This window comes from Pseudorca crassidens, chromosome 8, assembly GCF_039906515.1.
Source record: "Pseudorca crassidens isolate mPseCra1 chromosome 8, mPseCra1.hap1, whole genome shotgun sequence".
In the NCBI taxonomy this organism is placed as follows: domain Eukaryota; kingdom Metazoa; phylum Chordata; class Mammalia; order Artiodactyla; family Delphinidae; genus Pseudorca; species Pseudorca crassidens.
Genome location: NC_090303.1, coordinates 2,263,585 through 2,407,452, shown reverse-complemented (window position 1 = coordinate 2,407,452; position 143,868 = coordinate 2,263,585). Strand labels below are relative to the sequence as shown.

The window sequence follows — 143,868 nt, the reverse complement described above, 5'->3', positions numbered from 1 at the left end:
CCTCATTCAACTTCGAGTTTGTATTCGCAGCAAACGATCTGTAATCTGCAAGCCAATTACTTGTGTGCAAATAAACGTATTAAGGTTTCTGAAAGCGAGGTACTCTCTGAGTTCAGTTAAACAGGCCCCTGGAATCTCCTCTGTGAGGGTAGTCCATCCAGTGACATCTGACATCACAGAGAACGCCTGAACTGCCACCTCCACGTGGGTGCTTGTGCGTCCCGCTTCCTCTGGTTCTGCAGGGGACCCCAGGCCTTGCTCCTCATCAGGCTGCTGCCTCCAGAACCACTAAGAGGTATCCTCGTCCCTGTGCTTTGTCACCACATGCGCACTTTAGACAGTGGAAGAGAAAGGAAGGCAGAGGAGCAAACACACAGACACAGCAAATCCGCACCTTCCCCGGGGCCAAGGCCAAGCGCCCACCTGTGGGAAGTCGGGCGTGTCCAGCAAGGCAGCGATCTCAAGTTCGTGGAGGAATTCGGGAAGGTGTTCGAGGACGCGGCCGGCTCCGGGGAGCAGGTGGCCGAGGCTGGACCCGACGTCCAGCAGGGAGCTGAGCGGGACACTGGCTTCCGCAGGGAGCAGAGTCTCCAAGGGAAACACAACACGACCTAACCAGTGCTGGACGTGGTGCCTCACAAGCATCGCTGGAGCGGGGCAAAGAATGAAGAGCGTTACTTGATTTTATTCTCTTGAGCCTGGGAGACACCTCTGCTGTGCCGTATAAAGCCCTCTCTACTGGCTCCGTTCTGGGAGCACGCTCAACCGTACTGGTATCGCCAGAACATGCCAGGAGCAGATATGACTGGCTGTTAAAAGTCAAATCACTTTCAAACAATTTTTTCTGTCTTTGAGGTGCCCGGAGTGGCTACTGAAGAGGGTCACAATAAAATGATTCTTATGTGTGAAACAGTTTCCATCTACCTACGGCTTCCCCGTGTCACAGCGCACACATCCTCCCGTCCTCCGAACCCCTGCGGGCTGTGTGCCGGTGCTGATTTTGTGGATGAAGGAACTGAGCTCAGAGAGCTTCAAAGGCTTCCCACACCATCACCAGCTGGAAGATTAGGGCCAGGAATGCACCCTGGGTGCTTTAGAAGTATCAGTGGCTCCGGATGCCGGGACCCACCTGTGCTGTCACCACTGACACACTCTGTGTTTTACTTATTCACTGCATCCTCTCTGTTTGGGGACAGGCAGGGATTTTTGCCTGTCATGGTCATTGACGTGGCCACAGCTGCGAGAACGGCCTCTGGCAATACTGGTTGCTTAGCACAGGGAGCTCTACTCAATATTTTGTTATAACCTGTAAGGTGAAAGAATCTGAAAAAATAGATATGTATGGATGTGTAAGTGAATAACTTTGCTGTACACCTGAAACTAACACAATATTATAAATCAACTATACTTCAATTTAAAAAATTAAAGAAAAGATTCTGTTATGAGAAAATGTCAATCAATTAATAAACATTTCCAAAGGGAGCCCACTTACACCATTGGTGGGAGTGTAAGTTGATATAACCACTACGGAGAACAGTATGGAGGTTCCTTAAAAAACTAAAAACAGAACTACCATATGACCCAGAAATCCCACTCCTGGGCATATACCCAGAGAAAACCACAATTCAAAAAGACACATGCACCACAATGTTCATTGCAGCACTATTTACAATAGCCAGGACATGGAACCAACCCAAATGTCCATCGACAGATGAATGGATAAGGAAGATGTGGCACATATATACAATGGAATATGACTCAGCCATAAAAAGAAACGAAATTGAGTTATTTGTAGTGAGGTGGATGGACCTAGAGTCTGTTATACAGAATGAAGTAAGTCAGAAAGAGAGAGACAAATACCGTATGCTACCACATATATATGGAGTCTAAAAAATATATATATGGTTCTGATGAACCTAGTTGCAGGGCAGGAATAAAGACGCAGATGTAGAGAATGGACTTGAGGCCCCGGGATGGGGGAAGGGAAAGCTGGGACGAAGTGAGAGTGGCATGGACATATATACACTACCAAATGTAAAATAGCTAGCTCGTGGGAAGCAGCCGCATAGCACAGGGAGATCAGCTCGGTGCTTTGTGACCACCTAGAGGGGTGGGATAGGGAGGGTGGGTGGGAGGGAGACGCAAGAGGGAGGAGACATGGGGATATATGCATATGTATAGCTGATTCACTTTGTTATACAGCAGAAACTAACAACTTTGTAAAGCAATTATACTCCAATAAAGACCTATTAAAAAAATAGTAATAATATAACGAAAAAATCAATAAACATTTCCAAAAAATACCATTATAGTTGCTTAGGAAATACGTGTTGGATGAATGGGTAAATTAGCACACACTGCCCCTTCCCACAGAGGGGGCAGGACTCACAGCCACCCTCCCCCCCGCTTTCATCTGCATTCTGAATGTCCTGGTTTTCAAACTTGGGCCCTTAGGGTTCTGCACCTGCCCCTCAGCTGCTGGCTCTGCCCTTGACCTGCAGGACCGAGACCCCTGCTCCATCTCTCACTCTCTCTGCACACAATGATGTGCCCGTGTCGTCAGTTAAGGCAACAGCCTCCTCGGCAGGAGCCAGGGGTGCAGGCTCCTATCGTTTTCCCACTCGCCTTTCTAACTGCAGCTGCACATCAGAAGTGGCCCTCGGGGCACCGACCGATGGGACTGACCTGCATGGAGTCCCAGCACTGACGGCCAGAGGAACGCACTGGACGTTAACCTGGAATTGTGCTTTGTGAAAGGCGTCACAGATTCACTATCAGCCGAGGGAAGCTGGGAGTGAGCCCAGCCTGCTGGACCCCAGCGCTGGTGTGGCTCCCCGAGTGTGTCTTCATGGCTGACACCTCTGTGTAACACCGCGTACCCATCAGCTTCCCTGGAGCCGCACGGATAGGAGGAGCTGGTGTTATTAACGGAGGTGTCGATTCCATTGTGTGTGGGAGACCAACTCCAACCCAGTGTCTCATCCTTACGGCCCTTTGTCAAAGTCATTATCGGGGCCTGAGAAGCACCAGTCTCAAGCCGGTGGCTTCTGTGGACCTAACAGACCTGGCCGCCAGGGGTGCCCGCGGTGAAGCGGAAGAGTGGCCATGGGAGTGGATGTAGGACTCACTGGCCTGTGTGTGAGCTGCAGGCACGGATCCCACCACGAGGCACGTGGCCTTGCAGAGCATGGGGACGTTTAGGAAACGTTCATCCTCCTGCTTATGGGTTGGAAATGAAAATTCTGAATTTTCAGAATTAATTCTCATTCTGAAAATTAATCTCTGTTCTCAGCGTGTATATCACCCACTGGATTCCTGAAGTTATTGAGGAGAGGGAGACCATGAAGGACACTGGGCTGGAAGGGCAGCTCTACCCTTTTCCTGAGCCCCCAAACTGTCCTCCTGGATGTGGGGCACTGAAGCCCTCGCTGATGAGCCCAGGTGTTGGCAAATCCATCCCTGGGGAGAAACCTGGAGCAAGACAGCCCCTAAGCTCGAAGGCGAAGGGTCTGGAGGCACAGGTAATGATTCCAACAGTGGAGGCTGGAAGATGAGGGACTTCGAGAAGAGGCAGAGCCGGCGTGCAGCCCAGGGTGCAGCTCCTGTCTGCAGAGGGCAACTGGGCCTGCCCTCGGGGCAGCTGTCCCCGCGGCCACTTCAGCCCCTTCCCGCACACCCACGTGCGTGTGGGCATGTGGAGGGCAGGGAACAGTTGGTTCACCCGGGGGGGGCTGCCCCATGTCCCCCCCCATCTGCACCCCTCTCCCGGACAGGCCCCGGCAAAGGTGAGCACGTCCCCTCTTGGGACAGAGCTCGCGGGCCCCAGGACATGACAGGGGGCAGAGGCGGCCACGGCCGAGGCGGGGGAGCAGCTCTGACTCAGAGGGGCCACCGGGGAGTTGGGGCGGGGGCCACAGCGGAAGCCAGCCTCCCAGGTAAACTCCAGTCAAGTGCTGGTCAAAGAGGAGGGAACCTGGTGCTGGGCTCAGGTGGGGACTTTGATCGCTGGTCCTTCCCCATTGAGCACATTGACTCCAAGGACCCTGGAAAGTCTCCCGGACACCCCTTGATTCCGAGCCCCACGCCGAGGCTGCGGGGTCTGCGCCTGCCCTGCTGCCCCCAACTCATCCCCACGGGCCCCGCTGGCCAACCCCGGCCCGCAGCCATCTTCCCCTTACTTTGTATACGAAATTCCGCAGGTCCAGGTTCCGACCCATCAGCACAATCAGGGAAAACACTCGGGCCCCGGGCAGGCGGCACAGCTCCCTCGCTGCAGACCCAGACTTTCCATCCTCAGGGAACTTGAGCAGCAGACAAAGAACGTCCCCATCACGCCTTCGAGACAAAGCCACCGTCGGGGCACTGGAGAGAACCTGTGTCAAAGCACGAGGGTCAGACGTGACTAGAGCTGAGATGTGCGGCCCCCAGACTCAGAGCTCCCCTGATGACAAGCCCCTTGAAGGCCCATTTTCCCAAAACACTGAGGATTCACCTGCAGTTTCATGGATTCCAAACCTCTGTTCCATTTCAAACACTTTGAATGGAAAGGTTTCTAAAATGTGCGCGTCATTCCCTGACTCTGTAAGCAGCCTGCCCTCTGTGATGGCTTGGGAGCCGCTCAGGACTAGCGTCCGCCCTCCACCCACAATTCTCTCAGGAGAAGACCCTCTCCCTCCTGACATTAAGTCTTAGCCTTTGCTCTCAGATTATCAGTTTTCATTTTTCATTGGCATCAGCGTGAACTATTTTTTTCTCCTCCATCTCCAAAATTGAAAACCAGATTTCCAAGCCTGTTATCATTTTTGAAAAGAAAAAGCAAACCAAGTGAAAAGGAGGGGCTGAGGACAGCTGTGCTAGTGTCTGGTGCCTCACTGTTCCCTCCGTGAAAGGGCCAGGGCTGCGTTTCTGCCTAGCAATGACTTTTGATTAACCATCTTTGTAATAAGAAAAATTATAAAGCAGAATATAAAAAAGGAAAAAAAAAGACTTCCTGTTGTGTTTATACTCTGATGGGTGTGATTACTGCAAAATTGTTCAGACCAAGCAAGACCCTCTGTGAACAGAAGTTACTGTTCCCTTATTAGGAGCCTTGTCAACAGGGAGAACTCGTCAGATGCCTTCATATAATGCCATAAAATGCCCCCAAATCATTAAGAAATAGCAGAAGGGATTAATGGGGGTTCCCCAGAGAAAGAGAACCAACAGGATGTGCATATTCTGGGAGATTTTTTTTAAGGAACTGGCTCTCTCAATCGTGGGGCTTGGCGAGACCAAACTCTGCAGGGTCAGCCGGCATCAGGAGGCCCGGAGCTGACATGGCAGCTTAGCCCCAGCAGCTGTCTGAAGGAGGAATTCCCTCGCCCTGGGGTCACCTCAGTCCTTCAACTGATTGGACAAGGCCCACCCACATCACAGAGAGTAATCTGCTCAAAATCTGCTGATTTCAATGTGAATCTCATCTAAGAAATAACTTCACAGGGACATTCGGATTGGCATTAGACCAAATGTCTGGGTACCACGGCCCACACATATAGACATACAAATTAACCATCACAAATGGTTAGGTAATCAATATGCTGACGTACATTTTGAATCTCTGAGAGAGATGTTGTTTTCACACATAATTAACCAAAACCCCTTTTTCCACAAGGGACTTATGTGGTACAGATGTACCTTGGGAAAGATTTCCTTATTCCACTGTTTCCATCGTGGTCTCTAAGGGAAGGTGGATGCCTTTGGTTGAGAGAGGGTTTCAAAGAGGAAGCAGGAGTGGGGGGGTATGCACATCCACCCTTTGCTTTGATTTGGGAGGCCCCTCTTTGATCAGTTCTGTAAAACGGGCTTCTGTGGAAGTTTTCCTTAAATTGGGATCATTGCTCCTGGTCTCGTGTGGGCACCAGAACTGGCTGGTGAGGGTCCCTCTGCACCTGCGATGGAACCCTGGCCTTAGCCACCATCTCAGCATCACCCGTGGTCCCCAAGCAGGATCACGTTCCATGCATCTCTTAGAATTTAGCCCCAAGGCAAACATTTTCTTAAAAGTTGTGTACACCTCTTTTCACCCAACGGGGAGGTCCCGAGTGCCATCGCGCAGAAACCACACAGTCACGCCACACGCAAGAGCAGCTCCTTGCAGCGTGTTTGCTTCCACACCTTCTCTGTGCTTCTCTACTTTACTCTTTATCTTTTTTTAATCTTACTATGACCATTTTCCCTGTTTGAAAGGCACCTGAAGCAGGCGGGGAATAAGAAAAACAGAGGTAATACTCAGTTTTGTTGGGCTGGAAATATCACGGGGGAATCTGTTTTAAAGTCAGACAGGAATCTTTCAGCTCAGGCTTCGCTTAGGCTGGTCCAGTCAGTTATCAGACACACGGATGCCGTGCTGCTGGTGCCTTTCCTACACGTCCATGCCCGGCTTGGAAAACTTCAAGGCGCCAGGGATCTAGGGCAGGCAGCGCCCCACCACTGTGACCCCAGCGCACATGCGCGCACACACACACTCAGACAATTCAATAATTGAGATCACAGACTCCCTGTAAGAGTGAAAGTGATCCCTAGGCAAAGCATCTGCGTTTTTAGCAGGAGTTTGTTTACTGAGCATCTGCCGAAACCCTCGCTGTGCTCAGAGCAGCACCCCAGAGATGGTCCCCATTTCGCCCAGCTGACAATTTTAGACTCAGAGGTGCAGAGAAGCTTTGGAAGCGATCACTGTTCTCAACCTAATTATGACCAGAAAAGAAACACCAACAGTGACGGGGGAGAACTGGAAATAGCGGGGGAGGGGACCGTGGCACGTCAGGGCTTGTCGAAGCAAAGAAGTGGGATCGAGACTAAGAGCCACCTTCCACGTGACAGGCAGGAGCCGGGCCTTGCTGCCCGTGTCCCGGCAGGCTCGCGCAATGAAGAGGCCTGGATGGGAATGAGCCCAGAGGGCAGGAGACGGCTCTGAGGGCCGTGTGGAAGGGCTGCAGCCCCACACGGTGGGAGGAAGGCAGGGAGGACTCAGGCAGGGCCCAGGAGGAGGGCGACTCCAGCTCCTGCCGTGGGACCGCCCAGCGGCTGGTGGCACCTGCAAGCCTCAGCTTGCCCGTCTGTGCGGAAGAGGCGGCGATAAGACCCACAGGTGCTCCAGGGGGACCAGAGGAGATCACTGTGAAAGACACACAGCCCAGGAACATCCACCAGGACTGACTGGAGGCTACCGGCACAAACACAGGAAATCTGAAGAAAGATGAATAAAAATTAGATGTGTTTGTTGATTGAAAAGTATTAAATTTAAGAGAGACAGAGAGAGAGTTAAGCTAGTAAATTCCTTCCTTTTTTCCATACTCCACCGAGAAGTCTGTGGGTCAGCACCGTGCAACCCTGCCCTACCCTCGCCCCCCGCCCTGCACCCAGCCCACAAGCTGGCCCAGGGTGGGCAGCATAATGGGGTGCCCACCCACTGAGGTGCCCGCTGGCCCTTCCGTCCCAACCCCAGTGCCCTCCCCTCCCTCTCCTCCTTCCTAAACCAGACCCTAACCCCCTCCTCCCAGGGCTTCAGACAAGATAACAGTCCTACTACCCACAGATAATGTCACTCCTCATGTGAATTCTGATCCTGGGTTCTCCATGAGCCCTTCAGGAAAACGGCAGTTGCTGAAACCATGTTGAGAGAGTCGCCATAAGTGGGCCAGGTCAACACAAAGTCATTTTCTTTCGAAGGCAAAGTTATCAGACTAATGAGATAGCAGGACCCCAGACGTGCTATGGCTCATTTAAGAGCCCAAACTATTAAACAGGTGTGGGCATCCCCAGGCTGTGGGCATCTTTCTGCACTAATGACTTGAATAGAAGCATAGAAGACGTGCTCATCTCCTTTGTGACTGGCCAAGTTGAGAGACAAGTGACACTTTGCAAAGTAGATCAGGATCAAAGATACCTCGAAGGTTAGAATAATTGGCCAGAAACAGTAAGAAGTACTCTTTGCAGAGGTCAGTGCACTCAATCCTGAAACTCAGGCTCAAAAATATTTACCTAAGTGTAAGTAGGGAAACAGAGGCCCCATTAGAAATAGCCACTTACTTTTTTCTGCTGGTGGTGGAGGGTCTGAAGTTCCCCAAGTTAAAAGGACCACGACGCCCATCCGGATGGTGTGGGAGCAGGGTGGTCTGCAGGACTCAGAGCCCAGGACGAGCTCCCTCAGGATCTGACGCTCCCAGTGACCGGCGGTACCTCCCAGGGCACGTGGGACCAAGTTCTTCGGCATGGGCCAGAAACCCTTAGCTCCGCTCACATACTGATTATTTCTTTCCCTCTCACGGAGGGAAAAAGCCAGAATGAGCCCGTTTTTACCAGTGTCTACGCTGACATGAGTCCCGCCAGCAACCATCCGCTGCAGCTTTTACCCGACGGAATTGGAGGTGCTGGCGAATCCCTGCCAGGCATCTCTCTCACCGAACCGTGTGCCAGCCAGGCGTCCCTGATGCTTTACGGAACCACTTCGAGCGACCGAGAGAGGCTGGGCCAGATCCACCAAAGGCACTTGTTCCTGCCCAAGGGAAGTAAGGCAAGGTGTCAGGATGCTTTCTCCCTCTGGGGGGCCCCCGCACAGAAGAGATCATCACTCTCGGGCATCCCTCCCACACCTCCGTCTGTAAGAACCTGGAGGGTGGGTGGGCAAGTCTGCTGAGGATGGTGGGAGCCTGTCTCCCAGGCCCTCCGAACACGCTCAGTTGTGGAGGATAGGGGGAGACAGACCCTCTGGTCGCCCTCTCGGTCTATTTGGTCCTGACTCTTCGACCTCACTGCTGCCTTTAAAAGAATAAAAATGTGGCCTGGAACACAGAGGGAGGAAGTCGCTGTTGATCCGGCACTGCAGCCTACGAGGCTTGGGTGCGTCCAGGGTGGGTGGAGGGGATTCAGTCCAGGATGGCAGTGGGGGAGGTGAGCTCCAGGGTCCGGGAGTCTGAGATTTGGTTTTGATGGGAGCTGCCAGGGCTCAGGACAGAGCGCGGGCAGAGGGGAGCTTCCCAGGGGCACGACGTCCCGGAACAGCGGGCCCCGCCCCTTCCCTTCCCGCTGCCTCGGGCCCTTGGACCCGAGGCCTCCACCCTGCGACTCTCCCGTCGCTCTTCACAGCCAGAGGCTTCTCATCACGTCCGTCTGAGCCCCGAGCCCCGTCTGCAGGGCGGCTCCTGGGCCCAGTGGCCCCACTGCTGTACACTGTACACTGAAATTCCGCGGCACACGCGCTTCTGGACTTCGCTGCCCATACGTGTCTGTTGATCTGGCGAGCCAGCCCGCAGGCACCGGCTCCCTTCGGGGGCTGGGGGCTCCAGCTTCTGGAAGCTCACACAACGGGAAGGGAGATTTGCAGTGAGTGAATGAGTGCGAACTCCTGCCATTTTCCCAGGACCTCGTGCCAAGGAAATGTGCCCCCGGGAACGCTGAGGCTCTGACGTGATCAATTCAGCACTGACTGAAAGTAAGGCAGAGGCGCCCAGAGAGAGAAACAGTGAAAGGTCACTACAGATCATATGTAGTGACACATACATGTGCTGCCAACCTCACCACGCAGAAAAACCTAGGCCCCAAACTGTCACCTACAAAACATGAATTTGTAACCTAAGACACACGTGGGTTCATGGATACACTTTACCCCAGAGAGTAACTTCGTTACTTATATGAATGCCAAGAATGCAAGCTTTTTTAACGCCCCCGCCAATGACCAAAACGTCCAGCCACTCAGGGGACGGCCTGCAGCGACTCACATCGTGAGAGACACGTGCACGCAGGAAGCACCGCACAGCCGCTCCTGCAGCAAAGGCACCTCAGAACGCGAGCCTTCTCGAGGCCCAGCGCTCCCACCACGGAGCGTCAGCGACCCCTGGTGGCCACTTGCTAATCGGGCAGCAACCACCGGGCCGAGAAGATGGTAACATTCTGAATCTACAAAGGCTGGAAGTCAGCTAACCTGACGCTCCTCGTACAGCCCTGTGGGTCAGCTACTGAAATCAACTCACTGCTCCATTCCCGTCACAAGTTCCCTGAATAAAGATTTCAAACCACATCTGACCACTGTTTACAGTTAAGGCAGCCGGCGAGGCGGTGTCCTCACCCCACCCTGACCCCCGCACACCAGTAACGCGTGCCGTCCGATAAGCCGCCTCTGACATTTTCCTTGAAGACCCATGTGACATACCGCAGACAACTTGAGACCGTAACTCGAATTTGGGGTTCCTAGCTTCTAATCCGTTTCTTTCTCAAAGCAGGTTAATTCTTGAGTAACTCATCTACTTGTCAGGGCTTGCGTTTAGCCCCAGGTAACAGGAATCAACGTGAAAGTAACCTTCCGTTGAGGCCCAGGTGATTGTCAATACAAATGGTCACTTGAGGGCCATCTTCGTGGCTAGTGCTTCTGGCAGGCTGTCTGTACAGGAAAGTAAATCCCCACACGATGTGCTGAAAGGTCATCTCAGCGAAGTCCCTGCCGAGGATCCAGGTGAAATTCCCCGGCTCCTCCCTCCGCGGGCAAACCCAGCCCACCGCCACGGCCCGCGTCCCCACCTCCTTATTTCTGGGGCCCTAATCAGTGTTCCTCAGCCACCGTGGGGATGACACGGCCTGACTGCTCGCTGCTGTCACACTAAGCGGTGCAGTCGGATTGGACCCGGCTCTCCCTACTGAAAGGAAATCAATTACCCAGGCTGTCGTGCGTCAGTTTGGGAATCAGTGGAATAAGTATCATCACCAATGTTATCCTTTCAAACCCCAATGAAGACAACATTATGAAACTGAAGACCCCACGGTGGTGGCAGAAGATGATAACGTGCTTGGGTGGCCAGCTTGTTCTCTGATCTCCTGTCTGCCTCTTTACATCATTCCCACTCAACCCCCAGCCACGGGGGGAGAGGGGAGAAGGGACCACACGAGGCCGACAGCTCCAGGACGCCGAGGGCTTGTGAGGCGGGAGAAGCAGCAAACTGTAGCTCTGAGTGGGAAACGTTTGCTTCTAAAATGCTGCTGATAGTTTCATCTGAGATGTGGAGAGAAGATCGAAGCTCTTCAGTTAACTTGGTGTTGTTCTGCACCAACTCTTTTACTTTTACGTCTGAAAAATAATCAGAAGGAAGGAAATCTTGTAATAATAAGCGTTTGGGCTATTCCTGACTGTGAAGACAAGATTTGACATGAAAACCTGGCAAGGGGCTTCCCTGGTGGCGCAGTGGTTGAGAGTCCGCCTGCCGATGCAGGGGTCACGGGTTCGTGCCCCGGTCCGGCAGGATTCCACATGCCGCAGAGCGGCTGGGCCCGTGAGCCATGGCCGCTAAGCCTGTGCATCTGGAGCCTGTGCTCCACAACGGGAGAGGCCGCAACACTGAGAGGCCCGTGTACTGCAAAACAAAAAACAAACAAAAAAAAACTGGCAAGGATGTTTCCTCCACTACATCCAGCCCATAATAAGCACTAAATAAAGTCATCTCTTACACTTCTGGGAGGAACTGAGATCATCTGACCGGAAGTGAAACAAAACCCCAGGTTATGGGGTATTTCTACTCCCTTGCTTCCTCTAAGACGTGTGCATTTGACACTCGACTCTCGAAGGAGGTGTTTTTTCTGAGGGAACAGTGACCAAGGAAACGCACTTCTCTCCACGTATCCATTCATCTCACTTTTCCTAACAAGAGGAGATTTGACCGGATTCTTCATACTTGACTTGTTGATGCTGCAAGGGCTTCAGGAATAGCAAGACTGGACAGACGGGGAAGCAGAGACTCCCAGATGTGCAGGGAGGGAGGGCCCGGGAGACACCCAGGCCACAGAAGCTTTTCTCTCTCCCCGTCTTGGTTTTGGTACCCAGGACTTTAGGGTTTCCTTCTCAACCCCCAATACATCAGACCTGCCAGGCTCTAAATTGTTATTTATCATATATAGATAGCATAACTCTACCTTAATACGTTTTATTTTAATAATATATTTGTGTGAGAAACTAAATTTAATTTTTAATCAAGCAAACTTGGAGGAACTACGTACTTACCCCCAGTTACTGTGAAATTGCTAAGAAAAGTCATAATGGGATTCCCAGACAACAAAGTCTTCTCGAGGCTTTGGGCCAACCTAAAATGGCAGAAAATTAAAGCTAATTTAGGCAAGATAAAACACCAGGAACAGTGCTGGAGTGAATATGCTGCCTCAGTTCCCAGGAAATGAACTAGAGAACAATACTGCCTTTCCATAGGATTCCTCAGAGATTACGACACACAATGCCTCTGTGTGCGAATACCCATCAATACCAGGTGCCTGCCAGGCAAGATGAGTCAGGGGAATGAGGATGGGTAACAAACGGCTTCTCCCAAATGAGAAAGGAACCCATAGGATAGACCGTGGCATGTATGAGAAATTGGGGTATCGAGAAGTCAGAGGAACATCATTCCTTCTGTGAATAAGTCACTTGCAGAACACGAAGGCCCCAATTTCCTCTTCTGGGGGCTCACACTTTTGAGAATACAGTACAAAATGAATCCAGTGTGGAGGTCATTTGAAAAATCGCTGACTGCTCTTATAGAACTTTTTCAATACCGTATTGTAATCTCAGATCTTGACATGTTGATCCAACTTCTTGATCCCCAGTAAAGCTAGCCTTAGCACTAATGCAGCTCCTACAGTTTACAATTTAAAAAGTTAAAGTCACGGGAAATTTTGGTGTTGGTGAGAAAACACATGTGTTAATGGTATATTGTACACATTATTGTCTGAAACTCATAATTTAAAATGCGTCGTCTTCATGAAGGGAGACTGAGGAGGTGGGGGCCCCGCCAGAGGGCACATATGTGTGCGTGTGCAGCATGGAGGCCGGTCCGGGCTGGCATTCACAGTCCTGCTCGCTGGCATCTTCCAAGCTGCTCCTGAAGCTTTCCAGGGCACTGGACAGATTCCTGATAAGACCTTCACAACTCAGCTGATGGGGAGAGGTCCCTATCTTTTCCAGCTCCTAGAAAACACAGCAATGATACAGTTAGAAACATATTTACTCGTTGGTATGAGCTGAAGTCTGGAGACCAGACACGCGTGCATCCTTGCCGGGCATCACGTGGATTGTAAACTGTCAGCCTACTGTCCTCGGTCTCAGGAAGCACCGCAGAGAAGATGGAGGATGTCTGATCCTGTCCAGTTGCCCTTGGGCGCTGCTGGGCTTTGGAAGGAAGCCCTTGGCCGGGAACCAGGAGAGCCCAGACCTCAGCCGGCTCTGCCATTTACCCAGAGGACAAGAGGACACGGCAGGGACAAGCACTGCCCAGCTGAGGACCTGGCACATGGCCTCCTGGCCCGAAAACTGAAGCCTTTCAAAATCCACAGCCATAAAACCGAAGACTGAAAAGAAAACATGTCTATTTCTCCATAGGTCTGCCCACCTTGAAGGTCTGCAGGGCAGCGTGGAAGTCTCCAGGCCTCCCCTCAGCTGGGGTGCAGCCCTGAGGACTTGGAGAAGCACCGTGGAGGAACCTCCGGTCTCGGCCCTGACTCTAAGACTGCATGGATACATTATCCGCATCTTTTACAAGCATAAGCAGTTTTATAAAAGACCAATCATTTTGCAAAATATATGTATACCTATAAATTGATAAATATATAAAATATCTATCATTTGTTAAATTAACTGACAAGTATAGGTAATTTAAAATGTAAAACATGCCAAAAAGCAGCAGACACTCATATAAATCTATGTACATTTCCCTGGACACGGCAGTCCTGCTGTATTCCATGTATTTCACATCATCAGAATGTATTCATTTCATCACCCAGTTCTTCCTGATGTTGGAAGCACAGTCCCAGGTTATGGTGATTATGTGAAGGCATCAAACATAAATCAATACATAATATTTTAATAAATAAAACTTCTAAATATTTTTCTCAAAAGTGCCATTGGTCACTCTTGCAAAGGAAAATCATGATCACTCAGATGATCAGAGAACTAACAAGTGTATGTTCCAAGTGAGTTAAATGTGAAGAATCCTGAGGTGTCACAGTCGAGGGTCCTGAGCTCTGAGTCCCTCCTTCGGGGGTCCCCGGGCACCGGGGAGCTTCCCAGGATGTGATCCGAGCACCCAAACTCGCGCTGCCTCGTGGGGCCACCAGCAGCACGGAACCTCCGGATCGCGGACCAGGGCGGGCGGGAAGCCAGGGTCCAGCGTGTACAGAGCATGAGGCCTTGGCTGGAGTCCTGTCCATCTGACACCCCGGGGAGGACAGAGTGGAGAGGGGCCGGGCCATCGGGCCAGGCTCTCTGTCTCCTACTTGGTGGCAGGACTCCTGGACACGTGGCTTCATTCCTCCCTCGTCCCCTCTGCCTGCTGGACCCTCAGACGTCTGCCACCCCGGGGGACAGGCTGCTCCCTCCCACACGGTCACTGCCCCTAAGACAGGCGCACAGACCCCTCCTCCACTGACCACGACACGACCACAGGAGAGCAGAAGGGGAAGGATGGGTGAGGGGGCACAAGACCCAGGGATGCCCAGGCCCCCTCCCAGGTGCAGGTCTGTGCGTCTGATTCTGACAACACTCGTGGAAGCCCCTCGGGCCTTCACTCTCTGCTCCCCTCCTGGGCAGGGAGCTCTCCAAGCCACCCCCAATCCTCCACCCGACACTTCACAGCCCTGCCTTCTCCCTCCTCCACGGAGGCCCTCATCCTGGCCCCCAGGTGCCCAGATATATCCGGATCAGAGCCGCAGGTACAAACAAGGAGCCTCATTTCCGAGAACGCAGGCTGAACAGAGTGTATTGCACTGGGGAGGGTTCCCTCGTAGAAAAGCACCTCTGGCTCATAATCTGTACCTATATGCAAATTAAATCTAATTCTACTCAGTTATAGCACTCCCGCTATAGCAGGATTTTATTCTTAAATTTAACACCGTGATAATATTGACATGCAGGAGGCTGTAGAGAGGAAAGAGCACCCCCCTCCCAGCAGCAGAGACACTGGGAGGAAAGCTCCGACCCCTCCTCACGGGCACAGGGGCTCCAGGCGGGCGGTGCCATGTCGGTCGGAAGCCTGAGCCCCGCGCCCTCGAGGCGGAGACCACACAGTGGACTCTCCTTCTCGGGCTGGGGCAGGTCTGTAACCGTCCAGGCACTGGACCATCCAGACGCAACGCTGCCCACAGCAGGGATGGAAGGTCCAGATCTGGGAGGTGGTAGGAGACCCCCGGCTCAGCCTGAGGTCCGGCCACTTTCTCTGACTCTGCTCACCCCGGAAGAGCACGTGCTGCCACTTTTTAATGTGATTTCTGATCCCCATCGAGCTCCTTACGGCTGTTTTCAACCATTTAGAGCAAGGAGTGAAAGGGGGTAAGGAGCTGGCACCCCTAACCTTCATCGTATCGACTCAACCTCTGGAGACTCTCACTGCGCATGGGATTCCACGTTGGCACTGAGACAACCGTACGTTAGAGCATTTATGTATAGATATTAGAAACGGACAGCGGCGCTGAGCCCTTTGCCTGCCTGTCGGGGCAAAACGTTTTCTAATTGAAACAAATATTAGTTCTGTTACTCATAAAAGTCCACTTCGCTTTCTGTAACATGAAGACACTTACAAGCACGTGCAAAGCTGCGTGCTGGGCGCCCGCAGGCCCGTGTCAGCCCTGGTCCACCCGGTTCCAACACGCTGGGTCTGCGCACGCGTCTTGGGGTTCGCGGTCCCAGCGGGCCCCGCGCTGCTGGAAGCTGGGCGCCGGGCGCGGCCGAGCGCCGGGGCGGGGCCGAGCGCCGGGGCAGTGGGGGGGCGGGGCGGGGCTGGCGTGGGGCAGCCTGGTTGCGGGAGGCACCTGTGGTCCTGGGAAGACCGGTGAGGAGAGCAGAGTGCCGGCGGGATGGAGGCTGCTGGCCAGAGTCCCTCACTGACCCCATGGCCAGCCGCCTCCTTTAGGGAGAGCTCGTGGTTCCGGGCGGCAGCGAACTGGCGGCGGGGTGGGGCGGGGGCAGAGGGACAGGCCTGTGATGAGCAGGCCCACATCCTGGGCGTTACCTGGTCAAGGCACAGTGGCGTTAGGAGTGTTCAGTGACAGCGGAGGCGTAGGCTGGCTGTGATGAGCAGGTGGCGCCCCTAGTGGAGGATGGGGGGCCTGCGACCCACCTTCAAACTGCGGCCCTTCTGCTCATCTCTACTCCGGGGCCGTAGGTGAAAACCAAGACTGCCCTGAACAAACCTCATTTGTTTACGTTTGTTTGCAAAGGTATTTGACATGCTGGTTCCTACCCAAGGCCGGCCTCTCCTCCCGACGCCCCAGCTGGGGGCTGATCCGACTCCTGGCTCCCAGTCTCTGCCACCTGCATCCCCCAGTTAACCACCCTGGGTCACCGGACCGCTCTCCCTGCGGTGGACCTGCCCTGCGTCCCGAGCAAGCTCTCCGCGGTGTCCTCCAGCCCCGCACACCCGTTCAGTGACACACCTGGGCCCATCCACTGCTGGCCGTAGCCGGACATTCCCTCCAGGACGTCAACGTAAAACCCAACGGATCCTGCACAGGCAGGAGTCCCAGGGGACAGAGGTACAAGCAGTGAGGGCTCCTGGCATGTGCTCATTCCTTCATTCAGCAAACATCTGCCAGCATGTGCTCCAGTCCCCACACGCTGGGTTTCTGCTGATCAACAGGCAGGCCCGGTCGTGAGGAGACCACGGGCCAGCCACCCCGCAGGGCACAGCCAAGGGGCCTAATGCAGGGCCCCTGAGCCCAGGAGTGGAGGCCAAGAAGAGCTTCCCAAAGGAGGTAACACCTATCTAGATAATAACAACGCCTGAGAGTAAGTCAGGAGGACGAAGCAGAATAGACGGTGTGTCGGATGCACCTGGGACGGGTGCAGGGCCAACCTGGCGGGCTCCACGCAGGGCCCAGGGCTCACGGCCCGCTCCGCTGACCCCAGCTCCTCTCTTTTCCTGATCAGCCCACCCTTGGCTTACCCATGTCCTCCTCTGCGCTCACACCCGTCTCAGCAGCACTCCTGCTGCCCCTGCTGTCAAGGACCTCAGGCCCGACAGCAAGGAGAGGGTTCTCTGCAGCCTCATTCAGGAGACCAGGCGTGAAAAGGCAGCAACACATGTGCATGGGCAGATTCACTCCAGCACTGCTGGCCCAGTCTACGGACTCAGAAGTGCTCAGAGACCAGAGTTTACACCTTAGAGAAAGTCCTGAAAATCACCCAGCAGCCCTGTAAGGACGCTCATGGCACTGTCCTTCAGCAATGGCGTGAAGAGGAAATTCCACTGGAATCTGTAGTAGTGGATTTGACAAGCAGGATCTCAAACGAGTGAACTCATTTACTATATAAGTATTAATGACTCACTAGCATAGACTCTACTCTGAGCGTCATGGAGACAGAACTGAATGACTGACAGATCCTGCTCTCAGTGAAGCCGCAGACGACTGCAGGAAGGGCCACAGAAAGCTAAAACAAGCACTGAGTGCCCGGACTTTAGAGAACATGTTCTGGGACTCGGGTCACTGCATGGGTCGCCCAGCCCCGGTCAGTGGAACGATCTTCTACCCCAGGCACTGGGCACACGCAGGAGAGGAAGACAAGGATGCTGCCTTCAAGGAAGACTGATGCCGGGGGAGGGGGGAGACTTAGAAATAGGAGCATCAGGGAAGTGTGTTGGAGAAGCCTGAGAAGGAACAACTAGAGAGAAGCAGCATTCAGAGCTCAGGAGGTCTCACCAAGTGAATGGGAACCAGTCAGCGCTGGGAAGAGGGTAAAAGGCAAAGGACTCATCAAAGGTCAGCCGCAGCAGGCAGGGGACTGGCAGTCAGTGAGAGCGAGCTAGTCCTGGCACGGGAGTTAGCTGCACTTGCCCTGATTTACCATGTCTGTGCCAGAATTCCATTGAGCTTTGCTCTGTAAGATTTTGCTGACACGTGGAGCTGAAGTTTGAAGTCAAGAGAGAAGTGGTCACCATCCAATCAGCCCATGTTGCTTGTAGCTGTTGCCATGTTGTAGGTGTGTGTTCATGGCCCCATCTGCTGCTAACAGTGAGTCATTCTTGCAAATAAAATAAAGATCAATACATTTACATGCATCATATACCTTATACAAATCCTGCGAGTGGTGTTACAAAAAATAACACATTTGGGAAGCAAAACAAATGCTTAAGTTGGCAGCTTCTTCACGTGATTCTGGTAGTGCTGTTAACCTTGCTGGGAGATATGACTGTTACCTTATTCAAATACTTCCTACTAATGTTCACCCACGTTTATTCAGAGTTTGGATATCCTCCATAGACTGTAGTTCTCTGTAATACCACTAAACATAATATTTATTAATTATTAAATAAATTTGTTTCCTATATATTTGTTTCCTATATATTCCTATATATATTTATTTCCTATATAAAAGAAATAGGAGCATTAACACTGCATTCGATAGAGGTCAACTCAAGGTCACTGCCAGCGAAGGGGATGCAGGCATCCCTCCGGGAAGAGCCGCTGGCTTTAGCCGCAGGGCACAGCTGAAGGTCAGGCCACAAACACAGGGAAGCACATTCCAGGAGCAGAGACACAGCCCAGAAGCCGAGCTCGGGCAGGGAAGGGCTGTTCAGCTGACTGGAGAAGGTCGCAGCCCGGGGGTGGGGAGGCTGGGAGACTCAGGGCCTTGGAAACCGGCAAGAAGGCTGCGCTTGAACCCAGGAGAAACTCAGGGGCACCTGACCACCTCGCTGCCCACCCGGCAGGGCCACTGGGCAGCCCTTCTCCCCAAGCAGCCCACCTGCAAGAAGGACGAGCACACGCTGGACCAGCATCTCCACTCTCCACAGAATCACCTCGAGGTCCTGGGGGCTCCGAGGCTGCGGGAAAGCCCGACTCGCTTCCGCGGCACTTGGGGGAAACAGACAGCGGCGTGAAAGGTGAGGATCTGCTTCTCCGTGCGAGAACACGTCGTAACACTCGTGAATGAACCGTTCCCCTGCTGGGCCAGCTCGCTCCACAGACATCCGAGGACACAGCCTAGGAAACGGCAGTTCTCGTGTTTTCGTTCAGAGCGTCGTTTTGTTGCCAACAAACGTGACATTTGCTCTCTCTTCTTGTCTGAGGCCGTCCTCTCGAAATGCAAAGGTACATGATCAGAGTGTGAGAGAGAAAGGAGGAAGCCAGGGGGGGATTCTTACGTTTTCCACCTGGGTACAGGAACCCACCTTTACGTAAGGAAGACTCTTATCTTTAAACAGACTCCTGGAGTGCCATAGTGTGTGTGTGCATGTGTGTGTGTGTGTGTGTGTGTATGCGTGCGTGCAAGTCTCTGTGTTTGCATGCGTGCATAGGTGTACTTGTGTGTATACACCTGTGTGTGTTGGTCTTTATGGAGCCAGCTCCAGTAACGTGGCAGAAAAGCCTCCCGACCAACTTTGTAATAAGCTGTCCTGGCTCAGAAGCGCTGAATTCTTCTTCAGACTTAGGTCCTAACGCCACTGAGGTAAGGGGCGCAGCAGCTCTCAGCTTTAACCCTGATCTTTCTAACCCCCCAGACCCTGGTCTCTCAGCCTCTGAGATGAGGAACGTGGTCCAGAAGAGCAGCTCACAAACTGTCGCATCTTAAGCCCCCCGTGGCTTTTGTTCCTCCCTCAGATGAGTTCTATATTCTTTACAAAACTCCAAACCATCCCAAACATCAGACACACTGAACATATAAATAGCATTATCTGGGAAGCACTTCGAAAAGAAAATATATATATATATGTATTTTTTTAACTGTGGGCCACATCGACTAATTAAGGCTACAGCTGCCCAAGGATATTCCCTGAAAATAAATATCCTTGACAAGCCCTGGAGATTGATTTTAAAACAAAACAAAGGCCCGTTGGCTTCTCAACGGGCCAGCCCCTTCGACATCATGCTGAGTGACCCCATCCTGGGCTCTCTTGCTGGGGCGGACACAGCAGCATCACTGGTCTGAGAAAACATCACCGCGCTGGAGAAGGCACCAGGATGCTGGGACAGCCTGCAGCATGGCTTCCGGGGACCACAGCGAAGTTTCATTCTTTTATATGCAATTCAATATTTCTACAGCATGTTGTTCTAAATTTACTCTCCTCAGAGGAAGAATGAAACTTTCTAAAAAAATGTTTGACTTTTCGTTCTGCTGTGGTGTTGACGTGACCACAGAACAACCTTGCTTAGTTCAACACACCTGAGGGCTTAGCAGGGCCACCTCCCTCGGCAAACGTGGATTTTCCTTCATTGGATTATTGTGTCTTGGTTGTCAGAGTCCAGCCAGTCCTTAAAGAATGCAATTCTCATGTGCTAATTCGGAAACTTCAGCGTGGTGGAGCTGTGTGTACCTATCAGGACACAAGCAAGCTCAGTGACTAAATGCACGTATGGACAGGGCGCTGGGATGCTTGAGGTGATGAAAACTGGTTTCTTTACAGTTACGGCAGTTAACTGTGGATGAAGAGAGTAGGGAGCCATTGGGCACTTTTGAAGGTCAGGTGGAATCATACAAAATCCTCTAGGGAAGCCAGATACAAGAGCAAAGGATTACTCCAAACAACATAAAGTTAATTTTTCAACTATAAAAAAGTATAGCTGAATGGCAAAATAACTGGGGGTGGGAAATAGTTATTAGCAACTTGTTTTAGCCCCAGAGAAAGACGAGCTTACGTGTAATTTTTGTTTCTGGCCAGAAGAAAACCATAATGATGTGTAGGGCCATTTATTAATCCCCATCAGGTAATGTTATATATAAACTTTGAGTAAATTGTGGGATTTTAATGACGGCATTTTAGTTGTGCCCCAAGCGTTGTGGGCCTGGAAGGAAGGGTCAGATCTGACGGTCCCTGTGCGGCCGCCACTGGCCACTGCCGGCCTTGCTCAGCAGAGCTGCCGCAGGCCCTGGTCTCTCAACCTCTGAGATGAGGAACGTGGTCCAGAAGGAGGCTCACAAACCCTCGCATCTTAAGGACCGCCTGGCGGCCCATCGCAGGCTGTGACGGGGCAGGTATGAGGCAGCTTGGGATCCTACGTTTCCAACCAGCTCCCAGGTGAGGCTGCAGGGCCACCACCTCACACGGGGGCAGAGGGCCTCTGGGGGTGGGGTGCACGTCCCCCACCCCTCTCCGGGGACTTGCTACAAAGGCTTCAGACACAAGGAGGGAACAGAGCCAGGTACTGCCTTCTGTTTCTGACCACCGTTGCCTCTGCAGCTCACTGGCCTTAGTGCTATGATAGATTTAGGGACTGAGGAAGAGCCTAAAAGCAGCGCTCACTTCCACAGGGGGGTGGACTCTAATGGGACGTAACACAGGTGGTGACACTTGCTGCTGAATGAGGCCCAACCAGAAGCGGGGAGATGACATAGGGCCAGAGGGTTCCTTGGGACAAAAACAGTGGATTCAGGTCTGGGACGACCAAGCTTCTCTTCTCTGTATAACTGCAGGCACTGAAGCAGAGGCAGGAGAAATGAATTCTGCCCAAATTTGCTCTAGATCCCTGACCTCTGCCATCTGGGAACTTGTAGTAAATCTTTAGGATATTAATGGACCTTTCTACTTTTTTAGGAGTTTTGTTGTTGTTGTTCTTATTTTAATTTTAAGCTAATGTTTTTGCCTAGATGTCTGTGGTGCTCAAGTGCTCAAGGAGTGTGTCTTCTGAGAGCTGTTGAGGAGAAGCTCTTGACTCACGAGAGCTAGTCTACTTAGCACGCTCTGGACTGCTTCTCTGAGTTGTTGGTGAGTCACGTCCTGAATCAAAGTGCTGAAAAGCAAAGCTTTACTCAAATCACCTCTGTTGTCACTTTTCAACCCACTGGAGGCCTTTCCAACTGCTGTTACGGTTTTCAAAAGGTCATTTGGATGTGGAGCCAATGTCAGCAACAGACTAAGAACATCCTTGTTGTCCTTCCCTAACTTATGCCAAAGCGCTTCTGAGGTGAGGTCGGTCACCTTTCTCAAGTAATTCCCTAGTTCCATGCTGTTTCATGATGGTATTTCATGCAAAAACAGGGTCACTTCACGAGTTCTTTCCCCTTTTGTATCTTGAGGCAAATTATGAGTGGAAATTGGATTAGAATATAAAAAGTCTTTGTGATTGATGATGTTGTTTATAGGAACTAAGTAATCCAGGATTTCTTCCCATAAGTTGACAGAATCCACAGAAAATATTTGGGTCCCATTATTAAATGCTGCCACGAGACATTCCACGTCTCCCAAATTGATTTTCACAGAAGTTAAAAATTCAGCTATTTCTTCCCTAATATCATAAATATCTTTGGACTGGTTCACATATGTGAATATGCTAGATGACATATTGAAAATATCAGAGTCTTGGGAAACAGCAGGTTTGACTCCAATCATCCCAAAGGCCAAGTCAAGAAATGGCGTTAACAAGTCATCTATATTTGCAAATATTAAATGATCTGCTTTTTACAAAGTAATCATTTCATTGGCAACATCTCGAACACTTTGTTGCAAAATGGAATAAAGGGTGTCCAAGAATTTCATGGTGTCGTTGGTGTCCAAGAATATCATGGTGTCGTTGGCTGTGAAGACAAAAGGCATTTCAAACATGGCAGCCACCTCTCTTGAAGTTTTCTCGGCCAGCTTAAGGAGGTCCACGGTGGAGGTGACGGAGGTGGTGAGACCTCTCATTTCGGCTCCATCGTCCACCAGCATGGTCAAGAGGGGGTCCAGGGCACGACTCTCTCCACCCACTCTTGCCCTTGATATAACACCAAGTAAGCACTTGGTAATTTCTAACGTTGCTCTGTTTCTTGGGGGGGGGGGGGGGAATGAACTATTTATAAAGGAAAGAAAATCGGTTAGATTAGTGAGTATAACTTCTTGGATGGCAGGGTACAGGGCACATAAGTCCTTAATAAGAGAGTTTAAAAGAGTGTCCATGAGACGTGCTATCTCTACTGACGTTTCTCTCACGAGGTGAACAGCAGACCTGAGATCTTGATTGAGTTTGAAAAGGTCCTCAAAACTGTTCATATGGGAAAGCAAGTGATTCACCACTGTAAGAAACTCCAGATTATTTTCAGTCTCATTTTTTATTGAGGTTTCCCTTAGAAGAGTGTGGAATAAATCTCCCATTAACTGCAGTACTCGAGGATTATCAAAATAAAATTCTCCACCGTCTAACATAAATGAGCTTTTGATTAGGTGATACACAGCTTCCTTTAAAGATGAAAAAATGTTCAACAATCTGTCCTCTTTCATGGAGATAAGAAAATGATCCCGTTTCAAATTTTCTAGAATTTTATCCTTTGGGACAAAACTGTAAATACATATTTTTTTAAATTTCACGGTTAGTAATGAAAAGATTGAAAACATACACAATTGACCCTTGAACAACCCGAAGGCTATGGGAACTGACTTTCCTTTGCAGCCAGCCTCCGTGTCTGTGGTTCCACATCCACAGATTCACCCAACTGTGGATCGGGTAGTATTGTAGTACCTATTTAATGAAAAAGCCACTTATAACTGGGCCCATGCGGTTGTTCAAGGGTGAACTGTAGTGATTTTTTTTGCTTTACAGTAGCATCATGGGAGGATAATACTGACTGAAATACTGAAATGCTAAAATACATCCCAGATGAAAATTAATGTTTTGTTGCCAAATAATGAAAAGATTGGATGGATTTCATGTATAAATCCATTGCAATGCCTCAAACCTAACAACTTAAAAAGCCATGCACTTTGCTTTTAGAAAGGAAAGGAACGTGAAATGACCGTACAATGATTCTCAGTGTAACAGGTAACGTCCTTCTGAATGTTCCAAGACCTAGCGAGCCACTCGGCATGGCAGGGGCTCTGTGACTTGTCAACTCGGTTGGGCCAAGCCCCAGATTCAAGCCCCAGAGCCCCTTTCTTGTGTGTTTCTGGTCTGGTGGGCTTCACGGGTGATTTGCTCATGAGAGTGCACGACAGCCACTTTGTAGCATCATAAACACTAACCTAGGTGCTGCTGGAGGGAATTCATCAGATGTGACTGAAGACCCCAGACAGCCAGCTTTAAGTCAGGGAGAAGGGATGCTGCCCCGGGGAAGCCTGACCTCACCAGTCGCAAGGTCTTCAAGAGGGTTAGGACCTCCTGGACCCAGCGAGCCCACCCTCATGCGCAGCTGGATACCTCCTTCCCCATCACCCCAACCCTGCCCCCCAATGGCCCCCTGTGGATGGGAACCTGCAGCTCCTGCCTGTGGGATTCCAGCTTGTTTCCTAACAGCTTGCCCTGCTGACTCTGGACTCCCTCAGCCAGCCCCAAAACTGCGGAAGCCAATTCAATCCCTGTATGAAGTCTTTGCTCTGTTTCTGCTTCTGAGGTTGAGACCTGACTGATACGGACATCACAGAATAAGGTAGAATCTCCCTCCAGCCTTTTCACTGGCAAGCTTCAAAAGGAATGAAAAAATAATATATGAAAAAACATAATGTGACTCTGAGTTCTAAAATTTTGGAGTTTTAGCAATTCCAAATATAAACATCAGTAGATTTATTGGAATGAAAATACTTAAGCCCTTCATTTGTGATTAGACAGTTAATGCATTAATATGACCATCACATATATCCATATACATATATAATAACAATTTTTCAGTTCCATATAAAATAGAATTTCATAATTATTTTCATAATCCAAAACTGTAATAAAGCATAATAAGTGATTAATTCCCAGGGGCTAGGCTTATATACATATATTTACTAGTTAGATGACAATCATCAAAGTTATTTTACCTTGATTTTTATAAAAGGTTCATTAAGACAAAATTCACTTCAAAGATCATTCAAAGGTATTGGTACAAGTGCTGTCATCGACACTATAAACTCCAGGAAATAAACTGGATTGTAACGTGCAACTACAAGCACTATACAAAGCAAAAGTAAACTCACCTCATCTCTGCAATGACAACTTTGTGGAAGTCTTTCAGCAGAAGAGATATTTTGTCCCCAGAATTTTCCTTTAGTAAAAAGGGGAAGAATGTTTTCAAAAGCTGTTCCAAGAAATCCACTATGCTTCTTGGAGGGAGAATGATTCTCTCACCATTTTCTGACTGTGTATGGTTCAAGGCAAGGTTAATGAAATTCATTATTTGAAGGTTGGTATCACTTAAATTCAAGGCTGCTTCTTGAGCACTCTCAGCTAAGTTGTTGACTGAATTAATTAGGAAGCTTTCAAAAAGCAGCTGAACAACTGAGAAATTAATTAGCTGTTCTTGGTTTAGCAGACGAAGAAGTAGGGCAACATCAAAATTATCTTCTCTAGAAACATTTTAGAGATTACCCAAAATGGTAGCAATATCTTTAGCCAACAAAGCTATATCATCAGTTGAACTCTCGTTAGCTGTAAGAAGAAATAATGTTTGTATCATTTTGGAGTAATCTTCATTTGCATATTTATGAAACCAGTTTTTTATGATCAATAAAAAATCTTCAATGATTTCTACTGTCTTCAAGGATGATGAATCCAGGCTTTCGGAAAAATGGGCAAGTGGCAAAGTTAGGTTTTGAAGAGCCACTGAATTAGTAATTTGTATTTCCTTGTTAATTTCAGAAAACAGGGATCTGATACTAAAGTTACGGGTTAGATATTTCATGATTTGTTCAAACTCAAGCCATAGTTCTTCAAAGTTGTAAGTTGTTTCACTTTTTTTAATAAAACGTGATAGTGCTTCTAAACTACCACCATTTCATTCAGAAATGTCATGAATAGAGAGACTACAGAATTAGCACTATTTTCTAGGCTCTCATCCCTAGAAAGCAAGTTTATTATCCTTTCCAAATCTGTTAGAAATATTTCTAACAGATGATTCTGTTCCGTCATCAACATTAAGGATCTTGTTTAAACTAGCTAGTTTATCAAGGAGGTTTTCATCTGATGTGGCTTTTGTAAAGTTGCCTTTTTTTTTAATTTTTCTATGATTTGCAAAGCAATCTGCTTTTATGGAACAGCTGGGACAAAGTTCAGAGATGCTGCTATTGTCTAATTTCCAGAAAATGGGACAAATGGTAACACCTTATGACAAAATTCTTGCACAGTTTTCAAAAGCAAAGTCTTAACATGGAAGACTTTGGACAGCTCTAGAAGAATGGAATTCCAATCCATTAATTCATGAATTACACAGGCTACTTTCCTAGTTATTTCCACCTGTGAGCTTTCATGCCAACATTGTGAGTCTTCACCTGGGGAAGACAGGTGGAGGTGGTCAAGGATACTGGCCACTTTGCTGTAAAAGGAAGGAGACGTGAGCTTGTGGGCATCACAGGCTCCTGACCTTGGATTCTGCTGAAATCCAGAAGTTGTGTGATTCCAGCACCAAAACACAGGAAGACAAGTCAAAGCCTCTGAAAGCATGCCTGGTTGATCTGATATTAATTCAATTGTGTCCAAAAGATTTTTAATCACAATAGTGAAATCTTCCTTGGTGACGTCTGAAAGGCTTATGCCATGCAGGAGCGTGAAGTTACAGATGTCCCTGAGGGCCTCCATGATGTTTTTGTCACCCACGCCCTGCAGGAGCCTCATGGCACGAAGGAGCACATAGTACACGTCGATGGAAGCAGGCGTGAGAACCTCAGTAGGTGGTTAACACTCCAAGAACGTGAGCTGTCAACAAGTTTTTCCATCAAGTCAACAAAGAAGCTGACCTCCAAACTACTGACATTCTTAAAGAAATCTCACACCGGTCACAATGGCCACCATCAAAAAGTCTACAAACAATACATGCTGGAAAGGGTGTGGAGAAAAGGGAACCCTCTTGCACTGTTAGTGGGAATGTAAATTGATACAGCCACTATGGAGAACAGTATGGAGGTTCCTTAAAAATCTAAAAACAGAACCACCATAAGACCCAGCAATCCCACTACTGGGCATATACCCTGAGAAAACCATAGTTCAAATAGAGTCATGTACCAAAATATTCATTGCAGCTCTATTTACAATAGCCAGGACATGGAAGCAACCTAAGTGTCCATCAACAGATGAATGGATAAAGAGGATGTGACACATATATACAATGGAATATTACTCAGCCATAAAAAGAAACGAAACTGAGTTATTTTTAGTGAGGTGGATGGACCTAGAGTCTGTCATACAGAGTGAAGTAGGTCAGAAAGAGAAAAACAAATACTGTATGCTAACACATATATATGGAATCTAAAAAAAAAAATAAATGGTCATGAAGAACCTAGGGGCAAGATGGGAATAAAGACACAGACCTACTAGAGAATGGACTGGAGGATACAGGGAAGGGGAAGTGTAAGCTGGGACAAAGTGAGAGAGTGACATGGACATATATACACTACCAAATGTAAAATAAATAGCTAGTGGGAAGGAGCCACATAGCACAGGGAGACCAGCTCGGTACTTTGTGACCACCTAGAGGGGTGGGATAGGGAGGGTGGGAGGGAGGGAGACGCAAGAGGGAAGAGATATGGGTACATATGTAAATGTATAACTGATTGACTTTTTTATAAAGCAGAAACGAACACACCATTGTAAAGCAATTATACTCCAATAAAGACGTTTTGTTAAAAAAAAAGAAAAAAGAAAAGATCCATCAGGCTTTCACTTATCTGTTCCAGCTTGTCTACTAGCAGGTGTATGTCTGTTTTCTTGACCGTGCACAGGAAAGAAGTTACCTTCTTTAAAACTTGAATAGTACCTGGCTCTTGTGGAATATCGTGATAAACTGAGGACATCAGGGCGTTGAACACCTCCCTCATGAATTCAATATTGAGACCACAGCTTTCATTAATCCATGAGAAATTATCTGGGGTGAATTTTGGAGATCATGAGATAAATTAAAGGCAAGGTAACTAGCTAACTGATAAAATGAACAGCCTAAGCTGTGTATACTATTTTCCTTTGGACTGGTAGCAAATATGTTTAATTTTTTTTTCAGTTTTAGAAGAGGTGTTCTTTTCCAGGATGTTAGGGGAAATATCTTTCACAAGTTTTTGAATTTCCTTCCCCAGAGCTACTAAATGCAGCCAAATACTTTGAAACTGACGAGGCATTTCATCTGACATTTCTATGGGTTTTAGAATTAATTCAGTAAAATGTTTCCAGTTGGATTGAGGTGCAGAATCAACGTCCCTTGTTAAGTTGTTGATAATCATCCTTACTTGGTTTGTGGAATCATTTAAAAGAGTTAATAAAATCTCAGGTTTTGGTACCTTTTCTTTTTCAAAGACTGCATTAAGTATAACGTTTAGAAAGTCAGCCACATTTTTTAAGTAAACGTTCACACAATTTATTTTTGACATATTCCATGAACAATAAGGTCCCATCATTCTATTCAACATCCAAGTAACAAGCTTCAAAGTAGAGCTCATTTTGTTTTCCACATCTGGAAATATTCCCTGGCAGCTTTGGGGAATTTTCACATCACTTTCCAGTGCAGCCAAAATCTGAGTGAGACCAACACGAAGAGGAGTGAAAACATTCGTGTCCAGCTGAAATATTTGAGCCAGGCGTCCACAGATTTGGGCCCACATTTGCAGCCATGAAATGGTACAGTGAACGGCCGTAAATTCATGGAACTCACTGCCGTTTGCTGAGAGGTTTGAAAGGATGTGTGCCCACGGGAGAATAGATGAAGACCCCTCATCTATTGAATAATTCATGGAAGAAACGCTTTTATTATCCAGAACAAAGCATTCACTACCTAGCAGGGCTTCTGCTGAGCCATTGATGAGTTGGCTCACATACTGAAATAAAGAAAAAGTAGCGTGGATCACTTCCATTGCGGGACCCTCTGTAGACAACAGGGATTGGACTTGAAGCTCCAAAAAGTTAAAAATTGAAAGCAACTGTTGACAGTAAGATACTTCAGAAATTCCCCTAAGAAACCCTGTTGTCTCATATAAAAATACAAATGCTGGGGCTTTCCTGGTGGCGCAGTGGTTGAGAGTCTGCCTGCCAATGGAGGGGACACAGGTTCGAGCCCTGGTCTGGGAGGATCCCACATGCTGCGGAGCAACTGGGCCCGTGAGCCACAACTACTGAGCCTGCGCATCTGGAGCCTGTGCTCCGCAACGAGAGACCGCAACAGTGAGAGGCCCGCGCACTGCGATGAAGAGTGGCCCCCACTCGCCACAACTGGAGAAAGCCCTCACACAGAAACGAAGACCCAAACACAGCCAAAAATTAATTAATTAAAAAAAAACTCAAACACCCACATACATATATTCAACACCTGAAATCCGTTCCAACATCAGGCAAGATTGAGATTAGCTGCTTAATAACAAGTTCCCTATCTCCTTCTCCCGTTTCCTTCATAAAAAAGAAAAAGAAAAAGAAAAAAATGCAAGTTCTTCACTGATGTTTTGGAAATTAAATTGCTTTATGATATCCAAAATGTGTTTTGAGATTTGTGTAAGGAAAGACAGCAAAGACCCTCTCCTCTGAATGCTCAAGAATTTATAAATATATTGGTAAAATGAAGAGTAAATCTAGAGAAGTAAAGCTGAATCTTTGACCTGGAAGACATTTAGGTAGACATGAGTCAAAATTTTATGAATATCTTGTTTTTGAGGTTCAGAAAGGGCTGAGAAAATATTGAATGTATTCCTCATAGCATAGACTGTGCCTACAGCTTCTGTGATTTGTTTCTGCTTCAGAAATCCTAATTTATAGAGATTATTTATTATCACTTCACTTAAATGAACAAAATCCATTTTCCTGGCTGGTGACTGAGGCCAATCTGAATGGAAAAACTGGGAAAAGTTAAAGCTTTTACTATGAATCCTCTCATTTTATGGATCAGAAAAATTTACAAGTGTAGACAAGATTCCCAGTTTAGCTCTTTCTCCTTTTGAAGCACCATGTGTCCACAATGCCAGGATCTTGGGATTCATTCCAAAAAGTATTAATTCCATAAATCTCAAGATATTTCTTGATTCCTTCCTTATCCAGAGACTTTAAAGAGCTTGTACCTTTTCAATCATTTCTTTGCCGAATTCCAGAAGTTTCTGAGTATCAATACCAGGTGTGTCTCTCTCTAAACTCGCTAAATGATTTATCCACAAATGACTTGTATTTAGAATCGTCTCAGGGAGAGGTGAGAGGTTATGGAATTTGGGAATACTGGATGAGCCAAAAGGATTGGGCAATAATAATTTCTCCCAAAATCCCGTAAGAGATAAAAGGAAGTTCATTTGCTCATCCTCAAGGGTCTGCAACTTCTTTTCCATCATTAGAAGTGCCTTTGTGAAATGTAAGACCCTACAATATTAACAGAACTGATGCAGTATCAGAAAAAATAAATAAATTCAAGACAAATTCAACTTATCAAATTTTTAGATAATACTCCGATTTTTTATAGTAAAACATAAATGAAATATTTACTAGGCAATATATTTTCCCAACAGGGATTCATGTGAACATTTGAAAATGTTTTAGAAATCTACAATGCAGTTGCATACATTTAGCTAAAAATCTGCTTCTTGCACCAAAAACAATGTATTTTAAGTTACTTTACTCAGTGAGTTTATATGCATGATCATTAAAGATAAGTTTGCTGTTTATGCCGGAGGCATCTTAGGATTCAATTCCTTATTACATCTCAGAATGTCTTGGTGACAGAGGCTGTCCAAATTGCAAGACGGTTTGAAACTGCCCCTGTATGATCTAAGGACAAGTGTTAGGATTTCTCATTCTAGAAAGCAACTGCAGTGATCTTTAAACAATGCTGTACTTCCCACTATCAGAAACTCATCATTTCAGATGGCGTACTTCCCCTCCGGGGGTTTATTTTTTAAATACAAAGCGTTCTCAAAGGAGCAGCTCGACAATTAAGACAAACCCACACTTCTAATAGGAGCCCTCACTTGAAGAACTGACTGACTCAGGAGCTACAAGTCCACTTCTGAAATCCTTGGGGCCCTGTGTGTTTCAGACTTTAGAAAGGGAGCTTGTGCAAGTATCACACATGCATTCATGGCCCCTCCACCAGGGGCACCGGGGCAGCCCTGTATCAACTCACTGACACTTCTGCAGGGACACCTCCGAACAGGTTCAGTGGGAGGGGCAACAGACCCCTTAACACTTACGTCTGCAGAATGAGTTGCGATGCCGATCTTGAGAAAAGCTTCGATTTTCAGACTTCTGCAGATTTCAGAATTGTGGATACAGGATTTTGACCTGTATTGTCTCTTAATGCCCTAAAGGGTGAATTACTTTCTAAACTTCCTTAACTCTGTAATTCTGTTGTGTAACACAGTCTGGCATAGAATACACAGAGGATGGGTCAAGTGCAAGGAATTGTTTTCCTCTCTCACAACTGAGATCTGAAAGCAGGAAAAATACAGACTTAATTTACTTTATTGTCATTTGTAGAACAGACAGCGGCTAATCTGAACCATGGAACATCGAAAACATTTCCTGGGAAAAAACTTGATCAGGAAAGAGAAAGCTACACTCTGAAAACTTCAATATGAACCTTACTCAAATCCAGCCCTGCTTAGAAATACATGCACCACAACTATGTGAGTAATCGTGTATTGGTAGAGCAGAATGCAAATGATCTTGTTTTTCATTAGGATCTGAGAGGTCATGGGGTAGTAATAGTAGGATGAGTAAGGGCCGAAGCAGAACTAGTACCACTAGTAGTGATATTACCACACACGTTTATATCACTTTACAATTTTTAAAGCACGTTCACCACTATACTCTTAGTTCATGCCTACAACAGCCCTTAGAGGTACACAGCATCATTTCTATTCCATGTGAAAAGAAACATTTCAGGATTTTTTTTTAATTAGCAAATTCAAACTGCTATTGTATGGCAGGAACTGGAATATGGGCTGGGTTTTCTCATTTCCAGCTCAGCTTTCTTAATATTAACTCTGTACTTATTGTCCATTCTTATTCATTCATTCATTAAGTCAACATCTAGTTACCTAGCCCCTATCATGAAAGATGCTGTGCCAGCTGCTATGAGTCTACAAAGATAAAATTAAACATGTCCTTGGAGCATATACAGACTAGTTTCATTGCCATCTTTCTGTGCTATTAAATAGCTGTGACTTTCGGGAAAGTGAGGTATTATAAATCCAACACGATCAAGGGACTGATTCTCCAGAGAGTCCATCACCTTCTCTTCCTCCTGTACCCATTAATAGCTGAGCTTAAAGTCTCCCCAGGAGTGACGAATCCCGGGTCTAGACAGATGCTGTGGGGTGCTGCTTAAACTTTGGCTTGCACCAAAACCACCCGTAGAATTTTTCGTATCTACAGAAACCTGGGTACTACACACAAGCAAGATTTAGCATGTCTGGGGCGAAGTTCAAGCATTTGTATTTTTAGCAAATTTCACAGATAAATTTGATCCATTCCCAAGTTTGAGAACTACTGCTCTAAGGCAAAGCTTCTGTCCCATCACATCCCAACACACCCCACAGACAATAAAGTATGCTCTTAAACTATACACAATATCCATAATTATACATAAAAATGTCCATTCCAACACATGTGCTGAAATAGCCAAGCGGTATATAATCTGGCAGATTTAGCTCCAAAGATCAATTCTCTCTCAAAAGTCTCCAGAACTACCAGGCTCTGAAATCATCGATCCCGAGTCTAAACTCTAAGCAACTAGATAAGACTATTTTTCAAAGAAGGATTTTATTTTGGGAGTATTTTATAATAAATTATGCTCTCAAGGGGACATCTTATTACCGTAATCTGTTTCCTTTCAAAATCCATGGAAACATGAGTCATACATTGTATGACACAAATATTTATGGAGAACCAAACTCATATGGAGTGCTTTATTGAGAGCTACATCAGGATCTCACATTTTAAAGCAAGTGCCTCCAATAACTAGGTTTTGTTTATCTTCAGATAATAGTTAAGTCAAGACCTAGAAGTTGAATTCTGAAAACTCACCTAGATATGGAAGCTATTGGAGTCTTGATCAAGTTATTCAAAAATGTGAAATAATTATCACCAATGATTTTCCAATCCATGTTTTCTTCATAACAAGGAGATTCCTCAGAGAAAGCTAAATAGGAAGGCATTTCATATATTGATTTCGAGTTGGGTATAAAAGTCAAGTCTAGTAAAGTGAGACATGCTACAGTGTTTCAGTTAACATGGTTGAAAATATAACGAGAGAGGATTAGAAGTCCTTCTGATTTGACTTCCGCTTTTGGCCAAGATGAAGTGCCACTGGCCGTCAAGGAGTGTAAGACAGAGACCCATGAACAAACGGCAGAAAATGAACAAGGTGAGGCCTTCCCCCCCCGTGACTCAGAAGGCAGAGCTGGAGTCTGGTAGGCGTCCTGAGTTGAGGGAAAGGGGGTTTAGAGTCCGAAAGACAGGAGGGGTTCACGGGACAGAGTAGCTGCCCAGGGAGGCATCTGCTGTCTGCTGAGGACGAATGCTCCATGCATGAGAAGGAGCTCCCTGAGGCCAGGGAAAGAACCACCCAAAATTAAAGATAAGGGGCCAGTGATCACGCAGGGCCAGGAACAAACTTTGTTCCTGTTACCCAGACCAGAGCAATCCACGATTTGTTAGACATTGAGGAGAAGATGCCAAAAAGGTCTTGACTCAGTAACGGGGAATATTTACAACCTCTCTGAGCACTGCTCCAGCCCCGCCTAACAAATCTTAAAAGCAAGACCCTAAAGGATCAAACTATTTCAAGCAATGTTTTCGATAACGTAGGAAAACAACATAACAATCACAAAACAAGGCTAAATTCGTAACATTTGGCATTCAATCGAAAATTGCCAGGCGTGCACAAAAGCAGGAAAATGTGACCCATAACTAGGAAACAAATTAATCATCAGAGCTTACCCAGAACTGACAGAATTCAGGTAGAATTACTAGAGAAGAGCATTAATCACATAAAACAGTTTATACTATTTAGTTTATACTGCATAGTTTTGTTTGTTTGTTTTTGTTATAAATTAATTTATTGATTTATTTCTATTTTTGGCTGCATTGGGTCTTCGTTGCTGCATGTGGGCTTCTCTCTAGTTGTGGTGAGCGGGGGTTACTCTTCGTTGTGGTGCGCAGGCTTCTCATTGCAGTGGCTTCTGTTGTTGCAGAGCGCGGGCTCTAGGCATGCAGGCCTCAGTAGTTGTGCCTCGATGGCTCTAGAGTGCTGGCTCAGTAGTTGTGGCTCACGGGCTTAGCTGCTCTGCAGCATGTGGGATCTTTCTGGACCAGGGCTCAAACCCGTGTCCCCTGCCTTGGTAGGCAGATTCTCAACCACTGTGCCACCAGGGAAGCCCTATACTGCATAGTTTAAATACCCCAATGAAAAGGCAATACTTGTCAGGTCAGATAAAACAAGAACCAATTGTATGTTGCATGTACAAAATGTACTTGAAATAAAAGACATAAATAACTTAAAAGTAAAAAGATGTAAAAGACATACCACACTACATTAATCAAAAGGAAGCTTTCAGATGAAGTAGATTCCAGATGATAATATCATTATTATTTCATAATCATAAAAGCATCAGTTAATTGAGAAGACATAACAATTCTAAATCTTTACGCACATTATAACAGAGCTTCAAAACACATGACACAGGGACTTCCCTGGTGATCCCATGGTTAAGAATCCGCCTTCCAGTGAAGGGGACGCAGGTTTGACCCCTGGTTGAAGAGCTAAGATCCCACATGCCGCGGGGCGAGTAAGCCCGTGCGCCACAACTCTGAAGCCCAGGCGCCGCAACGAAGGATCCTGCATGCTGCGACGAAGATCCCAACACAGTCAAATAAATAAATAAATAAATATTTTTTAAAAAAACCACGACACAAAAACTGATGAAATACAGGATAAATAGACAAATCCACAATTATAGCTGGAGATTTCAATACCCCTCTCCAAATAATTGATAGAACAGGAAGATAAATATCAGTAAGGATACAGATTTCTTGATCTAACTGATGTTTGAAGAATGTCCCACCCAACAACAATATCATACACATTCTTCTCAAAAGCAATGGCACATTTTCCAAGGCGACCATATTCTAGGCTATAAAAAAGTCTCAATAAATTTAATAAGATTAAAGTCATACAAAGAATGTTCATTGACTAATTCAATTAGAAATCAATAACTAAATATAACTGGAAAATCACAAATATTTGGGAACTAAACAGCTCATAGATCAAAAAAGAAATCAAAAGGTAAATTAAAAAGTACTTTAAAATTGGGTGAAAATGAAAGTAACAATATTCCAATATTTGTGAGATGCCACTAAAAAAAAAACAGTACTTAGGGAGAAATTAAGTACCTATATGGGAAATGAATAAGGGTCTCAGAGACTTCAACTTCCAAGTCAACTTCCAAGTTAAGAAACTAGAAATGCAGAGTCAGTTAAACCCACAGTAAGTAGAAGAAAGAAAATAATAAAAGTGGAAACTAAGGAAATAAGAAAAAGAAAAACATTAGGGGAAAATGAACAAAACCAAAGGCTACTTCTTTGAGATCAATAGCACTGACAAACCTCTCTGCAGAGTGATCACGAAGAAAGAAAGGCACACATCACTGATATCATGTATGAGAGAGGTAAAGATTATACAGATTCTGTAATGTTAAGAGAATAACATGGGGGTCAGGGATGCCAACCCTCCACGCAGTAAAAAATCCTCTTGTAACGTACGGTCAGCCCTCCAAATCACATCCCCCATACCTGCGGCTCTGCATCTGTAGATTCAACCAACAAGAGATGGCACGAGTACTGTAGTATTTACTACTGAAAAACATCCACACACAAGCGGACCAGCGCAGGGCAAACCCATGTTGTTCAAGGGTCAGCTGTATTATGAGATACAGATGACACTAAATTAGACAATTCAGATGAAAGAGAAAAATTCCTTGAAAGACACAATCTACCGAAGCTCATTTAAGAAGAAATAGATAATCTGCATAGCCCTATATCCTTTAAATAAATTGAATTTGTAGTTAAAAATCTTACCAAAAAGAAAACTAAAGGCGCAGATGGCTTCACTAGTGAATTCTACCAAATGTGTGAGGGAGAAACAATACCAATTCAACACAAACTCTTCTAAAAAAACTGAAAAGGAGAAAGTACTCTTCAACTCATGAGGCCAGGATTACCCTGATAACAAAATAAGACAAAGATGTTAAAAGAAAGGAAAACTACTGTCTAATATCCCTCATAGCACAAATGTAAAATGTTAAACAAAATTTTAGCAAGTTGAATCCAGTAACATAAAAAAAGAGATATATCTTACCAATTGGGATTTATCCCAGTTATGCAAGGCTGTTTTAACATTATATATATATATATATATATATATATATGCATACATTATATATATATATATATATATATATACACTTCACTAGCATTTCAATAGCATAGAAATATTAAAATTTCTACAGTGAAAACTACAAGTTGTTAAGAGGAAATAAAGAACACATAAATAACTGGAGAGATATACTATGTTCATGAGTCAGAAGACTCATTATTACCAGAAAAAAAGTCACTCTCCCTAAATTTATCTATAGATTCAACTCAGTCCTGGTTAAAATTCCAGCAGAATTTTGAGACATTGACAAGCAGATTCTAAAATTCATATGAAAATGCAAATGACCTAGAATAGCTAAAAAAAATTTTTTAGAAGAAAGTTGGAAGGCTTACACTACTTGACTTTAGGACTTACCATAAAACTCTAATAATCAAGATCGGATGATACTGGTGTAAAGATCAACAAAGAGATCACTGGGCCAGAGTAAACAGTGCAGAAAATGACCCACATATCTGCACAACTTATTTAGCAGAAGTACAAAGGTAATCAGTGGAGAAAGGATTATCTTCACAACAAATTTTTCTGGAGCAATTAGATCTCCATATGCAAAAGATAAAATAATAAAATCTGATATGCACCTACATCATAGACAAAAATTAACTCAGAATGCATCACAGATCTACTTTAAAACCTAAAGCTATTAACCTTCTAGAAGAAAACACAGGTGAAAATCTTTGTGACCTCAAGAGTTAGCAAAGATTTCTCAGCTATATTACCAAAACCATGATCCACTGAAAAAAAAGAAAGATATATAGACCTTGATCAAAATTAAATCTCTTGCTCCTGAATGACACTGTTGAGAAAGATGGAAAGACAAGCTTGAGACCAGGAGAAAATATTCGCAAAGCACGTATCTGATAAAGGGCTTCTATCTTGCTTTACAAGGAACTTTTAAACTCAATGATAAAGAAACACACAGCCCAATTTTTAAAGTGGGGGAAAGATGTGAATACACAGTTCATGACTAAAGATACACAGACGATACATAAGCACATGAAAAGATACATGTTCAAATCACTACTCATAAATGCAAATGAAATCCATTACGAGATACCACACCTATTAGAATGGCTAAAATTTTCTAAACCGACCATACCAAGTGGAGGAATCAGAACCCTCTGGCAGAAGGGGCTCTGGTCAAAACTGTAAAATGGTACAACTTTGAAAAACAGTTTGTCAGTTTCTTAAAAAGTTACACATGCATGTACCATATAATCTAGCCATTTTACTTCTAGAGAAAAGAAAGCATATTTCCATTAAAAATTGTATATGAATGTTCCTCGCAGGTTTATTTGCAATAGCCCAAAACAGGAAACATCCCAAAATGTGAGTCGTGTGAATTAGTAAACAATCTGTGATACATCCACGCAACAGAATAGTACTCAGCAGTCAAGAGGAGTGAGCACACTGCCGCATGAATGAAGCTGAAACTAATTAATCACACTAAGTAAAAGATGTCATAGAACATACTATGGAATTCCATCTATATAAATTTCTAGAAAAGGAAAAAACTAACTGATGATGACCGAGGGCAAATCAGTGGTTACCTGGGGACCGGAGCAGGGGCTGGATTGACCGGAGAGGGGATTACAGGGGAGCAAGAGGACACTTTGGGGACAGGTGGACATGTTCCCTGTCTCAATTGTAATGACAGCTTCACAGATACACACATCAGAACCTAACAAATCGTACACTTTAAACACAGGTGATTTGTTGCATGAATCAATTATATTTCAATAAAGGTGATTTTTTTAAAGAAAGAAATCCTTCTAATTTAAGACAAGTAATTTAACCTCTCCAGCACCTATTTCAGAGGCAAAATTACATAAAACTTGCAATTTTTATACTTCGCTGAGTTCCTGCTGCAATAGACTGACTTATGTATATATAATTTTATAAGTGTTTAAGGGGGGAAAATGTGGTAACAATATTGAAAATTAGCACAGATGTGTGCGATTAATATCACATATTTTTAAAGCTAATGCTACCAGAAAACCAAGCCACTTGGAATAACTTTTTTAAACAAAAAAAGAAACATAATCCACCACAGTGAATTCCATGGCCATTCCTTGTGGTGCATTATTATTCTGGAATCATTTCTGTGGGGAGAAAAAGGAACTAGTGTCTATGGAAACTGCCTAAAAGTACTGCACTAGGAATTTCACGTACATTAGCTTACTTAATAAGAACCCAGTACAGTAGGCCGTATAATTTCTATGTCACCAAGGAGAAAACTGATTGCAATGGGAGGCCAGTAACCCACTCAGTAAAATCTGCGTCAGAAGCAGGGTCTGCTCCCAGCTCCATCTGCCGCAAAACTCACTGCAGTCCATGATTTAAATACTTAGAGCAGAATCCAGTTATTAGAAAACGTGATTCGTGTTTCTGTTATATATAAATAACAAATTCTTATCACGTGCAGTTGGTTTTGTTTTCTACAGGAGGAAGGGGAAATACAGAATGTATAACCGAGAGTTGAATGCTGATCAACAGGCTAGTCATGCATGTAACCCAGAGCTCCTCACACTTCCACGTGCTCATAGACCATCTGGGTGTCGTCCTAAACTTCACGCTCTGACTCCATAGGTCTGAGGTGGGGCCAAGGTTCTGTATTTCTAGCAGGCTCCCAGATGGTGCTGATGCCACTGGTTCAGGGACCACACTTTGAGTAGCAAGGATGTAAGTGAATCAGGTCTGTGTACTCATCCAACACAGGCAGTAAAGGGCCCAGAGCCCACGAATTTCCCTCGGTTATTATTCATCCCCCCTAGTGGTAACTACCCATGTCTCCGCGTGATAATCAAAATTGCTTTACACTATACTCCCTACCCAAAATCTTAAAATATAAGTAAGTTCAATATAGAAAGATCTGTGAGTCTAACATAAAACACAACGTATCAAAATGTGTGGAATATGTATGGAGCTTTGCATACAGAAAAATGTATAGCCCTGAAAGTGTATGTTAGAAAAGAAGAAAATCTGAAAATCAAGAATCTAGAAAAAGAACATCAAACTAAGTTTACTAGAAGGAAGGAAATAAAGACTAAAAGGGAAATTAGTGAAATAGAAAATAAATGTACAGTAGAAAACAACAAAACTCAGTTCTTTGTCAAGAGGAGTCAGTCACATTTCTGCAATGGAGCGTGTTTGGGCAGAGTTAAGCCCCTAGCAAGGATCCGTCCAAAGGGAAGAGGGTGGTCAAGCTCACAGGCTCCACAGTGAGCCTTCCCGGATTTGACACTTAGCAGTTTTGTGACCTACTCCAAGAATACTATCTCCTTGAGCTTCAGTATTCTCATCTGAAAATGAAGTTGTACCCAACTTACAGGTTGCCACAAGGATTGAATAAAGCAGTTCACTCAAAACACAACAAATGTGTGTGATTATCAATACCATTGGGACTTCTGAACCTGGGCCTCTTGCTGATGATGAATGTAACTGTTTGTAGCCTGTATTTCTGGAAATGGTAAAACTGGGCAGAAATAAGTGATTAAAAAAAGGAGAGCAAGGTGGTAAAGCAGAAAGTTAACATGTAGGATGAGCACCCAACTCAAGAGAACACAGCCAACGCACTGGAGAAGCCAACACAGACCCAGCGCTGCTGTACAGGGCGCAGAGCCTGGCAGTGTAACCACAGCAAATGCAGGGACCCCTCTCGTGGGTGGTGAGTCTGATACCGAGAACCAGAGAGAGAGGGTCTCTGGCAGCCCCTAAGACAAGTTTGAGGAGGAGTGAAGGAAGGAGTGTTAGGTGGACATGACCACAGAAAAGGAACAGGAAATCCCATCCCCAGGCCCAAACCCCCTAGAGGTCCAAGACACAGGTGTTCCAAGGAGATGCTATGACCCCATGGGACAGAGCCCATGGAACACATGGGAAACCAGGGCGTGTAATTCCCAAGGCAGATGGAAACACACAACCAGCTCTAGACCCGGAAGAGGCCAACTCAGAGATGCAGGGATCGCCCTGCCAGCATCTTCTAAAAAAAAAGTCTTTTGGGGGACAGGATGATTCCCTACGAGTCATGCAGTTGCAAGTTATGAGATTCATATTTTAGGGGATTTTTGGTTTTGAGGCTGGTAAGGAGAGAGTGGAGCACACTCCACATGGGTCTCCCCCGTGGCAGGGCGGACGCGCTAAGGGAGAGGGTCCCACGCACAGCATATCTGGACTTTCGGAGGTTGGGTCATGATGAGTCTGTACAGGTAAGTGTTTATTGACCAAACCAGGACAGTTTAGAGAGAGAAAGCAGTGACTGTGCCGGGACCCGCGGCCATCTAGTTATGGCTGACGGGAGTAAATGCGGAAACCTCACGGCACCGTCCCGGTGAGCCACGCTTAGCTCCCCTCACTCACTAGGATCGATCAGCTCTTAGGAAGCCGTGTTGCCACAGTGAACGGGGAAAACACCCTCATTCCTGACTTACCAAGAAGACTGTTCTGGAAACTTTCCTGCTTATTCACATATCGAGCCACCTGGCAAGTCTTCCGTATGAACCCCATGAAGTCTTTCCAGGGGTATGTCTGTTTGAGGAACCGTTGGGCTTTCTCAAGTGTATGAAATACCCTGCAATCAAAAACAAAACTGAATAATGGTTTTCCAGAAGACAATATTACAAACTCATCTAAATACAAATATATACAAACGCCCGGCAGTCCAGTTATATAAGGAACTTAGAATCTTTGAAATAGTTTTCCTAATACATATTTGTTTATTTATGAACTTCCCCCACCCTGATTTGCAAAATGAAGGAAAATCATTTATGGGAGCGCATAAAATATAAAAATGTAAGAACACATAAAATATCTCCATCAAGAGCAGAGAAACTGGAAAATTAATGTCTACAATACGAAATGAGTTTTGAGCTAAGAAAAATACATTCCTATTTGACATATTTGACTGTGAACGTCCTAGCATCCAAGGAGAATGGAAATTCATCACACATACAATTCACATTTGATAAAATAAAAACAAGGCAAATTTCCTGGAGAAGCAGAGCTCCCTCGAGAACCACTCTTTGGCATCCTGGGTGACGTGATAAACAAGCACCTTGAACTAAACGAGGGCCCTCGATTCCCTAGAGTTCCTGTGAGATTTAAGCCAACAGTTAAACTTCGGAGGGACTGTTCACTATTTCACATTTTGTATATGCTTTCCAACAGTACCAAAGAGGTTAATCTTTTTAAAACAGAAAAAATAGTAAACAACTCTATTTTTTCATAAGAAATAGAATATACTATGTTGATCTCTCTCTCGAGTAGAGAAGGAAGCGGTTGGAGTCCTCTCGGTTTCCAATTGTTCGGAAGTGTTCCATCCAACAGGTACTTATGCCGCAGAGAAAAGCCAGTCCGTACAGTCGTGGGGGGAGACCCTGGCTCCCGGCAGCCACAGAAGCTGAGTGCAGGGCAGGCTCACTTCCAACAGCCGTGTCCCCAGGTCCTGCCAGCCTGGGGCGTCTTCCCGTGTTGAAACTGGCATATTTGTGGGCCCAGTAATGACCTCTTGCAAATGATGACCCTTAAAAGGCAGAGAGAACATTGCTTGTGGTACATAAAGCAATGAAGCTGTGGGCATCTGTGATGCAGCCTCTACCCGTTCTTACTCAGCTGGGGGTCCCTTTGAACTGTGCCCCTTACGGCTGGGACCACCTGGTCCTGGTCCTGGACTTGAGTCTTTGTTCAGGTGAACAGACCCCACATACAGCTTCAGACAGCCACAAAGCAGAGAGCACCCAGGCATCAAGCCCGTCTGTGTTGGCCTGTCCCCCACCTGACCCCAGTGGGGTAGACGTCCCAGCACCACGACCCTGTAACCGTACCCCATGGCTCATCGAGGCTGGGCTGGGGCCCCTATTAACCAACACGGTGCAGAAGGAGGGACACAGCCCCTTTCTGAGGAGCGGCTCCCAACCGCTCTCTCGCCTGGGATCCCCGGGCTGCTGGGGGACCACACAGACAGGCCACAAGGATGGAGAGACCCTGGGGCTTGGAGGAGACAGGACCAGCCCCGCACACCCCCTGCCCCTGGTGCCCTAGCTGCGTACCCAGAGTCCCGCAGCTACGAGGGAGGGGTCTGCTAGAACCAGCAGAACTACCCGCCAAGCTGCGGGGTCGTCCCATGGTGATAAACAACCTAAGCCCCAGCAGGAAGGCTACCTACCCTGCACATAATACAGAAATATAACTGCGCCGTGACAGAGGCTTCATCGATACAGAGAAACTCGGGTGGCTTTCTGCCAGGAGAGAGCTTACAAACCAAGAGCACAAAAGCAACCACGCCAGGGCTTCCCTGGTGGCGCAGTGGTTGAGAGTCCGCCTGCCGATGCAGGGGACACGGGTTCGTGCCCCGGTCCGGGAAGATCCCACATGCCGTGGAGCGGCTGGGCCTGTGAGCCATGGCCACTGAGCCTGCGCGTCCGGAGCCTGTGCTCCGCAACGGGAGAGGCCACAACAGTGAGAGGCCTGCATACCCAAAAAAAAAAAAAAAGCAACCGTGCCAGCAGACGATGGTTTTCCCGCCTGCACACACTTTCCCTCTGCCCGGCACCCTCCCGAGTTCTCCTTGCTTCAAGTTACCCTCCTCCTTAAGGGCTCATGCTCTCATCTGGGAGGATTCCCAGATGCCGCCCTCTGAGGACCCAAGCTTTTCCACCCTCCTCGGCCAGGGCAGCACGCACCCTTCTGCACACGAATACGCACAGAGCAAACGTGCTGGGAAAACGCTGACTGGCTTGACACACCACTGCCCTAACTGGCACAGTTTATAGTTCACTAGTTTCATCGTTTCACTGATCTTATTTCATGGTTTATAAGGAAGAACATAAACATGAAACAGGTAATACTGAAAATGAAATGAACTACGAAAAGGTGAACGTCAATATGTTTAGTGCTCAGTAAGAGGAGTGCAGGCCGGACTGGACATGATCCTTTTCACTAACTAATTCTCGACACCCTGCAGCCCTACACTGGGGGGCTGGGTGGCATGTGGGGAGACCACGCCCCCCCCCCCAGGCCTCTGGCCCCTGGAAGCTACAGCTCAGCCCCAAGCCGACTGCCCACCGGACATGCCTCCGCCTGCTGTAGCCTCTGCAGCTAGAAATGGAGCAGGACGGGGAACCTGGACACAGGGAAGTGGATGCGGCCTGGGGAAACATTCTGGGTGCCCTTGGGGAGGCTCATTTAACACCAAGCAGATTCTGGCCATGTGGGTGGCACACAGCCTCTTAAGGTGGCCTCCAGGAGGGGGCGCCCAGGGGCAGCTGTCTTGTAAGACTGAGGCTCCCGTGTGAGCATCTTTGGTGAATCCACCTCAGAAATGAGCCCCCAGTGCCCGGAAGAGACCAGACGGTGGATACTCACCACATCCTCCAGTGACTCAAGCAGCTTATGTAAAGCACTGGCCTCACTGGAGGAGTGGTGACCACAGCCCAGCCCCTTGGGGACGCCAGCAGTCCCGGGAGGCAGGGGAGCTTCCGTCTGGGACAAGCGTCCGTTCAGGCACAGACCAGTGGCGTTCTTCTTCATCCGCAGCTAAAAGACAAACGAGAGCCTGAGGGGCCACCCGGAGAGGGGCTGACACAGCTCTCTGAGAGCCAGAGCCCCGCAAACAGAAACCAGAGCTGTAAAAGAAAGCAACGTGCTTCAAAAACTGCCTGTGCTCTTTATTGCACTGGCACCATTCATAACAAGAGCAAAAGGAAATACTTCCTGAGCGTCTGGAATGTGCTGTCCCAGGTGCTTACTTGTGATCCTTTGCTGTGCTTTACCTGCTTTAGCTCCCCAAAAAGCACGTCCTTTTCCAGTTTTGACTGGCCAGGCCCAGCAGGTCGAGAGTCCTTAGAAGATGTCTCCAGGCAAATGAGGATTTCTGTAGGATGGACAGACATTCACCCCCTGCCAGCTGCTCCATGCCCGACCCCTCCCTCATGTGGCCGTGAATCGAGAGACTGAATCCTGGCAGCCGGCCGGTCAGCCTCTGGACCTGCTATCAGACACTTCATGTCCCCCCGAGGGTGGGGCCTGACGAAGTCACCCAACTCCGGCCCCTCTTTCTGCAGACACACGAGCCTCGGGCAGCTGCTCCATCAGCTGTCTCACTTCCTCCGTCCACCGTGAGAAGCAGCAGAGTGCAGACGGCCACCTCCCGGGACTGCAGTCAAGGAAGGGCGTCGGGGCAGACGAGGGGGACCTGCTATCCCCACGGATGCCGAGGGGCAGGGAGTGGGCTGAGGACAGGGTGTGGATGGGACGGCAGAAAAGAGCCTGTCCAGACCCCAGGCCGGCTGACTCCAGGCCCCAGGCCGGCTGATGGGAACAGCAGGATGTGGTCCCCACTATGACACGCTACTCGTTCAGCCAGGATGTGCTGGGTTTGAAACATCCCTGGGCACCATCGACAAGCACGAATATGTATGCATGCCCATACCTCACCTCCAAACCTGACAGGCGGCTTCGAGCCTGCCTTCCAGCCGCTCCCATGTTCGCCGTGATTTGAGTTGGGGACAAATAACCCTGGAGCTAGTTTGCCTCGGACAAGGTGTAGATTCTGGGCCACCACACTCCTGAGAGCCCCGTCGAGCTGGAGCAGTCTCGTCAGGGCCGGCCACAGGGGCAGCTCCCAAAGGACGTGCTGCAGTTTCTGCAGGTGCAGTAATCTGAGGGCAGAAATAAATAAATGAAATGTAACGGGAAGCAGTTCAGTATGCCTCCTTGGGAAACAAAACTTCCACTCACAGGAAAATATCCCACAGCTTTGGGACTTCACAGACCAAAGTCCCACGTTCCCCACGTACACAGATAACCAGGTTCTTGACAGGTCGTATCGCTCGAATCCTCTGATTTGGGGATTCCTTCAGGTACTGAATATGGATTAAACACTCTCTTTACCCCAAAACAGAAAGGTATATCCCAAGTAGTGGGTAGAAGAGGTGAGGGTTAGGATAAAGTTCCAGGTGAGATTTAAAAATATTTGCCATGATTATGGTTCATGGTATGACCCTGAGGTAGAGAGAGGAGGGGACAGAACAGAGAAATCCAGAAATGGATCCAAATGTAAATAGAAATTCAGAACACAAAGATGAAAGTAACTTGAGTCAGTGGTGGTGCGGGTGAGTAACAGAGGGTTTAACCAATCTTTTGGAAACATCTGATGATTTGTGACTATTTGGAAGAAATCAAGTTGGAGCTCTTGGACTTCCCTGGTGGTGCAGGGGTTAAGAATCCACCTGCCAGTGCAGGGGACACGGGTTTGAGCCCTGGTCCGGGAAGATCCCACATGTTGCGGAGCAACTCAGCCCGCGAGCCGCAACTACTGAGCCCGCGTGCCACAACTACTGAGCCCACGAGCCACAACTACTGAAGCCCACGTGCCTAGAGCCCATGCTCCACAGCAAGAGAAGGCACCGCAATGAGAAGCCCGTGCACCGCAATGAAGAGTAGCCCCCGCTCGCCGCAACCAGAGAAAGCCCGCATGCAACGAAGACCCAATGCAGCCAAAAATAAACGAATAAATAAATAAATGTGTGTATATATATATATATATATATATATATATATATATATATTTGCCATGAAACCTGCGGTTACCAGAAAATATTTTATATGGAAGCGTATTTCGAGAGCGCTTCAGTGTCCAGACGGCGTGTGGCTGAGTGCAGGCTGCCCGCCTCCGACCAGACTCCGGCCCCGTGAATGGGGCCGGACGGGATGACCGGAGGCGGGTCACGTCCCTGCAACTCTGGGTCAGGATCGGGAGAAGGATACCTGCAAGTGGCTTCGGTACTTAGAGCAGGATGTGGCCACTGAGGCCCCTGATCCCCAAGGAGCCAAGAGACGGGGAGGGTCCCCGGGGCTTCTGGTCTATGGGGGCCCCAGCGGGACCCAGGGCGGAAGGGCCAGGACGTGCTGGAGGCGTGTAGGATCGTCCAGGGGGACCTGACATGGCGTCTCTACTACTGTGTGTTAAGTAACAGAGATGTTACTTTCAAACAGCTTCAAAACAGGTAACCAAGCAGGGAAGCCTTCAACGCCCACGCCTGGCCTCCTGCACTGTGCTGCATGTGCAGCTCTCACGTGACAGAACAGTGTACCCCGTCCTTTCTCCAGCTAATCCTGCAGACGTCCGTGGCCGGCTGCCCGCAACCCTTCCTCGGCGTCCTCGGCCCGCAGGGAGCCGCACTGCCTCCCCCGCCACGGTCCCCATGTGCCCCGGGCAATCTCTTCAGAAGCAACGCCCTGCTTCCTAACTGGGTTTCAGAAAAAGAAAAGTGTCGGCAGTGTTTTCAGTTACCACTTGTTAGGTGTGTCGTTAAAAACCCCATACTGGGCTTCCCTGGTGGCGCAGTGGTTGAGAGTCTATCTGCCGATGCAGGGGACACGGGTTCGGGCCCCGGTCCAAGAAGATCCCACATACCGCGGAGCGGCTGGGCCCGTGAGCCATGGCCGCTGAGCCTGAAAAAGACATACGTACAGCACCGTACAATTCGCACATCATAACTCCCTCTCCACACCGTACAGGGAGCAATACTTTCTATGACCCACAGTTTGAAATGAACCTTTTGTGACAGTATGAAGAAATCTTATTGTCCTCTTCCAAGGAAAGCCTTAACTTCAGGAGTTTACTAAGATTCATCAAGTTACTACAAACAGCCACACCTACTGAAGAAACAGACCCCGTGTTGCACTAGACTCCACCGTGTGTGTGAGTCAGTTTCTCTACCTTAAAAATAATAACACACATCCCACCTTTCCTACTTCTCAAATATTTCTGGACCTTATGTAAACATTTCAACTACACAAAAAGTTTAAATAAATAGGAAAACAAGTAGTTCATTACAGGAAAGAACCTTTAAACTGTCTTTGTTCATTTTTAAATGAATGTCAAAGATGTTAAGACCTAAGGTCCACAATCTGAAAACCCTCTCAAACATCGTGCCCTCATTCGATTGCTTTCAACAGCTGGACAGGCATCCAGTTTGCTGCAAACAGTCCTACCAGGGTCCACAATGCAAGCCTTGCATTTTCCAGTTGCTAATAACTAGCAGTTTGTTGTCTAACCGGGGCTACATGGAATGCCTTCATAACAGTCTTGTCATGCACACTTTAAAATCAGGGTTGTCTAGCCTAATCCACCAGGAAATGTGCCTTACATCCTGGTAGGTGTGTGGCTGCCTTGGGGGCCGTCGACTGCCACACTGTCGTTCAGGAGGAGAAGGGCAGCCTGCAAAGCTCCCGCCACCATCCAGGCCTGGCTCCCTTCCCCAGACTGAGTCCCCAGAGCCTCCAGCCTGTGTCCAGTCCCTGCCAGGATCCTCTGGAAGAGGCTGCCCTTCTGCCACTGGTCAAACACCTGCACACTGAGAAACAAGAACGTTGTTATCAACGATAATAAACTGGAAATAATAGTGTTTAGTTAAGAAATAGTAACAAACCATTCTAAGTGACAGACGGCCCATTTTTATGTGGTTAGCAGATTGAGACACCTGTTGACAATTGTATTATGCTTTAATTTCTACTCAGAAATTAAAGATTACAAATTGCAACAGTGGGTGCATGCAACTTTTTTGTTGGTCCGATTTCTCTCTTTCCTTCGCCCCTTCCCATTTTCGAAAGAAAAGGTGATAACATACGTTTCTAAACAAGTGAAATATACCTTAAAAACTAAACTGACATGGGCTAGCATAAGTATATTCATATGCCTTAGAATTCTATCATAATTAATACATAGTTACTAAGTACATTTCATGTCATGAACTTGGGGATACTAAAGGCAATTCATATTGTGGATTGTCAACATTGCACCAAAACAGGTCCTTCCTGCCCAGACTGAGAGTGCGGGGGATGCAGGGTGGACAGGGATGTGCCCTGAACAGCTTTCACGTCACCATGATCTCACCACCCAGACAAAACGCACGGCCAGGGCTTCCACTGACGGTGCTGCTGCTGGTCAGCTCGATGCTGTCCCTTGATCATTTAGCACCAGATAAATTGAGTGCCTCCAAGTGGACAGTCAGACCTGTATTTTTTTTTTTAAGGACGTTTATCCGTTATTTGAGAGTTTGACCTTTACCAGTGAGACATATTAGGAAAAAAGGTACAGAGGTGTGCTCTTTGAGAAAATATGTGATGGGAAATGCAGTGCCCAGTAAAGTGAACGGGGGGGTGGGTGGGTGGTCACAGGCCTCTAACTCACACCCCTCCCCGGCCTCCCCCAAAGCAGAAAGCTGTGAACCAGCCAGGGTCCCGCAGTTTCTGAGGCCACTGGCTGTGTGAGCACTCTGGCACTCCGCACACACCAGTGTCCCCGGGAAGGCAGTTTCCCTTCATATTACAGTCGCTGTTCAAGCAAAGGGCTTATCGAAACCAGAGTGAAGAGGCAGGCCCTTCAGCACCCAGTGCCCAGGGGTACCGAATCCCTGCACCAAACACCCAAGGAGGGCGTCAAAGGAGCCCAATGGAAATCGCACATGCCAAAAATAGATTATGGTTCTTGCAATTGCCAGGTGATGTTTAAGCCCAAGTGGGACTTTGTGACGACTGCATATAGGATAGATAAACAACAGGGTCCTGCTGTAGAGCACAGGGAACTATATTCAATATCCTGTGATAAACCATAATGGAAAAGAAGATGAAAATGAATATATATATATATATATATGTAAAACTGAATCACCTTGCTGTCCAGCAGAAATTAACACAACATTGTAAATCAACTACACTTCAATAAAAATTAAAAATAAATCTATAAAGAGGGCCTCTCTGGTGCCGGCTGTGTTGAGTGCCCAGCGAGCCAAGGTCGGCAGATGCACGTGGAGAAGGTGCACACGGTGTCCAGCCTGCGGGGTCCTCACGCTTCTCCCCGGGAAGGACGTGAAGTCAGAGAGTGACTGTCGTGGCGGGGGCGCAGAATGAATGGGCTGGCCCCTGTAACGCTTCAGTGAGCAAGATGCGCTGGCTCTGGGGCTGTGCTGTACAGCCTGTGCTAGTGTCAGCAGTGCTAGTTGGACACTTGAAAATCAGTGAGAAGGTAGATCTCATGTTAAGTGTATAAAATTAAATTAAAATAAATAAAATCACCAACAAGGACCTACTGTATAGCACAGGGAACTATACTCAATATTTTGTAAGAACCTATAATGGAAGAGAATCTGAAAAGGAATAGATATATATGTGTGTGTGTGTGTGTGTATAACTGAATCACTGCACTGCACACCTGAAATGAAAACGATATTGTATATCAACTATGCTTCAATTAAATTTTTTTTAAAAAACGTCAAACTCGGGCTTCCCTGGTGGCGCAGTGGTTAAGAATCCGCCTGCCAATGCAGGGGACGTGGGTTCGAGCCCTGGTCTGGGAGGATCCCACATGCCGCGGAGCAACTAAGCCCGTGAGCCACAACTACTGAGCCTGTGCGTCTGGAGCCTGTGCTCCACAGCGGGAGAGGCTGTGACAGTGAGAGGCCCGTGCGCCGTGATGAAGAGTGGCCCCCACTCGCCACAACTGGAGAAAGCCCTCGCACAGAAACGAAGACCCAACACAGCCAAAAATAAATAAGTTTATTTAAAAAAAAAAGTCAAACTCAGGAAAAAAATCCAAAAGATAAATAAATACATAAACAAACAAACAAATAAAATCAAGCAGGGAAAGATGCAGGAGGAAAGTGCACGGTCTGGACATGCCACGACACAGGTGTCTGCTGTGGGGCGGCACCTGTTTGCAGAGGTGCAGCTGGCTGGTGGCGCAGAGCAGGTAGTTTCTGGCCGCTGACCACTGGGGTCGCAGTCTGCAGGGTGACCCCCCCCACCCCGTTCCTCTTCATCCTCGTGGCAGCCGGACAAGGCTGAACACAGCATCCGCCCCAGTGTACTGTCTGTGGGAATCTGGCAATGATACGGAAAATATTAAGAAATCAAGGGTCTTTTATCCTGGGATGTTTCTCTCCGAATAACACCCCAATCTTGCCAAAGAAAAACCTCCGACATTTGCTTGACTGAAGTTGTAACAGGGTGATAGAGTGATAACGTCCATGTGAATCTGCCTGGAAGGGAGGCCTTTGGAGTTAAGGAATAAGTTGATGACATTTTTCAGGAGAACTGCTGTTTCTCCAGGACTCGGGGATGGTTTCAGATACAGTTTGTCTCCACTCTCGGGCCAAAGGCAACCATGGGCCGGCCCAGTTTAACTGATACCTTGGACTAACAAATTTGCTTTGCCAAAAACATCTTCTTTTCTAATTATCTATCAAAGATGGATGAAGTTGGAAGGGTTCAAATTGGAGCTGTGAGTCAGAAATTGCTTAATATTTTGAAACCAAACCTCCTTTATTTCTGTAAATGAACTTCTCTAATACAGCTCCATAAAAATACTTCCGTTCATGTTGGAAGAAACCATGTTCCTCTATTACAGAGTTTTACGATTGTGGCGTCATCTTTCAGAAATCCCATTGGCAGCAGTGGTCACAAAGCATCGAAGCCCCATTCATTCCCTCTGTAGTTCCCTTCAGGATCCAGATTAAAACTACTCCCTGTGACTATCGAGGCACAAAGCCACAGACTCCCTCGTGGTCTCTGTATTGTTTCTTTTTTTTTTTTAATTTTAAAAAAACACAAAACACTCAGCAATACCACGTGGCCTGTCAGAGGAATATAGCCCTGTCCCTGCCCTCAGGACCCGAGCGGACTGTCTGATGACACGCAGTGGGAAGACACCCTCTCCCAGGGCAGCAGACGCAGAGACCCCAGGAAGGCCAGGAGCAGCAGGGCCTGGAGTCGGCAGGACTGGGGGAACCGACGCTGATGCTGTTGGAAGGCAGGTGGTGGACCCCAGAGATGCTCCCGTGTGAATCCCCAGAACCTGTTAATGTATCATGTCGCCTGGCAGGAAGGCCGTGAGGTTGCAGATGGAATGATGGGTGCCCGTCTGCCGACTTGAGATGAGATTATCCTGGATCATCCAATGACCTGAGGAAACTATGAGGGTCCTGAGAGTCAGGGTGATGCATTGTGAGAAAAACTCGACCAGACATTACGGGTTCTGGGGATGGGAAGGGGCCACCAGCCACTGAAAGCTGCTGCCTCTAGAAACTGGAAGAGGCAAGAGAACGATGCCTGCCTGGGAGGCTCCAGAAGGGACACAGCCATGCAGACCCCTTGATTCCTTCCTGGGCTGTCGTTTGTTACAGCAGCCGTAGAAGACACACCTGCGATACATGATGTCCACGGAGCTCTGTGGACACTCCGTGGTATGTCCTGATCGTTTTCCTTTAATTCTAATCTCAAAATAGTTACCCTTCTAAGATAAAAGTTTTACATAGTTTGACTCAAACTATACCCTAAAAATAACGAAAAGACAGGTCACAAAGTGCGGAGAAAGCTGGAGTATAAAAGTCAGCCAGCTGGGGTTTCACATCCCACCTACAAAAGCACCCGTGAGAAACGCCAGGGTCACAGTTCCAAGCCCAACAGGAAGTAGATGGTTAATAAAATTGCACCAGGTGTGAGACAGAGACATCAAACTCCTTATACAGCAGCCAAGGCCACGACCTGCCCGGCAGGAGGGTCTTTCCAAACCCCAGGCCAGCCCAGGAGTCAGCAGTGCACTGGGGGAGGGGAGCCAACTTCTAACCCCAGACCAAGAGCCCTGGCCTGGAGCTCAGAGGTGGAAAGCCTCAGTCTGCACTCAGAAGTGCTGTCGGGGAAGCACCAGGTCGTGGGAATCCTGAGACGTGACCAAAATCCACGCCCTGAGCGCAGACCCCGAGCCCAGAGGGAGGGCCTGGGTCTCCCCAGACATTAAGGACCTCGACCCTGACCCAGGGCGTCCCCCTGAGGTGGGAAGGGGGTCTCGCGGGGCGATCTGTGCACGGAAGGGAGACAGGTGTGCCGTGCTTACGTCCTGCCCCACACGAAGCAGAAATGTCCACAGATGCGCCAGGTGACTAAAGGGACGTCAGCTGAAGGCCTCCGAACCTCAGGAGCTGCAGCGAGCAGGGTCTACAGGGTCAGCTGGTCTGACCCCGATGCCCTGATTTCACAGTTTGGAGAGTAAGGCTCAAATCTGGTGACCCCAGCTGCCCCGAGGACCTCCACCTCTGCTCCCCAAGCGTCTCTTTGCCTGGAAAGCAGTCCTCTCGTGCCCCCGCCCCATCTGGCCCCCGACTGGCCTCCAGAACCTCCCAGCCTCAGGGCCTGGCTTCTCCCCCGCTGCTGCTGAGACCAGTAAGGTGCCCTGTTACTTCCAAACTGCCTTTGAGGCAGGGATAACATGGAAAACAGTGGAATAATTCAGGATTCGTTCTGCGTGAAGGTCATCAAAACCGAATAGGGATTTCAGGTCAGCCTGAACCTTCTGTGGGTCCCACACCAGCTCCTTCAAGGACAGACTGTATCCTGACTCTGCAAGACAACTAATGATTTATACTGTCAGCTGCTATAACACTGTCACACGGGCTTCCCTGGTGGCTCAGTGGTTAAGAATCTGCCTGCCAATGCAGGGGACACGGGTTCGATCCCTGGCCCGGGAAGATTCCCACACACTGCGGAGCAATGAAGCCCGTGCGCCACAACTACTGAGCCTGCACTCTAGAGCCCGTGCTCTGCAACAAGAGAAACCACGACAATGAGAAGCCCGCGCACCACTCACTGCAACTCGAGAAAGCCCGCGCACAGAACAAAGACCCAACACAGCCAAAACTAAAAACAAATAAATAATAATAAAAAAAAAAAACACTGTCACAGGTCGAAAGTCATTCGGAAAATGATGTCTTCTCCACTTCGAATGGAAAGGCAAATGCAGACCAAAGGCCATTTGGACGGTCGAACAGGAAAAGCAAACACACAGAAGCTGGTATGGGATGCTATAGTGCGGTGACATGACACATGCTTCCAGACATAAATGACTGCAAATTTCTAGAGGGTAATTCGATAACGTAGCTCAAGAAACATATGAAATTCACATTATTGGACCCAGTAATTTTATTTTAAAAATATCTATCTCAAGAAACCTAATAAGGTACCTGAGGGAAAAGTCATGTACCACAATGTTATTGCATTGGTTTTGTACTGATTAAATATTGAAAACCAGTTCAGTGTCTAGCACTGGGAAGAAAGGATAAATTACGGTATATTTATAGCATAACATATTCTGTGGAGTCTTTAAAAACATATTTATAAAAACTATTTTAAACCAAAGGAAAAGTTTCCCCTAACAGAGTAAATCAAGGTATAAAACTCATAAAGCTTCCCAAGCAGCCCAGCAATGCCATGCAGAAGTGACACCCCCAGAATACACATCCGAGACATCCAAGGTCAGATGACCTCAGGTGAGTGTGGCCTGGCACCTGCGAACCTAAACGCACATCAATTCCAAGGTGGCCCTTCATCTGAACACCCAGCTCAAGGTGTTCAGATCACGACTCGACAGCCATCAGCTGAGCGCTACGTGCCAGCACCGCAAACCCACCTGCTGCTGCGTGACCCCACGTGCCCTGAAATTAAGGCTGAGGGGGCAACAGAAAAGGCCCAGTCACAGGGAACTCCGGGGAGGTGGTGAAGTGGGGGACCGGGAATCCCGGCTGGGGAACAGACCTTCAGTTTCAGAGGATTGAGTTCTGGAGGCCTCCTGCACAGCACTGTGATTACAGGTGGTAACACCCCATTGTACACTTAAGATTGACTCAGAAGTCATGATCGCCCGAGAAGGGCAACCGTGTGAAGTGATGGATGTTTTAATTAACTTGGTTTTGGTAATCATTTCACAACGTATGCATATATCAAATCATCACATTGTACACTTTAAATACATATAATTTTATTTGTCAGCAAAATAAAATAAAATGAGTATTTAATGAAAAAGAGAAAGAAAGGATACCTGGGTCAAGAATAGAGCTAAACAATCCCACCTTCCCCTGTGGAAAGGCTGTCTATTCAGTTGGGGGCTTTCTATATCGACATCACCCACCCCCTCTCACTGGCCTTATTGATTTTCACATATTTCTTCCTACTAGGAATTCAGTAATACGAGTTCAGAAGGGAGGAAAGGTGAAAATCAAAGAACCAGTGACAGGTCTATGCTTAGAGGACATCAAGTCCAATAACTTTAAAATCAGCTATTTTTTAAATTATAAATAACATTTTTATTTGCAGCGACTGCGGAATTTCGACAGTGGTAGAACGTCAAATTGCTCTGATTCCCAAATTTTCAGTCTAGGTCTCTCTTTTACAAACAGAAACAACCAATTCTTTCTTGCAGTTGATATTTTAATTAAATCATTTCTCTGAACAGCATTTTAGCTCTGTGGTGGCTGCCGATGAATTTAACCCGTGCAACAGTGAAATGTCACAATAACAGCTGTTCAGACACCCACACCCATGGCCGCTGCTCCGTTCTCCTGCAGAAATACCAGCGTCAAAATGGCCACATGCAGCACCATTGCAGAGACCCTGGAAAAGGTGTGGCTGACTGGCAGCCAGTCTAAATGTTCCAGAGCTGAGAAGGAACTAGAAGCAAAGCAGAACCAGAACACCATCAGCAAAACAGGTGGCATCCCCCGACCTGCCCCGCCCTGCGCAGGATGTGGCTGCAACTCACACGTCCGCACTCCCCACTCCCGGGGCTGTCAGTGCCACCCTGAGTCCCTGGACCAGGAGCCAGACACGAGAGGTAAGTGCTCTCCTGTGTTCACCCGGGCAGCTGACAGGCGCAAAGTGCTGTCCCCTCAGGGAAGCCTGTGCGTAGCAGCCTGCCCGCTCCAAGTTCCCACTCTCAGCCTGACACTGGGGTTGGGGTGGGACACCTGCTGGAGCGCCCCTCCCCCTCCCCCCACTGTCCTCCCCCCACACCCCCGCATCTGGCTGTGTCAAGGCTTCAGTCACCGGTTTTCACACTGCTTCACAGAACAAGGGAGCCCACATGTCTACAGTGTTAATTCTGTTTCCTAAGAATCAATATCTTATAACTAATTACAATGAAATTTGTAAATTAGAAAATCCATTCAATCCAAGTGGGAACATGTCTAGTTCTTTGCAACACCAGTAATGCCTAAGTTGTGCTTCGAAGAGGCTATTTTCCGGCACTTCTCACTGAGGAAGCACATCCCCGTGTAGGGAAGAGTCTCCCTAGATAACAGAATGCATCTGGAACCTGGTTCCACGTGCAAATACTTTATCTCTATGAACGCGGACTTTCTTGATACTTGTGCCACCAAAGTAAAGTGTAGAAATAAAATTAATGCTGGAGCTTATGTGGTTCAACAGCTACCACCAATACCTTCTAATTTCAAAGGTTGTCTTGCTCTGATGGGGGCCCTCGGGCTCTCGTGTCTACTGCTGACCGTCCAGGGCTCGGGGCAAGAGACCAAGGGAAGCACACCAACCACATTCAGATATTTACGTTATAAATCAAACCAACAAATGTCAAATATGCCCCACCGTCCCATGTTGGCAAGCACACCTTCATAACAAATTGGGAAGCCCTGTTCAACTTCAGAATGTAATGCACCAGGGGTGGGAGTCCTGGTCCCAAAGCCCACCCCTCCCCAGCCTGGCCTCCAGCTCTGACTGCACCTCAAAGGCCTCGTGTACACGTGTGGACGCTCGGCCTGCACATCCGAACACATCTACACTCCTGCCAGTAGCTGCCACTGGACAGCTACCACTGTGCACACTCCAGTGGTGAGAGCTGCCCTCGGTGGGCTCTGGCCCCGGGGGCAGGGGGCTCCAGGGTGGGGGGCTCTGTGGACACACGCCCTTGCCCCATGGGCTTCCTGAGCCATGGCTGCTGCAAAGGCCAGAGTAGGGCCCCGTTTGGAGCAAGGACCCCTCTTGCCCTGGCCTGGGGGTGGTGTTGGCTGCTCCCACTGACGGCAGATAAGACAAGTAACAGTTAAAAATCTGGAAAGAATATCAACTTTTACTAATAAAACACCATATTCATACAACAGGTTTACACAAAAGAGTTCAATTGGAGAGCAAAAAGACCATGTTATTAAAATGTGGGAAACCCACCATGGGAAGGGGTCATCTCAAAGGTCATCCCTGGGTAACGTGGGGCCAGGCCCATCGAAGGAGACCAACGTGCTGCTCACTGAACCGCAGAAGAAAGAACTGAGTTAGCAATTCTGGGTAATATTTGGGGCCACTGCAGCAGCTTTTACTAAGAAACTAAAGTATCATGTTCGTGTCACATCTCCAATAATGAAAAACTTAGAAACAACCAAAGACCAGTTATAAGTTATCAAGAAAATTACGGTCTATGATACCTAATCAAAATGGAAAGTTATACTAATAATGATCATCTGAAGACTATCAGGACAGAGGAAACATTAATGATATAATGTTAATTTTTTTTAAATCAGGGAGCACGTGCTCTGAACATCACTGCACTTACGTAAAATATTTATACAGGGAGATGAGGGGCAGGCGTGGAGATGCAAGAGTCCAGCCATTTTCAGGTGACATCATTCTGCATGGTTTTCTTGTATCAATCACTCAGAGAAATAGTTTCCCATTAAAAAGTGAGGAGGAAAAACCAAATCATCTGTAATTAGTTATATTTCTCGTTTTCACTTACCTCAGAACCCAGTGGAGTAGGTGTCTTCCCCCGAGGAGGCTGTCTTCAACACGGACATTGTTTGCATAGAGTCTCGGCAGTAAAAGTAGAAAATCCCAGACTGGGGGGCTGCCAGTGAAGACTCTCCAGCTTAGCGATCACCTCCTCAGTCTTACTGAGATCCATCTGATAGTGCAAAACACCAAGTAGGTGATGGGGGGGTAGTGCTGCAAAAGTTGTAAGAACGCAGAACCCCTGGGGTCCAGAGTCATGCCTATTAGGTCACGATTTTGAACAGACCCGATTTTAAAATTACTCTGTTAGGTTGGTTTCTCAAATTTTGTGGAGGTTTGGACAGGAGACGAGATGTAGAGGTCTGTTTTTGTAACAAGCTGAACGAATTTCTAAGATTTTGAGATTGATTTTGTAAATAAATGATAAGATGTTCATAACTGGACAAAACTGGAATAGCTACTGTTATTTGGGGGTTTTCTGTTATTGCAGGTGTACACAGTCATGACTGATATAACTGAGTACTTCCATCTAGACAAAAATCCCTCCTGCATCCCCATCATGACACCAAAAATATGTCCAGACATTGTCAAATGCCCCTGGGAAAGCAAAACATCCCCCCATCAATAACTAGTGCCTTAACTGAAGGCTGTGTGCCTAACGCTACTCAAAGGTTTGCGCCAAACACAAGAATCTCCAACCTAATGAGATCAGGTGGACCACACGCCTGTCTTCTAAAGCCACTCTTTCTGGGTCACCCACCACCGTCCAGTCTCAATGTCCACCTTCTGCTTTTCTAAACCCAGAGCCTTACTTGAGAAAAGTAAAACTCGTCTTTCATCACTCACTCATCTCTTGAGTGATTCTGGCTGTCTCAAATACAGCTTCTACATAGTGTTACTAACAATCAAAGCATTAAAAAGGCCTGTTTGAAAAATAAATTAAAATCAATGTTTTGAACCTAACCATTGTGGATGAAAAACGTTGCCTGTCATATCAGTAAACAAGGGGTGTTGCATGGAGAAAAGCAGGACACTGGCCACAGGTAGCTAAGGCACATATACAAGGAATGATTTCAGTGAGCCCAGACTCTTGCATCTTCCCATACATAGAAAAGTGCTGAGTTCGTCCACTTAAGATGCTTGTTTTTTCTTTAATTTACAGTACTCTTTTGATGGTCCAACCACCTGGTCTTTGTTGCAAAAACTCCTATACATCCTGGCTCCCCCACCACCAACCTCTTTGGAGGAATCCCTCAGGGTGATCGGAGATTCTGTGTCCCAGGCTTAAGTCCTCAGAAAATCCGACAAATAAAACGTAATTCTCAACTTTTAGGTCATGCATTTTTTTTCAGTTGACACCACTATGTCTCTGAAGATTAAGTTTCAAACTTTTGTTAAAATACTTACTGTTAAAAAACTGAAACCATAATAAGAATCTACAATAAAGATGTCAGAGGTATTAGCTCAGTCGGCAACCAGAAAGCATGTGCCGAGCAGCTATTCTAGTTCCAAAATCAGATGGACGATCACAGAGTCCTGATTACACAAAACCGAAGAATAAATCTGAAGGAAACAGTCACTTTCGACTTCCAAAACACATTGATATTAAGTAAATTCCTGGAAAATGATTTAACTAGTAAACCAAATTTCAACAATTTGCCGAAAAGTATTTATTATCTTATCAATCTCTAATCCACAGGCATTGTGAGCATTCTGGACAGGATAGAGAGGGTGAAAGGAAAATAAAGAAAAACAAAGAAAGAAAAAATTTGAAGAGGGAGAGAAAAGTGAAAATACGATTTTTCAGATTATATTTGGAATCCGGTTGTGATAAAATAAGAAATGTATGTTGGTCTCTGCTCTCAGTTCCTAACACAGGCTCCTAAATTCTCACCGTTTCCTGAGGGGTGGGTGAGACAGGAGCATCTCTTTTTATACTAGTCCTTGTTCCCTACAGGAGAGCTTCTAAGGCTCTTGCAATCTACCAAGTGACAAGAGTGCCTCTGAACACTAATGACATGTCTGGGGCTGGCGCCCCCAGATGGCTTCAGTTCTGAGACAGGCTGGAACCTGGGACCTTTTCTGCAGTGCTTGCAACTGCACCAACGTCTTCCTGGAGCAACAGATACAAAGAAACTATAAGGGACTAAAAATAACTGCACGAATGCACAGTTGGGGCAAATATGAACAAGATACAGAAAGGCCAAAACCCAGCTGCTGCTTCTGAGGTGTCAGGAGCAAAAGCAGGGCCCCACCAGGGGGGCGGGCAGACCACCCAAGCTGCCCCGCTGGTCCCACCCTCAACACATTTAAGGGACCAGCTCACCACTCCCGCCCCCGCCAACGGGAGTGAGCAAGGTCATCGGTTACTTGCTCTCGCTCCCCCTGGTGCAGCCGGAGCCCCAGTAAAGCCTTGCCTGGGTTCCTCACCTGGCCCCTCGTCCATTCCTGTTAACTGAAGAGTCCAAGAGCCCACGTCAGTAACAATTAGACTTGGAACTTTCATCTCCCACCCCACAACCCCAACCTCCAGGGAGTGGAAAAGGGCTGGAGAGGCAGTGTACCACCAATGATCTAACCAGTCACGCCTGCCTAATGGAACCTCCACAAAAACACGAAATGATAGCTTCAGAGAGCCTCTAGCTGGTGACCACATCCACACACTAAGTCCAGAGGGACAGACACTCCGAGCCCCAGGACCCTCCAGACCCTGCCCTGTAACTTGCTCATCTCACTGTTCATCTGTAGCCTTTATGATAAACTGCTAATAGCAAGTGAAGTGTTTCCCTGAGTTCTGTGGACCATTCTAGCAAATCACAGGACCTGAGGAAGGGTTGTGAGAACCCCCGATTTACAGCCAAGTGGGACTGAAGTGTGGAGACCCCGGGCACCCACTCCTTGCTATTGGACTCTGCAGTGAGAGCAGCCTTGTGGGGCTGAGGCCTCACCTACGGGGTCTGTTAGAACCGGATTAAGTCACAGCACACCCAGTTGGGGTCCACGAGAACTGAGAAGTCGCTTGGTTTGGAGAACCCAGACATTTGGTGTCAGAAGTGCTATGAGCAGAGTAGGTTTTCTTTTACACATAAACCACAGGAAACGGCTCAGACAGCAGCAAACCGAAAACGAAGTGGGGTCTTCACTTCAAAACATTAGTTCCCCCTCTAACAGAACGTTGGAGACCTCACTGGAAAAAAATTTTATGAAGGTAGAATGACCCCATGACAGCACCTCATATAAGAAACCCATCCTTGGGTGTTTAAGTTACTCTGGTTTTTTGTTGTTGCATTTGGGTCCATTGTGGACAAAGTGGTCCACCCTGGACAAAAGCGCTGCTTCCTCTCGTAGGAATAACACGTAATGTTTATTATCTCCTCTGAAGAGCTCTTCCTGTATTTTCTGCCAAACGCTTCATTCCATTTTCCTGTATATATTCCATGGGGGGGGAAGTGTGTATATATATATATATATATATAAATTCGAGGTGGGTCCTTAGGGTTGCCAATCTAGCAAATGATAACATAAGATGCCCATTTAAATTTTTACTTTAAGTATGTAAAGTATGCAGTTATTTACCTGAAATTAACATTTAACTGAACGTCCTGTATTTTTCTGGGTGCTGTAGATGGGGTACTGTTAAAAAAAAAAAAAGGAAAGGGCAGGATCGCTATGCCCCGTTTATTGATGAAGTCTGTAGGTATTAACCTGGCTGTGTGAAGACAGGCAGTGAGCTGCCCCTCTGAGAGCCTGGCTTCTCCACTTGTCAACCAAGCTCGTCAAAACCTATAGCCACTGAACTTTCTTTACTGGGGATTTACAAAGAAGAGTTGGCCTAGACTGTGGACATGCTTCATCGTGAACAGAAATAATGCAGCCCAATAATCCAGAAGGTCTGCTATCAAAGCAAGCTAATCATGAGGCCAGAATCGCAGTGTTACCAACAAAGAAAGACCAACCAAGTCTACAGGGAGGAGGAAAGGAATCAGAAGTGTGTGTGTGTCTGTGTGCATATGTCTGTCTGTGTTTCTGTCTGTGTGTGTGTTTGTGTCTGTGTGTGTATGTCTGTCTGTGTCTGTGTGTATCTGTGTGTCTCTGTGTGTGTGTGTGTGTGTGTGTGTGTGTGTGTGTGTGTATTTGTGTGTGTGATACCTGGGGACAGATTTTAAACACAGAGGAAGAGGGAGCGAGAAAGGACGTTAGCAACAGAAGAAAGAGAAGGAGAAGGACCAATGGAGGGAGAGGCCCTGGACCCTCGGAGACGAGGGGCAAGGGCTGCAGCCCCTCTGAGGGTTGTGCCCCAGGGCCGTGAGCGAGGGAGCGGAAATGTAGCCCAGGCTCCCAACCCGCCCCAGGTGCCGGGCCTCGTCCCTGGAGGGGGGTGGCTTTTTCTAAGACTCACAGCGACGGCCACTGGAGGGGGTATGAAGCATGAACAGGATTTTACAGACATCCTGGGTTGTCACGGGGCCCCACCTAAGCCTGTGACCAGGGACGGAGTGGAGAGTTTCAGAGATTTACTTGCCTGGAGTCTTGGATCTTTCTACCCAAAGTTTTTGTAAGTTTCTCGCCTTGTCCATCATTTCATAAACTTCCTGGGCGAGGTCCTATACCTCTTTTAAGAAGGCCAGGTTGTCAGCCTTCTTGTGAGAAGGCTGTTGCAGTTGGGAGCCTAGAAGAACTTTAAATAAATGGAGTAAATACCCGAGTAGAACTCTTCTACAGGCACGAGTTTCCTCAGCAGTTTAAGGAGCTTTACACCCAAGGCCAAAGTGTTCTCAGCTAACCCTGTGCCCGTGTACACTTCCACCAACGCCCCAACGGCCCACTTTACTGGATCTTCGTCCAGAATGGAATTTGTCGTTTTAAAAAACTGTGGCCAATTTAAAATTAGAAAGTTGTCCTCAATCGCCTTATTATCTGTGAGGCTCAACCATTTTATATGTTTACTAGTTACTTCATCTTTTTTCACTTATTCAACACATATTATACCACTTCCCCTGAGCAAGGTGCTGGGAGCCAGCCCAGCAGTGAAAAGGGGCCCTGCACACAGAGGGGATGGGATGAGCCCCCAGTGACGCCTGGTCATTACAAATGCCATTGGGTCGACGCCCCAAGGACAGTCAAACGCAGTGAGATAGGGAGTGAGCAGGAAAGTCTGCAGTGGAGGGAGGGTGGGTCGCCCCCGCCACGGCACAGGGAAGACAGGGTGTCAGGCAGAGGGACCCTTGGGGGACGTCCAGGGAGGGTCGGAAGGCAGCTCCCTGTGAGGGGTCAGCTGGGGGGCAGAAGTGGGGGCGTTGTCAAGACCCAAGTCCGCGGTCACCTGGACACCAAGGACAGAAGTCAGGCTCGGTCACACAGGCTGGCAAGCAGGAGGGGGTGCCACCCACACTGGCTGGTCAAGGCCGTGACCCGGTTTTCTGCTTGGATGTTCCCTGTCTTCTCACGCTTGAAATGCAGCTTCCCTTTATTGAATTTGTAAGAAACATCGTCTCCAGGTTTTGTTTTGTTTTGTTGCCTTTAATTTTATTTTAGCTTTGAGAAATTTGACTACTAGAAGACACTAGTAAATGTGAAATGTGGAAGCATGTGAAGATACAGACCCTCAGCCTCACCTCCCACCTGCTGCCTGGAGCCTGTCCAGGACCCTGCATTTTAACCCACACTTCCTAGTGGTTCTAATACAGACGGTCCTGCGCTCACCCCATGGTGTGGGGAAAGGCACGGTGTTAGAAAGGAAATGACAGGCTCTGGATGGAGTCTCCTGTGCTAACACCAAGACTTAATACCTAACCTAACTGCAGTTACGGCTTTCCCCAGGAATATAACCCTGGTCAGTGTGAAATGTTCTGATCAGCACCAAAGAGGTAATCCCTTCCACCCTCCAAAGAAGGATAATTTGCCACATAGGCCCCTTCTGTCCCCGACACAGGTGGGTGACCTAAGCCTGAAATAATCTTCTTTGTTTGTGGCTTCCTTGTCTTGCCTTTAAAAGTCTCTCCCTTTCTGTAGCCCTTTGAAGCCCCTCTACCTACTAGACAGGAAGCTGCCCGATTCATGAATCATTCAATAAAGCCAACTCGACCTTTAAAATATACTCGGGTGAATTTTTATTTTACAAATATTATGTAATTCTAATGGAAAAATGATGATTAAATTGCTATGTTTTTTCTTAACTTTACAGATATCATGTATGCGGGGAAAAGATTTCTTTTCTAGTAAACAAGAGAAAACATTCTCACGACCTTGAAAGTCAGCACCATCTACCATGTCTACGTCTGATCTCAAATTCAGTGGGGACTTACCTTAATCAGAAAGAAAACACTGATTTAAAATAAAATAGGGAATCATTTCCCAAGTTGCTGAAAGGCTGTTAAAGAAAGCCAGTGTCCAGTCACATTTAGCATATCCGAGAGGAAAAAAAGGGGGAAACTTTTCTTGATTAAAAGATTATAGAACCCATGAGATTTTTTTTAACTCCCAAACCCTTTATTTTACAAATTCCCGAACACGGTGACTGAAGGAAGAGTTGTCAACAGGTAAACCCACTGCAGAAGAAAAGCAAAGCTGCATCTTCCCCAAGCGCACCAGAGACTGTCACCCCTATAAGGAAGTAAAGGAGGGTCAACAAGTGTTTAGTGACGAATAAAATAAATTCAGGGCCTCTCAGGTCAGTCCACTCAGAGACAGAGGGATGAGGCCCAGAGAATCAAAATGAATTTGCCAAAAGCAAGGGGATGGATAGAGCAGAGCCAGGGCCAGGCCCTGATAGCCCGGCGCTGGGTACACTTGACGGAAATCTCACTGTTTCAAGTGTGGTCTTCACCGTGAGTGACTCAGAATTCCAGAAGCACAAGGAATCAGTTATTACTTCTGTTGTGGCCTCGGATTAAAGGATAAAAATGACCCCTGGAGGCTGTGGACAACACTCTCCTGCCTCACCCACACCTGGTCGCCCCCTGGGAACCACAGAATCACCAGATCATAGAGATTGATGTAATTCAAGGGGAGTTTCCCTGTGATAACGACCTGGTTTTATGTTATTTTTCTCATTATTATTCCAAAATTACCTCAATTTGTCCTTAAGACCAGTTATGAACTATTACTAACATGAGAAATGTTTATAGCAGAAAACAATACATAGAAAATCCTGGATTAAATGTGTGTGTGTGTGTGTGTGTGTGTGTGTGTGAGAGAGAGAGAGAGAGAGAGAGAGAGAGAGAGAGAATGCATTCTGCAGCCCCAGGGAAATCCCAGTGCTGTAATAGGATTTGGGAGGAGACCAGTTTCCTCCTTCCTGAGTCCCTTTCTGTGTTCTTCTTATCAGGTGACATTGCTCCCTGCCTGGTATGGGAAGAGCTGTGAATGGAAGAGGGGGACAAAGAAGATCTGATGCAGGAAGACAAGAAAAGGTCTCCTACTGGTCTGGTGGCCCTCAGACCAGTAGGAGACCACCCTCTCAAAGGGCCAGGAACCATCCAGCAGCCCCTGTGCGATTTCATTGAAGGACTTGAGGACAGCAGAGGTGGGAGGGGTTGCTCAGGGCCCTCCCTCAGTCTGCAGATGAGGAAACTGAGGCCCAGTGAGGGTCCCCCAGAGCCAAAATATTTCTCAAGCAACGTCTCCCTTGGAAAGTCATCTTTAAAATGGGATCATAACATGAGCCACCTAATGGGGTTGTTGGAGGGTCAGCAGAGGGAGCCTGTGTAAATTAGCACAGAGTCCAGCTCCCAGCTCTCTTTAAAGAAGAATAAAGGGCAGTCATAATATACCTGATTCTGGGACAGACACATTTTCAGCAAAGGAGCTGCAGGAATAAGCAAACAAGCTAAAGGAATAGGATTATTGTTTCTATGATAAGCTGTGCTAATTTTTCTTATTGGTTTACAAATGAGACAAGTTCTTACAGAGTTAGAATTATTTCTTAAGACAACCAGATCCAAATGTAAAAATAATGCTCCTAAGAATGCTGTCTTGGGTGCCCCACAGCTGCCTTGTGGCCAGTAAGGCCGGCCAGACCCTACCTTCACCGCCCACCTGTAACTCAGGGCAGGTGCATGCAAGGATGTAAAGGGTTTTGAAACCTGTAACAGGTCTAGGGTTTAAAAGAGAGGCAAAGTTTGAGAAACTCACATCTGAGGAAAGAAGAAAGCAAGTAAGAAGTCTTTGGGACTTTCTTTAGATCTATTTTTTTAAAAATCCAAACTCCAGACCAGACACTCTGTCTACACATGCTTAATGGGACTTCAGAGTCTCTGTCCCCAGCACCCTCTTGGTTTCCTCTGCTCGATTCTCACCAGGGATTCCCAAGCCAGTCCCCAAAATGAAGAGCTCCTGTGTTTGTTTTCAGGGTAGGCTGGAGAAATAAGACCTGCAGTCTACTTACCAGTATTGTGCCAATGTCCATTGCCTGTTTTTGTTGTTGTTGTTGTTAACATTTTATTTATTTATTTGATTGTGTTGTGCTGGGCCTTAGTTGCGGCTCACGGGCTCCTTAGTTGCGGCATGCAAACTCTTAGTTGCGGCATGCATGTGGGATCTACTTCCCTGACCAGGGGTCAAACACGGGCCCCCTGCATTGGAAGCACAGAGTCTTAACCACTGGACCACCAGGGAAGCCCCCATTGCCTGTTTTGATATTGTCCTATTGTTATATAAGATCTCACTATTTGAAGAAGCTGAACTTGATGTACTATTTAAAAACTTCCTTTGCATCTATAATTATTTCAAAATGAAAGTTAAAACATGAGCAAAGTCAAATAATAAATGACAAACTCCAGAAAGAATATTTACAACTCATGTCACAGATAAAGGTTTTAACTCCTTAATATGTAAAAAGTCTCTAGAAATCAAGAAGAAAAATAATAAACAAGAGAAAAATTGACAAAGGACATGAAAAATATTTCACAGGAAAGTAAGTATAAATTGTACACAGAGATATGAAAATAGGTTCAACATCCCCCATAATGAGAAAAATGCAATTAAAACTGCACTGAGATATCATTTCTCATCAAGAAATTAATGAGAAATCAGATTGGCAGCAATCTAAAACTTTGACAAGACCCTCTATTTGCCTTACTAGAGAAAGAGATAGCCCCATATTTTGGAAGATAGAGTGCAATATATTACAATCCCCATATAGGAGCATTTGGAAAAGGCCATTAAGATAAAAAAATGTATCTTCACCTGCAGTTCTGCTTCTAAGAATGACTCCTACAGATACATGTACATCAGTATGAAATTGCATAAACCATTAGAAAAATACAACAAAAGGTACAGTTCAAAAGTCAATAGTAGAGAAGCATTAAAGAATCAGAAATATTCAATTTACATAAACAAAGGCAACAAAGAGAACAATAGGAGTACAAAAGAGACGGCGAAAGTAGAAAACAAGTGCAAAATGTAAATCCAATATATTAAAAATAACTGGTCTAAACACTAAAAGGCAAAGACTGTCAGATTGAATAATAAAGAAAGAACCAACTATATGGTGTTTACATTTTAAATATAAAGAAACGGATAGCCAAAAAGTAAAAGAAGATGGAAAAAGATATATCATATAACACTAATCAAAAGGAAGCTACAGTACTTATGTAACTATCGACAAAGTAGACTTCAGAGACATACAACCAGGGATAAAAAGGTTCTATATCACTTTATAATATATTATGCATTATGTATTATAATATAATATTTTATATAGTGGACGTAATGTAATGTGTATATTGTATTTTACATGACACATTGCATATATAATGTGCTGTATGCATAATGTATAATAGAGATAATTGGATAAAATTATATCATGATAAATGAGTCAATATAAAAAAGATTTAACAATCCTAATGTGTATGCACTTATACCAGAGCTCCGAAGTAAATGAAGCAAAAACCAGTAGAACTGAAAAGGAAAACAGAAAAATCCACAATTATGATTGGAGATTTCAAATCCTCCCTCGATTATTTATAGAACAAACAGAAAATTAGTAAAGATACTGAAGACTTAAACAGCACTCCACCCAACAACAGCAGAAGGCAAGTAGTCGCTTTAGGTAACATTAAATATTTATCAAAGGAGATCAGACTCTACGGCCATAAAATGAGTCTCAACAAATTTAAAAAGACCTAAATCACATAGAATTCTCTGACCACAGTGGAATTAAGCATAAATTAGTAATAAAAAGATTTCAGGAAAATCTTCAAATATCTAGAAGCTAAACATTTGACCTACAAATAACCCATAAGTCAAAGAAGAAACCACAGTAGAAATCAGTTAATACTTTTAACTTAATGCAAACAAAAATACAGCAAATCAAAATTTGTGAGATGAAGTTAAGGTAGTGCTCAGAAAGAATAAGGCTTTTAATCTTTATATTAGAAAAGATCTAAAATCGGTGATCTAAGTTTGAACAGAAAGAAGGTAAATAGAGAATACATTAAATTGTACATAAAAGAAAAAGCATCCAGGTAAGAAAGGATAAAGTGAAACTGCATTTCCAGGTGATGTGATCATGTATGTAAAAAATCTTAGGAGATATATTAAAAAGCCACTAGAACTGATTGTCCATATTCAAAATTTTTTAAACAATACCAAAAAACACAAACTATTTAGGAATACATCTAACAAAATGTGTATAAAACTGAAAACTACAATAACATTCCTCAGAGACATTCAAGAAAACCTGAATAAATAGAGATATATATCATGCTCATGGATTAGAAAACTCAGTGTTGCTAAGATATCAATTCTCTCCCAACTAATCTACAGATTAAATGTAATCCCCTGAAACAGCTGGACATCCACATGGAAAAGAATGAAGCTGGACCCCTTACTCACACCATACACAAAAGTCAACTCAAAATGGATCATACACCAAAATATAGGAGCTACAAGTATAAAGTTCTTAGAAGAAAACATAGGAGTAAATCTTCATGATCATGAGTTAGCCAAAGACTTTTAGATATGACACCAAAAGCACAAGCAACAAACGAAAAAATAGATAAGTGGGATGTCAACAAAATACAAAACTTGGTGCTTCATAGGATACAATTAAGAAAGACAACCAACAAAACATGAAAAATTACATGTGAATCATATATCTGTTCAGGGACTTGTATCCAGAATATATATAGGGCTCTTACAACCCAGCAATAAAAAGACAGATAACCCAGTTAAAAATGGGCAAAGAATTTGAACAGACATTTCTCCAAAGGAGATATACAAATGGTCAATAAGTACATGAAAAGGCTATCAACATCATTAACTATTAGGAAAATGTAAATCAAAACCACAAGAGTTACCACTTCACATGGCATCACACACGTGAACAGCTATAATCTGAAGGAAAGAAGCATACGTACTGGTGAGCGTACAGAGACACGGAACCCCTGACACTGACAGTGGGAGGGTAACATGGCGGAGCCTTTGGAAAACAGCCTGACAGTTCCTTAAAATATTAAGTATAGAATTACCATATGACCTCGCATATACTCAAGAGAAAGAAGCACATGCCCATACAAAAAACTGTCCAAGGGTAGCACATGCATAGCAACATTATTCATAATAGCCAAAAAGTAGAAACGACTGATAGGACCATCAACCTCTGAACAGATAAACAAGATAATATGGTATACAATGGGATGTTAACTGATCAGCAATAAAAAGAAGTACTGACACCTGCTATAACACAGATGAACCCCTGAGACATTATGCTACATGAAAGAAGATAGTTACCAAAAACCCAGAGCTGCATAATTCCACTTCAATAAATGTCCAGAACAGTCAGTTCTACAGAGACAGAAAGTCAGTTTTCAGATGCCTGAGCCAGGAGCAGGGGAGACGGTAGAAAAGGAGTGAGCGCTAATTCACACAGGTTTCTTTTCGGAGTGATTGAACGTTTTCTACAGTTGATTGTGGTGATGGTTGCACAACTCTGTAAATATTCTAAAAACTATTTAATTTTATGCTTCAAATGGGTCATTTTCTGGTATGTGATGTAAATCTCTATAAGGCTATCTTTTAATGTAATCCTCATCAAAATCCCAGCAGGCTTTTTTGTAGTACTAAATAAGCTGATTTTAAAGTGTATATGGAAATTCAAAGAAGAGCTAAAATACTTTGGGGGAAAAAAAAACAAAGCTGAAGGACTCATAGTACCTGATTTCAAGACATTTGCCCTAAAGCTATAGTTAGATTGTCGGCCTAAGAATAGTCCTAAAGACCACTGAAATAAAAGCGGGCAAAACCAGATCTGCATGGTATTATCACATCCGTTGGTTTTCACCAAAGGTGCTGACGGCATTTAGTGGGCATAGAATAGTCTTTTCAACAAATGGTATTAGAACAATGGGACAACCATATGTAAGATAAACCTCAACACTTATATCATATAAAAAAATTAACTGAAAATGGATCGTACACCCAAACAAAAGCTAAAACTACAAAACTTCTAAAAGAAACTGTAGTGGGCAATTGTAATGATCTTCAATTAGGCAAATATTTCATTGTTAGAGAAAAATACAAAAAGCACAAACCAGACATACAGATAGCCAAAAGGCACGTGAAAAATGCTCAGCATCACTAATTATTAGAGAAATGCAAATCAAAACACAATGGGGTATCACCTCACAACAGTCAGAATGGCCATCATCAAAAAGAAGAAATGCTGGAGAGGGTGTGGAGAAAAGAGAACCCTCTTACACTGTTGCTAGGAATGTAAATTGGTGCAGCCACAATGAAGAACAATAGGGAAGTTCCCTAAAAAACTAAAAACAGAGCTACCATATGACCCAGCAATCCCACTCCTGGACACATATGCAGAAAAGATGAAAACTCTAACTGGAAAAGATATATGCTCCCCTATGTTCATAAGCAGCACTATTTACAATAGCCATGACATGGAAGCAACCTAAATGTCCATCAACAGATAAATGGATGAAGAAGATGTGGTACATATATACAATGGAATATTACTCACCCATAGAAAAGAATGAAATAATGCCATTTGCAGCAACATGGATGGACCTAGAGACTATCATACTAGCGAAGTAAGTCAGAAAGAGAAAAACAAATATCATATCACACCACTTATATGTAGAACCTAAAAAAAGGATACAAATGAACTTATTTACAAAACAGAAATAGACTCACAGACATGGAAAATAAACTTATGGTTACCAAAGAGGGGGGAGAGGGATATATTGGGAGTTTGGGATTAAGATATATACACTACTATATATAAAATAGATAATCAACAAGGACCTACTAGAGTTCCCTACACAGGCAACTAAACTCAATATCTTGTGATAACCTATAATGGAAGAGGACGTAAAAAAAGAATATACACATTATATACATGTATATATATATATATATATATATGTGTGTGTGTATAACTGAATCATTTTACTGTATACCTAACTAACACAACATTATAAATCAACTATATTTCTATTCAAAAAAGATTTTTTTTAAGGCACAAACCAAAACAGAAAAAGGTGATAAACTGTATTTCATCAAAATGGAAAAAACCTCTGCTTTTCAAAAGACAGGTCAGAAACTTGACAGAAATATTCACAATACATCTTTCTGATAAATGATTTACAATCAAAATATGTAAAGAACTCTAAGAATTCAGTAAAACCAAAAATTAAAAATTAAAAAAATTGTAAAAAGATTTGAACAAGCACTTTATACACAAAAAAATTCAAAGGGCCAATAAACATACGAAAAGACGCTCAACATCACTCATGATTAAGGAAATGCAAATTAAAACTATAATCATATCACACTTAACAAAAAGTATGCATGGCTTTTATGCAAAAATATTATAAAGCTATGAAGTAAATTAAAGGATGTGTCATGTCATTGGATTTGACGCAACTCCAATCAAAATCCCAATACAGTTTTTTCATTGACCTTGACAACAAGTTTGTAAAATTTATATGGGAGAACAGAGACTTCCCTATATACACTATTGATACTACGTATGAAATAGATAACTAATGAGAACCTATTGTAGAGCACAGGGAACTCAGTGCTCTGTGGTGACCTAAATGGGAAGGAAATCCAAAAAAGATGGATTTGAGTATATGTAGAGCTGATTCACTTTGCTGTACAGTAGAAACTAACACAACATTGTAAAGCAACTATACCCCAATTAAAAAAAAAAAAAAAGACCTCGGCCTCAGACACCACTAAGCCTGGGAGGAGCTGTTTTTGGCCATCAGCGTCCAAGGCTCTGAAACAGCCTGTGGGATCACCTGGTGTTGGCAAGTGGAGGTGAGGATGCAGAGTGGACGGGGAGGACAAGGGCCGAGCTCTTTCCCGATGTGGAGACTCCAGTGTGACTGCTACAGCCAGGGCAATAAGGATGGGTGATTGTTACCTCCCACCGTGGGAGGGCTTCCTTACCACCTACTTTAACACTCACAACAGGAGAAGGAGGTGAGTGAGAAGCAGATGCAGAGACAGTAAGGAATTTGCACAGATGCACACAAGGAGTGACAGGGCAGGTAGAGTTTGGGTGCAAAGCCCCACTTTCCCGACTTCAACTACATTCAACTTTCCCACTCTGAGCAATGAAGAGATATAACAAAGACCTGAAATGGAAACTGATCAGCCTCAATCGCTTCTAATTTTCCCAGGAAGGCACTTTCTTCTCCACACATGCAAAAAGATCACCAAGTATTTCAGGGTCATGATTTTAGACTACGTCCAAGTGATTTTCTTAATATCATACTTTTATATTACCTCTCTCAAAAAAATGTAAGAACCGTTGACAAATATTGTACCAGATGTATCCAAAATTATCTAGAAACTTTTCATTCTCTTCTTGTAACTTACAGTTGAAAGTAAGCCAAAGATCACATATTTTAACAGGCTTTACACTTAAATATGTTAGGTTGTTCAACGCCAGAAAGGAGAGAGGAAGCAAAGCCAGATTATTCACAGGAGAAAAACTGAAACTATCTGATGAATCAGTCACTTCCTTTCATTCCTAACTCCGCTGAGAGAAGTTTCCAGAGCCTTCAGGGTGCTCTAAGTTAAAACCCCCTTTATTTTGACTCTTTTCGCACAAAATACCTCCCACTCTTTCTCTTTTTGGTCTTTGGTGCAAACTGTTGCCACAGGCAAACACAAGTCTGGTTCAGCATCTAGAGTCACAACAGCTACTGTCACCTGGTCCAGGTGAGTGACTAGATTGTGTCTCAGCCGCGAACAGGATGCTGGTCCAAAACAGCACAGCAGGAAAAGCCCAGCGGGTAACTCAAACTCATACTTGTTTGGGGGCATTTGGCACCAAAATGAATAGCTGGCTAAGCAGGTGATTTCGAGGTCAGAGTTTTAACCTACAGAAAACAAACTATGACAAGCAAATGGCATCTGCTAATCAGTACTCACTTTGTGATTCTTTTAACAGCAGTGGAAAGTCCTCCTACTGGAAATGAACCGTTACTTGGAGTTGTTTTCATGTGAGTCTGAATTTAATAAAACTGATTTTCTAGTAACTCTAAATTCTGTGTTGTTTATGATCTCTGGCTCATCCCAAATGATGGAAGCTGTACTAAAAGCCTCATGCCTGTTCTATACAGCATCTTCCCATGAATTCTGAAAAGGATGTTTGTGTTTCTCTTACCAAAAATGCTGCTCTGTGGCCCATTCATAGCTTGTGTTCCTGCACCTAGACCCGGTGTTGCAAAGAAGGCCTTGGACAAAGGGGAAAACGCCCCGGCTGGGCAGATCCCGGGGTTGCAAATAACCTGGATGTGGATACAAGGCAGAAATGAGTCCATATGACTGGTCCCAGAAATGGAATACCTAGTGAGTTCGGTAACATGTAATACCCTGTTGTTATATTACTAATCCTGTTGTTTATTTAAAGGAGCTCTGAGCAGTCCAACAGAAAAAAGAAAAAAGGTGAGAAACCGTTTGCAATAACCCCTTTCCCCCAGGGTCTGCACACAGGCTTCAAGCCAGGACGGCTCTGCCTGGCCGCATCTTCCCGCCAGAGGAGTGTTAATATCTCTGTCAGGCACCCTCACCTACAGATGCTGTGAACAAGCTGTAGGCGGGAAGAATCAGAGCAGACACTTCCTCTCGTCTCATACAAAAAATGGAGGAATTCTTAGTCTGGGAAATTTTTCAAGTCTCACACACCTTGGATTCTTAATGTCTAAGTGCAGTTGCTAAAGATGATTTAATGCAAAGATGTTTAGAAAAACTGGATAGGGTCCAAGGTCTTTCAGGACAAATGTTGGTACAATAAGCCACTTCCTGGAGAAAAGGGAACCCTCCTACACTGTTGGTGGGAATATAAGTTGGTGCAGCCACTGTGGAGAACAGTATGGAGGTTCCTTAAAAAACTAAAAATAGAATTACCATGTGACCCAGCAATCCCACTCCTGGGCATATATCTGGGCAAAATCGTAATTCAAAAAAGACACATGCGCCCTAATGTTCATAGCAGCAATATTCACTATATCCAAGACCTGGAAACAACCTAAATGTCCATGGACAGATGAATGGATAAAGAAGATGTGGTACATATATACAATGGAATATTACTCAGCCATAAAAATAAACAAAAGGATGCCATTTGCAGCAACATGGATGGACCTAGAGATTATCATACTAAGTGAAGTAAGTCAGACAGAGAAAGGCAAGTACTATACGATATCACTTATATATGTGGAATCTAAAATATGACACAAATGAACTTAGTTATGAAACAGAAACAGACTCACAGACATAGAGAACAGACTTGTGGTTGCCAAGCTTGTGGGGGGGATTGGGATAGATTGTGAGTTTGGGCTCAGCAGATGCAAACTACTACATACAGGATGGATAAACAACAAGGCCCTACTGTACAGCACAAGGAACCATATTCAATATCCTGGGATAAACCGTCATGGGAAAGAACAAGGAAAAACACAATGTCTCTGTGTATAACCGAGTCACTTTGCTGTACAGCAGAGACTGACACACATTGTAGATCAACTACACTTCAGTAAAGAAATAAAACAAAAATAAGCCACTTTCCTCCATAAAATGCTGGTCACATGGGCCCCCACTCCCCCTTCACATCACCATATGGACAGAAGAGTCGGGGTGCTGACGAGTGCAGACAGCTCAACCAGCACTAACCCAGTATGCTGTAGCTCGTAAAACGCTGGTGAAAGGCTTTCCCCTCCATTCTGGTTTGGTCTGGGCGATAACCTTACTCTCTGGGACTTGGGAACCCGCTACGCCCAGCATTCAGCTCAGTGCTTTGCCCATGACAGTCAGTAAATGTTCGAAGAATGAAGGAAAGACAAATGAGTAGGCTTCTCAGCTGAAGGGGCAGGGGAGTTCTCAACTCAGGACCCGGGCCTGTCCTCGCACTGGAGACCACGAAGGGATGGGGTCACATTCCAGCTAGTAACTGTGATTTCTGTTCCCGTCTCCCTCGGGGACACGCAGGAATGGTGCTCACCTAAACGGGGCGTACAGTAACACCGGTCACCCCAGGACAGCGGGCGTGCGAGAGACGGGCGTGGATGTTTGCTGGTCATCTCCTCTGGGCCACACCCTGTGCCGGGCACAGGCTCGGGACCGGCTTTCTCACTGAGTCCTCGGTGCAGCCCTGAAGGCAGGTAAAATCAGCTGCCTTTATGGAAAAGAGGCTCACAGGGCTAGACCCCTCGCCTGGGCTCACACATCAGGGTGTGGCAGATGGGGCTTCAAAGTGTGGACCTCAGAGATTTGGGCTCAGGACCCCTCTGAGACTGAGACGAAGTCTTCTCTTCCCTGTACACGCTCATCTGCGTCAGCCTCTAAAAAACATCTCCGATGTTCCCAAGGCCACTTCTTCGTCGGGACTGTACTCCTGACAAAAAGTAAGAGCTTGGGTAAATGCTTCAGGACGGGCATCATCCTTTAGCATAAGGAACATCCTAGGCTGCTGGTCCCACGTGCCAGGGCTGCCCTGTAACACACGGCGCTGTAGACTTGATGCTCTGTTATCAGTGATGAAATCACTCAAGATCTTCATCAGCCGCTGCTGACCGGGGTCTGGCCCTCAGTCCTTGACGGCACGTCATCCACCTGTGACACCAACGTTCCTGCCTGCTGTCTTGCCCCCAGCAGCGGTCCCGCCTTACTTCTCCTGCACGTTGTTCCCTGACCTCGGGGCCCATGCAAGGCCCTTTTGTTTGTTGTCTCTTTTCACTTTCCCCTTTGCCTCCCCACTTCCTGCCCAGCCCTTGACGCAAGCCACACCCAGTGCGTTTGCTACAGGTCCTCAAATACGCATGCACACAACCTTGTGAAAGGAGCTTTGTACCCTTGCATTTTTAAAGTATATAAATGACACGCTATTTTTTTAAAAAGACTTTTCCAAAATACCCCTGTCCACTTTCAGAATGCATATTTAGATCAAGACTGACAGTTGAGGACTTCCCTGGAGGTCCAGTGGTTAAGACTCCATGCTTCCATTGCAGGGAGTGTGGGTTAGATCCCTGGTCAGGGAACTATGATCTCACAAGCTGCCCGGCGCGACCAAAAAAAAAGACTGACAGTTGATATAACTGAGAAGGAATTATTTATTCAGGCCTTACAGTTTCTCACTGCAAATTCCACATCACTCTTCATGTCACTGCAGCCTTCCATGTCCCCACCCACTGAGCCGCCCTGGGCAATGGCACCAATGCCCCCGACAGGACATGTCAGCCCTCCCCCTGCCCACGTGGCAACAACACCTGTGACTGCTCACCGTGGCCGCCCTGAGTGCCCCCCACATGGCTCCACGGCCTCCTCCTGTCCCTCTGGCCTGCCCCCCTTGTGCCCCTCACGAGGCCTGGTCCCAGGAGCTTCTCCCCTTCGGGGGTCCTCCCGGCCACACGGAACACAGCTCCTGAGCCCCTCCTGTGTGTCCTCAGTTCAGAAGGGTGCCCCTCCACCCAGGTGTCCCAGCGGGAGGCCCCCTCTCCTCGCAAGCCCCAGCCCACTGTGGTCCCCCCTTCACCTCTAAGGAGACTGTCCTCTTCCTCCCGCTCAAGCCAGGCCTGGTGACGCAGTGCCCCATGACTCACCTTGTGTTCCCCGGTGCCCAGCCCCCCATCTCAAGTGCACCTCTGCCTGCACCTAGAGCACTGCCCCACGTACTCCTCCCAGGAGGAACTTCCTGAAACCATTTGGTGGCTGCTTGTGCCCTTTGGGAAGTCACCATCCTCAGCATCCTTCAAAGCCTTTACTGATCTGAACCTGCTTGTTCCTCCAGCCACACTCTGCTCCTTAGTCATACTGAACTCCTTTTAGTTCCAATCTTCCCCACGCTGTCTGCCCTGCCCAGATCCTTCCTCCCTTGAACTCTTTTATCTGAAAGAGTTTCCCATTTGCTAACTGCTCAGAAGCCTTTCCCTAGAATGGAGCGGCCACCTCTCCTCTGTGCTCACATGCACCCTCTACAGAGTCCCATCATGCCATTGTCCCACTGATCATAATAGTCTGGCCCCACAGTAAGTCCTGGAAGGGCAGGGAAAATACCTTGTCCACAACTTCATCCTCAGCAAGGCCTGGGATACGAAGGCACTCAAAACATTATTTGCCAAATGAATAAATACATTAATCCACTATTGTGAATGGTGACATACGGTTTTAGATAAAAGCCATCCCTTAGTAATTTTTATTCATGTAACATTTTTAGAATTAACCACATTATCCATATTTCAAGTGGGCGTAAGTCTCATAGAAACAAAATAGGCAATCATTTCTCAAGGAGTGATGCTGTTGAGGTTTCAAACCAGATAAACAAAATGGTCTTGCTGATAAAGCTCCTGAAGCAGAGAAAGTTATTAATAATGGTTTCTCAATGCATCACTACTATCATTGTTATCACCATCATCACCACCATCACCACCATCACCATCATTACTATCACTGTCATCATTATCATCATCATCCCATCATCACCATCATCACTATCACTGTCATCACCATCATCACCACCATCAGCATCATTACTATCATTGTCATCATTATCGTCATCATCCCATCATCACCATCACCATCACCATCATCATCATCATCATCCCATCACCACCATCACCATCATCACCATCACCACTATCACCATCATCACCACCATCACCACCATCATCATCACTATCATTGTCATCACCATCATCACCATTGTCAACATCATCACAATCCTCACAGTCCTCACCATCCTCACCATCATCATCGCCATCATTGCCATCCTCAATATCCCACCACCATCACCACTATCATGTGGAAAAACTGAAATGCATCTGCCCCCTTTTACCTCTTCCTCTATTCTTTCTATATTTATAATGACTTATATACCTATTCCCAAATTAAGGCAGTATAGTTCAAGGAATAAATCTATCTGCTAGATAGAGCAAACATGTGTGAATATCATTCTTAAGAGAAAAAAATCTAAATTGATGCTTACTGGCACATACCCCAGAAACAGAGATTATGATATTACAACAGAACTCTATCCATTCATTTCACTCAGGATTCAGAATTTATAAAGGACAACAACAAAAAAAGAATGCTGCGTTTTCTTCTTCTGATGTTTGTAATTCAAAAAGTGTCATAAAAGTAAAACTCACAATTGTCTCTATGTCTGGGAGGTTCTTGAAAACCAAGTACTATCAGAATCATAAACAGAATACACAGCCAGAAGAATTCACCCAGGGAGAGGACCTGGAAAGTTGTAAAAAAATAATTAGTGTTTGATAGAGTCGAAAAGCATTACAATATCTCCATCTCTTGAAGGAGGGTTTACAGGCCAGACCAGGCTTCCTTTAAAGGAGGTCATTGTCATCCCTACTGTGTGTCCCTGAGAACAATCATTTGAGACGAGGCCCCACGGAGATGGCCCCAGTTCCCTTGTCACTGTATCCAGATCCACAACTGTCAGTTCCCGGTCCTTCTTCCACCAGACCTGGCTTCTGCTCCTTCCCTGTTTCTCCACATGTTTATTTATTGCAGACTTTATGACATTAAAGACATTAAACAAACAACTTCGTCCATATTTCTCACACTCCAACAAATTCACTAGTTTATTTTTCTAACTATTTTAACATTCCTGACTTTTCCATCCAAGTAGATATTTTCCCAAAGTTGGTGGTGGCAGCCACTTACCTTCATTTTATGAATATTTTCTGATGATGCCGCACAAGGTTCATAACCATCATCTTACTGGTTATCTAACATTCTTACAAATGAATATGTCATAATTCACATTTTTCTATCAATTCATTTTTTGCGTATAAATAATTTTTCTTTTAAATTACTTTCTTCAGACTGGAACAAACTCTGAAAAATCAGCTTGTTGGAGTCAAATCTCTTGATACAGACTGCAAAAGAGCTACCCATAGGGATTGAAATAATTTGTATAACCCTGAATTTTCAAAGTCAAAAGAAAAGGCACTGCCATCTATACACAGAATTTAATTATTTGAGAAAGAAATACCTAAGGTATAGCCCAGTGAAAAATTAATAGAAAATCCTCAATTATCACAAGATTATTTTTACTGTCATCATTCTACACTTGTTTTTTGGTGGACAATGTTCTTCTATTGGCTTCCACTCAGTTTACAAATACAAACGTTTACAGCCAGACACAGAACAAGCAAGGCATTTAATACCACAGAAACAAAAACCTAAAAATCTGCAGGTTAGGTTAAGGACGCTGTCAACACTAAAAAGCATGTCTTGTTCTTTCAGACTCTTGAGTCATGATGCTTTGAACTAAAGTGAACTTCCTGTCACTTTACTGCCTTGGTCTTTGAGCTCCCAGGCCTATCCCCCTGTCCCAGCCCTTCCCGGTAAGGTCGAGCAAACGGACCTACGTGTGCCCAGGTGAGTGTTATGTGGCCTGAAACCATAAAGACAAAACCCAGATGAGAAAGAATATTTCCATCCCTGGTGTAATTAAAGAAGAAAAGAAATCACCCTCTTGGAGACGGGTCATGAGGAAGTATTTCTTGTGCCAGAAAGTGCATCATTATGGAAAGTTCTCTGAGAAAGTGCTGATATCCAATACCATCCACCCTGATAACAGAGAAAACGCCCACAAGAGGGCACCCTCTGGCTCAAAACGTAGCAATTAAACCAGACATAAGGGTCACAAACACACAGAAGACCATAAAACTTAAGTCACCTGTTCATTCTCTGTAACAAATGAGTCATTTCTTGGAGTACAGGTTGGGGTAGGGGGGAGTCCTTAATTAATTCTGGCTGAATATAAATGTGCAAAATAGAAAATATACCTCAGATTAAACAATAACTTGACACCATTAAGAAGAGTAAATATATAGTTAATTGGGATTTTTTTTTAATTTTTTAATAATATAAGAGCCATTTTTAAGACAAAAAAAGTATAAGGAAAACAGAGCCAAGACTCACATAGCTACTTTTGATATTATAAATAAGTAAATATATGTATGGTTAGGAAATTCAAAAAGTACAGGAAGAATGCAACCACTCTCCCAAAAGATAAATTATTCGAACGGTTCTCTTAATTCATTTTTTTAAAGACATAAATAAATATAACAAGTGTTTTTGGAAATTATTTGTCATATCAGCACTTATAGATCAGCCTCATTGTTTTTGAAGACTATATAATAATCTACTGTAGAATTTAAGTTACTTAACCAATCACCCAGTTATGGAATTTGTGAAGCTTTCTGTTTGGGGCCAGTGCTATCATGAGTTTCCAAACAACCGTGAAGTCCCCTCCTTCCTGCCAAGAGTCCCAGGAGGGAAGCTCCCCTGGGAGACGGCAGAAGTGCCAGTCCTGCACGCCCAAATTCCACATCCCACAGCAATGGTTACGGATGCCCTTGCCTCGGTTCCCTCAGAACAGCTGAGACACCACTGCATTTTGGGGGCCCGTAACAATACATGCATACAAATACATAAATAGAGGAACCCTGGGTAAAATGGCGTATTGAAATCTTCTCACAGACTTTTTCTTTTCCCAGACAAAACAAGAGGGAGGAAAAGGAAAAGAAATGAAGTCAGAGGAGACAGCTGTGGGGGGAGGTGGGGATCTCACAAGCCCACCCGGGTCAGTCCCAACTCGGCCCGAAATCTGCAGAGCAAGGGACTCTCCCCCATACACGCATCAGTGGAGTCAGGGGCCCTGAAGGACTCCTTTTCTCCTTCTTCTGACAGTGGAGGTGGAAAAATGGCTGCTGGAACATTCAAACTATGACACACAGAAAGTGAACAAGGAGCCTGACTCTGCTGGAGATACCCCCAGGGCTACACATAAAAACAGAAAAAGAATCCAAAGTTGGAGATTCACTTCCCTAACTGGATGGGTGAATGTGGTATAAAACCTTTAACAAAATCTCAAAGGAGAGCATGGAGCCTGGCTAGGCTAATATGCCTGCATCTCATCCCCACCAGCATCCCAACCATCCCTCATGCTGGAGAAAACTGGCACATATAGGATGTGCTCAGACACTGCATCAGAGTTTGAAGGAGAAATCAAACTTGTCTCAGGATTACTGAAAAGAGAGTCAAGGACAAATACAACACCTGGGCTAAGTGGCCCAAGCATCAGTCACATGAAAACAAAGAGTGAAACAGCTATCTAAACATACTGGTGGGAAGCAGACAAACAAAGCCAGCAAAAGAAAGCCATGGCCATGGCTGGAAAAGAAACAGCTCAGATAAAATGAAGAATTTCTTTACAACTGTTTCATAAAGAAGAACAATTTAGTAAGAACAAACATTCAGAAAACAAGAGCTGATAAAAAAGGTGATAAATAAATAAATGAAAAGAGAAGTTGCAGATCTAAGGGATAAAAATAACCAAAAAAAAAATCATAACTGTGGAACTCTAAATGATTTAGAAACCACAAAACAAAGATAACAACACTGATTTTAAAAATATAAAATAAAAAAAACAGTTTTAAAGGCAAAAATATTAACACAAAAAGCTAACAGAATCAGCTTTGAAAAACAAAAGACTCCACAGCATAAGGATAATTGCCATCCCTGAAGCAGAGAATCCAACAAATGGAACAAAAAATATGCTCAAAGACATAACACGGGAGAACTTCCCTAAAACAGAGAAAACGTTATTTCAAGACTGGGAGAGTACGCCATATTTCTGAAAACTAAGTTGCAGCTGAACTAGAGCTATTGAACCTCCGAGATAAAGGAAATATACTACAAATAGCCACACGAGGAAATACATCTACCTGGCCTCAAACATATGCTCAAAATATTCAGTGCTAGATAACAACGCATCAATATTTACAGAGTTCTAAGAGAAAGGAAGTGTGATAAAAACACAATACCCAGCCAAAATGACCCTTAAATAAAACCAGCATACATACATTCTCAACCATAAAAGAACACAGATGATTACTAACCATGAACCCTAAGGGGAAAAAGGCTTAGCAATGAAATCCAGCCGAAATGAAAATGGGACAAAACTAAAAATCCAATTAATATCACTCTGCTTTCGATACACTGATCAGCAACAATAGGGCAACGCCTGCTGGAAGAATAGAGTTTTGTTGCATTGCTGATCTTACAGAAATGAGAGAGTAAAAGAAATCTCCAAAGAGCTCGGAGGAGAGAATTGACAAAAGAAATTAATTAAAAAGAATAAAGAAGTCATGAGTTGAATCTTTAACTGCAAGGTTGAATTACAAAAGAGAGCGTACCCCTCAAGAAGGATGGAGAGAAAGCAGGTGAGGCATTTAAATAGCTAATGGCTGAGAATTTTACAGAACATATAAAGTGCACAAATTCCACTGATAAAAGAAATATAACATGTACCAGGAAACATAAATCCACATTAACAGCTTCAGCACAAGAGTCAAAGAGGAGATCCCAATAAGCATTTCAAGAAATAAGACACACTACCTCAAAGGAATAATTAGACTTATCAAAGACTCATTAACAGCGGGAAACCAGAAGACAATTAAATATCTTTAGATTACTTGGAGAAATTTGGTTGATCTAGAATTGTGTACCCAGAAAACTCATCTCTCAAAAATGAGGGTAAAAGAATATTTTCAGATAATCAGAAACCAAGTTATCCAACATAAGGACACAGACTGGAGGAAAGTAAAGAGACAAAAAATATATACTAGGTAAATAGTAAACAAATTAACTACGGTAATATCAGACAAGAGACTTGAAGACACAGAGCGGATCACTACATAATAAAATAAGTGATGCAATAGGAAAATATAATAATTTTATGCATTTATATGCTTAATAAATGTAATCAAAATATATAAAGCAACAACTGATAGAACTACAGAAAGAAAATTCCAAAGTTACTTTCGTAGGAGAATTCAATCCTATCTCACCATCATTCTCATAATTTTCAGTAAGAAATTGTTTGTTTGGCCACACGGCATGCGGGATCCTAGTTCCCCAGCCAGAGATCAAACCTGTGACCCCTGCAGTAGAAGCAGGGAGTCTTAACCACTGGACCGCCAGAGAAGTCCAGAAAGTGTATTTTTAAAATAAAACACCACTACAGTTCTTTTTTTCTATCAACTATTCATTGTCATCCAAGAGTAAAGACATTAAAGATGCAGCAAGCTTATAAAGTACTATTTTCTAAAAGAAATAGAAGGAATTTTCATCTTTATTATCTCACTTTTGGTCATGCAAACACTTTGATGATATAAATCTTTATGTTTCCCATAAATCTGGTCAGAAATCACTTTTGATTTTGTTGACTGAGTTAAACATTCTATAGTAGGATAAAGTACCGAGTACAAGTGGTCAGAAGCAAGATAAAAGACTACAATAAAAATGCTAGATCTTAAGAAAGAAACTGGTGTATGCACTAAACGCTTTGTGCCTTGGTTTAGTATTAACATGATGTCTGTGTAAAATGACAAAAAGAACCAGTGTTGAATCATGTTATATTTCTTGTCATTCTGCATTATCCCAGATTGCTAAATGTGTTCTTTCTGAGAAGCCTGATTGAATAACTATATACATTTACTTTCCTATGTGACAGTGTTTTCATTGTTAGAGATTTCAGTAATTAAAGTGGGAAACAGAAGCTTAGGTTATTTTCCTTAACAAAACTATGCTCCTTGGACCCACATTATTATGATGGTTTCGTGCTCTTACACATCGGATGTCTTAAGCTGAGTGCAGTTTAGGGGATCCTCTGTAATTAAAGGAAGGTCCTTCTTTCCTTTAACACTGTGATCCAACCTGGGACAAATCTGTACTATATACTATGTAAATGGCTAATAAGTCAATTACAAACCAACTGAATGTACCAACCTTAGTGCTGGTGCTGAAATCTCTTCAGAATAGTCATCATGATCTCAAAGTTTGTTTCATAAGTGTCAATCAAAACGGAAGATGAAACACTAATGCATGTTGAATTCTCATGCTTTAGGTGTATTTCCTTTTTTAGAGTTTTTCATTCTTTGCTATTGTTACCGTACTGTTTCATTTAAAGTTCCTACATGCTAACTTTGTTTGTGCAATTGAAATAAAATTGCAGTATATACAAAAATAAAATAGGATACCATTTATATTATCAATGAAAAGTTAAAGTAACTGGGGGTGGGGGGAATCTAACCAAAATACGTGCAATTATTTCATGAAGAAAATTATGAAACTGTATTAAAAGACACCAGAGAGAACCTAAATAAATGAATAAACATTGTTAATGCATAAGAAATAGCAATATCGTAAAGATGTTAATTCTACCCAAATTGATCTATAGGTTCAATACAATTCCAATGGAATTCCAACAAGGTTTTGTTTGTTTTGTTTTGCTTTTGCTGTTGTTGTCAACTTTAATGAGCTGACATTTTTTTAATGCGTAAAATTATTTGGGAAAACAAAGGGACTTCCCTGGTGGCCCAGTGGTTAAAACTCCCTGCTTCCAAGGCAGGGGGTGTAGGTTCGATCCCTGGCCGGGGAACTAAGATCCTACATGCCACGTGGCATGGCCAAAAATAATAATAATAATAAAATAATTTTTAAAAAAAACAGAGGGAGAAGAGTAGAGAATGTGAGGGAAAAAAAGCAAAGAAAACAAAGACCAAAAAATGTCCAAGACAATTTTCAACAACAGATTAAAAGAATCTGTCCTCCCACACATCACGACTTTATATAGAATGACAGTAAGTAAGACCACTTGCTATTACTTCAACAATATGGAAACTGACCTAGGGAATAGTGCATAGAGCCTAGGAACAGAGGTTTGTATACTTGGAAACTTGATGCAGGAAAAAAGGTGGTCAACGGACCAATAGGAGAAAAACTTGCTATTCAACAACTTGTGCCACATAATTGGTTATCCTCAGAGTGAGGGTACAGAACTCTTCATGTGGAGAAAAGAAATTTTTTTAAATGTTTGCAAGAAAACATAGAGCATCTCCTTCAGTTTTGTTTGTCTTAAATAATACACACACACACACACACACACACACACACACACACAACCCATAGACCACAAAGGAAAAATAAGCCATGTTAAATTAAAATCTCTGATCCTCAGAGAAGCTATTTGAAAAGTGAGATTCACCACAGACTTGAAGAATCTATTTCAACATACACAACAACAAGATAGTATCCAGAATATATACACATGCCTACAAATCAATGAGGAGATAATCCAATAGAAAACAGTAAAAAACAGGAGAAAAGAAGAGCAAATTATGGACCCTCAGAAATATACGCACAGATATTCGTCTCAGTAGGACTCAGGCAGACACAAATTATCCCCAGGAGATACCCTTTTACATCTACCAGTTTGGGAAAAGTAAAAAGTATTGGTGAGGATACAGATGAACAGGATCTTAGAAGGCAGCCTGACAACATTGTTAAGCTGAAGATGTGCAAACTCTACGGCTCAGCAATTCAACAACTATGTAAGAGGTTGAACCATATTAGTTTACCTATATTAGACTAGCTTTAACCTATAAAAAGCTTCCACCTAATAGTTACTTTTTGAGAAGGCATAAATAAGGGTGAACCAAAGGTGTGTTCAATCCTGCTGACAGTAGCATTATTTGTGAATGAAAAAAATTTGAGGAAGTCATGCAAAAAAAAAAAAAGAGGATGGATCAATAAATGCTGTGCACTAGAGCAATAAAACAAGTGACCTCATTCCTTCCTCAGGAGGAGTGTACCGGCAAGGCGCTGGGGAAACAGCAGTGAACACACACGGGGGAGGGGGTGTGAAGGCCTATGAAGTATTTCCCTGGAGCCCAGAGCCCCTGAAGGAGGTGCTGCTGGGGACGCAGCTGTAAAGAGGGCCAGGCCCCCCTCCCGCCTCTCGTTTGCATCCCCTGAGTGCTCACAAGCTCTTGCTCATCCATCACTTCATCCTCCCAACATCAGTGAGGTAGGGAACACTGTGCCCGTTTTACACACTGGGGAAGGAAGCTGCAGTCCAACGTAGGATTAGCCTGCTGCCCTTCTCCTTGGAAACAAAGGGCTTTGCAATAAGCGTGAAATTCTACTGTGTCTCTTTGGGGCGCTTGGGCCTCTGGATGCCAGCCGCTCAGAAGAGAAGACTTTCCCATAAGTATTACGAGGTCCTTGCCATAAAATACTGCAAGAGAAGCGGGTTCCAACAGAGCGAGAGCCAAAGCCCAAGGGCAGCCACGAGCTGAGCTGGTCCAAGTCCACCGCAGGTCAGAACTGGGGCTTCTGACTATCTCTCCCTCACAGTCCGAACTTCCCTCCCCAAGAGGACCTTTTCCAAACCTTTATGTTGGTTATGGAGTTAGTTTGGTACTGAGAGGAAGACATGAATAAACTCTCCCTTTCCTTAATTTTTTTGAGCTTTATACTGAAAAACAGTTGCTTTTCTTTCAACAAACATGCATTAAACATTCATTTAACACTTTGCTCATTCCAGCACTGCTCGGGGGACTTCAGAGTGAGTCGTAACGCTGAATGAGAAATAAATTCTTCCCTCAAGGACTCGAAGGAAACAAGCAAACAATCACCCAAGTTAAAGGGAACACTGGTAGGAGATGCACATTGGTACAACATTTCTGGAAGTCGGTGAACTATACGTTTCAAAATAGTAGATGTAGGGCTTCCCTGGTGGCGCAGTGGTAGAGAGTCCGCCTGCCGATGCAGGGGACACGGGTTCGTGCCCCGGTCCGGGAGGATCCCACATGCCGCGGAGCGGCTGGGCCCGTGAGCCATGCCCGCTGAGCTTGCGCGTCCGGAGCCTGTGCTCCACAACAGGAGAGGCCGCAACAGTGAGAGGCCCGTGTACCGCAAAAAAAAAAAAAAAAAAAAAAAAAAAAATAGTAGATGTGTAGACTTTTTGAAACAAAGATTCCAATTCAATGGATGTTTCTAAGGAGACAATTGGAAAATACGTACTCCCTCAAAAAAGTGATTTTGATATCGCTTCCTTCCACAGTTAAGTCCAGTGATCATACAGAAGGCTACAGCCAAAAGGCTGACTGAGATCATAGGAGAGGAGAAGGGCAAGGGGACCAGCGTCCAGGGACGGCGTGCTCTGTGCATAGGGACACAGATGGCCCCAGATGACCTCAGGGCACACAAGAGAGGAGGGCTGAGACCACCCTCTCCCCCCAAGCACCTGCTCACACTGAACACAGTTCTGATCCAAATTCCAACTGGCCTTGTTTTTTAACTCAAAAATGATACTAAAATATAATTGGTGAGCAAATATGCTCCAAAAGCAGAGAAAATTCTGAATGAAAACGAAGAGCTATGAAAGATTATAATCCTACAAAATAGTAGAACATATTAAACTATCGATGCTTTTTAAAAAATGAAACTGGTGCAAAAATGCAGATCAATGAAATAGCATGGGAAGTCCAAAAATAGACTCTACTGAGTTTCAAAACACATGACAAAATAGCGTTTTTGATACAATGAGCAAGGAAGAATTCACCCATGGTGTCAGGCCACCTGAATTCGGATCTTGTCACAGAGGTAAACTAAAGCCTTACACAGTGCTCAGAAGTGCACTCTCCGTAGACAGAAGTCCAGAACAGTAAATTGAATAGTAGAAAAACTAGAAGAGAGGAGGAGAATATTGGTCAAACCTATGGAAGAATGAAGCATGTCATTCCTGCCATTTTGGAATTACAAAAGATGTACTTCAAAGAGAAGGAGAGATGATAAGATATACAAATTTTATCTAAACAATAAAAATAAGGAAACACAGAAAAAGAACAAGTAGCTGTGGAAACACTGGTAATACATGTAGCAAGGTCTTAATAACCAAACAGCAAGAGAAAATGCCAAGCCTCTAATTATGAAATTGGAAGAGAATTTGATGTGCAGTTAATATAAGGGACGATACATATTTTTTTAAATGCTCCTTCTTACACTAAGCCCTCAAGATAGAATATTGAATAAGCTTTACTATAAGCTACTTGCACAGGTACTAAACCTGCAAAAGCACAGGCCACACACACCCTCACAGCTGGAGAACCACTGCAGGGCCAGAAGACAGAGCCTGGACACACCAGCAGGCATCACGGGGCTTGACATCCCTTCTGGAAAGAAGCCACCGACAGGTAGCACGAACCATCGAGATGGATGGTAATTTGAGCCCCCTTTGGCTTATGTTACTATTTCGGATTTATTCTAAGACCATTACTTTTAAGCAGGCTGGGAACCAGGCAGCCCCCACGAGAGGGGAGCTCAGTCCCGCCTGTATCTGGGGCTGACACGCCACACCAGCTGCGTGACTGACAAGAGTTCAAGGCTGTGCTGGAGATGGGTCCCTCTAGCAGCCCCTCGGAGAGACCACCAAACCATCCCCAGCCAGAAAGAGTTTCCTAACCCTTGCTGTTTGTAGCGTCTTGTCCTATTCAGCCACGCTAGTCTTCAACAAATATACCCAACACGTGTTTTTTCAAAGCTCTTCCCTGGAGGAACCTGGGAGAGAGCCCTGGGGCTCCAGGCAGCGTGGACCAGACCCAGGCGGTGAAATGGGACCGGGAAGGCCCACCAGGCAGGCTGTGGGGAGACCAGGCGAGCCCCGATCCTGGTCTAAAGAAGATGATGGTCTGACCCCGCTGGGCTTGGCAGCCGTGACCCAGGCGCAGGTGAGAGGGGACTGGCAGTGGAGAGACTCCATGCTCACAGGCCCACCCAGGTCCAGTGCAACTCTGCTTCCACTCCCATTTTCAGTCTTTTACAGCAGCCCCTTGCCCCACACCCAGAGGTGGTTCTCTAAGTCTGAGACAAAGGTCAAGATGGGATGCAGGTACCACGCCTCCCCTCCCCTTTGGTGGTGGAAGGGGTCTAGGGTATGCAGGTCAGACTCCGCCAGGAGCTTCAGCTTCATACCAGCCCCTGCTGGTGGGCGCACCCCGGGGACCAGGGCGCACAGGCACCATGGAGGCCCTCGGGGGAGCGCTGGTGTGGCTGCAGCAAGCAACGGTCCCCAGTGGGTGGGAACCAGGGGGAGAGAAGGGTGCACACTGAGTGGAAAGCGCAGAGCTGACCTCAGACCGAGGCCCTGCAAAGCGGTCCTCGGATCTCCTGGCTGGAAAACGTGCTCTTTGGTCTAGAAGCTTGCCCAGGAGACAGCCTCAGCTACAATACAACCTCATCAAACAAGCCTCAAGGTCCTCTGCCTCTCTCTCTGCAGTTATTGTTACTAGGAGGTTAGTTTGGTTTTCTTAATCTTTCTTATACTTGAAAAAACCAGGCCTATCTGGGCCAAAGAAAGCAACTATTAATAAATAAACCAGGGAAACAACAGGGTTCCCACCAAGTAAGAAGGAGGTGGCTTGTTTTGTGATTTTTGGGTGTTTGATTTTTTTTTTTTTCATAGAAGCTACACAAACCCACCGTCCTAGAAACAACCTTCCAGACTAGCCTTCTGATAATCTTGTCATCTTCCCTCCAATATTCTGGTAGCAATTTCAGCAAAAGAGCAATGTAAAGGAGGTAGGTGTACCTAGAGTCTGTCATACAGAGGGGAGTATGTCAGAAAGAGAAAAACAAATACCGTATGCTAACACATATATAGGGAATCTTAAAAAAAAAAAAAGGTTCTGACGAACCTAGGGGCAGGACAGGAATAAAGACGCAGATGTGATGAATTGGGAGATTGGGATTGATATCTATACACTAATATGTATAAAATAGATAACTAATAAGAACCTGCTGTATAAAAATTATATAAAATTTTAAAATTAAAAAAGGCACAGGTGTGGAGAATGGACTTGAGGACATGGGGAGGAGGAAGGGTAAGTTGGGATGAAGTGAGAGAGTGGCATGGACATATATACACTACCAAATGTAAAATAGATAGCTAGTGGGAAGCAGCTGCACAGCACAGGGAGATCAGCTCAGTGCTCTGTGACCACCTAGAGGGGTGGGATAGGGAGGGTGGGAAGGAGATGCAAGAGGGAGGGGATATAGGGATATATGTATACATATAGCCGATTCACTTTGTTATACAGCAGAAACTAACACAACACTGTAAAGCAATTATACTCCCATAAAGATGTTAAAAAAGAAAAAGAAAAAAACCTCGGTGGTGCTGTGAGATAATAAGCATATATATCTGGCCTTTATCCTGGTTCAGAAACCCTTGGAATGTCTTTTGTTACAACTGCTATGGACTGAATGTCTGTGTCCCCCTGAAATTCATGTTTGGAAACCCTAACTCCCAACGTGGTGGTGTTTGGAGGTGGGGCCTTTGGGAGGTGATGAGGGTTAAATGAGTTCATGAGGGTGGGGCCCCCATGATGAGATGAATGTCCTTACCGGAAGCAATCTGCAGGCTGGGTTGAGGGCCTTCACCTGGGACCTGAATCAGCTGGCACTTTGACCTTGGACTTTCAGCCTCCCTCCCTGCGAGAAATGACTTCTATCGTTTAAGCCCCTATTCTATGGTATTTTGTTTTGGCAGTCCCCAGCCAACTGAATAATAACAAACCCCTTTCCACTGTATCTGACCCCCGGGGAGGGGAGGGGAGCAGATCTGGAGATCGGGTTCAATCCTGTGGTCAATGGTTTATTGGATCATGCCTAGATACTGAAAACTCAATTTAAACACTCTGAACGCCAGGCTTGAGGGAGCTTCCAGTTGGTGAAAATGTGGATGTGCAGAGGGAAGCTCACACTGACCCCTGCGGACAGGAGTGCCTGCATCTGGGACCCTCCTGGACCTGGCCTACCTGTTGTGCTGCTCACTTACAGCCTTTACGATAAAATGGTAGTTGTAAGTATAACACTTTCCAGAGCTTTGTGAGCCATTCTAACAAACTATCAAACCTGAAAGGGTTATGGGAAGCCCCCAGTTTGAAGCGTGGGTAGCCTGGGGACCCTGCTTGCAGCTGGCGACTAAAACAAGAGCAGTATTGTCAAGTCAAGACCATGCCCTTCAACCTGTGGGATCTGACATAATTCTAGGTAGTTCACTGTCAGAATCGAATCAATCTGTAGGCCACCCACACACCCAGTGCTGGAGATTGTCAGAGAAGCACACTAGGGGGAGGGTTCCGGAACTTTCTCATCTTCCCAAACTGAAACTCTGTCCCCATTAAACACTAACTCCCCATCTCCCTCCCCAGACCCAGTAACCACCATCCTACTTTCTGTCTCTGTGGACTTGACACTCTAGGGACGTTATGTAAGTGGAATCCTACAGCAGTTGTCCTTTTGTGATGGGCTTATTCCACACAGCAATGTTCTCGAGGTTCATCCGTGTTATAGCACGTGACAGAGGTTCCTCCCTTTTTAAGGCTGAATCATTCCCATTGTATGGATTGCCACACTTTGTTTATCCAGTCATCTGTTGATGGACATTTGGGCCGTTTCCACATTTTGCCTGCTGTGAACACAGGTGTACCAACATCTGTTCAAGTCCCTGCTTTCAATTCTTTTGTGCAAGTGCCCAGACATGGAATTGCTGGATCACGTGATGATCCTACGTAGAATTATTGGAGGAACTGCCGTACTGACTTTTTTAAACCATATGGCTTAGGGGAGTCACATAACCTCCGATCCTGGGGGAGCTGGAAAGCCCTTGGGCCCCAGACAAGCAGCCAGATGATGAACGTCTTCACTGACATCTGTGCATCCCTGACTCCTAGACCAGAGCCGGGCCCGGGGGTGCCGGTGGGAGGGGGACTGCTCCACTCCATGGCGTCAGGGGATCCGCAGAGGAGAGTAAAGCAAGGCCAGCAGCAACCACAGCAACGGAGGGAGAAGCTTGGAAGGCAGGCCAGCCACCATCTCAGGACCAATGGCGACAGAGGTCTCCCCGAGGCAGCGAGCATCCCAGGATCCCCTCGTTGCCTGTGCGAGCCTGATGGGAGGAGCACCACCGCGGTCGCGTGAGAGAAACCGACACCCACGGAGCCAGGTGACCTTCACCTGCGGATCCTTGACACCCTCATGACTAAGGGAGAAGGCGTCGTTATTCTAATGTCACAGGTGAGCAGCTGCCCTAGGTCACAACAGAGCCAGGCCCACACGTGTGCATAGGTGCATCGTGACCCAAGAGGGTGGGTAAGACGGCACCAGCACCTGTGGCCTCAGCACTGTCCTTCCTGTCTGGGACTAAAAAGAACTACACAGGCCTCTTCTAAACGCCCACGACAGGACGTGAGATCCCTCCTCAGGCTGCAGTTCCCGGCTCTCCTGAGCCACATGCCCCTGGGGAGTCTTCCGAGGCAAAGTCGGCTCCCTCCCTCCCACACCGGGACCAAGGTTTCCTCGCCACAGGATCGGTTCATTTCCGCAGCGCACATTTCACTGGTATCTACTCTAGGACAGTCATACGTTACCTTTAAAAACTTCTCTTTTTAAACCATCCTCTCTGGAGGAGACCCTAAAACGAGCAGGCGCGCCCCACCCTCGGCTGGGCTCCCCGGCTCGCCCCGAGGGTGGGATTGGTGCCGCAGCTCTCCTTCCCCCGGGAGGTCAAGGCAACTGAGTGCCATTCCTTTCCTGCTTAGTGAATGTCTGCGCACCCACGTGTGCACGGGGCCTGCGTGTGTGTGGGAAAATGTGTTGTGTGTGCCCGTTTGCACGGGGGCGTGTTCTGTGCGGGCCCGTGCGTGTTGTGTGTGCACGTGCGCACACGTGTGCGCAGAGCACGCCACACCAGCGCAGCCGCACCGTCTCTCAGACCTCCTGAACCAGCTCTCCAGCTGCCCCGGTCCTCAGTTCCGGCCCCAGTTCTCTCTGGCCCAGAATGGAGGGAGAGACGGACCCGGTTGCTGGCGGGCGGTGAGGGCGGGGGAAGCACCGTCAGCCCCGGAGTCCTCCCGGAGACCACACTAGTCCACAACTTAGGCTGTCGTGGTGGAAATGCGTGTGATCATTACTTTCATCCCGTCACAAGAGTCCGACCGGTGTTCCCCGCGGGTGGGCACCATTCAGCCCTCGTGGGGCCGTCACGTGGCCTCACAAGCCGCCCCCCCCCCCCGCGGTGAGGAAGGGCGGGGTCTCCCCCGACGGATGGGCAGGGCCCCTCCCCGCCATGGCCAGCAGAGGGCGGCGCAGGCCCACCCGGGCGCCTCCGCGGGGCCTCAGCATCTGTAGGAAGAGCCTTGTCCAGACTTCATCTGCCGCGGCCTCGCCCCAGAGGAGGGGGTCGGTGTGCAGGTCCGGGGTACCTCCCAGCAGTGGACGCGGGGCTGTGGCTGTGCCCGGGAAGTTGCCGCAACGACAGCGGCCGAAGGAGAACCGGCCGTTCTCAGGCTGTAACAGCCCTTTGGGCTGCCAACCGCCCAGCTTCTGCCTCCCCCCAACCCCCCACCCCGCAGCTTCACCACGAGGAACCCCGCGGCCACATCTGCGTGGGAGGGGCGCACACAGGACCAGCCCGCAGGTCCCCCACGGCCCCTCACCCGGGCCTGGGGCCTAGTGACCACAAGCACCGGGGGCCCAACCGGACACGTGGGCTGCAGGGGCCACCGGTCAACCGGGCAGCCGCGCGTCCAGAGGGACCGGCAATGTCTCGCTGAAGGTGGGGGCACTCGGGCTTTGGGGGCAGATGGGAGCCCGGTGACAGGAACCTGGGCATAGCTCCTGCAGCTTGTGCCAGGGCTGGAGGCCGCCAAGAGCTGGTGGACACACACATTCTAGGACCTGCCAGCCTCCCGGGGGGTCTCCAGGCGGCTCCCACCTGGGCAGCCTCAATTTTGGGGTGCAGCAGACACCTCTCCAGGGTGCCGAGGGAGAAACCGCAGGCATTCCCTCTCCACACTGCAGCCTCCAGCACAGAAGCGGGGCCAGGAGGGGGTTCTAGCATCTGGACCGGTGCCTGGCTCAGTGGGTCTCGAATGACCTGATTACCCACCCTCATTTTGGGGTGAACCTAAGAATCTCAGGGAAGACGGTTCTTGAAGAGTGTGTGGACCATACTCGTACGTCAACACCAGGGTCCCCGCGCAGTTCCCCGCACCCCGAAAAGTCACAGAGCTACCTGCCAAGTAGCACATATGTGCAATCAGTAAATAGCATGCCTTGGGCACTTAAGAGTCGAACACTAAACACTGTCAGACGGCTATAGACGTGCCAAGAAGACAACTGGGGCAACTGTCCTCGGGCTGGGGGGACACGGGGACAGCCCCAAAGCAGCTGCCAGACCCACCTGAGATAGGAGGGGACACCCTGGATTCTCCCTCTGCCTGTCCCCCAGTCTCCCAGCTGGGGGGTCCTGACTCCCCAGGAAGAAGCCAAGGGACACGGGGGCACAGATGCAGGGGAGGTGTCAGGCCAGGGTAGACGTGACTTCTCTCTTAGTGAGTGAAATCTGACAACTTATCAGAATTTACAAGTCTGAAAAACCTCCCTAAAAATATGTCAAATACTCAGAGGAGCATTCTTAAAGAAAACCCAAATCAGGCTAACGTGGTGGAAATTCTCCCATGAAGCTTTCAAAAAACAAAAACTCCTGCGTAGTTAATGCAGGATTCTTTGCCTCTGAAACACAATCGGTTCCCCAGACTCTTTTACAAAGGATGCAGGAAGTCATACAGAAGGAGATTGTGGCAATGATTTTATTTGCTGCAAACACCAATGCTCATGTCTGGAGATCTGGGGACCTCAGGATGCCGCGAGACACTTCTTGATGAAGTGGCCCACCAGCCGCTGGGGCCGCTGCTGGTACTCGACCAGCACCTCATGGGGGCTGCTGATCTGGTCACCTTCCAGGCGGTTGAGGAGCATGACGCACACCACGGCCGCTGCAAAGAGCAAACACCAGGTCAGTGCAAAGAGCGGGATTCTAGCTTAGCTCACAGAGACCAGTGTCCAGGCCTCAAGGGAAGGGGCCGACAGTGGCTTCTGATAGACGGAGAACACGAAAAAGCTCAGGGGGCCACACTATCCTGTTCTGTCCTTATCCTTGCCTGCCTTTGTTCCCACAGATCCCCAAGCAAACCCCAGGACCAGCTCGGGGGGCCCTGCACTGCCTCGAAAGGCAAGGTGACGTGAAAGCTGTGAGGCAGGTATTCCGGAAGGCAGAGCTGGACCTTGAAGGGTGAGGCCAGGAGCTGCGGTGGATTAGCCCCAATTCAGAAATCGAAAGATCTTTGAAGGCCAGATTCATTGCAGAGTCAGCCGCGAAGCCTGCCCAGACCCGAAGGGGGGACTTTCTCATCTTTCTGGCCTCTCGGTGGCACGTGAATCCCTGCAGAGACACTGAGGACCCTGCCTTGGACCACGTGACAATCCAAGGAGGTCCCAGCCCAGGGGTCCAGAAACACGCCTTGGGGGCAGGGCGGGTGCAAGGCCAAGGCTGGCGATGGGCGGGGCCCGGGAGGACGGGGGTGGGGGGGGTGGGGGGGCAGTTGGGGGAGCTGCGGCCTAGGGACCCAACCTCGGAGGCCGCAGGCGTTGCACATGGCGGCGAATACGGACGACTCCATCTCTATGTTGCGGATGCCGGCCTCGTAGGCCGCCCGCAGGTACTCCTGCTTGTCCTTCTCCGCGTAGGAGCAGAGGGCCCCGTCCAGGCGGCCTTGCCCTGGGAACGTGGAGAGCCGATGCTGGCCCGGGAGCGCCCACCTCCCATTCCACCGCCCCCCACCCCCGGGCACTCAGTAAGCGCCTACTGCATGCCCTCCCCGCCCCCAGACAGAAATGCTTTCCAGCCCGACGGGCCCCGCCTGTCCTCGACCCACTGGCCCGCGAGGTAACCGGTGCTGAGACGCAGGCCCACAGCGGTGCGGACCCCCAGGCGGGAGACCAGCGCACTCCTCACCTTCATAGAAGTCCAGGGTACACATGGTGTTGCCCACGACCGTGGGGAACTCGCCCAGGTCCGCGGAGCACCGCACCAGCTCCTGCACCAGCCAATCGTCCAGGTGCGTGTTCCGGACCACGCGCTTCCCAAGGACAATTTGCTCGAACTCCTGCTTGAAGCAGCCGTCCACCGCCTGCCGGGTGATGACCACGGAGCCGGGCTCCAGACCTGCAGGAAGAAGCGGGTGTCCCGGCTGCAAGGGGCGGTTAGGGAGGGGAGGGCCCCGTCCACGCACTGTAACACTGAAGGGTCAGTCATGCCCTAAAAAGAAATAGGTAAGGATCTCTTTTCAGCACCAGATTTTTTTTTTCCTGAAGGTAAAGTAATGAATGTGTAGACGCTGCAGAAAATACAGAAAAGTGCAAAGAAGAAAGTGAAATTGATGGGCGGCCCATCCCCACAGAGCAGCGTCTTTCCGTCGCTGCTGGAACTGTCTGGGGCTCCCTTTACCAGTATGTGTTCAGCTGGTCCCTGTTTTGTACCTTATTATTTCAGGTTCTGAGTAAGGAACACTGGGGCACCCCAAACCTGGCTCCTGCGGTCACCAGCTCTTGACACCCTGGCTTCCCTCCAGGACTGACCCACCGGAGGTCCTGCTTCCTGTGCCTCCCTGGGCGTTTCCAAGATTGTACAGACGTTACTCTGCTCCTTGCTCTTTGGTTTTTTAATAACTTTGCATGGGATTTGACCAGGAGCCTTTCCTACTACTACACTACTACTTACTTTAATGTGATATTGGTTTTCCTAAACATTTAGGGAGGAGGAAGGAGCCAGGAGATCTGTCCCAGAGCCCCACGTCAGCCGCTCTCATGAAACATTAAAAAACGTGGCCATGGGCTTCCCTGGTGGCACAGTGGTTAAGAATCCGCCTGCCAGTGCAGGGGACATGGGTTCGAGCCCTGGTCCGGGAAGATCCCACGTGCCGTGGAGCAACTAAGCCCGTGCACCACAACTACTGAGCCTGCGCTCTAGAGCCCACGAGCCACAACTACTGAAGCCCACGAGCCACAGCTACCGAGCCTGCGTACCTAGAGCCTGTGCTCCACAACAAGAGAAGCCACCACAATGAGAAGCCTGTGCACCCCAAGGAAGAGGAGCCCCCACTCGCCATAACTAGAGAAAACCTGCACGCAGCAACAAAGACCCAACATAGCCAAAAATAAATAAAATTTAAAAAATAAATAAAGTATAAATTGTGTCTCTACTTTAGTTTAAAAAACAAAAAACGTGGCCAATTGCCAAGCTCTGGCTCTGCTTGCCCCCTGCATGTGCATCTGGACTTTCTCTCCCTCGCTGCTTTGTCCCTGTTCTGGTCAACGTAGGCTCTCCTCAGGTGTCTCCCCACACCGAGTGTGGACCTGGAAAGAAGCTCAGCTGGCGGCTTTCATGAACTCACGGGGCCTAGAATTTTCAAGCCACTCCAGACCTCAAATTGGAGGGCGCAGGACCCCTCCCAGTGTCAGCTGCTCTTCCTCACACAGGCCCTGCCCTTTCCCCGGATACCTGTTGGCCGTTTCAGAATTCTCACATCTGACAGAAACGCTGGAGTCACCCAGTTCTCCCTCCCGAGTGGCGGCCCATGCCGGCCACCCACTGTTCCTATTTTGGGATTTGTGGGGACACCATGTCACACTGTTGTCGGGGGTTTGGGGTCTGGCTCTCTAGTTGATCTCTCCATTTTTATGGGGCAATTTTGGGAGATTCAAAATCCACCCTACTCCCTCCAGAATTCTCTCTCTGATTATTGATTTTAAAATCCCTCCAAAGCAAGAACTCAGGAAGGATTTGCTGGAGCTCCTCGCCCACACTGATGCGATGTGCACAGCCACGAGTCCGTTGGGTCGATGGTATCACAGACTAAGTGTGCACAGCCTGGGAGCTCGTGGTCATTGGGGTGTTTTCCCGAGAACAGCTCCTTTCAACTTTGAATTACAATCTGCAAACACGGATGTTAACCATCAATCTGTCTATATAGTGAAAAGAAAAATGAGACAACCTATTGAGAAGATTTAGGACCTACAGCGATCCTCTATCACAGCGAGAAAACCTAAATTTTCGAATTACCATAAATGCAGGGGAGGTCAGGTCTAGGCAGTCAGAAACAAATGCACAGAGGCCAGGCTGATGACCGCAGACCTCCTTCCAGCAGCTCCCAGCTCCTCAGCGGGAGCGAGAATTACTAGCACCCAGTTTTCCGCAGAAAAACCGGCCCAGAGGTGGGACATCAGAGTAAAACAAGTTTGCCTCAAAGACTTTGGCTGAAAACTCAACATGATGTTTAGCGTTTTACTTTCTCCTTGCATCCTCTTCTTTCTTTGTTGCCTTTGCGATGTTAAAAAAATTATGTTGCGAACGGGAGGGCTTTCACGCAACTTAAGGACACATCTTAATTTTGTATTGCATCTCTCTCTTCCCCCTTTGATTTTCCTGTAGGTTTTCTCATAAGGTGCTTCACATCTTTGCAGGAATAAAGAGGAGGAGTGAGCAAAGTGAAGGAGAAAGGCAGAGAAAAGAGGGATTAGCAAGAATTAAAAGAGAATCAAGCAAACAAGAAGGCACACGTTGTATAACTCCAAAAGGACGGGTTTTCGGGTGCACGTGGCCTGGTGCCTTTCTCTGCCTATTTCTGGGGTATGAGTTGGGAGAAGTAGCTGGACCAGAAAAAAATAACAAAATGCCTGCTGCTGCTGAGCTCTCCTTGGGCACGGCTCAGGGAGGAGCTCTGGGTCCCCACGCTGCCCACCCGGGTCCCAGTGGCACTCTGCACACTAACCTATCCCACCAGAGGTGCCGAAGCGGATGAGGGTGACGTCGGAGCACCGGGCGTGGTACAGCAGCTTGATGAGCTCGTGCAGCATGATGGCGATGGAGGGGATGCCCATCCCGTGCTAGAACCAGGGAGAAATGCCAGCGTCACGCTCTGGTAGCACCTCTGTGTGTTCTGTGCTGCATTGCTAACTGGTGGTAAAGAAGATGAACTTCCTAACGTACATGTAAAAACCGAACACTTGGGGAAGTGTAAAGGTTTGCACAAAGCTGTCGAATGGATGACCCCTTTGATCCACACCACCCGTGGAACAGATGGCAGCTGAGGACCAGGAGGCTGCTGTTGCTAGGTAACAGACATCCCCTGGCGTGGGAAGCCCCACACACGTTTTCCCTTTTCTCCACACGCTCTGCCGCAGCCAAACTCGGTAACTGGCTGGTGGCTCCACCGCCGCGGTTCTGCCTGTGCCGTTTCCTCCACCTCCGCATCCCCAAAACCGCCCTTCTTCAGAGGCCCTCCCGGTGCCACGTCTGCCAGGAGCTGCCCCTGAGGCCAAGCCCTCTTTGGAGAACGTGTTCGTCCTGCAGTCTTACTTGTGGGAAGTGCTTCCATGGATTACGTCTTACTCTTGGGTGTGCTGCGGGTGGTTAGTACCACCAGACGTCTCAGCTGCCCAGAGGGCTGGGCCCCTGTCCCAGCCTCAGGGGCAGCCTTACTGTAAGGCAGCACTTCCTCTAAAAATGTTCTCGTCTGCAAAGGGAACCAAAACTGGAAAACGAGAACACCAGAGGTTTCTGTGTTCACCCATTGCTGAATCGCATGTGTGTGAAGTAACACAGGCGGATGGTGTGGGGACCACTTGGTGCCCGGCTCTCTTCGTGGCCCTGGTCCAGGCAGAGCACCATCTTCCCGGGTCTCCAACCTGGGTGCTCACTGTGTGCGCACAGCTGGGTGGGTGTGCGCGTGTGTTTGTACGTGTGTATCTGTCTCTCCTGGAGACGGGCTCCACTACCTCTGCAGCCCAGCCCCAGGCTCTCCTCGACTCCTGTTTCCTCTGTCAGGCTGTGTGCAGGGCGGGGATGGGGCCTGCAGAGCCAAGGGCTGAGCCCACCACGAGGGCAGGTACTCACGCTGACCGACAGCACCGGGCCCACTTTAAACATGGCGTAGCGGTCGGTGCCCTCACAGATGTCGGGATACTCTGCACCTGGGTGGTCAAGGCCCAGCTCCACGGCCATGTACTTGATGAAGGCTTTCATCCGGGAAGGGCTTCCCCCAACACACACAAACTGCAGACAGAGAACAGAGCCCCAATCAGCACAGGCACTGCACCCCGTCTGTACAGCAGGGGTCCTCAAAGTGCCCCCCGCCAGCGGCAGCATCATCTCCTGGAACTTGCTAGAAATGCAGGTCCCTTCCCTGGCCCCCCCGCATCTGGGGAGCCAGTAATGTGTTCACTAAGGAGCCCCCTGCTGATTCTGACACTCCCTTGAGTTTAAGAAGCACTCGTTCATGGACTCACAGCTCAGTGCAAGAGGCCCCAACAGTGCAGAGCAATCAGCTCTACACAAGCCAGGACAACCACACCCTCGCCCTCTCCAGCAGGAAAGCCCAGGCTCCACGCATCGTGTGCACAGCAGCCCACTGCACTGGAGAGCCGGCGTTTGAAATAAGATGCTGCGGGCCCCTCAGTGTGCAACCAGGGCCCCACAGCCCATCTGTAACACGGGCTTCTAACTGCTGTTTCACTGGCTGGCAGAGGCCCAAATGGCCAACCTGTGGAAAGAGCCGGGGGCCAGTGGGGGCTCGGGGAGTCGCAGCTGTGCGGTGAGCAGGTGGCTCTCAGAGGAGTAGAACCTTCATCTGCAAAGTGTCGTACGTGAAAGCGTCAAAAGAAAAACAGGTGAATAAGCCAGTCTTAAGGACTTGGTGATCAAATAGTTATTAGCCTCTTAACATAAAAAGGAAAACTTCTGTAGCCTAGAAAAAATTACAGGTTAAACTTAAGGAGAGAATTGAAAACGGAATGAATTAAGAACACACGGAAAGGAGGGGAAGGGATAAATTGACAGATTGGGATTGACATATAGACACTACTGTATATAAAACAGATACCTACTAAGGACCTACTGTATAGCACGTGGAACTCTACTCCGTACTCCATAATGACCTATATGGGAAAAGAGTCTAAAAAAGAGTGGATATGTGTATATGTATAACTCATTCGCTTTGCTGTACACCTGAAATTAATACAACATTGTAAATCGACTAGACTCCAATAAAAATTTAAAAACAAAAAGAAAACAACACGTGGAAAGTCGTCCCTCGGTTTGAAACGAACAGCACAAAAGATCTGGGTGGCTGACAGGATGTAACCTGGTTATGACTTTACGATCGCATGAGGCAGCCCTGGACCTAGGGTCACTGGCTTGTTTCAGTTTTGAATTCTAAACGTTAGCCCACTTTTCCACACGGGGATTAGACACTTTAAAAGTCCTCTGCGAGGATAAGTCAGGACCAAACTAGCTAAACAGATGGATGTGCATCTTAAATGAGAGACAGCAGACACATGCGACTGCCCCTGCTGGGTATCCCTTGCTCCCCTAGAAAAGGAGTAGTGTCTGCTCCTTTCTAGTCTCTCAGTGAAGCATTAGGAAATTTATTTTACATTGTTTCAATTATAGGAACCAATACGTCTTTGTGATAGTTTTCTTTCACTCAATAGTTCATATTCTTGAAAGGTAACAATTTGCAAAAATCCGATCAACATATAACTTCAAGAGCCTGTCCTCTGTCACCTCCGCCCTGTGTGGCGCAGTCTACCTGTGTCACCTGAAAGGGGGGTAATCTTGGGGCAAATGCCCAGAATCAAAACCCCTGCTTTTACCTTCACGTCTCCAAACATAGTCGGGAAGTCGTGCGTGCTGGTGCTAAGGCTGAAATGGTAGAGGACATCTTCTTTCATTGCAGCCACGTGGGGATTGCAAAGCTGTACAAAGTCGCTGTCCCAAAACAGGAAAGGAGGCAGTTTAGAGAACCAGCGTCCAGGGGCCGGCAGGACCACAGCGACACCCTGTGCCAGCGAGGCGCATGGGCCACAGCGGGCAGGCCGATCCCAGCCTGCAGAGGTTCCCACACTCTCTCCGTTCCTCCCTCTCTCCTTCCCCTCACCCGCTCTTCACACCCAGGGCTTCTTTGGAGGATGATCAGGAAGAACGCAGAAGAACACCAAAAAAGCACAAAGATCATGGGAATTCCCTGGCGGTCCAGTGGTTAGGATTCCACGTTCTCACTGCCAAGGGCACGGGTTCAATCCCTGGTCAGGGAACTAAGATCCCCGAAGTCGAAAGGCTCCACAAAAAGAAAAAAAAAAAAAAAAAAAATCAAAACGCCAAATCATCCCATATAAAGCATGTAGCCAGTTGCTACCCAACCCAGGTTCATTCAACATATAAACTTGGCTTCAATTTAAAAATAGGGCTTCCCTGGTGGCACAGTGGTTGAGAGTCCGCCTGCCGATGCAGGGGACGCGGGTTCGTGCCCCGGTCCGGGAAGATCCCACATGCCACGGAGCAGCTGGGCCCGTGAGTCATGGCCACTGAGCCTGCGTGTCTGGAGCCTGTGCTCCACAACGGGAGAGGCCACAGCAGTGAGAGGCCCGCGTACCGCAAATAAATAAATAAATAAATAAATGGATAAAAATAATACATTTATCACAGAAAATATGGATGGATGAGAAGAAGAAAAATAGCCTCTAATTCTCCCACCCAGAGATAGCCTTTCCAATCTGAGGCCTTGCTTTTTCGTTTTGTTTCACTAGCCAGCACTTTGCTGGTACAATGTCCAAAGGGAGTAATGAGACAAGACATCTTTTCATTTTGGTTTTTCTCGGTGCGGCTGCTAGAAACTTTGTGTGGCTCACATTATATTTCTCTTGGACAGCACGCTGCTGGCCTGCAATAGGGGTTAGCAAACATTTCCCATAAAAGGCCAGATGGTAAATATTTTTTCCTTGCAGTTCATAGGGGCTCTGTTGCCACTTCTCAGCCCTGCTGTTCGCCCATGAAAGTGACCACAGACAACACGCAAATGAGTGTGGATGTGTTCCAACACAACTTTATTTACAAACACGATGCCCGGGTCTAGATTGCATCTCCAGCCTTAGACACGCCTCCTTCCACAGCTGTGCCTTCCTGACTCCACTCACAGGTGTGCTGCCAGATGCCAGTGGCACAGAGGGAGGCAGCCATGGGTCCCCAGCAATCAAGACTTGCTGTTTCTTCCTTCAGAGTCACACTTTCCGCCCCGAACCCACGGATCACATTTCCTTCTCAGTCTAACTCTGTGAGAAAAAAACCATACAGGAAGAGAAGTTCTCAGCAGCCTGTGATTTGTAAACACCTATTCCCTCTGGATCCATCGGTCAGCAACCGTAGATGCCCAGGCTCCAGGCCGAGGGCACCTGCTTCTCTCTCTCCTGCATCTCCTCGCTTCCTACTTTCGTGCTTCTCACATTTCCCTCCGATTTCCCTAGAATGGCATCTAAGTTAACTCACAGGCAAACAGTCTCAAAAGGCTGATGTAGAAAAGATGCGAACAAAATACTGAAGAGAGACAGATCTTTTTCTAAAGGGGAGGGTGCTGGTGGACTGGCCAACACGCTGAGCTCATCACTAAACTGGCAGCAGGACCGCTAGCAGACTGTGCTATTGGCACCGGGGCAGGGATGCGAGAGTCTCCCTCAGGAGGGGCAAGCAACCTGCCCAAGCCAGAGTCTGCACTGGACCCCGACCGGTCCTGACCAGGCTTACTCTCCTGGGGCAGGGAGGTCTCTTTTCAAGGGACCAAATCCAGTTCTCCAGACCAAGCTGAAATTCTGAAGTCATAACACAGCCAGAGCATCTGAAGCTCCTTTAAAGACAAATATTTTACTGTAATTATGGTTCTTGTTCTCCTTCAGGATGTTATGAACAAAGAGTACAAATAGAAGGGCTAAGGGCCAAGCATTGGAACTGACGAAACAGAATGAGATAAAACAACTTTGTGTCATATTTCAAAATAGAAAACGTTTCCTTCCTCTTTCATTCCAGGAAGAGGAGAAGGAAATATGGCGTAACTGTGAAGACCAACAAGGATTTTAAAATATGTAAATCGGACACGTAACAGTGAATAGAACAAGTATTTTTGTTACTGCGGTATAGATAACTTACAGTATTGTATTAGTTTTAGGTCTATAACATAGTGATTCAATTTTTTATAGATTAAACTCCACTTTTTAAAGGATTTTAAAACAACAAGTCACAGACATATTACTTGGAAAACTATTTTCTAGTCTACACGTGATGTCAAGTGACTTTACCTTGCTTTATTCTGTCACTTTATTCATTTAACAAATATTCATTGAGCACCTACTCTGTAAAAGAAATGGGTGAGATGCAAAATGAATGAAACTCGGCTCCTGATTCCAGGAGTTTATCAGCAGGGAAGGGACAACACGACTGACCATTAGACAAACTGGCCCAGACATCTTGCGCCGCACGCTCAAGGGACTGGCAGAGAACAAGGAAGGGGCTCTGGGGCAGGGAGGAGGGGGACCCTCAGCTGAATCTCACACAAGCACGCATCAGGCCCTATGCCAGGCCGAAGGGATGCAGAGAGCAGCAGGGTGGAAGACATTCAACTGCGGTGGAAACCATGCCATTAGTGGTGGTGCGTATAAGTCATTCGACACCACAACTGCCACAGAGGCTAGGTTCTACCAGTCCCCGTCATAAAGGCTCAGGGTCACACCTTTAATAAGAGGCTGTGCTCATGAGCTGGACTTCAGGGCTCCTCACAGGACACGCTGGCCTCTGGAGGGTGGACCATACAAGCTGGTATTGACCATAAAACGTCGGAGGGAGGGGAAGATAATGACTAACCAACAGGGAGGGGTCGCTGCTCAGTGGAATCACATCCAGGGCACCTGACGCCAGGCCTCCCTTCTCCAGCCTTCGTTTCAACCACCCACTCAGCCAGCCTCCAGGATCCTCAACCCGGGAAGGGGGGTGGGGCAGGGAGGGGCGGGGGGGAGGGGCTCGGAAAGTGGGGACAGGGCGTGTTTGCTTGTCAATGATTGAAAGCACCAGGGAGGGACTTCCCTGGTGGTGCAGTGGTTAAGAATCCACTTGCCAATGCAGGGGACATGGGTTCGAGCCCTGGTCGGGGAAAATCCCACATGCCGCGGAGCAACTAAGCCCGTGAGCCACAACTACTGAGCCTGCACGCTAGAGCCCACGAGCCACAACTACTGAAGCCTGCGCACCTAGAGCCCGTGCTCAGCAACAAGAGGAGTCACCGCAGTGAGAAGCCCGCGCACCACTACGAAGAGTAGCCCCCGCTCGCCGCAACTAGAAAAAGCATGCGCGCAGCAACAAAGACCCAACACAGCCAAAAATAAATTTATTAAAAAAAAAAAAGAAGAAGCACCAGCGATCCTACTAGTGCAATTAAAAATTCTCTCTGCAAGTACTATTCTCAGGGCAGCTCCAAAACTTGAAAATGGACCTCAGAACCCATGGGGAAGGAAAGGGGGGGACAGGTGTCCGTGTGAAATTAGGTGACCCACACGTGCAAGTATCCAGAGCAGTTCCTGAGGGACCTCCCAGAAGAGAACCAAGGAGCCCTAAGCTGGGTTCCCAGAGGGCAGCATACGGCCCTGGACATCATCAAGGCAAGAGGCCACCAGAACCAGGAGAGGCCACTGCCCAGGATGGGGTCTCCCAGGGAACCCCAGCAGAGGTGGGTGGGGAGGAAACTGGGAAAAGTAGTGGATTTCAAGTCCATGTAGGAATTGGGATTAAGACATCAAATTCTTGCTTCTCCAGTGATGAAAAAAATTTGTATTTTAGGGCAATATGAGAACATTTTAAATATAAAATTGTTCTCTGCCTGTTTCCGCCACCCCCCCCCACACACACACTTTACTGTAGATTGTGCATCTGCATTAACCAGACCTCCTTGGGAGACGACCTTCCTTCTTCATCCTGTGAGGGGCCATGACGACCCATGACCCACTACTCACTTTGTACCTGTAGATCTAGATTGTGTTCACTGTCAGCAACACATCATTTGACATACAACCCTTTGTCTCAAAAAGTTGGAACTGAGGGCCATAGTTAAAGAATTTCTTAAAGCCAGGGAGGATCCTCAAATTTTTTGTGAACGGATTACCAAGATGGGAGGGCACTGGTCTGTGGTCTGACTAAACTGACCAGAGCTGATACTCAGAGCTTGACAGGAATTTTTTTTTTGGGGGGGTGGGGGGTTTCTCCCCTAAGCTAAGTGAGGGGAAGTAAAACATTCCAACATACACGAATGGGCATGTCAGTCCTTTGATACACTGAGAAGGTCACCCAATTCTTTGAGGAATGAAAAACAGCTGCCCTTGTTTTACAAATCTAGTCTTTACAGGACCTGAGGTGTGCCTTCAGAAACATCTCAAAGCTTACCAATCCTTTCACCACTCCAAAATCCTCCCCTATTTATCTTCAGAGGCTTGTAGGCATTGAAGAAGAAAAAAAAAACTCCTGGCCTTAAGGGAACAAAGTCCTCCTAGGAGGAACTTGCCTTTCTCCCTCTATGCCTTTGAGATGCAAATATTCTACCTGATCACCTCCAGAATGATTTGCAATCTTTTTAAAATGCAGATTTCAGGAAAGCAACTCTTATCCAGAGAAGAAAACAAAAGGGAGATAGGTAATTTGGAAGTTGACTTGTCAAGGACACGCAAATCTAAAGTGTCTTCTTCATAAATATTAGTAAAAAGGGTTTGGCCCTCTAGACAGGCAACCCTGTTGCATCTGCCAGAAACCCAATCTGAATCCAACTTCTTTTGTAACTGAAGGGATTTCTATTATTGTTCCTGACTCAGGGCTGAAATTGCGGAACTTTGGGAACCATGGGGTCTCTGTCTGTGTGTCTGTATGTGTCTAACTGTATTGTCGATGTGTAGTATTGCCAAAATTAATTTGTATAAGAGCTCTATTTAATTGGCTTAAAGGAAGTTAGCTGCTACTTATATACATACCTAGAAATATAAAAGAAACTATCTCGAATGAATTTCAGAATCCTGTGAGCTAGGATTAATTTTAATTTCATTAAAATTAATTTTAATGAAAGCAAATGGTTTAATTAATACAGACATGTCTTTACAGTCACCAACATTAAGTATAATACTCTTACTGTACCCAGGTTCACTAGAAATCACATAAGATCTTATTATTCCTGTTACAAAATTTGTCAGCAAGAGAAATGACTTGGTATGCTAAACTTTTAAGTGAATTAAATGGAAATGATGAGAGTTTTGGTGTAAACTCTAAAGGAATAATTATGTTTTAGGAATGTCTGCTTAAAAATAGTCTCTCCAGATTTAGATAACTTGAAACTTTAGAGTTTTGTTAGATTAAGTTAAAGGATGGGAATTCAATGACTATCCAGAATTTAATTCCAAATAAGATACTGAAACATTAATTACTGAACATAAGCTTCCTTTTACAGAGAAATTAAAGATATTTAGGACTATTAATAAAAATATATTTGGTGCCACACTAAGACATTTTCTGTTAGAAAAAAAAACCATGTGTTTTCTAGAAATGGTAAATAGTATGTATACGTTTGCTAATGTGTGGGATGATAATGTTTGGGATGCTAATGTAAAAGACAGTTCATAATTGCCTATTTGTTAGTTTCTGCTGGATACTAGGTTTTAAGGTTAAGAATTATAATATATATGTAACTAAAGCCACTAAAATAATAAGGGAAACATTTCAGTATGCAAGGAAGGTCAGAGACGTGTTTTCAGCCAAAGAAGGTATGAGGAATGGAAATCATTTTGTTCAACGGAAAGAAATTAATTCTGTCCTAGAGCTGTTTTTTTCTGCATAATCAATAAATAAGGGACAAAAGACAGAACATTATGGAAGGTGTGTGGAAAAGGGAACACTGAGAAAAGAGTTCTGTGTGTGGTGAGGCTAGGATTGCATTGAATTGAATTAAATACATTTGTTATTAAGAGTAGCTGATGCAAGACTGGAGTCTGGTTTTCTCTCTCTGTTAAGAGAATAAAGTTTTCTTGGAACATTGAGTTGCTTTTGGTAATGGATTATGTAAGTTTCTTTGCCTTTTTTTTTTTTTTTTTTTTTTTTTGCGGTACACGGGCCTCTCACTGTTGTGGTCTCTCCAGTTGCGGAGCACTGGCTCTGGACGCACAGGCTCAGCGGCCATGGCTCACGGGCCCAGCCGCTCCGCGGCATGTGGGATCTTCCCGGACCGGGGCACGTACCCGCGTCCCCAGCATCGGCAGGTGGACTCTCAACCACTGCGCCACCAGGGAAGCCCTCTTTGCCTTTTAAGTGAGCCTTTTGAGTGAGCTGTGTTTGCTTGTGAAATATTTTATTGTCACTTTGGTTAAGTGAATTAAGTATTGTTCCTCAGTGACCTATATCCTATTTGACCAAGTGTTTTAAACCTTTTTTGATATTTTGACAAACTCCCAAATATCAAATTCTCCCTGAAGTTCTTTTGACCTCTAGCTAACTTTGGGGTTCTTCAGAGAGGACCCCTGAAGCACCTCAGAGAGAGGAATATTAAACTAATTAGGCTTATTTGGTATGTTAAATTACATGGGAAGCATTGTCAAATGAGTGGTGATAAACCTTCCTAGGTTATATTGTATGGGTAAATATTATTAATATACATATTCTAGAAATTATATGGAGCTCCTAAGAATCTGGTATGTCCTGGTAAATGTTTATAGTCATAATTCTAGTTCTTGTCTTAAAATGTTGTATGACAAAGCAATAACCAAGTTTCTTTGACAATTGCATTGTAATCAGATCTTTAACCTTGCTTTTTTAAGTCTTTTGTCATTTATAGACTGCTTCATCTTCAAAAAGATTCATAGAAAGGACTTTTTGGGAATTCCCTGGTGGTCCAGTGGTTAGGACTAGGTGCTTTCACTGTGGGGATCTGGGTTCAATCCCTGGTTGGTGGTTTTGTTTTCCGGGTTTGGTTTTGTTGTCTTTTTTTGCCACGCTGTGCAGCTTGTAGGATCTTAGTTCCCCAATCAGGGACTGAACCCGTGCCCCCTGCAGTGAAAGCACAGAGTCCTAACCACTGGACCACCAGGGAATTAATTCCCTGGTTGGTGGTTTTTGAATCTGTTTTCCAGATATAAGGAAACTCTTCCCCTCAAGCTAATTATGACTTACAGCAATTTGGGTAAATTACTCCCTTGTAAGTGGAATTGAGACATTTATCTTTTCTTTCTACCTGATCTCTCCAGAAATTGGGAACCTGGGTTCCCAGTAGCTTTATCAGGTAATAAAATTAATTACCTGATAATTGTTAACTGAGGTCTGTATTTACTGCCTCAGACTCACTTCTCAGATAATTCCTTGTTGCTATGTTACATTACTGTAGAGTTTGTTTCTGAAACTTATCTCAGTCATCTATCTTCAGATGAAGATCACATGTGCCATGACCTGCAACCAGGGGATTATGCATACGGGAAAAGATATCAGATAAAGGACTCTTTACAGCCACCTTGGAAGGGACCATATCAGGCCTTCTTAGACTTCCACTAAGACCAACACTATCAGCACCATTCAAGCTAACATTATCACCAATATCACTAAGTGAGACCAGCCTACCTGGCCAATTTAATGACACCTGTTCTGAACTTGGCCATAAATACTCCTTTTCACTAGATGTTAAATATTGGGTATCTCTTAACAGGACTCAGTAGACCTACAGAAAAGTTTATGGCCTTGGCTTTCCCTGGGTTGGTTAGGAAGATGTAGTTGCTTTCCCTTGGGCTTAAGTTCACCTGCAGGTATCCTTGAAAACAACCCCTGCCAATCTGCCTTTAATATGAGGATTCTGGGTTTCTATCAGTTTTCCAGTGGTATGACCATTTGGCCAAGGTATTTGTTAGCTCGTCTTATGACATATGAAGGATCAAATTTCTGTTCTGAATGATCATCTTCCAAATTTAGTAAAAATACTAGGAAAATGCTTTGGTTTAGGAGGATCTTCGCTTAAACCCTTACTAATGACATTAATTTTACTCTCAATTTTGATCACATCTATTGCTCACTATAAATTAATGAACAAGCACAAGGTACATGCAAGGTTAAACTGGCATAACTTCTACTGGACAACTTGGAACTGACAGTCCTTGCCAGACATCTTACTAATATAACCCCTTAAAAGGAAAGAAAGGAGCAGGCTATTAGGTCTGGACATCAAGGGACATGATGAACCCAGGGCAGGTAAGCAACCACCCTGGCATCAAAGGAACAAATATTTGATCACCTAAGGCTTTCTATCAAAAGATTAATGATCAGAAGGGGGAAATTGATGAAAAAGTTCATATTTTAAAATTTTAAATGAGAAAAATTTAAACATAACATTTCCTTTGTCCATTTGGATCTCCTCTCTTCCCTTTAGTGGGGGTTGTACATCTGTACTAGCCAGACCTCCTTAGGAGACAGCATTCCTTTTTAATCTCATCAAGGGTCACAACTCCTTAAGAGATAACCTTCCTTCTTAATCTTGTGAGGGGCCATGATGACCCATGCCCACTACTCTGTACATGTAGATCTGGATTGTGTAAACTGTCAGTAACGCATCATTTGGTATTATTACCCTTTGTCTCAAAAACTTATATAACCGTGCTTTGACCTCTTATGGGTGAAGCAATGCTCAGAGCTTTCTGAAAAACTGTCTCCTGGGTTATAATCCTCAGATTGGCTCAAATAAAATTTTCCATTTCTTCCTTAGATCAACTACTGAGTAATTTTTTTTCATCAACACCAGCAATGCACAAATATACATAAAAGAGTGGCCATGTGAATCACATAGTGGAATAATGAAAAACTGCAAAGAAATAAGGAAAGTATTGAAAGGTCAGAACCAAGAGAGAGCTGGGAAAGAAGCAGGGACTGTGACTCAGAAGAGTGTCCAGATGTAAAGAAACCCCACTGGACACAGGTCTGGGCACCCCAAGCAAGTGCCCAGACGTCCTTGGGAAACAAACATCCCAAGGCTACGAGCAGCGGCCCTGGCACCCGGTGCCAGGGGTCTTCAGCCAGCTCAGCTGTATGCCCACTGAGTGGTCAGTCCTCCAGGCTTCAGGCTCTGACATGAGAACCAAGGTGTCCACGTGTGTCAGCTCTTAGAGCACTGTGTGGCTCAAAGTCATCACAGTGAGCCCGAGCCCAGCAGCATGCAGGTCAGAGCCTTACTTGTGATTTCCAGGTTTCTCTGTTTCAGCCCCTGGCGAGGCCATCCCTCAGCTGAGGCAGGACCCTAGGAGAAAACAGCACAGAGTCTGTTAGAAGTAATAGTCAACACTTGAGGAGCTTATATGAGCGCACTTCGATTGGAGTCAGTGGTTGACAAGGGAGCAGGAGAGCGGCAGACGGAGAGAAGGTGGAAGCAAAGCAAGGACGTGACTGACGGCTGCAGCATGAGGCCCAGGGGCCTGTGTGAGTGGTTGTTCATAGCATTTTGATTTTGTAGCCTGGAGGCATTTACAGCTTAGATTTCAGTGTGCTGACACAGGCTGCCTCGGCATTAGAGACACCTCAGTCCAATGGGCTCCTCGTGGATCCCCCCAATAGGAACCAAGGTCACTTGGACCGTCAGCAAGGCCACACTAACCTGTGGAAGGTCAGTGCCATCAAGAGGAACTCAACAAATTTACATCACATACACGTACATATATAAGACCTGGAGGGTTGCTAATTTCAGAGAGGAGCTGGCGGAAATGTGCCCAAAGCGAGCCTGGGTTGGCGTCTCCTACTCTGGTAGAAAACCCTTCTTCACTTCCTGGTCCCTCAGACAAGACTGCCTTGACCCAACAGACCACACCTGGGTGCCTCACGCTTTTAGAATTTTAACTCTCCTCCAGCAGGCCTCAAGGACAGCTCAGGGGGCAGAGAGGGGCCCGGCAAAGGCACCAGCTCTTGAGGGCCTGCCATGAAGGGAAGGGAAAGACCTGGGGCAGGTAGGGATCAACCCCTGCCCTGGTCCCACTCCAGAACCAGAGGAAGGGAAAACCATGAGACACAACCACAGTTCTTACTGGGGCTCAGCCACCAGAGCACCGACCCGACACCAGTGCCCGCAGAGCTGAGCCCGAGCACCTGCTGGGTGAACTCGGTGAGTGGTCTACGGTGGAGCTAGCTCCCCCATCCCCAGGTCAGGTTCTCAACCTGCTACCTCACCAGCCACTTACCAGAGAACCAGCCTCACAAAGCTAAAACTCAAAGCCCTCTTTTTGGAAAAAAGGGTTGATGGCCGCTGTTACACTTAGATACTGACCATTTTTGGCAAATTCTGAAAACCAAAGCATATTGTCATAGTTGGGTCTGGAGCACAGATTTTCCTGCAGTGCTGCCTTGTCTCTCTTCGCCTAGCCTTCATGCTCCCTTAGCATTTACAGGACACTTCTGAGGAAATGTCAGCCTGTGAGTCAACTGCAAATTGACTGAACCCAAGGAGGGGGGTTATGGGAACCTCCTTTCTATAGCCAGTGGGTCAGAAGCACAGGTGATAACCTGGACTTGTGATGGGGGGCAGTGGGAGGGGGAAGGCGGGCAGTTTTATGGGACTGAGCCCTTAGCCTTTGGGGTCTGACACTGTCCCCAGGTAGACAGTGTCAGAATTGAGTTGGATTGTAGGACCCCCTGGTGGAGGGGCTGGTGTGGAGAATTGCTTGACAGTGTGGGGAAAACCAAGTAGAATTGTACTTGGTGATCAGAATCTTAGGTCATAATTTGCCTTTACAGCATCCATCAGACAGACTGATGCAGACAGCCCAGCTTCTGAAGAAGTCTGGCTTCCAGGAAATGCAGCCCTTGGCACCTCCACCCTGCAGTCAGCAGCCGCTATCCCTCTGGGATCCACCTCACTGTCTGCAGTAAGTGCAGACGTGCCTTCCGGCGAAGCCAGCCCCCAGCCCTCATTATCGGCTCTCCCTTGTCCACTGAGAGATGAAGTAGGGCTTGGGGTCCCCTCCTCCTGCAATCCGTCCCCTCCTAGCTGCTGGCTCTTCCTCTGTGGGTAGGGGGTGGGGAGCTCAGAAAGAGGAAGAGCTAGAGGCGCCTTCCCACGGGGCAGCGGCTGAATCAGAGGTGCACAGTGCACCCCAGAAGGTCCCCAACCCCTATTTTCCAGGAAAGGAATCTCAGCCACAGAGAAGACCTCCTGTCTGGCCTTGCAGAGAAAGTGTTGCTCTCTAGGCCGGGTGGCTTCTCCTGCCCCTGAGCCAGAGAACCGCTTTCCCTGCCTCGGCCTTGCCCTCTGCTGCCCCAGACCTGGGCTCCTTCCTGAGTCTGCTTGGGGTCTGCTTCCCCTTGTACTCTCAGTGCCAGGTGATTGCTCCCCTCCAGGCTGCGACCCCGCCCACCCCCCACCCCCAAAGTAACTCCTCCTTGGGCCTGAGCCTCATCCTGGGGGCAGCAAGGCTTTACTGAACCAACTCTGTGCAGAGAAAATCACAGACTTTTGCAATGTTCTAATTGGAAATTTCCCCACTAAGTATCTTAAGACACTTATAGGTGGAGTGAGCACACAGGCAGGTTGGCCTGGGAGTCCCGGTATAGTCACCAGAGCCACATTTCATTCTCAGAAGGACCTGGGTGTGGAGGATCAATGATATGGCCACGCCCCCACCCCACCCCCTACCCCGCCCACTGAAAAAGGTCAAAGGTGGGGAGGCGGTGAACCTCTCAATTTACTTCCCCTGAGACCAGTTAGAACATGACGGGGAGCCCAGGAGCCACTCTACTCTCACTGGCAGGCTGGTTGCTCACCCAGACTCCCCCTTCTTCCAGAGGCCACTAGGGAGGGGAGCGGGCCCCGTTGCTGTGAAAGGAGACCCTGGTGATGATTAAGAAGGGAGTGATAACCACGCAGGGGCACAGGGCAATGGTGGAATCTCAGAAGAAATTTTCAAGTTAAAAAAAAAAGTGCATAAACTTGTAGGCAAACGAATGGCACCAGTCATTCCTGTAAACAGGGAATGTTACCTCCATCAGCCACTGCAGCAGCCCTCATGGTGCACCCCGAGGGGACTCAGGATGGAGAAAAGAAGGACACTGGCCCTAGGTAGTGAAGATGCACATCAAAGGAATGATTTCCATGAGCCCAGACTCTTGCATCTTCCCATACACAGAATAGCACTGAAATCCTTGAGATGCCTGCTTTTCTGATTAGTAGTAATCTTTTAATTACATGTTTGTTTGTTTTTCAGCAAAACTCCCTCTTTATCCTGGCTCCCCCCTTACCTCTTCGGAGCAGTCCCTCAGAGCTCTCTGAGAGGCTGTGTGCTGGGCTAGTCCTCAGGGAGGCCGCCGCATAAAACATACTTCCCAAATGTTAGGTTGTGCTTTTTTTTTTCAGTCAGCAAGCTGCATTATTTTTTCCAACCGTCAAAGGAATCAGGAAACAGGCCCAGGGGATGCTGCAGTCCCTTTACCAACAAGGCCCAAGTTTGGTCCACTGGGGTTTAACACGGAGAGGAGGAGTCCCCCAGGGTCCACTGCAGTCTGTTCAACTCCGGGTCACAACTTAAGGCATAGACAAACACTCGTGGGGGGATGCCCCACCGTCTACTCTGCACGCAGAGGCCCAGGGCGGGCACTGTCCAGCACTGCCCTTGTGCAGTGTAACTAGGAGAGGCCATTCATAGGTGAGCTCATTCAGAGAATTTAGGGAATGTTTCTGACAACCGCTTTTTCAATTGTTTTACTGAATTAATGTTATCATGCACCTGGACCTGTTTCCTCCAACAGATAATATGTATGTGCATTTCCTAAGGACACACGCTTGACATCATACAGCAGACTTCTAGCCTGGGCATCATCCCAGGACGAAACCTGTGGAGCATACACTTCGTTTCCTCCGTGGCGGAGAAAATACAGCTTGCCAAACCCCATCACTGAATTAGCGTCGCAGCGCTGTCCAACCAGGAAAGACTCAAGGTGGTTGGTCTGTCTGCCCCGCCTCAGCCCCTGTGGCTGTGGATGGAGCTGCAACACCAGGGGGGATTCGGGCACTTGCCTGGTACTTTTAGTTCACCTTTTTAGTAACTTAATGCGTTTCTAATTAAGTATTATCTGTAAGAGAGCAGAAAGTGCTAAGCATTGCACACATTAGTCATCCAATGTGTCAAATCCCCAACAGGTAGCTGTCCTGGTTCCTCAAGGTGTACCTATTCAGGTTAGAACCCGCACCCGCTGGGGTGTGTGTGATCTGAAGGGAGATGAGAAAGACCCAGGGCTCTGAGAAGCCGGAGTCCACTGCCGCAAACACGAGTGACCATGAGCTCCAATGCAGGTCGGCTGACGGAGAGCCAGGGAAAGGTGCAAACAGTGCCCGGAGGTCTATCTAGTTCAGCGTGAGGAATGGGTTGTTTCTTAGTGGTCCCCGACTAGGAATAGCCAGGAAAAGATGTGGCAGAGAGAGGACAGGACTAACGGTATTTACAACAAGGAGACATGAAACCCCATGAGATATGTGGAGGGTGCAGAAGAAACAGCTCAGCCAGCTCAGCATGGGGAGACGGGATTCGGGCGCTGGTTAGGGGCCAGGTGCCCAGACAGCCGCATGTCACCACCGACAACGTGACACCGTCCTGGGGGTGACCGGGGGACTCGGAAAACCTGGAAGCAGGGAATGACAGTCAGAGGTTTGTATATTGGATCCACACAAAGGGCTCCAGAATAAGCCGCTGTCACATAACAACTATTCGGAGCTGAAGACTTTGAGTTCCCGAAAGCCCGTACCTGCCTGAACCTAGAGACTTCCAAACATGTCACCACCCCTCCTAGGAAAAAACTCTTTTCTCTGAAAAAAACCCAAATAGATATTGTCCTATCTTAGATCTCATCTGTTTTTCTAAGGGGCCATTTGTCTCTCAGAAGTCCTCTGTGTTTCTCTAAGTGCCCTTTTGGCCCCACCCCCTTCTGTCATTTTCTCTCCCAGAAGTGCCTCTCTGCCTCTCCCCACCCCTTTTTTTTTTTTTTTTGCGGTTCGCAGGCTTCTCACTGCTGCGGCCTCTCCCGTTGCGAAGCACAGGCTCTGGACGCGCAGGCTCAGCGGCCATGGCTCCCGGGACCAGCCGCTCCGCGGCATGTGGGATCTTCCCGGATCGGGGCACGAACCCGCATCCCCCCGCATCGGCAGGCGGACTCTCAACCACTGCGCTACCAGGGAAGCCCTCCCCACCCCGTCTTTTAAGATGGTATATAAGCCCCAAATTCCAACTACCTCCTGAAATCACATTTTTCTCTGAACTCTCCCATACACATGTAAATAAAAATCTGTCTTTTCTCTTGCTAATCTGTCTTTTGTCTTTTTAACCTGCAGTCCCCCAAGAACTGAATCTAAGAGGATAGAAGCTTTTCCTCCCTGCAGTTGGATTTGAAGGGCACACAGCGTGAGGAGAGATGCAATCAGAACAGGAAAGTGTGGCACCTTCCACATCCAGGAGGCGAATCCAAAGGGCTGGAAGGTGGTATCAGGGTGAGGCTGCCAGGGATGCTGTGTCGAGTGGGAGGACAGGGAAAGAAGGCCACAGTGTGATGTTCCAAGCAAGGGGTGAGGTTGGACGTTTCGTCAGAGGCACTGGGTTCCTGCACAAGGTGCCTGCAGCCATCACCCGAGGCAGAAATGCCGGGGGATACGGGGCCTCCGGTAGGAACTAGGCGCCTGGGGCCGAGTCCAGTACTAGAGAAGCATGGACTTTCCACTCTGTCGTTCAGGGGGCAGCAGGGTCCCAGGTGAGCCCTAGTCCAGAGACAGGGCTTCCAGGAGAGCTGACGGCTTTCCCACAGCCCGGCCGACCAGCGGCGTGAGACCCCCCAACCTGGAGCCTGTCTCAGAAAGCATGCCTTCTAACAAACACTGTCCCAAGGGCCGCGGGTGTCCTAAAGGTGTCTCCTCTCACTTTCCAGGACCCCATGTTCTCTAAACAGGAGGGTTTCACTAGATTCCGGCCGGGAGGTGCCACCTCCCAGAGAACTCTGATCCTGGCTCTGGGGTCTCAGGCTCCTCGACTGCTAGGGGACCCGATGGGCCCACTGCCTGGGGCGCTGAGCCAATAAACACACCAGGTACTTCTGATTAAAGCAGGAGCCTTTACTGCTGGTAACAAGGAAGGAGACAGGGAGCTAGCCGTCCAAGCACCGTCTCCCCAGCTGCGGGATGGGGATGCTTTAAGCCAAAGGCACATGTGTACTCATGAAAGGGCACACGTGACCTTCCGTGTAGACGGGAGTTCTGGACGCCCTTGCCCAGCGGACAACATGCCCCAACACACAGTGCATGTGCAAACATGGCGGCAATCCCACCCTTGGGGCAGATATTTTAGCATTAAAAAGAGGTAAAGGTCACTCTAGATTGACAAAATCCAGGCACCTGATTGTGGGTCCCAAAGGTCAGCATCACCACCCCTTAGGCACCAGTTAATCTGGTGGTTGGGCGCTTAAAGGGGTTTGGATCCTGCAAAACAGCTCAAGAATGTGCTTCAGGCCAATCTTTCCCTTTGAAACAAAACGGGGAGTCTTTATGACTGATTCTTGCCTTTGCTATGGTGACTTCTCTTGCCTGAGAACAGTTGGTTGTTCCTGAACTATTTGTTCCTTTTTAAATCATTAATTACTGAGAACTACCCTTTGTTTCCACCTGAGACACGGGAGGCCATCGCTCACCTTCCTCCCAACCACCATTGAAGGGAACACAGTGCGAACCGAAATTCGCACTCTAGCTCTTAATGTGGGCCTGCCAGCGCACGTTACAATTTCTCTGTTGCCTGTTCTACTTCCATGAGATACGACATTATCTGGTTTGACCCCACCCCTTCCTTACTTAAGACTGTCTCAGCAACACTAACTTTGCAAAATCAAAACACCCTTCAGTTGGTTTTGGTTTTCTTGTTTTGTTGTTGTTCTGTTTTATTTTAGTTTTAACCCACTAAACCAAATTCAGACAGGTGGGTTACTTTGGCATATAGCTAAGTGTGTAAACGTTTATAACTTTTTTTTTTTTTTTTTTGCGGTACGCGGGCTTCTCACCATTGGGGCCCCTCCTGCCGCGGAACACAGGCTCCAGACGCGCAGGCTCAGCGGCCACGGCCCACGGGCCCAGCCACTCCGCTGCATGTGGGATCCTCCAGGACCAGGGCACGAACCCGTGTCCCCTGCATCGGCAGGCGGACTCCCAACCACTGTGCCACCAGGGAAGCCCATAACATTTTTTTTTTAATGAACGTATTTCAAAAGCGAATGTGTGTGTGTATATGGGAGGAAGTGAAAGAAATGTTCAGGGTTTACCTTTAAGAAGTGGGAAAAGCTGGAAGTTTCACTTTCTGTTATATGTTAGTTTTGGTTCTTTTTTTTTTTTTTTAACAATGAGTTTGTATTAATTTTTTGATTAACGAAAAAGTCCACTTGGACAAAAGCCAATGTAAAGAAAAACTACTTTGTCTGTTTCAACTAAAGTGTTACTTCAGTGCCCACCAGGGCTGAAAGTCCTAGAAAAGACTATAATTCATGCCCGATAGACCTGGCTGAATTAAGGAGTCTAGTAGAGAGATAACTAGAAGGTCAGTTTGGCCTCTGAAAAGGGAAAAAAGTCATGGAAGACTGGCTGAGAAGTGGGAGAGTGGAGCCCAGTGCTGAGAGCCTGGCAGAGTGAAAGCAGACAGGATGGGAGGGGTTGGCAGGGTGGGAAACCCAGATGGAGACAATCTTTCTATTCAGGGAAATCGCAAGTCTTTTAAAAGCCAAGGTCACAGCCAACGAATAGAACCTAAGGTCTCTTTGACCCGGAAAACAGAATAAGTGGGGAAAGATGGGCCAAAGTGAGGCCAGGCTAGTCAGGGCAAGGTGGCGGAGAGGCAGACGGAAGGACGGAAAACAGCCGAGGGGAGTGCAGAGCGCAGGGTCGCCACGCCTGGAGCCGGCCTCGAAGGCCTTCCAGGAAATGGTCCTGTTCTAACCTGGATTTCAGACGGGGTTTCTCTGCAATTCACCATGGGCGGGGAGCCGCCCAGGGCACGGCTGACCTCTGGCGGGGAGGGCCAAAGACCGCCAGTCCTGGAGGAAGGGCGGTGGGGGCAGGGAGACTTCGGGCCGGTGACCTTGAGTCCCCGGGTCACGCCCCGACCCCGGAGCCGGCGAGGCTGCCCCAGGTGCCGGTCTTAAGAACAGCCTGCTGCATACAAGAGCTGCAGATGGACCCGCTCCCCGCTGCAAATCGGATTTGTGTCAGATACTCTGTGACTGAAGTTTCTCTTTTGACCTGCCGGACACCTCGACGCCAGTATTTTACGGTATGACACTTTGTCGTCTGTTGGCTCAAGGCGCACACCTGAGTCCATTTGAACTCTGCAAGTACGGTAACACTCATTCTCCAAAACGTAATTTCCCCTCTCCCCCGACAAGAAGGGGACGTTCCAAATGCTCCCGATTCCCTTCCCGCTCAATTTGGACTGAGGAAGACCTGCCCAGCTCCGCCACGCGCGAATCGCCTCCGCCAGGTGGACCAGCATCCGGACGGCGCCCTCCGCGCAATCCTCCCCACCCGCCCTCCCGGCACACCCTCCCCACATATCCTCCCCGCGCGCCCTCCACGCACATTCTGCCCGCGCCCCTTCCACGCACAGCCTCCCCGCAGATGGCCCCGCGTCCGCGAGCCCGAGTCGCCTCACCGGCAGGTCGATGATTCCTGAAAACAGGACGCTGGCCGCAGACACTTCCCGTGCAGGGACCGCCACGGGTTGCGCCCGACGCCTGCCGAGAGCTACCGGCGAGCGAGTGGAGTAGGGCCGCCCGGGGGTCCCCGCCCGCCCGCCAGCCCCTCCTCCTCTCCCGGGGCCCCTCCCCTCCCGGCGCCCCCGCCCCACCCCCGCCTGGTTTCTTGTTCCGCAGCGGGCGGCGGGGGATGACCAGCAGGTTACTGATTGAAACCAGTTGCCTCGCCCACGACACCTCCCTGCGGCTTCCTCCCCGCCTGACAGCAGAGACGTGGGGGACAGAGGTGACTACCCGAGGTCACCGCTCATGCTAGAGCCCGGGTGTCCGCGGGGCCCACCCCGAGCGCGAGCCGGAGGGCCGGGGGAAAGTGGCAGAGAGGATGAAGATGGGGAGCCCTGGGCCCCGGGGTAGGAGTGGGGCCGGGCAGGCCAGGCGCGCTGCGCTGGGTTTCCCTTTGGGACCATCCTGGTCCTGGGAGCACCCGGCACCCGGGAAGGCCCGGGAGGAAATGACTCATTCATTCAGAACCACCAGCTGAGGCGGCGGAACTGCCTCCGGGTCTCCTGCCAGAGCTGCCTGTCCCGTCACGTACCCGGACAGGGGTGGGGGGAGTAGGTGCGGGGAGCCCTGTTCTCTGGGGCGGTGGATGGCACTGGCCTGCTACCCCTGGGGGATGAAGGTCTCCTTTTCCTTCCTTTCCAACAGGCTGCACAGGAGCCAGAAAACCAAATACCAAAGACTTACCTATTTGTTAAGTTACACCTGGTAAATGTGACACCTGGAAACAAGTTGTGTCCAGCCTTCTCTAAGCCACACGGGTGAACCCAGCCCAGCCCCGGCCAGCTCCAGCGCGGATCCCTCAGCTAGCAAAGCCAAGGACACCCCGCCGTCACCTCCCCAGGCCAGCCCAACCCACCAGAGAACTCCAAAGGTTTCTGCAGAACTGGTTGCCCTGCACCAAGTGGTGACACCAACTCAGTCGGGCTCACCCAAACCCCAGAGTGATTCCAAGCTCGGATTCTCCCAAAGCTGAGAGTATTTCAGAGATACTCAGTGAGGCTTCCTGCTGCTTCCCACCGGCCAAGTCCCTCTCCAGCCCAGGGCTGCCCTACTTCCTGGATGCCTCTCAGAGCGATGGTGGAGACCCTGAAGAAACCCATCAGGAGATCATGAACCAACATCATGGGGCAGAGCCAGCATTTGATCCTTAATGAGACAGGATGGAGGAGAAAAGCACCCCTCCTGGCACACGCGATGGGGCGGAGGGGGGGTAAGGTACCTCCGTGTCACACAGGGTATTCTCAGGCCGCCCACCCAAACATTCAGGAGTGCCCCCAGGCACCTGATGGATGCCACCTGCTGACAGGCTGGCACCCACTGGGCCTTCACCTGCAGGAGTGCTGCGGGCAGATGCACAGGAAAGGGCAGCCCCCCCACCCCCCAGTGTCCCCTCTGGGACATCACACACAGAGGCGCATGAGAGCCCAGGGTTATCCACATGGCTCTGCCTGCAGGCCGTTTTCCACGAGCTTTCTGCCCCATTGCTTTCGCTCTAAACCATTAACTGGTGCTGTCTGTAGTGAATTTTCCCTCATGTGAATTACCCTGGTGCCCTTGGCCGCACTTCGTGCTGGCCGGTGACTTGCTGAACTCATCCCTCACATGCGAACGATGCCCATTGCTGCAGGGGTCGACGAGGGTCAGATGAGATACAAAAGCCTGTTATGATTTTTTTTTTAATGTATTTATTTTTGTCTGCGTTGGGTCTTCATTGCTGCCCGTGGGCTTTCTCTAGTTGCCGCGAGCCAGGGCAGCTCTTCGTTGTGGTGCACGGGCTTCTCATTGCGGTGGCTTCTCTTGTTGTGGAGCATGGGCTCTAGGCGCACAGCCTTCAGTAGTTGCGGCACATGCGCTCAGTAGTTGTGACTCGCGGACTATAGAGTACAGGCTCAGTAGTTGTGGCGCGCGGGCTTAGTTGCTCCGCGGCATGTGGGATCTTCCTGGACCAGGGCTCGAACCCTTGTCCCTTGCATTGTCAAGCAGATTCTTAACCACTGAGCCACCAGGAAGCTCCTCTGCTGCTTTTTAATGTACAATCTGGCCAATTTTTGAAGATGTTTCCTGGGCTCGAGTTAAGCCCTTTGTAGGGTGCGAAGTACCTCATTCTCTTCCGTCATCATATCTGCTCTAATTCCTGACATTTATTTCCACTTTCTTTCCATGGTGCCTTACTTGTTATTGTACTGCTCTGCATTCTCCTCCTTGAAGCTATTCTCCGTCTTTCCTCTCTTCCACTAACTTCTACTTTGCTTTTCATAGAGCGTGACCTCTGGGCCCATTTCAGGCAGATCTCAGGCTCTGTACTAAATCAGTTAACAGAGGTTAGAATCCCAGCTTTCTCCAGGGATGCTGGCTTTCCTATGTGTATCTGGGGCTCCCTTCATGGGCAAGTTGACCACCAAATTGAATATTAGATTTATGAAAGCTGAGAGAATGATTGAGTACAGTGTCAGATATTGTGTCAGGAACCTTGTTGAAACTTATTTTGATTAATCATCATGACAGCGCTTGGATAGGAAGTATCTCCTTTTTATTTATGTATTTATGGATGTATTTAGTGGCCGCACTACATGGCTTGTGGGATGGCCTGTTGGGGCTGGAATCCGTGCCCCCTGCATTGGAAGCGCAGAGTCTTAACCACTGGACCACCAGGGAAGTCCCGGAAGTATCTCCTTTTGATAAAGGAGGAAACCAAGGCTCAGAGCTAAGCTCTGTGAGCTGGGCTGTGTTGAGCCTGTCAGAAAAACATCACGACACTGGAAGGGTGTGTGTGAGTGTGCATGCATGCACATACGTGTGAAAGTACTATTTCGTTAAACACTTCTTTTGCTGGTTTTAACTGACAATTTATATTTAGTATGATCTAGCTATATTTTTGATCTTTTGGCAAAAGTGCTTTACTTCAGAACAATTAGATGGAATGTGCAAATCTTCTGTTTTCATAACGTTTGTTTTCTATTACCAAGCAGAAAGTTAACTGCACGACTGGCTTTTTCAATAACAGACCCCAGGTGCCCTGCATGGAGCCGAGATCTGATCACAGGTCCCTGCCCCAAACTCTGTCCTCTCCCTAAAACCACGGGTTTCTGCTACTCTAATATCCTCAAAATGGATCGAAGGGTCTTAAGCTACTGATACCTGTTCCTGATGGTTTTTTCTTGGGGGGGGGGGTGGCGGGTTGAGAATGAGGTAGGGATTGAAGTAGAGAAAGGAAGGGGGAGGGGAGAAACCAGGGACAGTCGTCACCTTCCTCTAGAGCAGACTCTTTCCCTTCACCGCACGCGCCACTCACGTCCTCTGAGCTGTGTAGTTACCCAACCACATGCATCCATGCGTTCAGTTCAGTATATCGTTTAAAGAATTAATTGAAAACGTTTAGATTTTACGTGAGCAAATGCATGATAAGTTTATTCTGGGAAAGAAGCTAAAACATCTCTGAACTTACTTGGCTCTCTGAAAATCTTCCAGCAGAATATTATTATTTTATGAGTGAATTAAATGTACAAAATATAAAACTACATTTTTATGCTAATTACATATAAATAGCAATGAAATTTATAAACTGAGAGAATTGTCTGAGTAGTAAAACATTTTTGTTAAGACTACTAAATTAAATATTTAAATTAAACATATTTTTACTTAATACAAAATAATAAATGTTCACTATTATGGATTTCAGTTTATGCCAAAAATATTTTCAAACATTTAAAACTAGCAAATGCTACAATGTTTTCATACTAAATGTTTAAAATTTCAAGGCATAATAAATTAATCTGTTTCTTAATATAAACTATTGCACAATATTCTGGAATTAAATACTTTTTGTAACAGAAAAATTATTCCTACAAAGATTACAGGACCAAATAGTGAAAAAGCTTTTGGGTGAGTTATTTCCGGTTAAGAGTCTAAACCGTAGATTTCAACAGAAGTAGTGCCAGTAGAGGCTCACACGCGGGTGGTGACGTCGGCCGAGGGTGGGAAGGAAGTGGCCTGTTCCGAGACCCTGGGATTTCCCAGGCCAGCGAGGCGCAGTGGCGCAAAGCCCATGCGCCTGGCGTCCCAGAGGGATGCAAGAAACAAAACCCAACACTGGCACCATCTACGCAGCAGCGACGTCAAATCTGTTCTAAGATGGATCATTTCGTGAGAATCTATGTTAACAAACTGTAACAGGAGCCTTATAACTATAGCTGTTACATAGGTCCTAGCTGCACATCACAGCGGGGTTTATCTGCGCTCCGCGGGCGCTGAGGCAGTTGGAGGTGCTACTGGACCTGCAGTGCAAAATAAAGATAAGACTTTAAGGGCAAAGAGACAAAAGATGGCGCGTTTTATAAATTAAAAAATTGAACCTATTAATTTTAACTAAAAGAAAACATGCACCTCTGCACCTATTTATAAGGATTGTTACTGAAGTTTACACAAAAGGCTAGTGCACGGTCCTACCCGCAGCCACAAATCGCACGTCGGAAACATCAGCCTCCAACTTGCAGGCGGCTGGTGATCGCTGAGTCAAGCCTGCAAGTGCCGGGAAGGTTCTGCTGACACAGGAGGGCGGAGCTGAACGCGCAGTGGGGCGCGGCCTGGGCAGGGGGGCGGCTCAGCTCCACCGGGCTGTTGCGGCCCCAGGGGATGCTGCCCGGCCCCCACCGTGCACCCCGACACCGCACCCTGCGCACCCGCGTTAACGGTGCCACTCATCTAAAAGGCCAGCTAGCTATCTGGCGTGTCAGAAACACCTCGAGCGGCTGCAAAAATTGCAGTGAAAAATGACAATCCTGCGACAGGTGGAGGGAAAACACACTAAAGAAGCCTTGATGAGGTCCGGACACTTGCAGCGGCCGGCTCGGGTCGGAAAAGGCAAGCTCCGGTGGGCGATTGCTGTTCATCACGTTAAAATCCAGGATGGACAGAGGAGGAGGAACGGGAGACAGAGGGCAGCGAGTGGCCGAGGTCAGCCCCAGCGCGCCGCGGCCGGATCTGAAGTTCTGGGGAGGGCGGGGCGGCACCCGGGCAGTGACACCTCGGCGACCCAGAACATGCGCAGAGGCAGGTCTGCTCAGCCAGACGGTGATTCTTCCAGGTTACAGGGGCTTTACCAAGCCTACTTAGTCTTCCACTAATTTTGAACTGTTAAAAATTTCCTCTGAGATTAAGAGGGTCTTGCTGCTAATTTAAACACGTGGAGTATATAGCACTGCAGTGATTTATTTCCCAGTAGAAAGTGTGTCACCTTAATGTCCAACGACAGTTCCTAGACCAGATCAGATATTTTGGTGGTGGTGAGGTAAATTCTATCTACTTAAGACCATGCAGAAAAACAATACTAAAAACCCTCAGAGACCCTGTGCAGGTGGGTCTCTGTGCCTGGGGCATCTGTATTTATTTATTTATATTTTTTAACATCTTTATTGGAGTATAATTGCTTTACAATGTTGTGTTAGTTTCTGCTGTATAACAAAGTGAATCAGCTATACATATACATATATCCCCATATCCCCTCCCTCTTGCGTCTCCCTCTCTCCCACCCTCCCTATCCCACCCCTCTAGGTGGTCACAAAGCACCAAGCTGATCTCCCTGTGCTATGCAGCTGCTTCCCGCTAGCTATCTATTTTACGTTTGGTAGTGTATATAGGGGCACCTGTATTTAAATTAGAGGCCTCTCCTGGCCTTTCACTTCTTTACCATTATTTAAACCCACATTTCTCACGTAGTGTCTAATAAAATGTATGCCTCTGAAGTAAACTGAAATATGCTTTATCTTGTGTGATATGCATAAAAGAATAATTCTGTTGTAATAATGTAAGTGGTCCTTCTTTTGCTGTCCCCAAACTGTGTTTCTAGAAGTCTGACTTTTTTTTTTCTTTTCTTTTCTTTTTTTTTTGGCCCCTCTGCGCAGCATGCCGATCTTAGTTCCCTGACCAGGGATGGAACTTGTGCCCCCTGCAATGGAAGCGCGGAGTCTTAACTACTGGACCGCCAGGGAAGTCCTAGAACTCTGACTTTTTAAAGACATAGATATCACCAGCTTTTGTAGTTAGAACACGGGTGGTTTGGAGAGGGACCTCACAGGCTTCTGAGATGCATCATCTCCAGATTGAAGAACTATGTCCATCAATTGTTTTTGTGTCTGAGACACTTTTTATACTTGGTTGCAGGTCAGTTTCTCTATAAATACTCACTTGGAGGAGAAGACTCTGTAATAAAGGACAAGTGCATTAGTTGTTCAATTTAATAAAAGAGGCTAATTTTAAAAGAATTACTCTCAATAATTCCTTAAAAATCAGTAAAAGTTTGTATGACTTAAAATGGCATCATGATGACAATGGAGAGAGGGTATCATTAAGACACTGGCCAGGCCAGTGTGGTGCCCACTGGCCTGGAAGATGGGCAGAGCTCATGTTTACAAAACATCACATAAAACACTTGAGATGCTTGAAGAGACACAACACAGCTCCTTCCTCCTTAATCAGAGAAATGGAGCCTCGGAGTGAAAATAAGTTTCCTAAAGGCAAATGGTCAATAAGTTCTAGAGCTACAGAAACTAAATATCATACTCGATAGACCTTAAGATGGACATGGCCCAAAATAAGACTAATTGTCCCTGTGACAGTGACTGTTGAAAATCAAACTAATAAACTTTTTGAACAGCTAATTTCACGGAAATGTCTCAGCTATTCAAAGTTTAATGACAAAGTTTAAGAAATGCTGATAATGGAACAAATTCAAGCTTGAACTGTGAGTTCTTTTCAGGAACTGGGGCTTTATCTGAAGCTGCCTCAGAGAGGACCAAGCATTGCAGGGATCAGAATCTTTTGGACCCAGGAGACTAAAACTGATATCATGTGTGTGGCACAACACATAAAGCATCAGAATTTTTGACAACTAGAATAAAATGTAAAGCCACAGAAATAATGACTTTTGCTATTCATCTGAATAAAGAGGAAAGAAGCACAATATATATTATCCTCATGTGTAACTGTAACCTCAATAACTCTGCAGGTTTTTTATGCGGTTTTTAGATCACTCATTATGATATAGGTAATGAGACAAGGGGTCTCAGGGGCCGTGCACTTCACCTGGGCCTTCCTTGGCGCCTTCCGGAGCCTCCGGGTCTGGGGGCGGCTCGGCGTCCCACGGAGACTGGGACAGAGACGAAGCAGAGGCCTTGGATGTCTGCAGGGTCCTCTTGTCTCGGTCTGCTTGCTGCTGTAACCACTCAGCGTTATATCCATTGCTAATAAGTTTGGAAACGTTTGTGGGTGAACTGATTTTTTGACCAGGCCTCAAAAAGAGAAAAATTAAGTACTTAAGTACAAAGGTGAAGGGTAATCCAGAAGCGTTCTCAGCGAACATACTGATGGTAAATTAGATGCGTTACTGTCCCTGAAGACACAACAGAGATGCTTCTCCCTCTCTCCCTCTATCTCTCTTTCTCAATCTCTCTCCACTTTTAAGCATAAGGAAGTAACCTCCAAGCATCCTTGTACACAGTGAGCGCACACTTAGTTCAGTTTCCAAAACCTTTCTTCAGAACAGCCAAAGAGAAGAATTATTCCAGCATTTCCCAGGGATGCCTTCTTATGAAAGAACCGCCCCTTCCCTGGGGAGGGATGAGTGACTCAGACTCTACCACTTTCAAACAAATTGTTACTTTCTTAATTAGTTCTTCCCTGTTCATGTTAAAGATTATCTGCTGCTTCTTTACACACTTCTGTCTTCTCTCTGTCATTTACATCTTTGCAGACCTTATCATAACCTCCATTAGGAGAGGCGGGGAGATCAGATGTAAAACAGGTGACGCATATCACCTGTGCCCTCCGACCCTTGGGTTTCTTACTTGTAAATCACTCTGTTGTCAAGAGTCTTCCTAATGGCTCTGGCGTGCTCTCTCTCTCTCTCTCTATATATAGATAGATAGATAGATAGATAGATAGATAGATAGATATAGATAGATAGGTAGATATAGAAATATAGATGGATATAGATAGAAAGACATAGAGGTATACAGATATAGATAGATAGATAGATAGTTGATGGATGATAGACAGATATAATTTTTTTGCCCTCCCAGTCTGAGTGTGGTGCTTTCATGGCATTTGTCACACAATGTAACTGATTGATTGCTCCTCCCCCAGCCTCAGTAGAGGAGAAGCAATTGTAAGAAGTAGTCAGACAATTAACAGCATTAATTCTAGCACTACAGTGAGATTCTGGGGACGGGAAGAGAAACAGAAGGCCTCGGGGACCCCCGCTCCAGCTGGGCGAGTAATGAAGTGTCAGGGCGCCTGACAGATGTTCCAGCTGAATGCAGAGCCAAGGACTCACCAGGCGCAGACACCAGGGTTCAGGCCTTGGGGACAGAGAACGTCAGGACTGAGTAGCACACACATGTGGCCCCAAGTTTATAGGGTGAGCTTGGGTGACACAGGCTGACAGAGGAGAGAGCTCAGCTCAGCGCTCAGGGCGGGGGAGGATGGGTCCACAGGGGCCCAGGGGGCACCCAGAGGGAAGGGAAAATGGAAGAGGAGGCCAGTAGACAGGGCCAGGCCATGGGAAGTTGTGCCATTGAAGTCACATCACCACAACCTGCTGCTGGGAAGCGAATACTGTTAGGCCGGCATCAGCATCGTGTATTGGAGCCATGGTTGTCACTGTTGTCACTTGGACCAAAGATCAAACCCAAACCGAATCCAGACCACGCTGGCGCAGCCTGTGCACTTACATGGGGGGAAAGGATAGTTTGCTTCCTGCAGGGTCTTTGGGGCCAAGCGGGGTCCCGGCTTTGCTCGGATACTTGGACTTGATGGCTGGTAGCCTCACCTGTACAGAGAGACACACGATACCCTGACTTAGAAGGGTTTGCTCCCTGCACTTTCTCAGCCCCTGCATGGCTCTGTCAATGGTTTGGCGGCAGTACAGCATCCAGCCTTTTATAGGGCATGGGCACCGTGACCCTGGTTAGCATCCGAAGCCTCTGTTTATTGCTGGGAAGTGTCACCAGGAGCAGCCCGTTCACTGAACATGCCAACCCCCCAGAGCCAGGCTCAGGGCTGGGACAGGGTGTCTTGAGGACAGACAGCCGGCCCGCTGCACGCAGCTGACACTGCACAGTGCTCAACTCTGCAAGCCCCGGAATAAACTTCCAGGGTTTCTCTTCCAAGCAGACACTGCGAAGCGGGCTGGGGTCAGGCGAGGAACCTGCCAGCCAGCGAGGCCGCTCCCCTGTCGTGCGGGGGGAGGGCGGCCAACCTTGCTCATCGTCAGGATCCACTGCCGGTTTTAACATGAACGTCACCAGTTCACCCACAGATCCCCACGTCCCAGGAGCCACGCCAGCCCCATGAACCGAGACACCGCCACCAGAAAGCCACTGACCCGAGATGGCCTTCACAGGGTGCCTTTGAAACAGAAATGCCTTGAAAGTGTGTGTCCTGCAGTCGGTGCTCCTTCAAGGTCAAATACAAATACCCAGGGTTTGCACAGAAGAAAAGCAGCGTCTCCTCTTCCCTTCTTGTCCGTACAGGGTATTCCGGGGAATTTTAACTTAAACCCTTAAACAGAACGGGCTTGTTCAGAAACTGGATAATGTCCTTTCTATCTGGGCAGATGAGAAGTGACGGCCAACCTTCCCAGAGATGAGTGTCAGCTGGTTAAAACACACTCAGTAAAAGGCAATCTTACCTCAAGGGTCGCATTCTTAAGGAGAAGAAGGAAGCTAATTTCCCGTGGCCTCTGGCCTTTTAGCAGATCGAACTTAAGATGCAGATCCCGGGGCCACGGGACACACCCTGCCGACAAGCACATCGCGGGGCGTGCTCCGGGCGGCAAGCAAAACCATGCCATCTAGTGGGGCTCCAGTCACCTTTTTTTTCTCCTTTACCAGTTCCTCTGCCTCTCTTTGCCAAACCGTCTTCATGTCAAAGTCGAAGGGCCCCCTTCTGGACTCGTAGTTGCCACTGGCGTGATCGCGGTTAGACTCTTCATAAACCATGTAATCCGGTATGGACGCAGCGGGGACCCTGCAGAAACGGACGGAAGGGCCCCGGCCCGCGGCTTAGGGCCACCTCCTGACCTCCCCTCTCTGCCTCCCTCCTTCCCCCTCCCCCCGCCCCAGCACCTAGCTCTGACCTTCTCCAGTCCCCGCCCACCCACACCCCCCTCACTTTCTGGGCTCCTGGTTCTGCTAGGATAAAGTCCAGGCCCTTAGCAGAGAAGGAGGGGGAGAGGGAGGGGAGGGGAGGGGAGAGGGAGGGGAGGGGAGGGGAGAGGGAGGGGAGGGGAGGGGAGAGGGAGGGGAGGGGAGGGGAGAGGGAGGGGAGGGGAGAGGGAGGGGAGGGGAGGGGAGAGGGAGGGGAGGGGAGGGGAGAGGGAGGGGAGGGGAGGGGAGAGGGAAGGGCCCTCCGGGATGCAGCGGCGGGGAGAAGCTGGGCAACCAGCCGACCCCCAGCAAGGACGGGACGGAAGAGGGCGCCCAGCCTCCCGGAGACAGTGGGCTGCAGGGAGGCGGCGGGCGGAGAGGCCGGGCGCGGAGGTCAGAGGCTGGGGACGCAGGCCTGGGCGGGGCCGCAACGCGGGGGTCAGGATACTCACTGCCTCCGGTCGGCCGTCGGCGGCTGGCTGTGGTGGACGTACCAGTCTGGCAAGGAGTAGGCCACGGGGGAGCCCTTACTGGTCCCGGGGGCAAAGTGCTTCAACAGATCTCGAGGCCAAAAAGACACGGCTGTGAGCGGCCTGCGCATTACCAGCAGGCAGGTCGCAGCGACGAGGGGACCGGCTCTCCTCCTGGACTCCACTGGGCCGGGGACAGCACGCCGGGGTGTCCGCGGTGTCCTCACCCGCCAGTGCTCGTGCTGCCTGGTGCCCAGAGGACATCCCTCCTGTACCCCTGCCCCGCCGCAGGCCACCTCCTCCCTGTCTCTGGGGGGGAGGGGGAGGGGTCCTTGCCCCAGGGCGGTATCTGCGGGGACAGAACTCCTCGGGCCCCCCGGGGGGCTGCGCCCTGGCTCCTCTCTCTGGCCAGGACAGTCTGCTCTCCACCCCCCACGCGGCAGTTCTGGGGTGAGCCGCCCCCTCCAGGTTTCCGGTGGGAAGCGGGGCACCGGCCCCTCTAAATCCTGGGGGCAGGGGGAGTGTTAACCGGTGCCCCGCTTGGAGCCAGGCTGAGAGGGTCAGAGACGCGCTCAGGCTCTAGCTCCCGCCGACCCCCCGACTTGCTGCCAGGTCTTCGTCCCCCTCCCCCGGCTTGAGGGCTTTTCCCAGGCAGGGGTCAGTCAGGCGGGGAAGCGGGAGCGACTAGTCTTGCCTGCTAAGCGGGCGCGACGGCCAGCATCGACTGTTCGACGGTTCTTACTATTAGAAAGACATGTATAACTTTTTTCTTTTTTGAACTTTCCATTTTTAAATATTTCAGACTTAGACAAAAGGTCCAAAAAATGGTATGAATTCCCCTAAACCCTTCACCCAGATTCCTCAAATGCTGCGTTTTGTTTCCCATTTGCTTTATTGCTCTTTCTCTCTCTCTCTCTCTCCCCCCCCCACCCATTAGTATTGTCACTGTCATTGCTGTTTGGGGGACCGTTTGGGAGGCTTCCAGAGACAGTTATGACATAAGCACAGTGTAGTGATCAAAATCAGGAAATTAGTGTGATGCAATCCTTTTATCCAGTTTACAGATCTTGTTCAGATTCTGCCAGCAGTCCCACTAATGTCCTAACTGGTGGCTGGGGAGTGGGGAGGTGGTGGACCTTCTGTGCTTTACACGCAGTGAATCACATGGTCTGTTCCGGGCTTTTGACCATTAAAGCCAGGTGCTGCCCTCTGCCATGTCGCCCACTCTCCCCGTGACAATCTCCACAGCAGGAACAGGGGTCAGAAAGAGAGAAAGGTCAGCGTTTCTCAGGCTCGTTCACCACAAAGGCCAGCCAGAAGATGTGCTAGATAGATGTGACTCCTAACTTGACCAGCAACTTTAATTAGCACAGCTGAACAGGCCTTTCTCAGTTACATCATGGGTAAAAGTGTGGTGTTCATAAACATCACCATGGACACTCATCCCTGGCCTCCCATTACCAAGAAGATATTAATACACAGGATGAGGGATGATGAGACAGAGCAACAGGAACAAAGATGCTTCACAGGCGACTGGGGAAGGGGTGGCCCTGAGCTGGGCGACTGCAGTGCAGAGACAGAGACTGCAGCTAGACAGGGAGTCACCACAGGGGTGTCACTCAGAAGGAAAATCCCAGTTCGGTGAACTCACAGCCTAGTAGGTCTTTCCCATAAACGGCAGCACGCCCCTGAAGAGTCTGCACCCTGAACTGTATCCATTGACCTGGACTTCCTACGGCCTTGGGCAAAGCTCATACACTTCACATATTTTTACAGGGAGGACACAATGACCAGACGACCGTGTCACTCCCGCCACAAAGCACAAGCCTGCAGTGCTTACCGGGCTGGCCACCTTGCTTCGCCAGCTTCACGTACTCTGAGTCCGTTTCCTTCACCAAGCACCTTCGTGCCCCGGGCGTGTGCCCACTGGGGGCTGCCCTCAGGTCACTGAGGCCTGGGATCTGGGACGCTGGCGGGGCATCCACGGCTTTCTCAGACTGCTTCACAGGAAGGTGGTAATACCAATCTAGGGAAGAGGAGGCCAAGGGTCAGGTCATTACTTACGGAATCCAGGCTGGTTTGGTCCACTGCTCAGAAGATAACTACACCAGGGAGGGCGTCACACCCTCCCAGGACACCAGAAGAGGACATCAACATGGGGCACCAGCACAGGTGAAACTGCCCTCTTGTAAATGCCTGTCACCCGAGGCATAACCCTGCCAGTCGTGTAGTTAACAGTCCCTAAAGGCCACGAGCAGCAGCCACGGCGCCCAGCAGATGACAAGCACCTTCTAGAAGGCCTGCTGGCCCCTCTGCTGCTGGCTGCCCCTCTGTCCCAAAGCAGTGAGAGCAGAGCCCTTCCCTGGGGCTTTTAGCCTCCCAGTGAGATATCCAAATCCCCTACATGTGCAGCTCTCTCTCTTCTCCTTCAATCCTCCATAAATTGGGACTAGACTGCATTTCCGGGAGTGCACATTCCTGAAAGATCCCAAAGCACTGAAAACGTGGGCAAGCCTCTGGACTATGTGACCAAATGTTAGCCAAGATTTGATCAACTTAGAACTTTAAAAACACTGAGATATCTTGATAAAAACTCTTACCAAAGTGGGCACAGAGGGACCATATCTCAACATAATAAAAGCTATTTATGACAAACCCACAGCCAGCATGATACTCAATGGTAAAAAGCTGAAAGCCTTCCCACTAAACTCTGGAACAAGACAAGGATGCCCACTCTCACCACTTCTATTCAACATAGTATTAGAAGTCCTAGCCACAGCAATCAGACAAGAAAAAGAAATAAAAAGTTTTCAAATTGGTAGGGAAGAGGTAAAATTGTCATTATATGCAGATGAAATGATACTATATATAGAAAACCCTAAAGACTCCACACAAAAACTACTAGAACTGATAAATGAATTCAACCAGGTAGCAGGATACAAGATTACAGAAATCTGTTGCATTTCTTTACAGTAACAATGAAATATCAGAAAGGGAAAGTAAAAAAAAAAAAAAATCCCTTTTAAAATCACATCAAAAAGACAAAAAAAAAAAAAAAAACTTAGGAATAAACCTGACCAAGGAGGCAAAAGACTTATATGCTGAGAACTATAAAACATTGATAAAGAAAACTGAAGATGATTCAAAGAAATGGAAAGATATCCCATGCTCTTGGGTTGGAAAAATTAATACAGTAAGTTCCCTACATATGAACCTTTAAGTTGCACACCTTCAAAGATGTGAACATGCATCTGGTTCCAGCAAGGAACCAGAACCTGTGCCATCAACATCAGGCATGAGTGAAATTGCAGCTTGCCCTCCAACTCCTGTTGCTCATGATCCTTCAGCTCTACCATCTCCCACCTCCTCTCCATCCTCCAGTCAGTAATTCTTCTTGCCTGTTAACTGGATGCCAGCCCCTGGATGCCAGCTGTTGTACTGTACTTTTCAAGGTACTGTACTGTATGATTAAAAATATTTTCTTTACTTTTTGTTTGTTTTTTATGTATTATTTGTGTTAAAAGTATTATAAACCTATTACAATACAGTACTATATAGCCGATTGTGTTATTTGGGTACATAGGCGAACTTTGTTGGACTTATGAACAAATTGGACTCTCAGAACGGAACTTGTTTGTATGTAGGGGACTTACTGTATTGTTAAAATGGCCATACTACCCAAAGCAATCTACAGCTTTAACATGATGCCTATCAAATTACCCATGACATTTTTCACAGAACTAGAACAAATAATCCTAAAATTTATATAGGACCACAAAAGACCCAGAATTGCCAAAGCAATAATGAGGAAAAAGAAAAAGCTGGAGACATAACTGTTCCAGACTTCAGATGAAATTACAAAGCTACAGTAATCAAAACAGTGTGGTATTGGCACAAAACCAGACCTACAGATCAGTGGAACAGAATAAAGAGCCCAGAAATAAACCCACACACCTAGGGTCAATTAATCTGTGACAAAGGAGGCAAGAATATACAATGAGGAAAAGACAGTCTCTTTAGCAAGTGGTGTTGGGAAAGTTGGACAGCCACATGTAAATAAATGAAGTTAGAACACTCTCTCTCTCACACACAAAAATAAACTCAAAATGGCTTAAAGACTTAAATATAAGACATGATGCCATAAAACTCCTAGAAGAGAACATAGGCAAAACATTCTCTGACATAAATCGTAGCAACATTTTCTTACGTCAGTCTCCCAAGGCAATAGAAATAAAAGCAAAAATAAACAAGCGGGACCTAATCAAACTTATAAGCTTTTGAATAGAAAAGGAAATCTAAGCAAAACGAAAAGACAACCTATGGACTGGGAGAAAATATTTGCAAACTATGTGATGGACAAGGGCTTAATGTCCAAAATATACAAACAGCTCATACAACTCAATAACAAAAATCTAAACAATCCAATCAAAACATGGGCAGAAAACCTAAATAAACATTTAGAAGACACACAGGTGGCCAATAGGCAAATGAAAAGATGCTCAACATCACTAATTATTAGAGAAATGCAAATCAAAACTACAATGAGTTATCACCTCACAACAGTCAGAATAGCCATCATCAAAAAGTCTACAAATAATAAATGCTGGGGACTGCCCTCGTGGTGCAGTGGTTAAGAATCCACCTGTCAGTGCAGAGGACACGGGTTCGAGCCCTGGTCCAGGAAGATCCCACAACTAAGCCAATGTGCCACAACTATTGAGCCTGTGTTCTAGAGCCCACAAGCCACAACTACTGAGCCCTCGTGCCACAACTACTGAAGCCGCGCTCTGCAACAAGAGAAGCCACTGCAATGAGAAGCCCGCACACCACAACGAAGAGTAGCCTCTGCTCACCACAACTAGAGAAAGCCCACGCACAGCAACAAAGACCCAATGCAGCCAAAAATTAATTAATTAATTAATTTAAAAAATAATAAATGCTGGAGAGGGTGTGGAGAAAAGGGAACCCATCTACACTGTTGGTGGGAATGTATATTGGTGTAGCCACTATGGAGAACACTATGGAGTTTCCTTAAAAGAATTAAAATAGAGCTACCATATGATCCTGCAATCCCACTCTTGGGCATGTATCCGGAAAAGATGAAAACTCTAATTCAAAAAGATACAGGCACCCCGATGTTCATAAGCAGCACTATTTACAATAGCCAGGACATGGAAGCAACCTAAATGTCCATCAACAGATGAATGGATAAAGAAGATGTGGCACATATATACAATGGAATATTACTCAGCCATAAAAAAGAATGAAATAATGCCATCTGCAGCAACATGGATGGACCTAGAGATTATCATACGAAGTGAAGTAAGTCAGAGTCAGACAGAGAAAGACAAATACCACATATATCACTTATATGTGGAATCAAAAAAAAGATACAAATGAGCTTATTTACAAAACAGAAATAGACTCACAAACATAGAAAACAAACTTATGGTTACCAAAGAGGAAAGGTGGGTGGGAGGGATAAATTAGGCAGTTGAGATTCACATATATACATTACTATATATAAAATAGATAATCTATCATGACCTACTGTATAGCACAGGGAACTCTACTAAATATTTACCTATAATGGAAAAGAATATGAAAAAGAATAGATATATATTGATAAGTGAATCACTTTACTGTACACCAGAAACTAACACAATATTGTGGATCAACTATACTCCAATTGGAAAAACAAACAAACAAACACTGAACCAGAAGTAAGAGCCTAACTGAACAGGTTTGCTAATTTGACAGGAGCAGAAAGATGCAGGACTGCGTGCCGCCATCAGGGAGGCTTCACTGGCAAACAATGTTATCTGAACCCCACCGCTTTCCTTTTGCTTGAGGCCAAAGCGGGACGAGTCGTCAGACAGGAAAGGAGAGCAGCACTCAGGAGGGTGGCTGAACGGGGCGGGGCAGGGGGGGCGGGGCTTTGTCCCGGGCATCCTCATGCTGTGGGAAGCGTCTGGGGCCGCAGATTGGCAGGGGTGGGCTGCGCGTGGCTTCCATGGAAACATCAAGTCTGGTCCCACAAGGGTGAAGCGCGGTGTGTAGATAAAGCTGTGGGATTTCTAGGGGAGAGGGTCCCGTGAAGAGGAGGGTGGGAGGACAAACGGGGGTGGTGAATGAAGGCAAGCTTGCTCCCTGCCCTCCGTCCCCATCGATCTGAATCCCCCGCCCCACCCAGCGTGGCCACGGGTGGGGGGGGGCGGTGTGTGTGTGAGCTGAACTGGTCTTGTCAGAGCCCTGAGGCCCCCTCAGTGGGCACCTAAGTCACAGCCCTGCAGGCTGCTTTGTGACCACCTGTGAGGGTCCCTGCCAGGAGCGAGAGGTGTGGGCAGAAGCCCAGGGACCTGTAGTGATCAGGCCCACTTATGGCTCCACAGAGAGAAGACCCTGGGACACTCGGGCTCTTGGTGTGCTGGTGACTCTTTGTGTCAGAAACTGATTAACCGCATGTCCAAATATAAGAACAAATATCCCAGCTGATTGAAAACTTTGGACACAAAATCCAGGAGTGTGAGATAAGAAAGATGCCACTATCATAGCACAAGTAACTCTTGCATTTACGAGCTTACTGGAACCAGCTGTCAAAAATGCATGGCGTTCAGGGAATTCCCTGGCAGTCCAGTGGTTAGGACTCTGAACTCTCATTGACGAGGGCCCAGGTTCAATCCCTGGTCGGGGAACTAAAATCCCACAAGCTGTGCGTCGTGGCCAAAAAAAAAAAAAAAAAAAAAAAAAAGCATGGCATTCAGGGTCTAACATAGCACTGGCTCCTGGCAGGTGTGAAGGTAATTTTCTGTGTCGCCTTAGCTAGGCCACAGTTCCCAGATGTTTAGTCCGGCACGTTACTGTGAAGGTGCTTTTTAGAGGAGATTAACAGTCAAATCAATAGACTCTGACTAAAGCAGGTAAGTCTCCCTAACGTCGGTGGGCCTGATGCCATCAGTTCAATGATTTAGGAGAAAAGACTGAGGTCTCCTGAAGAGGAAGGAATTCAGCCCCCAGACAGCCTTTGGACTCAGGACTGCAGCATCAGCCCTTCCCTGGGTCTCCGGCCTGCAGATTTTGGACCTGCCTGCTACACATCTGTGTGAGCCAATTCCTTAAAATAAATGAATCTCCCCGTCAATCTCCCTCCCTCTCTCTCTCTCTCTCTCTCTCTCTCTCTCTCCACACACACACACACACACACACACACACATCGCTGGGCTACGGAGAACCCCGACTGGTACAGTAGGAGCACAGGAAGGCGGCGCTGAATAGATCCCTTTACACAAGCACACATGGTTCCCAGGAACAAGAAGTCACCGTCCTCTGAAGCTAAAAGTTAGCCACCCAGTCTGTATTTGGAACTAAAGCTACTTCATTGCATGACAATGAATGTTCATGGGAAATCTTTTATATATCTAAAGAACAGTAATTAGATGAACAGTATAGTGGAAACACTATAGTTTTGAAAATGAGAAACCACCCCCTGGGAAAGCTTTAAAGAAGTGTGCCCAAGCTCACAGAGAAGAAATTTAAGAGCTAGGAGGATGGGTAGGACCATCTTATCTGATTGTATTCAGCGCAAATATTTTCCTTTAGAGGGAAGGCATTCGGTTCCAGCTTTATTTTTCCTCTCTGTGTTTTGATTACTAATTAATCCACAGAGAACAGAGTGGCTTCTACTTCTCAGTACTGGAAGTTTTGGGCAGGCACTGAGCTCTAACCTAGCTGGCTGTTTATCACTGCGTGCCCTGCTCAGAGAGCCAGCACACGAGTCACTGTGAACCAACTGTCACCACACACACACACACACACACACACACACACACAGGGTTAAAGGAACGAGAACTGTCTTGTCCTCAAACATTATCAGTACTTGTATGGCGCCAGATCACTTAACTACCATGTAGATTCCTTTACGGGCTCCCTTGTCCCCTCGCGTGCTTGCTTCATCCATAAGGAGCCAGGCTCAGAGAGACCGCAAAGGGACTCAGCCCCGCAGCTCTCTGGTGTCTGAGGGCACATCCCACGGGGCTCTGGAGCCCGGCCTTTGGGCCGCCGCGGCCTTGGAGAACAGGGCAGCCTCCTGAAACTCTGAGCCTCGGCTTCCTCACCTATAAACCAGGGCTAAGGGCCCCTCGGCAGGTTGTTCTGAAGTTCAGTGTTAGTGTGACAGTGTTTAGCAGAGCACCTGGCGAGTGTCGCCGTCTTCTGCGCTGCTCACACGGGGAGGCCACACACTAAGGCACTGAGACGTCAGACCCAGGCTGAGAGCCCACCATGGAGACAGACACCCAGGCCTCGTGTCCCCTGCCCCATTCCCAGCACAGCCACGGACCCACCCATAGTGGCCACAGCAGAGCTCCAGGCAAGAAGCATGTTGAGACTGTGAAGAAGACCACACTTGGTCCCTCTGCCCGCAGCCCCCCTGCCAGCCCTCACCCTGCCTTTCCCAGCCGAGCTCTGGGGCTCTCTTCTCCTCCCTCCTTCTCCAGCCCTTCTCCAGATGAGGCAGCATAAAAATCAAGGCAAAATCAGACTCCAGCACCCAGGTCTTCCTCCTTCCCTTCTTCCAGTTTCACAGTGACAAGCCCAGTGCCATCGGAGCCTCCACAAGAGGCTTGTTTCCTGTGTCCCACTGCTTAAAGCAGGAGACATAGTTACCCTGGTTGGGGTCTAAATTAGGAGCAAGAGATAGGTGATCAATGAAATACATGGGGATGCAGCTGAAAATGAAAGTGCCCAAGCCAACATACAGGGAGACCCTTGTGAGACTTACACAGGGTTGCTGTTACAGAGAAATTTTCAGAGACGCTATCGCTCCAAAAACTGAGGCGCTCCAACAGCAGTGGGTAGCCTGGCTTTCTTTTGTTGAATATAGGGAAAAAAACAAACAAGCAAACTAACAAACCTAGTTTCCCCCCCCATGCTACCCTTTAAGCCTTGCTTCCACACTGGGGCATAGGGGCAGTGCGCAGCTTTCTCTGAGGGTACCCCGTGTTGTCCTGTCCCCTCCCGGCAGCCCCCGCTGGTGTGAGCCAGTCCAGCCGAGCCAGTCCAGCCGCAGAGCAAACGCGGGTTTCCTCTCCTCGGGTCACTCACCGCAGGGAGCATAGCGGCTTGCGGCGCCGTGCAGCTCCTTGCTCGTGTTCCTCATGCCGGGAGACACGCTGGACCGGCTGTTCTCTGTTCTCGGGTGAACCAGGAACCGACGCGGGGGTTGAGCTGCAGAGGCCGGGTCCCTGTTCCTGCTCTGTCTGTCCTCCTCCACCTGACAGGTATGCAGGCGTCTCACTATTCGGGACATGCGGTCAAGTCCAGGCAGGGTATACATCAGGGGCACATCCACACGGGTATACAGCAGGGACACGTCCAGGCAGGGTATACAGCAGGGGCACACACACGCCGAGTAGACAGCAGGTCCCGAGGTACCCCGCCCCCGGCCCGGATGACGGGCGGCCCCCTCCCTGCCCGGACCCCACTGGCCGTCTGACCCCGCTCACCTGCCGGCCTAGGGTCTGGGTGATTGCCACCTGCAGCGTCCGAGGCCACTCTGTTCCAGCGGGCGGCTGGGACCAACCCCAAACTCTCAGCGCGGCGCGGAACCACAGCAACCCGCGTCGCCGGGGCAACGGCCTGGGCCAACCGGCGGTCACAGCGGGAGCAGCGGCAGCCAATCGGGGCAGTGTGAGGGGCCGCAGCCGGCCAGTCAGCTCCAGGGGCAGAACTCGGGCTCCTACTACCAACTGCCCGGCGCCGGTGCGTCACCTCGGTGCTGGCCTGGGCGTGGCCGCGCTGGTGGCCGGGCGAGGCCTCAGGGCGTGGCGGGGACGTGACTGCGCTGCTGACAGAGGCGTTGCCTCGGTGCTGGCCTGGGCTAGGCGGCGCTGCTGGCGGGGCGAGGCATGGGGCGTACTGGGGACGAGGCCGGCCTCAGAGTTCTGGTGCGCCCTCCCCTCCCTGCCGTCCAAGAAATTCGACAGAGATTTTCTTGTCAACCTCCCATTCATTTAATGCATTAAAAAAAAACGAGGACAGGGCTTCCCTGGTGGCGCAGTGGTTAAGAAGACATCTGCCAATGCAGGGGACACGGGTTCGAGCCCCGGTCCGGGAAGATCCCACATGCCGCGGAGCAACTAAGCCCATGCGTCACAACTACTGAGCCTGCGCGCTAGAGCCCGCGAGCCACAACTACTGACGACCGCATGCCTAGAGCCCCTGGTCCACAACAAGAGAAGCCACTGCAATGAGAAGCCCGTGCACCCCAAAGAAGAGTAGCCCTGCTCTCTGCAACTAGAGAAAGCCCATGCACAGTAACGAAAACCCAACGCAGCCAAAAATAAATATTAATTAATTATTTTTTAAAAAGGACAAATAAGTACCTGGGAAAACTCAGCACACAGCCATTTCTGCCAACTGTGTATCAGTAGTAAAATTACCGTGTAAACGTCTTCCACACACTTTATTTTTTCAGTATTTCTGGTTTGGAAATTGAGAGATCCTTTAAAAAAAAGTCTTTGGCGGTGTTTCCTCGGAACAGTGTTCAAAGTCCCAACGCTTGACTTCAGTGCGAACTTTTGTCCCACCTGGATTCGGTCTCTGTTGTGAGTCGTGCTCCCCACTCTGCTCCGTGAGCCCAGAGGCCGCAGCAGGGGCCACAACGTGGTCATCGGACAGAATGATGGAGAGGACTAGCCGCTGGAGACCCTGTGGTTCCCACCACCCGGGCAGTAGTATGGAGCTAAGGTTTTCTTTAGCAGTAAAAAGAAAAATCAAAATGTCTTTAAAGGTCGTCATTTGGCAACTTGAATTAAACAAGGTGCTGCTTCTGCTACACAGGTAAAGCCCTAGAAATCTAGCAGAAGACAGGTGATGTATGAATTGGGTAACGAGAGGATAACTCTTGTGATGGGAATTAACCCTAACTGAGGTTTATCCAGCTCTCATGTAATATTTTCAGGATCCTCAGCTGGCCCAGTCTTGAAAGTAATCACGACTTTGTTTTTCAATGTCAAATGTTTGTTCCACTGCAGGTAGAGGCACGTAGACTGTCACTAAGAATAACAGGGCTTCCTTTTGTATAAGTCACAGCATTGTTTGCCCAGAGATTAGGGTTAGTGAGAGGATGGTGTCTGGGAACCAGGAGTAGGTTCTCACCAGACCTGCTGCAGCCTCCAGAACAGGGAGAAGTGCATTCCTGCTGTTTATAAATCACCCAGTCTGTGGCCTTCATCATGGCCTAAGACAAAGGCTTTGCATCATGTTTAGGATTTCAGGAGGAACTGGCTTTTAGAACTATGTTTGGATCATTCATCTGAACCAGAAGTTCCCATAGCTTTCACAGCTTTGAAACTGTTGCACCTGGAGACTAACAGTTACAACTGCTTGGGTAAGTGGTCCTGCCCACCTTCTTTACTTGCCTTCCAAGACCTGGGACTCTGCTGTTTTCACTATAACTCGCAAGCTAATTCTGCAAGCTAGTCTTCATCGCTGGATCCTACATTTCTTCCTGGCATCTATATTTTGGAGTGCCATAGCCCTCAGTCTTTGGACATCTATCTCTGTGTGCTATCCATACTCACTGGTTATTCAGTCTCCTCCAGCTCCCCCCCTCCCAATATGAGATGACTCCCAAATTTTTACTTCCAACCTCAACACTCCCCAACTTTTAGCAGGGATGGCATATTTCTCTTGCTCCTGGCTCAGCTGGGAACAGCTAGTAACTGGGCTGGGAAGGTCCTGAAAAGAAAGGGTCTCAGAGGGCACAGCCAAGCAGGGCTGGGGAAGAGAAATGTTAATATAGATTATGGCCAGTCAGAATTCCTTCTTAACCAAAGAAACTGTAATCTTAAATAAAATAATTGACAAATTATAAAAGCAGGGTTGAGTTTATTTGGGAATAGCAGAGGAATTGCAATCTGGGACAAACAAGCTATTGTCGACTGGAAAAAAAAAAAAAGCACAACCTAAAAGTCGAAATTTATGTTTTATTCAGTGGACTTGCTGAGGACTTAAGCAGAGAAGATAGCCTCTCAGATCGCTCTGAGGGACTGCTCCAAAAAAGGTAAGGGGGGAGCCAGAATATGTAGGAGTTTTTGCAACAAAGACCAGGTAGTCAGACCATGGAAAGATTACTGTTAATTAAAGAAAACCAGATATCTCAGGTTAATGAATTTAGCGCTTTTGTATGTATCGGAGGGTACAAGAGTCTGGGCTCCCTGAAATCATTCCTTTGATGTGCACCTCAGCTATCTAGGGCCAGTGTCCAGATTTTCTCCGTTCTGGATCCCCTCAGGGTGCACAGTGCATGAGACTACAGTGGCTGATGGCTTTTGAGGGCCACGTGTCCTGTTTACTGACATGGCAGGAGACATTCTTTGTCCACACTGTGGTGAACCATAGGCAAGTCCCAAGAGACAAAGGGAAGGTCAGTTTTTATTAGGTTTTGGGTGGAAATTGGGGAGGGTTGTTTTGAATAAAAGTTCATTAGAAAAGAATAAGAGTTCCAGGTTGTGGCAGTTTCTTGTTGGCTGCAAGTTGTGGTTAGTGCATTGTTACTGGGGTGGGGAGGGATCTTCCTTCCCTTAAAATCAGGAGAAGAAATTCCCATGTTGAAGAATGCCCTCCTTGTGCCAGAAGAAAAGCAACATTCTTATTATCATGGATAAGAAGTTGAGACCAAGACAATTCTACACTAACAGGCCTTGTTACAGCAATTCTTACCTCTCTTTTTCCTCCCGGCAACTTCATGAGAGCTCCCCCTTCAGGAGTTTTCTGATTCCATTTAAAATGAGGTTTTTCTGACTTGTTTTCATAGAAGAAAGGAAACCCAGTTGCAGGTAGGAGGCTGAAAGGTCTGTGTCACAATACTGCTTTTAAAAATATGTTGGGGGGCTTCCCTGGTGGCGCAGTGGTTGTGAGTCCGCCTGCCAATGCAGGGGACACGGGTTCGTGCCCGGGTCCGGGAAGATCCCACATGCCTCAGAGTGGCTGGGCCCGTGAGCCATGGCTGCTGAGCCTGCGCGTCCGGAGCCTGTGCTCCCCAACGGGAGAGCCCGCAACAGTGAGAGGCCCGCGTACCGAAAAAAAAAAAAAATATATATATATATATATATATATATATATATATATATATATATATGTATGTATATGTTGGGATCTTCTGAAAAATATCAGATTTGGGTTTGTGGTCTCAAGTACCTCCTTATTCCAAATTTATAACAACAATAGACAAAATACAAATAGAAAAAATTTAACAAGTCTGGAAGTCATGGGGTGCCAATAAACACGGAAGATCAGAGATGGGAGTGAAACTAGGAAACTCCCCACTCAAAATAAGTCTGCCATCCAAAACTCTAAGTCACTGAGGAAACAGGCCATGGAAAGATGGTGACTAATCAGGAAATGAATGATCTCCAGACAGATTTTATTTTTAATCCAGTTGTTTGAAAAGGGTTTTAAAATGAGTACACACTTAAAGAAATAAGTATACACTTAAAGACATAAATGAAAGAATGATAATGATTTTAAAAATAAATTTCCAAGCAAAAGAAACAAAGAAAAGACAGGTCAACAAACCAAAAAAAGCAGAACCCAGGAGAATTTGGGTCTTAATCATGTGGGAAAAAGAAAGCTCAAACTCACTCATCAGAATGCAAAAGGAAACTATCCTGAGGTACAGTTTTTTAAAAGCTATTCAACTGGCAAAGATAAAAAGGTTGATAAAACACCATGTTGACGAACAGGAGCAAATCTCATAAATTCCTAGTGGAAACTTAACTGGTAGAGTCTTCGCAGAGGACAAAGGCAACATTTAACAAAATTACAAACACACAGAGACTTTGACCTAGCAGTTCTTCCTCTGGCTGTGCATTCTTGCAGATGTACTCATACACTCAGAATAACTTCAGCATGTGCTTATTTACTGAACACTGTTTTCAGTATAAAGATGGTCATCATCAGGGTAAACTGTTCAGTGCACATTCGTACAATGAATTCCTAGGCAGACATGAAAGAATGAGGAAGATCATCTCAAAGTGAGTCAGAAAAACTTCCAAGATATATTTTTTCCTAGTATGAATTAATTTATTATACTTGGCAGATTTTAGAATACATTTTCAAAAGATTAAAGACTCTTTGGAACTTTCATAAACAATTTACTGAGAGAGAAAAGTTACTACCCTAAAATCAAAGCTATTATTTACGTTTCTTCTTTTTTCATCACCACCACCGTTATCATGGTCACAAAGATATATTTTTACGTGAGAAAAGCAAGATGCAGAGCATGGTTCCTAGCAAGCTACCATTTACTTTCAACAAAGTGAAGAGATGAATAGACAGATAGATGGAGAGAGATGAATACACACATATATATACACACATATATTTGTACATAAGTATATGTATTTTACATATGTATTTGTACATGCATATCATATCTTTGAAAGAAAAGAAAAGAAAATGGTCCCGTGGATGCAAGGAGGGTGGAGAACTGATAACTACAAAGCAGAAGTGGGTTAAATAAGGCAACACTTTGCTATGTAT

General features: G+C 47.1%; 4 protein-coding genes and 1 long non-coding RNA gene across 13 annotated transcripts; 1 reads left to right on the top strand and 4 right to left on the bottom strand.

Annotated features, from left to right (window-relative positions):
• Nucleotides 1-22,394: 22,394 nt before the first annotated feature.
• LOC137229558 (ATP-binding cassette sub-family A member 13-like) lies at nt 22,395-44,160 on the bottom strand. Its single transcript, XM_067747625.1, is given in 15 exon segments — nt 22,395-23,250; nt 24,867-25,663; nt 25,666-25,768; nt 25,770-25,962; nt 25,965-26,528; nt 26,531-26,639; nt 27,486-27,715; nt 27,718-27,871; nt 27,873-28,861; nt 29,297-30,201; nt 32,866-32,980; nt 40,702-40,841; nt 42,045-42,124; nt 43,634-43,804; nt 44,041-44,160. Coding segments are annotated over 15 exon segments (5,526 nt in total).
• A 142-nt stretch (nt 44,161-44,302) lies between these two features.
• On the bottom strand, nt 44,303-90,963 carry LOC137229557 (ATP-binding cassette sub-family A member 13-like). Its single transcript, XM_067747624.1, is given in 12 exon segments — nt 44,303-44,578; nt 44,700-44,928; nt 47,422-47,628; nt 52,507-52,666; nt 54,639-54,769; nt 56,841-56,947; nt 56,949-57,005; nt 58,241-58,269; nt 61,356-61,473; nt 72,425-72,594; nt 77,449-77,542; nt 90,778-90,963. Coding segments are annotated over 12 exon segments (1,764 nt in total).
• Nucleotides 90,964-93,813: 2,850 nt separating this feature from the next.
• UPP1 (uridine phosphorylase 1) lies at nt 93,814-118,744 on the bottom strand. Of its 3 annotated transcripts, XM_067745637.1 has the most exons (8): nt 118,607-118,744; nt 110,133-110,196; nt 100,733-100,847; nt 98,976-99,134; nt 97,852-97,966; nt 95,037-95,246; nt 94,653-94,799; nt 93,814-94,017 (listed from the first exon to the last, which is right to left on the bottom strand). In XM_067745637.1, exons 2-8 carry the CDS (start codon nt 110,174-110,176, stop codon nt 93,878-93,880), a joined length of 930 nt encoding a protein of 309 aa, XP_067601738.1. In that variant the 5' UTR covers nt 110,177-110,196; nt 118,607-118,744; the 3' UTR covers nt 93,814-93,877. The 3 variants fall into 3 exon arrangements, with proteins under 3 accessions (XP_067601738.1, XP_067601740.1, XP_067601739.1); XM_067745639.1 differs by lacking the exon at nt 100,733-100,847 and having other exon boundaries at nt 118,607-118,699; XM_067745638.1 differs by lacking the exons at nt 98,976-99,134; nt 100,733-100,847; nt 110,133-110,196; nt 118,607-118,744 and adding an exon at nt 98,070-98,966.
• LOC137228770 (uncharacterized) lies at nt 114,939-117,951 on the top strand. The gene is made up of 3 exons (XR_010945346.1): nt 114,939-115,138; nt 115,264-115,419; nt 117,000-117,951. It is a non-coding gene; the product is annotated as an uncharacterized lncRNA (long non-coding RNA).
• Nucleotides 118,745-122,086: 3,342 nt separating the features above from the next.
• Nucleotides 122,087-139,063, bottom strand: C8H7orf57 (chromosome 8 C7orf57 homolog). 7 transcript variants are annotated; one of them, XR_010945345.1, is made up of 10 exons: nt 138,832-139,059; nt 138,427-138,595; nt 131,165-131,350; nt 129,307-129,415; nt 128,579-128,735; nt 127,439-127,536; nt 125,793-125,998; nt 124,896-124,910; nt 123,096-123,250; nt 122,087-122,986 (listed from the first exon to the last, which is right to left on the bottom strand). XR_010945345.1 is itself a non-coding variant. In XM_067745636.1 (9 exons), exons 2-9 carry the CDS (start codon nt 138,479-138,481, stop codon nt 122,940-122,942), a joined length of 825 nt encoding a protein of 274 aa, XP_067601737.1. In that variant the 5' UTR covers nt 138,482-138,595; nt 138,832-139,063; the 3' UTR covers nt 122,087-122,939. The 7 variants fall into 7 exon arrangements, 6 of the variants coding, with proteins under 6 accessions (XP_067601737.1, XP_067601736.1, XP_067601733.1 ...); XM_067745636.1 differs by lacking the exon at nt 123,096-123,250 and having other exon boundaries at nt 125,793-125,950; nt 138,832-139,063; XM_067745635.1 differs by lacking the exon at nt 123,096-123,250 and having other exon boundaries at nt 138,427-138,618; nt 138,828-139,059.
• Between the last annotated feature and the right edge of the window lie 4,805 nt (nt 139,064-143,868).

Bases quoted from the DNA above. Each gene is read 5' to 3' on its own strand.
- C8H7orf57 (XM_067745630.1), bottom strand. From the start codon at position 138,658: ATGTATACCCTGCCTGGACTTGACCGCATGTCCCGAATAGTGAGACGC. The intron at 127,537-128,578 runs GTGACTGGAGCC...CTCTCTGTACAG, and splicing joins TGGTAAAGGAGAAAAAAAAG to GTGAGGCTACCAGCCATCAA. The intron at 125,999-127,438 runs GTAAGTGCACAG...TCTCTTTTTGAG, and splicing joins AAACTATCCTTTCCCCCCAT to GCCTGGTCAAAAAATCAGTT.
- UPP1 (XM_067745637.1), bottom strand. From the start codon at position 110,176: ATGGCCTCGCCAGGGGCTGAAACAGAGAAACCTGGAAATCACAA. The intron at 97,967-98,975 runs GTGAGTACCTGC...CCCTGGTTCTAG, and splicing joins GCCCGGTGCTGTCGGTCAGC to CACGGGATGGGCATCCCCTC. The intron at 94,018-94,652 runs GTTGGGTCCCTA...TGCTCTTTGCAG, and splicing joins CAACGCCTGCGGCCTCCGAG to CGGCCGTGGTGTGCGTCATG.